We start from the raw sequence: 144,179 nt of genomic DNA on the forward strand, positions 1-144,179 counted from the left end.
ATTTTTGTTTAAAATAAAGCAATAAGCCACGAGAGGTCTCAGGTTACCAGGTATTTTACTATGGCTGGGAGGCGTATATATATATATATATATAGCAATATTAACCTCATTAACCTCAAACTATTACATTCACAAAAGTAGCTGCGACAGGAGGAGGCTTGTCCTTTTTAGTAGGATTAAGGTTGGCGAACACGCGTTAATATTAGGACATGCTTGCGGTTAGGTTTAGGGGAGGGGATGTCATTTTGTCATTTTCAGTATAGGCTCCCGTCCAGTAGACCTGACTAGACCGATAAGATCGGTTAACGTGTCATCAACGATTCAACGCCAATCGCAGCCAGTAGGCTCCAGACGAGCCGATCGGCTAGATAAGATCGGCGGCGTAATAAGTAACCTACTGGGAATTGTCGGTTGATTTTCGGTCGAAACAGCTGATGTGACGGGAGAATAGTGCTTGATGTCCCTACGGGGCTGCCTGGAGCCACACATTAACAGTCTTATGAGTGTGGGCGGCGCACACACGCCTGCACGGCCAGCGTGTGTACTGTAAGGCAATCAAGTGCTCCCCTTCCCCAGTACAGCTGCAAGGCTGCAGGATGATACAAAGTGATTGAAGGTGTGGATTATCGGTGGAATTTACACCGGCTACGTGACGGTAACCAGCCAATCAGAATCAAGAATTGTGACTAACCGTTTTAGAAAGGGCATTTTATACGTGTGGTGGGGGGGGGGGGGCTCGGAGTGTGTCCATCTCTCTGCTCATCCGTATAGCTTGGTGGGGGGCTCGGAGTGTGTCCATCTCTCTGCTCATCCGTATAGCTTGGTGGGGGGCTCGGAGTGTGTCCATCTCTCTGCTCATCCGTATAGCTTGGTGGGGGGCTCGGGGTGTGTCCATCTCTCTGCTCATCCGTATAGCTTGGTGGGGGGCTCGGGGTGTGTCCATCTCTCTGCTCATCCGTATAGCTTGGTGGGGGGCTCGGAGTGTGTCCATCTCTCTGCTCATCCGTATAGCTTGGTGGGGGGCTCGGAGTGTGTCCATCTCTCTGCTCATCCGTATAGCTTAGGGAACGGATGCATTTTGTGATCTTAAATTAAGCAAGATTTTTACCCAGACATATCAATTTATTTTATCTTCCCAAGATCCTGGTTCATATGGAGTTGGGCTTATAGGTCTTAGGTTGCCTGGCTTATGCAAATATTATTGTTATTAATAATCAGAGATTAAAATTGCCTGTTTATAGTTATGGGACGCAATACACCAACAACCTCTGCGTCCACAGGATGCACTACTGTACCCCGCATACACAGTAATAATAATCAATACACCAACAACCTCGGCGTCCACAGGATGCAACTTTATCTATTTAATACACCAACAACCTCTGCGTCCACAGGATGCAACTTTATCCTGGCTGCACTGAAGACTGGCCCTCTCTCGGTCACACACTGTTCTACGTGGAAGTCTACCACTTTTTCCTTCACTATTAGTATTTCTTACCTGAGTTGTGCTTGATAATACCACTAGCCTACATTCAAAAATATACTGTATATTTGATATTTTTATATATTTTTTATAAAATAAAATAAATATTTTTTGGGACTCATAAGAATTTCTTGGGACTCATTTGAATGACCACCTGCTGTGCATCCCGGGACCCATTACATTGAAAACCTATTTACATCACTGGTAATATTCTCCAGTAGGTCTCCTGTTATTAAAGTCCTTATTCACATGCTTCATTTCAGACCAGTGTGTGGAGACCAGACTGCAGGTGAAGATGAACTCTCCAGACGTTTCTGTTAAACAGGAGGATCCTGAAGACATTTCTATTAAACGGGAGGATCCTGAAGACATTTCTATTAAACAGGAGGAACCTGAAGACCACCCACAACTCGGTACGTATTTTCACTATAGGATCATCTTGGCAAAAAACATCATGCAAATGATAATATCCGGATATTATTATAGGACCACAATGGAAACAAGTCCCCAGGACGTTATCCCTGAATGTTTTACTGTACGTACCTGCGTGCTATGCACATTGTTTCACTAATGAAGTATTTAATCAATTAATTGAATATGCAATAAAATAAAAAGAAAACATGCACCACATTGTAGCCTATACTGTTCTACAGAGTGGAAATAGAGCGTCGCAGTCCCGCCCCCTACCAGGGCCCAGGAAATGATTCTCCGTTCATTTTCCTCAGACATTTCTAAAAGTATACATTTAAAGACCTTTTAAGCCTCGTACAAAGCCAACTCTTGTCGTGACAAATCAGGACAACACACCTTTTTTTTTTTTTTTTTTTTTTGAAATTATTTGTTTGGTCCAAAATAGTTTGTTGTCATGAGTTGTCACAACTCGAGTTCGCTTTGTCCACGGCGTAACCGTCTTTAAATAAATACATTTTGAAATGTATATGGGAAATGTGCATTGGGAATCATTTCCTGGGCCTGGCGTCGTCATGAAAGGGGGCAGGACAGCGACGCTCTATAGGCCAAAGCATCTAGAACAGGGTTTGTCTGTCACACAATAATTATGCATATCTGTCAAAGACCCCCAAAGATGTCCAGTTTTAGAAAAAGTCTGAGACTTCGGCCTGGTTGAGCTAAACAAAACACCCTCATAGCTAGAGTATAGCCTCTAGAGGGAGCCATTTCCCTGACGTTGCACATAGGTGAACACAGCTCTGGGCTTGTCCATACATTGCGCGGCGCTGCTTGTTGCTACTGCGCACCACTTATAATGGTTGGTCTGTGGTTGGAAATGTACAGAAAAAACGGGCAGTACAACATTGTGCATAAAAGTGATATAGCCTAACGATTCTGAAAATGGAAATTAAGAGTTTACATAGTACGTGGTGCATGCATAAACTTTCCTTAATGATTATATCTGGTTTCAGTATTAATTTATGATATATGTTCTCTATTATTGCGGTTATTTTTGCTAACACCAAAAGGGTTTCCCGCATAGAATGGGTTAATGGCATCTGTATGAACACTTCTCTTGTCTTGTGTGTATGCGTGTGTACTGTGTAAGACAGGCCATTCTTCCCTGACTCAAGTGACTTCTAAGTTCCACTTTTCCAAAGAAACACAACTTTATTTTACATCCACAATGGCAAGCCTATTTGCATTTTGGTACAATAATTGAAACGGCAAACAACTTTTGGTTGGTATATTAAGCTATGTTAAATCCACTGTTGCCCACTATTAGTATTTCTTACCTGAGTTGTGCTTGCTAATACCACTAGCCTACATTAAAAAATATACTGTATATTTGATATTTTTTAAATATTTTTTATAAAATAAAATAAAATAAAAATGTTTTATTATTATTATTCTTTTTGGGACTCATAAGAATTTATTGGGACTCATTTGAATGACCACCTGTGCATCCCGGGACCCATTACATTGAAAACCTATTTACATTACTGTTAATATTCTCCAGTAGGTCTCCAGTTATTAAAGTCCTTATTCACATTTCAGACCAGTGTGTGGAGACCAGACTGCAGGTGAAGATGAACTCTCCAGACTCAGCCATTCAGCCAAGAAGACATCTTTCTGTTAAACAGGAGGAACCTGAAGACCACCCACAACTCGGTACGTATTTTCACTATAGGATCATCTTGGCAAAAAACATCATGAAAATGATAATATCCGGATATTATTATAGGACCACAATGGAAACAAGTCCCCAGGACGTTATCCCTGAATGTTTTACTGTACGTACCTGCGTGCTATGCACATTGTTTCACTAATGAAGTATTTAATCAATTAATTGAATATGCAATAAAATAAAAAGAAAACATGCACCACATTGTAGCCTATACTGTTCTACAGAGTGGAAATAGAGCGTCGCAGTCCCGCCCCCTACCAGGGCCCAGGAAATGATTCTCCGTTCATTTTCCTCAGACATTTCTAAAAGTATAAATTTAAAGACCTTTTAAGCCTCGTACAAAGCCAACTCTTGTCGTGACAAATCAGGACAACAAACACAATTTTTGGGCCGAACAAATAACGGCAGGTTACAAGACTTTTTGTTGTTGTTTTTCTTCTTTGAAATAATTTGTTTGGTCCAAAATATTGTGTTTGTTGTCATGAGTTGTCACAACTCGAGTTCGCTTTGTCCACGGCGTAACCGTCTTTAAATAAATACATTTTGAAATGTATGGGAAATGTGCATTGGGAATAATTTCCTGGGCCTGGCGTCGTCATGAAAAGGGGGCAGGACAGCGACGCTCTATAGGCCAAAGCATCTAGAACAGGGTTTGTCTGTCACACAATAATTATGCATATCTGTCAAAGACCCCCAAAGATGTCCAGTTTTAGAAAAAGTCTGAGACTTCGGCCTGGTTGAGCTAAACAAAACACCCTCATAGCTAGAGTATAGGCTCTAGAGGGAGCCATTTCCCTGACGTTGCACGTAGGTGAACACAGCTCTGGGCTTGTCCATACATTGCGCGGCGCTGCTTGTTGCTACTGCGCACCACTTATAATGGTTGGTCTGTGGTTGGAAATGTACAGAAAAAACGGGCAGTACAACATTGTGCATAAAAGTGATATAGCCTAACGATTCTGAAAATGGAAATTAAGAGTTTACATAGTACGTGGTGCATGCATAAACTTTCCTTAATGATTATATCTGGTTTCAGTATTAATTTATGATATATGTTCTCTATTATTGCGGTTATTTTTGCTAACACCAAAAGGGTTTCCCGCATAGAATGGGTTAATGGCATCTGTATGAACACTTCTCTTGTCTTGTGTGTATGCGTGTGTACTGTGTAAGACAGGCCATTCTTCCCTGACTCAAGTGACTTCTAAGTTCCACTTTTCCAAAGAAACACAACTTTATTTTACATCCACAATGGCAAGCCTATTTGCATTTTGGTACAATAATTGAAACGGCAAACAACTTTTGGTTGGTATATTAAGCTATGTTAAATCCACTGTTGCCCACTATTAGTATTTCTTACCTGAGTTGTGCTTGCTAATACCACTAGCCTACATTAAAAAATATACTGTATATTTGATATTTTTTAAATATTTTTTATAAAATAAAATAAAATAAAAATGTTTTATTATTATTATTCTTTTTGGGACTCATAAGAATTTATTGGGACTCATTTGAATGACCACCTGTGCATCCCGGGACCCATTACATTGAAAACCTATTTACATCACTGTTAATATTCTCCAGTAGGTCTCCAGTTATTAAAGTCCTTATTCACATTTCAGACCAGTGTGTGGAGACCAGACTGCAGGTGAAGATGAACTCTCCAGACTCAGCCATTCAGCCAAGAAGACATCTTTCTGTTAAACAGGAGGAACCTGAAGACCACCCACAACTCGGTACGTATTTTCACTATAGGATCATCTTGGCAAAAAACATCATGAGAAATTACCAAAGCATTTCCGGGGGTCCCCACCCAAAAACAAAATTGGAGTTAACTCCGCTTGGAGTTGGATGTCACAATTTTGCAAGTCGAAACACAAGAGCAGAGCTTCATGATCATTCAGCCAGCAGTGCTGAACAGAGTGTAAACGTTTTTATTTCGCTAAACTATCATTCCTTTCAAAAATAAAGAATAGATGGGCCTATAGTCGAACTGTCCCTGTCCTGTCCACTATACAAATCTTATCTAGTGGATAGATAGGGCAGTGGTTCCCAAACCTTTTCATGTCAAGGACCCCCAAATCAACATTTATTAGGCCATTTGAAAACATCTGCCAGTGACCCGGAATGGATAAGGGAGGCTTTTTACGGCTCTAGCAGTGATTCAGAAACATGTTAATTTCAAGGACCCCCCCCCCCCCCAGTTTCACATGCATTATGCATTTCTATCTCTGGTACCCCAATTTATATTGAAAAACCACTGTTAATTTAACTCTGAGAGTGTACAAATGGACCCATTAGGGTAACTCTCAAAGTTACAGACCCATAAGTGTCCATTTGGTTCCTAACTATATCTCTAATTGAACTAGGTACCCCCTGGAACTCCCTCAAGTACCCCTAGGGGTTCCCGGACCCCACTTTGGGAACCACTGAGATAGGGGATAGGGGGGGAAAGCCTCCTTAACCAGACACCGAGTCACCTTACAGTTACACCCACAGAAGACCGCTTATCTTGGGGTGGCCGGGAGAAACAGCCAGCCTGGTTGATTTAAGACACGCCCCAATCCACTGCAAGCTCTGTTTCCCTATCGATACGAGAGAAAAAAATGGCTGCTGGATTAGTTACAAAAAATAGCGAGTGTATAGCAGACATGTCATTTAAATTGGCTAAAATAGTGAAATCCCCACAGCCTTTTTTCTATGCTTTCCTATGGGGTGACGTAGGCAAGTTCTTACGTGTGACATGCTGTTTTGGCTCGTCCCTCTCCGGTGCCATGTCATTGTTCCGACCCCCCATTGTTCCGAAATTACTAACCCTAACCTAAACATAACCGCAAGCACGGGATCAGCGCATGTTCGACAACCAGCAGCGTTGACAATTAATTAATAAAAAATCTTAGCACATGTAATAAGCAGCAGGAGCTGCCTATAGAGCACCGAAGTCCTGACGTAACTCGCTCATCCCGACGATTCCCCTGGTTCGCGGAAGTAATTTCTCTATGGAGAATAAAATGGGGTGATCTTAATATCGTCTACTATAAGCGTTGTGGTCCAAAAATAAACAAGCTGTCTCGGCGTTATTGTTAGGGAGGTGTCTCTGTATCGTTTGCAACAGTCAGTCACTCATATATGATACAGTCTGCTTCTAGCGAAAATCTAACTAATTCAGCAGCAGTAACATTAGCGTTTTCTCTCAGTCAGTTGATTCTTCATATCCATATGAGTGAAGCGGCCGGGGTGACATGTTTATTTTTCAAACACAGTTATATGAGGCGATCTAAAATCGCCTCAATGGGGATTTCAATGCAACTAAACAAATACATGAACCTGGGGACTGACGCCCTCTACTGAAAGTGACGTCAGACTTCGGTGCTCTATAAGCTCCCCTATTCTCAATATTAAATCAAAAAGATGTATGTTTATCATACCTTTTTAATTTTTCACTAAAAAACATGCTCGACAGGAACTGTAACCAAATAATGGCCCGGTGCAGGCCAGTGCAAAAATAAATAAACGGCCTGGTTCCTTATAAGTTCCCGGGTCTGAATTGATTTAGTACATTAACTGCCTGGGCTACTATTTGGTAATATACGGTATGTACAGTACATGGAAGATGGAAAAATATATTGAATGAATTGAATCTAGTGTTGACCATCATGTTGTGTTTCTGCTCCTAGACATCGCGCACATGGTTGTGTGTAAAGAGGAGGTTTCTCCTGAACAGCAGAGTCTGCTCCAGGAGGAACCAGAGCCTCCACACGTTAAAGACTGCTCTGAAGTTGAAGTTGAACTTGAACTTGAATCTGAATCTGACACTGAAGTCACTGAAGACAGTGATGATTGGGGTGAGACAAGTGGAGGTGTCCACACTGGAGAAAAACCTTTCCAGTGTAAATATTGTGACAAGAGTTTTAGTCAGTCAGGTGACTTTAAGAAGCACCAGCGTATCCACACGGGAGAAAAACCTTTTCAGTGTGAACATTGTGACAAGTGTTTCAGTCTGTCAGGTAATCTGAGGACACACCAGCTTACCCACACTGGAGAAAAACCTTTCCATTGTAAACATTGTGACAAGAGTTTCAGACAGTCAGTAAATCTGAAGACACACCAGCGTGTCCACGATGGAGACAAACCTTTTCAGTGTAAACATTGTGACAAGAGTTTCAGTCTGTCACAAACCCTGAAGACACACCAGCGTGTCCACACTGGAGAAAAACCTTTCCATTGTAAACATTGTGGCATGAGTTTCAGCCAGTCGAGTCACCTGAAAAAACACCAACGTATGCACACTAGGGGACAATGTCTCTAAATGTTTTGATGAATTGAACAAGGTGGACCCTCTTGTAAACAAAGGCGGTAACACTTTACAATAACAACCTGTTATAAAGCATTTATAAACATGTCCTGAACGGGTTAGGTTCCATGTACACTTTGTTTTAAAGGAGATGTGCCCCCCCCCCCCCCACAACAGTTTATCTGCAATCAGAGAGAGACTGCCTGCCGTCTGGTCTTGTATCAAACTACACTACCCATAATGCAAGGCAATGAAGTCATCTCACCTTCTGGTTGAACAGGACCACCACAACAAATGAGGAAATATACCACGGGGGGGGGGGGGGGGGGGGGGGGGTAGAGAGAGAGATTGAGAGAGAGGGGGGGGGCGAGGGACAGACAGACAGACAGACAGTCAATGAGATATCTAGTGGTGAAAATCAGACAGATCTGATCTTTAATCAATGATATCCTAATGGTTAATGCTGATGTTTTTGTTCTGACAGGATACTATCTCTCCCTATAGAGGTCCTGATAGGCTGCTATCTAGAGGTCCTGACAGGCTGCTATCTAGAGGTCCTGACAGGCTGCTATCTAGAGGTCCTGACAGGATACTATCTCTCCCTATAGAGGTCCTGACAGGCTGCTATCTAGAGGTCCTGACAGGCTGCTATCTGTCCCTATAGAGGTCCTGACAGGCTGCTATCTAGAGGTCCTGACAGGCTGCTATCTCTCCCTATAGAGGTCCTGACAGGCTGCTATCTAGAGGTCCTGACAGGCTGCTATCTAGAGGTCCTGACAGGCTGCTATCTGTCCCTAGCAGCGAGCTGTGAGGTTTATGTCAAAGAGCTCATCGTTGACCAGGCCTTCTGAAAACACCCCGTGACATCGGTATAGTATTTGGCGACGCCATCTTGAAAAGCGTGTGTGATCACGTGAGAGAATCGTCTCTGTTGTTACAATGTTTCACAATAGTTACATAAAACATATTCTAAACTAGCCGACGAATAAAATAGGGTTAAAGTGGTTAAACTTATTTTGATGCTGTATTATATCCGGGGGGTCCGTGGGCTGATAAGTGTTCATTTGGGGGTCCCTGGCACATATTTTATGATGGGGTTCTCCGCGGGCTGATAAGTGTCCATTTGGGGGTCCCTGGCACATCTTTTATAATGGGGGTCCGCGGGCAAATAAGTGTTCATTTTTAAATAAAAGTGTTTGTTCATGTTTAACATATGATTATAAAAATTGGTATTATTAAAGTGGAGAAATAATGGTTTGTTGCTGAGTTTATAGTTTGTCTTTAAGGGTGCGTTCGGAAATGCACACCGGGAGCTCACTCTCCTATTAGTTTGCATTGCACAGTGTGCTCAGTGCGCTATTTCTGAATGTGGCCTACATGTTATGATGAACTGGGGCGGCGTTGGCTCAGGGGTAGAGTGCCTGGATGGGAACCGCAAGGTTGCCAGTTCGAACCCGGGCTCCCCCAGAGTTACTGTCGAAGTGTCCTTGAGCAAGACACTGAACCCCTAATTGCTCCCGATGTGCTAGTTGGTGCCTTGCATGGTTTCTGCTGCCATCGGTGTATGAATGGGTGAATGTAATGCACAATCTATGTAAAGCGCCTTGGATAAAGGCGCTATATAAATGCACCATTTACCATTTAACTGAACATGGTGGACCCTATAGAGCGTCGCAGTCCCACCCCTTCCATGACGACACCAGGCCCAGGAAATAATTCCCAATGCATTTTTCCCATAAACATTTCAAAACTTATTTATTTAAAGACCCTATTTATTTATAAGTGTACAAATCCAACTGGAGTTGTGACAAACACAATATTTTGGACCAAACAAATAATTACAAAGAAGAAAAACAACAACAAAAAAAAGTGTTGTAACCTGCCGTTTTCTTCTTTCTAATTATGTTCGCCGCGAAAAATTGTGTTTGTCGTCATGATTTGTCACAACTCGAGTTGGCTTTGTACGAGGCTTAAAAGGTCTTTAAATAAATACTTTTTGAAATGTCTATGTTCAATGTCTAATGAACGGGGAATCATTTCCTGGGCCCTGCATGTTGAGACTCAACACAGTGCTGATTTAGGCCATGTTATCGGCATGGTGTTGGTCCACTGACAGTGAAAACTTAACAATGGTTTCAACACAGCCATCTTTTACACAGTACATTGTGCTTCAGTATGTTGACAAGCTTTGTGGAGATGCTAATTTCCTTTCCAGCTAGATTTGGCACCTGCCCACAGAGCCAAAACTACATGGTGTACTGACCACACGGAAAGAAAAAAAAATATATATCCATATATGCCCATATATGTGCAACATATGTGTAGGGGTCCAATTTCATATATGCATTATATATATATATATATATATATATATATATATATATATATATATATATATATATATATATATATATATATATATGCTAAATATAGGTCATATATGTTGATTTACACATTAATATTAAGGATACGCATAACTACATAAATAAACTAAAACACATCTACAAGTTATTAAGGCATCGCCTATCAGGCGTAAGTAATGCAGATGTTTTTCAACTTTTGAGAGTGTAAAATGAAATGGGTCCATTTGGTTTAATTGTACACTCTCAAGAGTTGAAGATATATAAGGGTTAAATATAGATCTAATAAGGGTCCATTTGGTTACCAACTCTCCACCATTTAGCTGGGGACCACCTGGAACTCTGGTGTAATGTATATTTGCTATAATACAATTATTCCTATGCGGCATAGTATTTCGCTGTAGGCTACCATGGCTCCACCTAGTGACCGTTTATGGTACGTGCACGCTCCAGCAGCAGCGCTATAGTGCGCATGTGCACAACCTTACAGCGTGTTCCCCGGACTGTTGACACTTTAACAACAGTTTGAAAACAGTGTGGTTGTTAAGCAGCAGGCGGAGGACGTTTGTTTGTTAGCAGCTCAACCAGTGAAACACAGCAGGTAAGATGATGAACGGATTCACGTTGTGTCTTTACTTAGCCCTGTGCTTACAGCGAGTCTCTCACCGACGCCCTGCCGGACTCCCATCCACTGCTCACTAGAGCTTTTCCCATTGCGTGCGAAAATACAATTCCCCGAAAATAAACAAAACTACGTAACTACTCGCCGATACAAAGCATGCTAGACCTTAGTAAAAGGCTATTGTCGAAACTGGGAAGCGTCTCAGGTCCGCAGCTCTCTCTAAAATGTACTTTGTGTCATAATACAGCAATGTAACGGACAGTCATTTCTTCTATTACGGCATTTCAGGGTTCTGCCTGCGCCGATCTGGTTGGATTCATTTTATTTAATGACTAAAACAGTGCATTTTAGAGAGAAGCTGGGACCTGAGATGCTCCCCAGCTTCAAGAATAGACTTTTACCAAGGTCTAGCAGGCTTTGTATCGGTGAGTAGTTACGTCGTTTTGTTTATTTTCGGGGAATTGTAAACCCTCGCACGCAGTGGGAAAAGCTGCTATTGAGCAGTGGATGTGAGTCCGGCAGGGCGTCAGTGAGAGAGACTAACTGTAAGCACTGGACCAGGCTGTAAGCACTGGACCAGGGCTACCATGGCTAGTCTTAACTCTATTTATCTTTTATAATTAATTCATATTTTAAAATGGAACATATGATGAGTCGTAGCCTATTTACTCTTATATCTGCTTGTTTATGTGACCATAAACAACCAGTAGTTAATACTAGCAGCAACAGTACATTGTTTGGTTGCATTGATGCCACTATTATTAATGTAGGCTAACCATACCGTAGTGTGTTGTAGTATTGCAGTGGAGACAGACAGGACAAGACAAGACAAGACAAGACAAGACAAGACAAGACAGACAGAGGCGGAGAGTGGGAATGAAACGGAGAGACAGGCAGAGAGGGGGGCCGGGGGGCAGAGACAGGCAGAAGGAGAGAGAGAGAGAGATGGAACCTGGGGGGGGGGGGGGGGGGAAGAAGGAAGGGAAAAGGAAGAGGATATTTGGACCACAGCTAGGTCTAGTCTAGCTCTGGTCCATAGCTCGAATGCCATTGCATTTAGAATTATGTCACTGTTGACTTCCGGCGCTCACATAAATGCAGATTGCAGACCAGCCTCTCGACTGTAGCGAAAATATAAAGAACGTTTTACCTACTCACCAATACAAAGACGTCTTGTGTTATTAGAAAGCCTACTTTCCACGGTGGACGCACTCTGAGCCCCACCACATGTGTAAAATGCACTTTTTGGCCAGAATAGGACTTTCTTTTTACTATACTATACTAATACTATTGGTTAAAAAAAGATTTTTCCTTCCGGTGAAAAAAAATGTATTTTTGTTTAAAATAAAGCAATAAGCCACGAGAGGTCTCAGGTTACCAGGTATTTTACTATGGCTGGGAGGCGTATTTATATATATATATATATATATATATATATATATAGCAATATTAACCTCATTAACCTCAAACTATTACATTCACAAAAGTAGCTGCGACAGGAGGAGGCTTGTCCTTTTTAGTAGGATTAAGGTTGGCGAACATGCGTTAATGTTAGGACATGCTTGCGGTTAGGTTTAGGGGAGGGGATGTCATTTTGTCATTTTCAGTAGGCTCCCGTCCAGTAGACCTGACTAGACCGATAAGATCGGTTAACGTGTCATCAACGCCAATCGCAGCCAGTAGGCTCCAGACGATAAGATCGGCGTAATAAGTGGGACCTACTGGGAATTGTCGGTTGATTTTCGGTCGAAACAGCTGATGTGACGGGAGAATAGTGCTTGATGTCCCTACGGGGCTGCCTGGAGCCACACATTAACAGTCTTATGAGTGTGGGCGGCGCGCACACGCCTGCACGGCCAGCGTGTGTACTGTAAGGCAAATCAAGTGCTCCCCTTCCCCAGTACAGCTGCAAGGCTGCAGGATGATACAAAGTGATTGAAGGTGTGGATTATCGGTGGAATTTACAACGGTTACGTGACGGTAACCAGCCAATCAGAATCAAGTATTGTGACTAACCGTTTTAGAAAGGGCATTTTATACGTGTGGTGGGGGGGGGGGGGGCTCGGAGTGTGTCCATCTCTCTGCTCATCCGTATAGCTTGGTGGGGGGCTCGGAGTGTGTCCATCTCTCTGCTCATCCGTATAGCTTGGTGGGGGGCTCGGAGTGTGTCCATCTCTCTGCTCATCCGTATAGCTTAGGGAACGGATGCATTTTGTGATCCTAAATTAAGCAAGATTTTTACCCAGACATATCAATTTCTTTTATCTTCCCAAGATCCTGGTTCATATGGAGTTGGGCTTATAGGTCTTAGGTTGCCTGGCTTATGCAAATATTATTGTTATTAATAATCAGAGATTAAAATTGCCTGTTTATAGTTATGGGACGCAATACACCAACAACTTCTGCGTCCACAGGATGCAACTTTATCTATTTAATACACCAACAACCTCTGCGTCCACAGGATGCAACTTTATCCTGGCTGCACTGAAGACTATATGGCACTCTCTCGGTCACACACTGTTCTACGTGGAAGTCTACCACTTTTTCCTTCACTATTAGTATTTCTTACCTGAGTTGTGCTTGATAATACCACTAGCCTACATTCAAAAATATACTGTATATTTGATCTTTTTTATAAAATAAAATAAATCTTTCTTGGGACTCATTTGAATGACCACCTGCTGTGCATCCCGGGACCCATTACATTGAAAACCTATTTACATCACTGGTAATATTCTCCAGTAGATCTCCAGTTATTAAAGTCCTTATTCACATGCTTCATTTCAGACCAGTGTGTGGAGACCAGACTGCAGGTGAAGATGAACTCTCCAGACTCAGCCAGGGACGTTTCTGTTAAACAGGAGGATCCTGAAGACATTTCTATTAAACAGGAGGAACCTGAAGACCACCCACAACTCGGTACGTATTTTCACTATAGGATCATCTTGGCAAAAAACATCATGAAAATGATAATATCCGGATATTATTATAGGACCACAATGGAAACAAGTCCCCAGGACGTTATCCCTGAATGTTTTACTGTACGTACCTGCGTGCTATGCACATTGTTTCACTAATAAAGTATTTAATCAATTAATTGAATATTATGCAATAAAATAAAAATAAAACATGCACCACATTGTAGCCAACACTGTTCTACAGAGTGGAAATAGAGCGTCGCAGTCCCGCCCCCCTACCAGGGCCCAGGAAATGATTCTCTGTTCATTTTCCTAAAAGTATTAATTTAAAGACCTTTTAAGCCTCGTACAAAGCCAACTCTTGTCGTGACAAATCAGGACAACAAACACATTTTTTGGGCAGGTTACAACACTTTTTTTTGTTGTTTTTCTTCTTTGAAATTATTTGTTTGGTCCAAAATATTGTGTTTGTTGTCATGAGTTGTCACAACAAACGTCTGAGACTTCGGCCTGGTTGAGGTTATAAACAAAACACCCTCATAGCTAGAGTATAGCCTCTAGAGGGAGCCATTTCCCTGACGTTGCACGTAGGTGAACACAGCTCTGGGCTTGTCCATACATTGCGTGGCGCTGCTTGTTGCTACTGCGCACCACTTATAATGGTTGGTCTGTGGTTGGAAATGTACAGAAAAAACGGGCAGTACAACATTGTGCATAAAAGTGATATAGCCTAACGATTCTTTGAGGCAACAAGAATATGTATCGACGTCCATGTAGCCTAAACAGTTATGTTGAAATCTGCTCGTAATGATTTCATCCTTAGTGAAGAACTATGTCCATCGTGTAGAGCAGGGGTTCTCAACCCGTGGGTTGCGACCCCTCGGGGGTCGCCAAATTGAATGGCTGGAAAATGGAAATTAAGAGTATACATAGTACGTGGTGCATGCATAAACTTTCCTTAATGATTATATCTGGTTTCAGTATTAATTTATGATACATGTTCTCTATTATTACGGTTATTTTTGTAGTCCGCTTGTATTGGTGGTGGGTGGATGGGCCTATAGTCAAACTGTCCCTGTCCTGTCCTGTCCTGTCCTGTCCTGTCCTGTCCTGTCCTGTCCTGTCCACTATACAAATCTTATCTAGTAGATAGATAGGGCAGTGGTTCCCAAACCCTTTCATGTCAAGGACCCCCAAATCAACATTTATTAGGCCACGGACCCCCCATTTGAAAACATCTGCCAGTGACCCGGAATGGATAAGGGAGTCTTTTTACGGCTCTAGCAGTGATTCAGAAACATATTAATTTCAAGGTGTATGAAATGAGTGTATAGCAGATACAAATTGGCTAAAATAGTGAAATCCCCACAGCCTTTTTTCTATGCTTTCCTATGGGGTGACGTGGGCAAGTTCTTACGTGTGACATGCTGTTTTGGCTCGTCCCTCTCCGGTGCCATGTCATTGTTCCGACCCCCCCATTGTTCCGAAACTACTAACCCTAACCTAAACATAACCGCAAGCACGGGAGCAGCGCATGTTCGACAACCAGCGGCGTTGAACATGTATTTTTGATCTTTAAGGCCAAACCTCATTTGAAAGAATATATTAAGAGTAGGCTATATGCCTTTTTAAATGATTATAGCCGATATTGGAATTTTACACATGCAGCTGTGCTACCAAATAACTAATGACATCATGCTGCCAGTCTGTTTGCACAAATCTGGGTCAAATCAATTAAGCAGAAGGAGCTGCCTATAAGCTCCCCTATTCTCAATATTAAATCAAAAAGATGTATGTTTATCATAACTTTTTAATTTTTCACTAAAAAACATGCTCGACAGGAACTGTAACCAAATAATGGCCCGGTGCAGGCCAGTGCAAAAGTAAATAAACGGCCTGGTTCCTTATAAGTTCCCGGGTCCGAATCGATTTAGTACATTAACTGCCTGGGATACTATTTGGTAATAAATACGGTATGTACAGTACATGGAAATGGAAAAATATATTTCCATTTCATGAATCTCGCCTCACAGCTAGAAGGTCCTGGGTTCGATTCCCGCTCGGGACGCTGTGGGTGCTGGCGGCGTGGTTCCTCCTCCGCGTCATCAGTGCCCATACCCGAAGGCGGGGTTGGCGAAAGGGCCTTTCTGTGTGGAGTTTGCATGTTCTCCCCGTGTCCCCTAGGGTAGGTACCCTCACAAAAAACATGCAGTAATCCTGGTCACTAAACTGCCTCCCCCTGGCCAGCCGGGGCGCCTGATGGAGGGGAAAGGAACTGGTTGGAATAACGTGTTCCTTCCACGCGCTACGTCCAACCAGGGAAACTCCACCCCTGTCAGGTGTAAAGGAGCAACTTGGACACTCAGGCATGAAGGAAGCATGAGTTCAAGTCCGTTGCTCTCCCCTTGTCCCCCATATATGGGGACTAGGTTGGTGGAGGGTGTGTAGAGCCCAGGATCACATTAGATGATTGACACAGGGGTGAAAAATGGGTTACAAAATCGTGGGATAAAAATATATATAAAAAATACATTTCATGAATCTAGTGTTGACCATCATGTTATGTTTCTGCTCCTAGACATCGCGCACATGGTTGTGTGTAAAGAGGAAGTTTCTCCTGAACAGCAGAGTCTGCTCCAGGAGGAACCAGAGCCTCCACACATTAAAGACTGCTCTGAAGTTGAAGTTGAACTTGAATCTGAATCTGACACTGAACTCACTGAAGACAGTGATGATTGGGGTGAGACAAGTGGAGGTGTCTACACTGGAGAAAAACCTTTCCAGTGTAAACATTGTGACAAGAGTTTCAGTCAGTCAAGTCACCTGAACATACACCAACGTATCCACACTGGAGAAAAACCTTTCCAGTGTAAATATTGTGACAAGAGTTTCAGTCAGTCAGGTGACTTTAAGAAGCACCAGCGTATCCACACGGGAGAAAAACCTTTTCAGTGTGAACACTGTGACAAGAGTTTCAGTCTGTCAGGTAATCTGAGGACACACCAGCGTATCCACTCTGGAGATAAACCTTTTCAGTGTGAACATTGTGACAAGAGTTTCAGCCTGTCAGGAAATCTGAAGACACACCAGCGTGTCCACGATGGAGACAAACCTTTTCAGTGTAAACATTGTGACAAGAGTTTTAGTCTGTCACAAACCCTGAAGACACACCAGCGTGTCCACACTGGAGAAAAACCTTTCCATTGTAAACATTGTGGCATGAGTTTCAGCCAGTCGAGTAACCTGAAAAAACACCAACGTATGCACACTAGGGGACAATGTCTCTAAATGTTTTGATGAATTGCACAAGGTGGACCCTCTTGTAAACAAAGGCGGTAACACTTTACAATAACAACCTGTTATGAAGCATTTATAAGCTGTTTGTAGATGAGTAATAATCATGAACAGACTTTGTTGACATCCGTAGATGTTTACCTAAACATTTATAACTGTTTAAACATAATTTATACATTATTAGTAAGGTAAGTAAGTAGTAAACTATTCATGAATGAGCCATTTATATACATTTGTAAATTATTAATACATTATTATCTAAAGTTATATAATATTTATAAGCTATTTGTAGCTATTTTGCGGCTCAGTTTCGTCATGTTGTAGTTCGGTGGTCACCTCAGTGACGTCATGTTGTAGTTCGGTGCTCACCTCACCACCGAAAATCCAGACTATGTATGAGCCTTTATTTAGTCTGACATGCGGACTAGCGCCTGCTCCCGTGCTTGCGGTTATGGTTAGGTTAGAGTTTGAGGTGGGTTGTCGTGTGTCGGACCAATGACTAGTCTAACTAAAGTACTGCACCCATAACATTTAAGAATCTTTAAACATTGACATTCGTAAATGTTTGCTAAATGCTAAAATAATTTATACGGTATTACTAAATTGTTTACTATTAATGAATAAGCCATTTTTTTCATGATTATTAAAACATTTATAACCTTTTTTGTGACCAACTTTTTTTTTAAATAAAAAAGAAAAAGTTGGTCACAAAAAACCCATTCATAACGTATTGTATTTATTTATAAACTATTCTTGATTTTACACATCATTAAATAATGTAATTTAATGCGTAGGAAATATATTTTCATGTTAATGTGGCCTCCATGTTTGTTCATGTTTAACATAATAAGCTTTGTAAAACATTCCTAAATGATCTATTAATCATTAATGGATGTTATCAAGAGCCCTAATGTAAAGTGAAGACAATGCATTATTTACGACTGTCTGTTATTGTGGCCTCCATGTTTGTTCATGTGCTTTGTCAAAGAAAGAAAAGAGGCCGCACAGCTCGTAGTCACGATGCTAGAAACTTTGAACCGATGTTTCGGCAAGCAGGAGGCCTCCTTCAGGGTATGACACAAAAGGGGTAAAACTACTATTTATTTAAGTATTTTGGTGTTTTAAACATTATGTTATAATTTAGCTATTGAAAAATAGCAGACCTACAAGCTCATAGCGCGCCACCGAGTGGCGCGCTACGAGCTTGTATAGGTCTGCTATTTTTGAAAAATCGTGAAAATGTGGTGTCATTTTATAAATTTCGACGTCAGGCCAGTTTGCCTGGTGGGTGGTGATGGGTGGTGATCCGCCTGAACTGAAGCCACACCTTGGGGGTTAGGGGAGGGGCTGATAGTGTGACGTCACTGTATTACTGTTTATTTAATTGGCCCGTTTGACTGCATGTCAAGGGTTCAGTCTCTGCAGGAAGAAACCCTAAATACAAAATTAATACACCATTGCACATAAAAACGCCTCCAGGGTGTCTAATGAAGTAATGTCACCTCATAGACACATGAAAAAAAAACATTGTGGCACTCCATCTTTAAGTAGGCTAATCAATTGCCAGGTGTGGCGTGGCCATGGTAACCATGGAAATTGCCGATGTACAAGCTCACAACGCGTTGCGCTGTGACGCGTTGTGAGCTTGTAGATTGGCTATTTTCAGCACACAACCAAGTGTAAAATTACTTATACTGGGTCTCTTGTCCACTAGTCCCTTCCTGACATTTTAGTCTAGTTTTTATTTGTTGACGAAATTGTCAGTATGTTTAGTCTTATTATAGTCAACATACAGTATGCACACAATCTGAAATCACTGCCATCTTGCTCACTGTAAATCGCTCTGGACGAAGAGCGTCTGATAAATGCCTATATTGTAACATTTAAAACTGTAAGATAAAGACATTACATTAACTTTCAATTGAATGCTATGATATTCCACAGATACGATACATATCACGCATAGAAGCAATCATTACATGATCACATTAAAATCACAGAATCACCCGTAACACAGGTGAGGGGAATCCCACTGAGGGGATCGCTGAAAACTGCCGATCTGCAAGCTCACAACGCATCGCGCTGTGAGGGGCTGGAAGGGGCAGACAGACAGGGGGCAGACAGACAGACAGACAGTTAATGAGATATCTATAGTGGTGAAAACCAGACAGATCTGATCTTTAATCAATAATCAATGATATCCTAATGGTTAATGCTGATGATTTTGTCCTGACAGCTGCTATCTCTCCCTATAGAGGTCCTGACAGGCTGCTATCTAGTGGTCCTGACAGGCTGCTATCTGTCTCTAGCAGCGAGCTGTGAGGTTTATGTCAAAGAGCTCATCGTTGACCAGGCCTTCTGAAAACACCCCGTGACATCGGTATAGTATTTGGCGACGCCATCTTGAAAAGCGTGTGTGATCACGTGAGAGAATCGTGTCTGTTGTTACAATGTTTCACAATAATTACATATGCTTTAAAAAAAACATATTCTAAACTATAGCCGGCGAATATAATAGGGTTAAAGTGGTTAAACTTATTTTGATGCTGTATTATATAGGGGTCGGCGGGCTGATAAGTGTTCATTTGGGGGTCCCTGGCATGACAAGGTTTGGGGACCAGCGCTCTGAACCGGAAAGTCTGGTGACCCGAGGTTAGAGGTCAGAGGTTAGATTTAGGTGCGTCTTCTCTTGAATCTTGGGACGCGTTCTAGCGCGCACGTGCGTGCGCCGTTCCGTTGTCATGCCAGGGACCCCCACATGTACACGTATCAGCCCTGTGGACCCCCACATGTACACGTATCAGCCCTGTGGACCCCCACATGTAGACGTATTAGCCCTGTGGACCCCCACATGTAGACGTATTAGCCCTGTGGACCCCCACATGTACACGTATCAGCCCTGTGGACCCCCACATGTAGACGTATCAGCCCTGTGGACCCCCACATGTCCACGTATCAGCCCTGTGGACCCCCACATGTACACGTATCAGCCCTGTGGACCCCCACATGTACACGTATCAGCCCTGTGGACCCCCACATGTAGACGTATCAGCCCTGTGGACCCCCACATGTCCACGTATCAGCCCTGTGGACCCCCACATGTACACGTATCAGCCCTGTGGACCCCCACATGTACACGTATCAGCCCTGTGGACCCCCACATGTAGACGTATCAGCCCTGTGGACCCCCACATGTACACGTATCAGCCCTGTGGACCCCCACATGTACACGTATCAGCCCTGCAGACCCCCATTAGAATAGATGTGCCAGGGACCCCCATAAGAGAAGATTTTTACGGGTCCAGCAGTGATTTTCAACCATTTTCTAGCTATGGGACAGACCTCAATTTAATGGAATTTCTATCTCTGGGACCCCAATTTATATTGTAAAACCAATGTTAATTTAACTCTGAGAGTGTACAAATTTGTACATGTGTACACTCTCACAGTTACAAACCCATAAGGGTCCATTTGGTTCCTAACTATCATTTAGCTGGATCTCCCTCAAAGACCCCTGGGGGTCCCCGGATGACCGCTCTGGGCTATGGTAGAGGTACATGCATTTTGTATTGAGTTTGTGCTTGAAATGTCTGCTACTGTAACTCTGCAAACTGTTAATACATATTTCAATCAATCAATCAAGGCTGTGGCCCTGAGTCCTGCAGTGCATTACTTCTGCTCCAGGACATTAAATTGTCAAGAGCCTCCATTGGACTGAATTAAGCCCCAAGACGTGAACGGAGTTTTAGTCAAAAGTAACTTAACTCTGTCTTCCTCTTTGGCCCTGGGCTAAGGAGTGGTCACTGTGTGTGTGTGTGTGTGTGTGTGTGTGTGTGTGTGTGTGAGAGAGATACTTCGGTAGACTCAATGCGTAGCCTATGTGGGCAGAGAATTTGGGATTCTTGCATATTTAATTTGCTGTGGTTTGCCTTCACACTACAACATGCATGTCATAATAACCATGTTTATTGAAATTATAGCTGTCATACATTTACACCGATTGCTCCATCACCTCTCTTATGCTGTGTAGGCTAATGTGTTATTTTGGCATGCTCTGAATGAGGAAATAACACTAATGCCGTCATGTCATATTAACCATGTTTATTAAAACGGTTTTAACACAGATTGCTCCAGTATACCTTCCATGATGGCGTCTCTCTCTCTCTCTCTCTCTCTCTCTCTCTCTCTCTCTCTCTCTCTCTGTCTCTCTCTCTCTCTCTCTCTCTCTCTGTCTCTCTCTCTCTCTCTCTCTCTCTCTCTCTCTCTCTCTCTCTCTCGGTCACACAAGTGAACGGAGTTTAGCCTAGGCCTACTTCGACTCGCCTTTACCAACGTTACGATTTTTGTCGTTAACAGTTAATTTAGTATTTCCCTCCCTCTCTGAAATCTTGTATACAGATTCATTTGATTGTATAGTAGTCGAGATCTATACTATACTAAAATTAAGAAAGAATAACATGACACAGAGACGGTGACTGCTTAATTAAGTTAATTTAGGACATTCTATATAGCAGTTTCGTTTTATTAAACACATTTATTCCATGTACAGCCCATGTTTTGTAATGGCATCATCATGCTATTATATATGCCCGTGGATATACAGGGTGAATTTAACAAAATTCAGGGCTGCCATGTCTCACCCTTTGAGCGTGACAGTCACGCAATTTAACCCTTTACCACGCACCACGCCACACATGCCATTTCACACGCATTATAAATAACAATTTTCTCCGCGGCTCCGCCGCGTAATAACGCGCGCTCATGTGTGTGTCCTCACAAACGGTAAAATAGCCGATCTGCATGAGATCATGCAGCTGATATATGCAGTAGGAGGGTAAACAGTGGAAATCGTCAACAGGGTCCCTGACTGTGACGCATGGAAATGAGCCATGCAGAATTTAACATCGCTTCGAAATATTTTTCATGGAAGACAATATAGACCCCACAAGTTACAACAAGTTAGGTGTGTGATGGCGTCTCTTGCGTGATATGAGGAAGTGGAACGGTGCCAGTAGCCCGTGCGTGCACATTATAGGGACAAAGTCGTGTGTGTGTGCGTGTGTGTGTGTGAAGTGAAGGGGGGGGGGGGGGGGGGGAGGGGCTGGCTGGGGCATCGCGACTTGTTTCTGTTCAGAGAGAGAGCCCACAGATGTGTTTGAACTAAGAAAATGTATAGCATTTTCCCACATTCCAGTTTTCTGACTTTTTATTTCACAACATATTCCCCAGTTTCCACTGAGATTATGGGGTGAATGAATGTGGCCAGACCCATCTTCTCTTTCTGTCATAGTGACATTGTCCTGCATCAGATCATGTCCAAATCAGGTTCTCCAATCTCCAGTAGCCTCTTCAGTTTTTTGAAGATTTTTTGAGTGGTGCAACCACTGACCACTCCCTTACGGAGCTATGTGTGTGGCTGGCTGGGTCTGAGCACTATGTGTGTGGCTTGCTGGCTGGCTGGGTCTGAGCACTATGTGTGTGGCTTGCTGGCTGGCTGGGTCTGAGCACTATGTGTGTGGCTGGCTGGTTCTGAACACCATGTGTGTGGCCTGCTGGCTGGCTGGGTCTGAGCATACATAGATAGATAGATAGATATCTTTTTCATTTCTACTTTAAGCATGAGGAGGCTGTCAGTGCAGGGAGAGCAGCTGGCATGGAGGTGAAGACATCAATTTTAAGGTTAAATATCAACGTTAAAACGGGACAAATCCACATTAAAAAAGGCCAATTATTTTCACCGCTGCTCTTCGGACGGCGTCGAACGCATTAAGACACTATAGAGTCTCACTCTTGACATTTTCTGAAATATGGCAGCCCTGGATAAATTAATATGATAATACCTTTTATATAATCACCAACATGAATTATGTTTGTTATTTACAGCCAGGTAGAGTAGTGGGGCGAGATGGAACAGATCTGGGGCCTGTTACCACTTGTCTTCCACAGTTTTTGCGTTTGTGTGTGTGTGTACGTGTGACATTCTTCCTTGGTTCTCTGGGGCGTCGGGAGTGTAACGATGGCGTCTCTCTCTCTCTCGGTCACACTAGAGACGGGTTGTTGCTGTTGGACGATGAGGATGTATTTCTACATGTTGGTGATGATACTGTGGAGCAGACCCAGCGGTTACTACACATTACCTGTGACAGGTAACGATACTGTATACAACTTTATTTACACTCGACTCACTGTATCCAATTGTAGTCCTGACATGGGCTTGTGCTACTATAGCTAACGGTAGCCTAAGATTTAGATTGTTGTTTTCTTTTGTTTTTATCGTAGATGAAGTTGATGGATTTTGACATGTTTTGCTTGTACACTGTAGATATAATCAGGGCTGCCATGTCTCACCCTTTGAGCGTGACAGTCACGCAATTTAACCCTTTACCACGCACCACGCCACACATGCCATTTCACACGCATTATAAATAACAATTTTCTCCGCGGCTCCGCCGCGTAATAACGCGCGCTCATGTGTGTGTCCTCACAAACGGTAAAATAGCCGATCTGCATGAGATCATGCAGCTGATATATGCAGTAGGAGGGTAAACAGTGGAAATCGTCAACAGGGTCCCTGACTGTGACGCATGGAAATGAGCCATGCAGAATTTAACATCGCTTCGAAATATTTTTCATGGAAGACAATATAGACCCCACAAGTTACAACAAGTTAGGTGTGTGATGGCGTCTCTTGCGTGATATGAGGAAGTGGAACGGTGCCAGTAGCCCGTGCGTGCACATTATAGGGACAAAGTCGTGTGTGTGTGCGTGAAGTGAAGGGGGGGGGGGGGGAGGGGCCGCATCGCGACTTGTTTCTGTTCAGAGAGAGAGCCCACAGATGTGTTTGAACTAAGAAAATGTATAGCATTTTCCCACATTCCAGTTTTCTGACTTTTTATTTCACAACATATTCCCCAGTTTCCACTGAGATTATGGGGTGAATGAATGTGGCCAGACCCATCTTCTCTTTCTGTCATAGTGACATTGTCCTGCATCAGATCATGTCCAAATCAGGTTCTCCAATCTCCAGTAGCCTCTTCAGTTTTTTGAAGATTTTTTGAGTGGTGCAACCACTGACCACTCCCTTACGGAGCTATGTGTGTGGCTGGCTGGGTCTGAGCACTATGTGTGTGGCTTGCTGGCTGGCTGGGTCTGAGCACTATGTGTGTGGCTTGCTGGCTGGCTGGGTCTGAGCACTATGTGTGTGGCTGGCTGGTTCTGAACACCATGTGTGTGGCCTGCTGGCTGGCTGGGTCTGAGCATACATAGATAGATAGATAGATATCTTTTTCATTTCTACTTTAAGCATGAGGAGGCTGTCAGTGCAGGGAGAGCAGCTGGCATGGAGGTGAAGACATCAATTTTAAGGTTAAATATCAACGTTAAAACGGGACAAATCCACATTAAAAAAGGCCAATTCTTTTCACCGCTGCTCTTCGGACGGCGTCGAACGCATTAAGACACTATAGAGTCTCACGCTTGACATTTTCTGAAATATGGCAGCCCTGGATATATTAGTCCGTAGTTTTCAATAAAGGAGTGTTTTAATCCAGGCTGTGGCCGATTTCTGTCGGAACTTCCCCAACAACGGCCGTATAGTGGGGGAGGGAGCGAAACTGTGAAAGACTAAAAGTGTTACCCTGGTCTCTTGCCTCATGCATGGCTGAGAGAGCCAACAGGACAGAGCACAGTCACCATATTCACAGCTTGAACTCTATGGTAAATAGCTATAGGCCACTTTGATCTAGCAGCATTCTAGACCAGAATGTTAACTGTCCCCTTAGATAGCATTTCTGTAGACTTAGATAGCATTTGATACAGACTTATAGCATGGTATGTAGACAGCACTATAATTGCATTGTATGTAGTCATAGTACAGATCAGATGTATAGCATAGTAGTATAGATGTATAGTTTCATTATATAGATATTCCACTGTTACTTTCTTAGCATGTTTCATGATAAATGTTTTTTATGTGATGTATTCCCATGCTTTTTTGTTCTTGCTTAATGTAAGTCGCTCCTCTGGATTAAGAGCGTCTGCTAAATGCCTAAATTGTAAAGTGTTCTCCCTGTGACCTGACCACACCCACCATGGAGAGAACTTTGACCCATTTGGTCAGGGTGTCGAATGACGGTCTGTTTGAAATGTATATTGGGCTTCCTCTTTATAAACATCCAGAACTGTGTATGTGGGCTATGGAGAGAGTAAAGCACTCTCTTCTGTTCATTTCATATACTTCAAAAGTGGAGTTAATTTACTTCACTTGTTGACAATAGGGGCCCACCATTTTCAATTCATCAAAACATTTAGAGACGTACGAATAATACACAACTGTAAAGTCAAAACAGGAAATCAGGAGGAGGTAAAAATGCTGAAAAGGTCAGATTATTGACAAACTACTAGGCTACACCTTTCCTATACACTGACACGGAACAAGACAGGAACGCCCAAAAACGACACATCCGTTTTTTTTACCCTGGGCAGAAATTTCTATGGCTGCCAATGCAACTTTTTCCAATCCTTAATCACATACGGACAAACATCTATGCCGATAATATCTAACTTGCGGAGGTAACGTGCCTTGTCCACGGGGCAACAGATCTATTCAACGTATGGCATTGCAAAATACGTTTGATAATCGCTACTCTGCGCAATATTGTTTTGGAAATGCCGCAAATTGCATTGCAGTGAACGAGAGCAAATCACAACTTACCCTGGGGGTGGTGACTCCGCCCTAAATACGCGTTTTCGTGTCAGTTAATTGGCCCATCCCCTCCCGGCCTCCACCCTGTCCCTCAGTTCCTAAAACAAAAAGTTAAATACACTATAGGCCATTTTGTGGTGGTTCCACTTAAAAATAGGCCATTCATTTTTCTCCCATGAGATTAAAAATAAATAAATACCGTATATAAATTATTTTAAGCGTAGAATCAAGTCATCCTGGATCGGTGAATCGTGACTATTTTATTTTATTTTATTTTATTTTATTTTATTTTATTTTATTTTATTTTATTTTATTTTATTTTATTTTATTTTATTTTATTTTATTTTATTTTATTTTATTTTATTTTATTTTATTTTAATATACATACTCTTTGTTTAGCCGTTTTAAATTAAATTATAATTCCCCCACGTCACTTGTATAGCCCCCAAAAGTGACACTAATTGAGCACCATTTGAAAAGCTATGCCAGGGACCCCCATAAGACCCCCAGGGACCCCCATAAGACCCCCATAAGACCCCCAGGGACCCCCATAACAGAAGATTTTTAGGGCTCTATAGCAGTGATTCTCAAACCGTTTAATTTCAAAGACCCTCCGTTTGACATGCATTAGTCTACGGACCCCCCATTTAAAGGAGAATTCCATACTAAAAGGCTTTCTTACCTTTCTTTGTAATTGTTACGTCCCCATCAAAGAGGTCCAGGTGTTATTTTGTGCAAAAGCTCCTTATTGGCTATTTCCCCTACCATAAGCCCTAAATTAATTGCATTGAATTGAATGGGGTGTTGTGTTAATTCGCTTATTTCCATCGCTCAAAATTATAATATTTTTTGTATATATCCTCTCTTCATAATGTAAATAATAACCCAAGCGGCACACTTTACTACTTGGAAATACGTGAACACCCCATACATCCCATTCAATTCAATGCAATTCATTTAGGGCTTATGGTAGGGGAAATAGCCAATAAGGAGCTTTTGCACAAAATAACACCTGGACCTCTTTGATGGGGACGTAACAACTACAAAGAAAGGTAAGAAAGCGTTTTAGTATGGAATTCTCCTTTAAAGACATTTCTATCTCTGGGACCCCCAATTTATACTGTAAAATCAATGTTAATTTAACTGAGAGTGTACAAATGGAACCATCCATTTGTACACTCTCAGAGTTACAGACCCTTAAGGGTCCATTTGGTTGTCAAGGACCCCCAGTTTGACATGCATTAGTCTACGGACCCCCATTGAATGGCATTTCTATCTCTGGGACCCCCAATTTATATTGTAAAATAAATGTTAATTTAACTGACCCGTTAGGGTCCATTTGTACACTCTCAGAGTTACAGACCCATAAGGGTCCATTTGTTTCCATTTGTACACTCAGAGTTTCAAACCCATAAGGGTCCATTTGGTTCCTAACTATCATTTAGCTGGGGACCCCCCTGGAACTGCCTCAAGGACCCCTGGGGGTCCGCGGACCCCACTTTGGGAACCACTGCTCTAGCTCACGTGACAGCATTGTGTTTTTAGGACTCCACCAGGTCAAAGGTCAACGGGTCCTCTCAACCTGTGCTGTGTTTTTAGGACTCCACCAGGTCAACGGGTCCTCTCAACCTGTGTTGTGTTTTTAGGACTCCACCAGGTCAACGGGTCCTCTCAACCTGTGCTGGCCAGACTGGGAGGCGAGGCCATCCTTCCGTGTCTCGTTGACCCTCCGCTCGACATGCAGAGACGGTCAGTGAAATGGAGCAGAGCTGACCTGAACCCACCAAACGTTTACGTTTTCCAAGATGGACGTCGCATTACCAGTGCCACCTCCGTGAACCTCGTGTACAAACAGAGGACGTCCCTGTTTCACGAGGAGCTGCAACACGGTAACGTCTCCCTGAAGCTGACCGGGGTGAGCTTCACGGACCAAGGGACCTACCGCTGTGACGTTCCACGCGTGGGCAGCAGTACCATCCAGCTCCTTGTTGGTAAGATTTAATGTTCATATTCATAACCATAACCAGTGTTGGGCCTTTTTTTGTTGTGTTTTTAGGACTCCACCACCAGGTCAACGGGTCCTCTCAACCTGTGTTGTGTTTTTAGGACGACACCAGGTCAACGGGTCCTCTCAACCTGTGTTGTGTTTTTAGGACGACACCAGGTCAACGGGTCCTCTCAACCTGTGTTGTGTTTTTAGGACGACACCAGGTCAACGGGTCCTCTCAACCTGTGTTGTGTTTTTAGGACGACACCAGCTCAACGGGTCCTCTCAACCTGTGTTGTGTTTTTAGGACGACACCAGGTCAACGGGTCCTCTCAACCTGTGTTGTGTTTTTAGGACGACACCAGCTCAACGGGTCCTCTCAACCTGTGTTGTGTTTTTAGGACGACACCAGCTCAACGGGTCCTCTCAACCTGTGCTGGCCAGACTGGGAGGCCAGGTGATCCTTCCGTGTCACGTTCACCCTCCGGTCGACATGGAGAGCAGGTCAGTGTTTTGGACCAGAGCTGACCTGGAGCCAAAAGACGTTTTCACTCTCCAAGACGGACGCACCGGGAATATACCCCTGCACCCGTGGTACGAACAGAGGACGTCCCTGATCCATGAGGAGCTGTCTCGTGGTGACGTCTCGATGAGACTGACCAGGGTGAGCTTCTCGGACGAAGGGAACTACAGCTGTTTCGTTCCATACATGGGCAGCATTATGATCCAGCTCCTTGTTGGTAAGATTACATTAAGATATGAATGTTCATAATCATGACCAGTGTTGGGCTTGTTATTACCCCTTTCAGTGTTTTAAGCATTATGTTATGCTTTAGCTTTTGAAAAATAGCAGATCTTGTAGGTCTGGTATTTTTGAAAAATCGTGAAAATGTGGCCCAAATGTTTGAATATATATATTCTTTCAGAGAGAACGTTTTTAACTCAAATCTTTGCTTCTGGGGGGGGGGGGGGGGGGGGCTTTGGGGGGGCACTAATATATTAAAGTCTAACTCATGTTTATTAGGTGATGTAATGGTGATGTAAAACAAACGGTGCAAACACAAACATTAACAATAAAGAGACAATACGACGTAATGAGTTACATTATGACGTACATTTTCCGGCGTTTACAAGACAAACATGGAACTAAAGACAAACATTAAACCTCAAAGAAATAAGTGATATTTGAATGAAGTGGAACCACTGAATATAACTTTAACTGTTCAACTTGGCTGACCTATACGTGTCTCTCCACAGACCAAGAGGTGACGTACCTTCCACCACGAGGCAGAGGCATCCGTGTGGAACTGCAACCAGACATCAGCTCTGTTCCTAACGTCACCTTCATCCTGTGGATGCACGGAGGTAGGTAGAGAGAGAGAGAGAGAGAGAGAGAGAGAGAGGACTCCAGAGAAGAAGGGAAGATATAACCTCATTGTCAGCTCTGTAGCAGTGGCCGGCAAACTGTGTTCTTCGGGATCAGACTAGTGTAGAAACACAGGGAAGGTTACCGTATATTAGATCAGTCGTTGGGTGGACTAGTGTAGAAACACAGGGAAGGTTACCGTATATTAGATCAGTCGTTGGGTGGACTAGTGTAGAAACACAGGGAAGGTTACCGTATATTAGATCAGTCGATGGGTGGACTAGTGTAGAAACACAGGGAAGGTTACCGTATATTAGATCAGTCGATGGGTGGACTAGTGTAGAAACACAGGGAAGGTTACCGTATATTAGATCAGTCGATGGGTGGACTAGTGTAGAAACACAGGGAAGGTTACCGTATATTAGATCAGTCGATGGGTGGACTAGTGAAGAAACACAGGGAAGGTTACCGTATATTAGATCAGTCGATGGGTGGCTCTTCTCTTCCAAGACAGATTTTGCTCTCTCATTAGAAGGCGGGTGTAAGTGCCATCCAGCCGTTTCTCTAGTTTCTTTGAAAGTGTCCATGTCTCGGAGCCATAGAGTGTTTTACTTTATATGTTTTACTAAGCTAGGGTGACCAGATAGAAACTGTAGGCAGGTATCAATAACCTTTGTTTTGTGGTCATTTAACAGCCAACCTAGCAGCAGACTGGGAACTGGGCTTTGGTGTGGATTTGTACGGGCCGTTTAAAGACCGCACAACACTGGACAGACACACTGGACGGCTGGTCATCGACAACATGACCGTAGAAGACATGGGGCTGTATTCTGTGGCGATCAACCACAGACCTCACCACAAGGTCTACGTGCTTAAAGAGATGAGTAAGTATGACTCGTCATTGTCTCCACCAGGCTGAAGGCATGGGGAGAGACCAGACTATGTTTTGCACTCCGTCCGTGTGTCCGTCTGTCTGTTACCAGCTAAACTCCGGCACCGTTAATTCTTCATGTCTTCATTTTGTCTCCTCAACAGAGAGAGTCCCACGTCCAGAGCTATCCATCGTGACACCATGTGACTCATTCTGTCTCCTCAACAGAGAGAGTCCCACATCCAGAGCTATCCATCGTGACACCATGTGACTCATTCTGTCTCCTCAACAGAGAAAGTCCCACATCCAGAGCTATCCATCGTGACACCATGTGACTCATTCTGTCTCCTCAACAGAGAGAGTCCCACGTCCAGAGCTATCCATCGTGACACCATGTGACTCATTCTGTCTCCTCAACAGAGAGAGTCCCACGTCCAGAGCTATCCATCGTGACACCATGTGACTCATTCTGTCTCCTCAACAGAGAGAGTCCCACATCCAGAGCTATCCATCGTGACACCATGTGACTCATTCTGTCTCCTCAACAGAGAGAGTCCCACATCCAGAGCTATCCATCGTGACACCATGTGACTCATTCTGTCTCCTCAACAGAGAGAGTCCCACATCCAGAGCTATCCATCGTGACACCATGTGACTCATTCTGTCTCCTCAACAGAGAGAGTCCCACATCCAGAGCTATCCATCGTGACACCATGTGACTCCAACTCCAGCAGCTGCACGCTGCAGTGCAGCGTATTGGGAGACGTCAAGTCAGAGTCGGGCGAGGTCGTCTATCGGTGGAGGTTCCACGGAGAGAAATGGACTCCACCCAAACCCAACGAGACCAGGATCTACAGCGATGAGGAATGGATCGGACCCGACTCCCGGACGGTGACGATCAGCAACGACGAGGAAGGGAGAAGAGTTAAAAGAATATCCTGTGCGATAAAGAACCCGTTCAGTGTGGAGCAGAGCGAGGCTGTAGACAACCCGCTTTACAGAGGTGCGTAGTTTACTGATTGTGTGTGTGTGTGTGTGTGCGTGTGTGTGTGCGTGCGCGTGTTCAGATGCTTGGACTTAAAATGAACCCTGGATAATAAGGCAAAGCCTTCCATACGTTCCCCCTATTGAGTGAAAGATTATCAATTCTTGAAATAAAAATAATGTTTTAGTTGTTTTAAATGTTAGATTTTAGTTAATGTATTAACACACTTTGGGCGGGAACCCCTTTTGGTAGCAAAAATAGCAGATCTACATAGCGCGAGTGGTGCGCTATGAGCTTGTAGGTCTTCTATTTTTGAAAATTTTAAGAACGACTGACATAGAAACATTAGCTTTTTCAGAAAACTGTCAGGATGTAGAAGACATTTTTAGAATCTGATCTCAGGTCAGAATGGAAAACTGTCAGGATGCAGAAGACATGTTTAGAATCTGATCTCAGGTCAGAATGGAAAACTGTCAGGATGCAGAAGAACATTTTTAGAATCTGATCTCAGGTCAGAATGGGAAACTGTCAGGATGTAGAAGACATGTTTAGAATCTGATCTCAGGTCAGAATGGTAAACTGTCAGGATGTAGAAGACATGTTTAGAATCTGATCTCAGGTCAGAATGGTAAACTGTCAGGATGTAGAAGACATGTTTAGAATCTGATCTCAGGTCAGAATGGTAAACTGTCAGGATGTAGAAGACATGTTTAGAATCTGATCTCAGGTCAGAATGGGGTTAAAGCTGTAGGACATACTGGTCCTTAATATAGTGGTTGTTGTCCATCCATCTTCAACCGCTTATCCATAATCGGGTCACGGGGGCAACAGCTCCACTCCAGAGCAACATTAGTGACTTCCTCCTGGGGGTTCCCCAGACGTTCCAAGGCCAGTGAGTCCATGTGTTTCCTCCATCTGGTCTTTGGTCCAGAGCTCTGCACGGATCCAAAAAAACAAAAACAAAATTAATCTCTGTCATTTTACCGCTTCCGAAAACATTTCTAAAGAGGAAAACAGGAAACGTAGTCTTTCTTAGTCACAGACCGTAACTTAACAGCAATTTACAATTTACAATTTAGGCATTTAGCAGACGCTCTTAATCCAGAGCGACTTAACATTAAGCAAGAACAAAACGGCATCATACATCACATAAAATCACATAAAAAGCATTTATCATGAAACATGCGTAAGCTAAGAACGTAACAGTGGAATATCTATATAATGAAACTATACATATATACTATACTATGCTATACATCTGTACTATGACGTGCTATGACTACATACAATGCACTTATAGTGCTGTCTACATGACATGCATAACAGCGTGTGTCTATGGTCGAGAGAGAGAGAGAGAGAGAGCCCGTTTACCTCCACGGGTAGGAGCAGGGCCCCGGGCCCCCCCCGCCCCCCCGGGCCCCCCCTGCCCCGCCGGGCCCCCCCTGCCCCAGGAGCAGGTACAACTGTACCCGTTACCCCCTTGCTGTTGTTAAATGACAGGACACACATTGTCCAGGGGTTTACATCATGTTGTTAAATGACAGGACACACATTGTCCAGGGGTTTACATCATGTTGTTAAATGACAGGACACACATTGTCCAGGGGTTTACATCATGTTGTTAAATGACAGGACACACATTGTCCAGGGGTTTACATCCATGTTGTTAAATGACAGGACACACATTGTCCAGGGGTTTACATCATGTTGTTAAATGACAGGACACACATTGATCAGGGGTTTACATCATGTTGTTAAATGACAGGACACACATTGTCCAGGGGTTTACATCCATGTTGTTAAATGACAGGACACACATTGTCCAGGGGTTTACATCATGTTGTTAAATGACAGGACACACATTGATCAGGGGTTTACATCATGTTGTTAAATGACAGGACACACATTGTCCAGGGGTTTACATCCATGTTGTTAAATGACAGGACACACATTGTCCAGGGGTTTACATCATGTTGTTAAATGACAGGACACACATTGTCCAGGGGTTTACATCATGTTGTTAAATGACAGGACACACATTGTCCAGGGGTTTACATCATGTTGTTAAATGACAGGACACACATTGTCCAGGGGTTTACATCATGTTGTTAAATGACAGGACACACATTGTCCAGGGGTTTACATCCATGTTGTTAAATGACAGGACACACATTGTCCAGGGGTTTACATCCATGTTGTTAAATGACAGGAAACACATTGTCCAGGGGTTTACATCATGTTGTTAAATGACAGGACACACATTGTCCAGGGGTTTACATCATGTTGTTAAATGACAGGACACACATTGTCCAGGGGTTTACATCATGTTGTTAAATGACAGCACACGGGACACAGCTACTAGCTAGTAGTACAACCCTTGTTTACTAGTCCCCGGAAGTCTGATGCATGCAAAGCATGCTGGGCCTTGTAGTCCATCGCATAAATAGCCCTACTGCCTACACATCATGTCTCCTCCCATTTGCCAGCCATGCCAGTGGTTATCAAAGTGCGGTCCGGGGACCCCCGGGCAGTCCTTGAGGGGTTGCTAGGGGGGACTATCATTATTGAATCCTATTGGCTGGGCTTCAAACATCCATAACTCCAGTTTGCAGCATGCTAAAGGTCCCAAACCTGGTGGCTGGCCGTACGGACTTCCACTTTCATAAAACTATACTTCCTACTTCCGGTTTGTCTGATTGACTTGAAACTCCTCCCACAACTCAGGGGAATTAAAAAAAAATCAGAGATTTTCTTTTATATTTATGTTTTATATTTCTGTCTTTCAGCTCCTAAAGGGCCAACAGCCAGAGGCAGACCAGGGCTTATTGTTACTGTCTCCATGTACGCAGTAGCACTGGCAACTATAATCTGGAACAAGCAACCTCGTGAGTCTTTAATTTATTTTTAACTAGATTTATTTACAATCTAAATCCATCCATCTCTGTGTCATTATGTGAAGACGAGAATGATCCTATAGTGTCTCCTCACTGACCAATCACTGTCTCACATCTCACTGACCAATCACTGCCTCACATCTCTCTCACTGACCAATCACTGTCTCTCATCTCACTGACCAATCACTGCCTCACATTTCAGCTTTGACAGAAGAAGACAAGAAAAGACGACGCAGAGCCGCCAAACTGAGAGGTGTGTGTGTGTGTGTGTGTGTGTGTGTGTGTGTGTGTGTGTGTGTGTGTGTGTGTGTGTGTGTGTGTGTGTGTGTGTGTGTGTGTGTGTGTGTGTGTGTGTGTGTGTGTGTGTGTGTGTGTGTGTGTGTGTGTGTGTGTGTGTGTGTGTGTGTGTGTGTGTGTGTGTGTGTGTGTGTGTGTGTGTGTGTGTGTGTGTGCAGAGACAAGGCTGTTAAACATAGAATTGCTTTGTTCGCTACAGGTCTGTTGAAGAGAACACCAGGATATCGTCACATCACTGACTATGAAAAGCAGCTTCAACGCAACATGAATAACACATATCTGAGTGTAAATTTGGGCACACAGTCTGAGGTCGTGTTTGAAAACGTCTATGCTCCGCTCTACAATGTAGACATCGAAAGAACAGACATCCACAGCCATCATGAGGCCAGACAGATGGAGATGAAGAAGGCAGGAGAGGGAACAGAAATCCAACTGGTTCAGATGTTCAAAGACCTTTCTGGACGAATCATAAGAACAGTGCTGACCGTTGGCTGTGCAGGGATTGGGAAAACGATCCTCGTACACAAATTTATGTTCGACTGGGCCAAGAAATGTTTCCCCCAAGACCTACACCTCGTGTTCCCGCTCAAGTTCCGCCAGTTAAATATGCTCAAGGGACAGAAGTTTACTTTGGCACAGCTAATTCACAGCTGCATCAAGGAAACCAGATTCATCGAGGAAGATGTTCTTAATCATATCTTCACTGAAGTGCAGAAGTCAGGAGACTACAGCAACAGCCCCTTCAAAGTCATGTTTGTTCTGGATGGTTATGATGAAAATAATTTCAAGTTTGATTTCAGCACAAAAATTGGCCTCATGAATGTCAACGACTCTTACCCAGTGGAAGATCTCCTTGTAAACCTCATCAAGGGAGAGCTCCTCCCCTCTGCTCGAATCTGGATAACCTCGCGACCTGTAGCAGCCAATCAGATCCCTAAGGAGTTTGTAAACAGGATGACCGAAGTACGAGGGTTCATCAGCGATGACCAGAAGAAGGAGTTCTTCGAGAAGACGTTCAGTGATGAGAACCAGGCCAGATCAATCCTCTCACAGATCAAAGAATCAAAGATCCTCCTCACCATGTGTGAAATCCCAGTCTTCTGTTGGATCCTTGCTGCCGTTGTGAAGGACATGGTGAAGAACATGGGGGCGACATTCAGGCTGCCCAAAACCCTGGTTGAGCTGTTCTGTCACTTCCTGATGGGTGAGATACAGCGGGAGAATCCTGAACAAGGCACGGCAGACAGAGGGAAGCTCATAAAGGATGCAGGGGAAGTTCTTCTGAAGCTGGGCAAGCTGGCGTTTCACCAACTGGTCAAAGGCAACATCATTTTCTATGAGGAGGACCTGGCAGCGTGTGGTCTTGATGTGAACAAGGACTTGAAGAACTTGGGCTTTTGCACAAAGTTCTTCAAAGAAGACGGTTTGTTCTTCCACAAAACGGTCTACTGCTTCGTTCATCTGAGCATCCAGGAGTTTCTGGCTGCAGTCTACCTGTCCCACTGTTTCACTCAGAAGAACACGGAGGTCCTGAAGACATTCCTGGAAGATGATGGTGACAACAGTGACAGTTCCCTGGCTGACTTCCTGAAGGCTGCTATAAAGAAAACCCTGCAGAGTAAGAGTGGACAACTGGACCTCTTTGTCCGCTTCCTTCATGGTCTCTCACTGCAGTCCAACCAGAGTCTGTTAGGAGGCCTGCTGGGTCAGACAGAGAACAGTCCAGAGGAGATCCAGAGAGTCATCGACAACCTGAAGGAGATGAATGATCTTGATGCCTCTCCTGACAGATGTATCAACATCTTCCACTGTCTGATGGAGATGAACGACCCGTCAGTCAGTCGGGGGATCCAACAGTACCTAGAGTCAGAGAGCAGCTCAGGGAAGGAACTCTCTGTGCCCCAGTGTTCAGCTCTGGCCTCCATGCTGCAGATGTCAGAGGAGGTTCTGAAGGAGTTGGACCTGCAGAAATACAACGCATCAAAGGAGGGGCGACTGAGACTGATCCCAGCTGTGAAGAACTGCAAAACAGCCAGGTTAGTAGTGTGGATGTTAACATGTTAGATCACTATATACTTAATTCATTCAGAGAGAGAGAGAGAGAGAGAGAGAGAGAGAGAGAGAATTCAAGTGTGATTAGTGTTTAGTATATTTAGTGATATCAGGGTGATTTTGCCATGGCATGCGGTCGTACAGACTGTTCATCTGTTGACAGAACATTTCTTCACTTCACTGCCATAGAGTGGAACAACAGCAGCGAGTTGGGATCGTTTTAATTATTTAATGTTTGTATTACAATCAAATGACAACAGTGGAAAGTAATGTGTGTGTAATGTGTAAGTATGTGTTACTCACTGCCGCTATTTGCTTAGTTAGAAAAGTATCCACACACACACACACACACACACACACACACACACACACACACACACACACACACACACACACACACACACACACACACACACATACATTTCAGACAGCACCACAGGGAACCTCCTTGACAGTGAACATGGTCTGTTCTGTTTTGATCATCTCTGATTTTACATTTAATCTGTAATTACAGACTTGTTGACTGTGACCTCAGAGAGGAACACGTTGAAGTTGTGGCTTCAGCTCTCAGCTCCAATCCGTCCCATTTGAGAGAACTGGACCTGAGTGGAAACGGCTTGAAGGATTCTGGACTGGATCTCATCTGTGCTGCACTGAAGAGCCCAAACTGTTGTCTGGAGACTCTCGGGTCAGATTAATTTAACATCCTTATTTGTTTTTTTGTTAAGTAAAGTTCTGTTATAGTAAGTGATTATAATGTAGTTATGATGGTGGTAGTATTTGAAGAGTGTGGATGAGGTTAATATCATGTTCTAAAACGGGTAGTCCCAATACTTCATTCTGATTGGCTGGTTACCGTCACGTGACCGGTGTAAATTTCACCGATAACCCACTCCTTCAATCACTTTGTATCATCTTGCAGCCTTGTAGCTGAACTGGGGAAGGGGAGCGCTTCATTGCTTTACAAACACATGCCGTGCGGGCGTCTAAGCACCGCCCGCCTCATATGACTGTGAATGTGTGGCTCCAGGCAGCCCCGTAAAGATATCAAGCGCTATTCTCCCGTCACATAGGCTACTTGCAGGGAAAAACAAGGAAGTGCTGTGGCTCTGGCTCGCTCGCTCTGGTGGCGCAAAGCGTAGATACTTTTTGTGAATGTAATAGTTTTATTAGGTTAATATTGCTATAATGTTTGTAACCGTTTTAGAAAAGCAATAAGCCACTCGAGGCCCCCCAGCTTACCGGGTATTTTACACTGGCTGTGGGGGTAGAAGACCCTCGGCTGCGCGTCGGGTCTGCCTACGCCCCCAGCCAGTGTAAAATACCCGGTAACCTGAGACCTCTCGTGGCTTATTGCTTAAGTAACTCACACTGACCATAATATTGATAAGATACAGTGACTAATGTATGTAGTCTTTATGCTGAGATGCCACATTTAAAACCTAAACACCTCTGAGTGGTTCAATGTGTTATGTTGTCAGAGTGTCATCCCCTAGTATTTATATTAACTATTTTGCTGCTATAAACGTAGCGAGGCAAATGGTGCCTAATGGTGCTAACTACACGTATGTGCGGAGACAACCGTATACTCCATATATGAAAGCGTAGTAGCTTAGCTTACTTAGGGCAGGAACCCCTTTTGGTGTTTTAACTAAGCATTATGTTATACTTTAGCTATTGAAAAATAGCAGATCTACAAGCTCATAGTGCGCCGAGTGGCGCGCCACCCAGTGGCGCGCTACGAGCTTGTAGGTCTGCTATTTTTTTTTAAATCGTGAATGCAACACAAATCTTTGAATATATAAATTCTTTCAGAAGACGTTTCTTTTCAGGCCTAAATGGGTTTTTGGGCGGGGACCCCTTTTGGTGTTTTAACTAAGCATTATGTTATATTTTAGCTATTGAAAAATAGCAGATCTACAAGCTCATAGCGCGCCACAGAGTGGCGTGCTTCGAGCTTGTAGGTCTGCTATTTTTGAAAAATCCTTAAAATTTGGCCAAATCATTGAATATATATTTCAGAGTGAACATTTTTAACTAAAGTATTTACTTCTGGGGGGTCCCTGGAACTACATATTTTCAGACGGGGGTCTGTGGCCCAATAGAGAGAATTCTGGGGGTCCTTGACATGAAAAAGGTTGAGCACCACTGACATAGAAACATGGGTTTTTCAGAAAAATGTTAGGATTTAGAAGCCTTTTTTTATCGACCTCAGTCCAAAATGGGCCAATAGCGTTTCTGTGCTTGCTCAGTATGAAGAAAGTGTCCAGAGATATGAGGGACTGTGTGTGTGTGTGTGTGTGTGTGTGTGTGTGTGTGTTCGTTCTACAAGTGAAAGCAACAGAGGGGTATTATTATCTATCCAGGAATATGTATTTTATTGGTTTTAATCTCCCCCTCGCCCCCTTTCTCTCTCTCTCTCTCTCTCTCTCTCTCTCTCTCTCTCTCTCTCTCCATCTGGTTGTATTCTTCATTTAGACTGAAGAACTGCTCCTTGTCAATGAGAGGCTGTGAAGTTGTGGCTTCAGCTCTCAGCTCCAATCCGTCCCATTTGAGAGAACTGGACCTGAGTGGAAACGGCTTGAAGGATTCTGGACTGGATCTCATCTGTGCTGCACTGAAGAGCCCAAACTGTTGTCTGGAGACTCTCAGGTCAGATTCATTTAACATTTTTATTTGTATTTGGCTAAGTAAAGTTCTGTTATAGTAAGTGATTATAATATAGTTATGATGGTGGTAGTATTTGAAGAGTGTGGATGAGGTTAATATCATGGTAACTCACACTGACCATAATATTGATAAGATACAGTGACTAATGTATGTAGTCTTTATGCTGAGATACCACATTTAAAACCTAAACACCTCTGAGTGGTTCAATGTGTTATGTTGTCAGAGTGTCATCCCCTAGTTTTGAATGATATTTATATTAACTATTTTGCTGCTATCTACGTTTATAAACGTAGCGAGGCAAATGGTGCCTAATGGTGCTAACTACACGTATGTGCGGAGACAACCGTATACTCCATATATGAAAGCGTAGTAGCTTAGCTTACTTAGGGCAGGAACCCCTTTTGGTGTTTTAACGAAGCATTATGTTATACTTTAGCTATTGAAAAATAGCAGATCTACAAGCTCATAGTGCGCCGAGTGGCGCGCCACTCAGTGGCGCGCTACGAGCTTGTAGGTCTGCTATTTTTTTTTTATCGTGAATGCAACACAAATCTTTGAATATATAAATTCTTTCAGAAGACGTTTCTTTTCAGGCCTAAATGGGTTTTTGGGCGGGGACCCCTTTTGGTGTTTTAACTAAGCATTATGTTATATTTTAGCTATTGAAAAATAGCAGATCTACAAGCTCATAGCGCGCCACAGAGTGGCGTGCTTCGAGCTTGTAGGTCTGCTATTTTTGAAAAATCCTTAAAATGTGGCCAAATCATTGAATATATATTTCAGAGCAAACATTTTTAACTAAAATATTTGCTTCTGGGGGGTCCCTGGAACTACATATTTTCAGATGGGGGTCCGTGGCCCAATAGAGAGAATTCTGGGGGTCCTTGACATGAAAAAGGTTGAGCACCACTGAATAGAAACATGGGTTTTTCAGAAAAATGTTAGGATTTAGAAGCCTTTTTTATCGACCTCAGTCCAAAATGGGCCTATAGCGTTTCTGTGCTTGCTCAGTATGAAGAAAGTGTCCAGAGATATGAGGGACTGTGTGTGTGTGTGTGTGTGTGTGTGTGTGTGTGTGTGTGTGTGTGTGTGTGTGTGTGTGTGTGTGTGTGTGTGTGTGTGTGTGTGTGTGTTCGTTCTACAAGTGAAAGCAACAGAGGGGTATTATTATCTATCCAGGAATATGTATTTTATTGGTTTTAATCTCCCCCTCGCCCCCTTTCTCTCTCTCTCTCTGTCTCTCTATGTCTCTCTCTCTGTCTCTCTCTGTCTCTCTCTCTCTCTGTCTCTCTCTGTCTCTCTCTCTCTCTCTCTCTCTCTCTCTCTCTCTCTCCATCTGGTTGTATTCTTCATTTAGACTGAAGAACTGCTCCTTGTCAATGAGAGGCTGTAAAGATGTGGCTTCAGCTCTCAGCTCCAATCCGTCCCATTTGAGAGAACTGGACCTGAGTGGAAACGGCTTGGAGGATTCTGGACTGGATCTCATCTGTGCTGCACTGAAGAGACGAAACTGTTGTCTGGAGACTCTCAGGTCAGATTAATTTAACATTTTTATTTGTATTTGGTTAAGTAAGTGATTATAATGTAGTTATGATGGTGGTAGTATATGAAGAGTGTGGATGAGGTCCGTGGCCCAATAGAGAGAATTCTGGGGGTCCTTGACATGAAAAAGGTTGAGCACCACTGAATAGAAACATGGGTTTTTCAGAAAAATGTTAGGATTTAGAAGCCTTTTTTATCGACCTCAGTCCAAAATGGGCCTATAGCGTTTCTGTGCTTGCTCAGTATGAAGAAAGTGTCCAGAGATATGAGGGACTGTGTGTGTGTGTGTGTGTGTGTGTGTGTGTGTGTGTGTGTGTGTGTGTGTGTGTGTGTGTGTGTGTGTGTGTGTGTGTGTGTGTGTGTGTGTGTGTGTGTGTGTGTGTGTTCGTTCTACAAGTGAAAGCAACAGAGGGGTATTATTATCTATCCAGGAATATGTATTTTATTGGTTTTAATCTCCCCCTCGCCCCCTTTCTCTCTCTCTCTCTGTCTCTCTATGTCTCTCTCTCTGTCTCTCTCTGTCTCTCTCTCTCTCTGTCTCTCTCTGTCTCTCTCTCTCTCTCTCTCTCTCTCTCTCTCCATCTGGTTGTATTCTTCATTTAGACTGAAGAACTGCTCCTTGTCAATGAGAGGCTGTAAAGATGTGGCTTCAGCTCTCAGCTCCAATCCGTCCCATTTGAGAGAACTGGACCTGAGTGGAAACGGCTTGGAGGATTCTGGACTGGATCTCATCTGTGCTGCACTGAAGAGACGAAACTGTTGTCTGGAGACTCTCAGGTCAGATTAATTTAACATTTTTATTTGTATTTGGTTAAGTAAGTGATTATAATGTAGTTATGATGGTGGTAGTATATGAAGAGTGTGGATGAGGTCCGTGGCCCAATAGAGAGAATTCTGGGGGTCCTTGACATGAAAAAGGTTGAGCACCACTGAATAGAAACATAGGTTTTTCAGAATAATGTTAGGATTTAGAAGCCTTTTTTATCGACCTCAGTCCAAAATGGGCCTATAGCGTTTCTGTGCTTGCTCAGTATGAAGAAAGTGTCCAGAGATATGAGGGAGTGTGTGTGTGTGTGTGTGTGTGTGTGTGTGTGTGTGTGTGAGTGTGTGTGTGTGTGTGTGTGTGTGTGTGTGTGTGTGTGTGTGTGTGTGTGTGTGTGTGTGTGTGTGTGTGTGTGTGTGTGTGTGTGTGTGTGTGTGTGTGTGTGTGTGTGTGTGTGTGTGTGTGTGTGTGTGTGTGTGTGTGTGTGTGTGTGTGTGTGTGTGTGTTCGTTCTACAAGTGAAAGCAACAGAGGGGTATTATTATCTATCCAGGAATATGTATTTTATTGGTTTTAATCTCCCCCTCGCCCCCTTTCTCTCTCTCTCTCTCTGTCTCTCTCTGTCTCTCTATGTCTCTCTCTCTCTCTGTCTCTCTCTGTCTCTCTCTCTCTCTCTCTCTCTCTCTCTCTCTCTCTCTCTCTCTGTCTCTGTCTCTCTCTCTCTCTTTCTCTCTCTCTCTCTCTCTCTCTCCATCTGGTTGTATTCTTCATTTAGACTGAAGAACTGCTCCTTGTCAATGAGAGGCTGTGAAGTTGTGGCTTCAGCTCTCAGCTCCAATCCGTCCCATTTGAGAGAACTGGACCTGAGTGGAAACGGCTTGAAGGATTCTGGACTGGATCTCATCTGTGCTGCACTGAAGAGCCCAAACTGTTGTCTGGAGACTCTCAGGTCAGATTCATTTAACATTTTTATTTGTATTTGGTTAAGTAAGTGATTATAATGTAGTTATGATGGTGGTAGTATATGAAGAGTGTGGATGAGGTTAATATCATGGTAACTCACACTGACCATAATATTGATAAGATACAGTAACTAATGTATGTAGTCTTTATGCTGAGATACCACATTTAAAATCTAAACACCTCTGAGTGGTTCAATGTGTTATGTTGTCAGAGTGTCATCCCCTAGTTTTGAATATTTATATTACATTTTTCGCTGCTATCTAAGTTTATAAACGTAGCTATGGCTAACGGTACCTAATGGTGCTAACTACACGTATGTGCGGAGACAACCGTATACTCCATATATGAAAGCGACAGAACATGCCATTGTGATTCACATTCAATGTGATTCACATGCAATAATTCACATGCAATGTGAATCACTTTCTCTCTCTCTCTCTCTCTCTCATCTGGTTGTATTCTTCATTATATGTATACTCCATATATGAAAGCGTAGTAGCTTAGGGCAGGAACCCCTTTTGGTGTTTTAACCCATTTTGGGCAGGAACCCCTTTTGGTGTTTTAACCCATTTTGGGCAGGGACCCCTTTTGGTGTTTTAACTAAGCATTATGTTATACTTTAGCTATTGAAAAATAGCAGATCTACAAGCTCATTGTGCGCCGAGTGGCTCAGTGGCGCGCTACGAGCTTGTAGGTCTGCTATTTTTTTTTAAATTGTGAATGCAACACAAATCTTTGAATATATAAATTCTTTCAGAAGACGTTTTTTTTTTATTTTGACGTCAGGCCTGAATGGGTTAAACATTATGTTATAATTTAGCTGTTGAAAAATAGCAGATCTACAAGCTCACAGCGCGCCACCGAGTGGCTTGCTATGAGCTTGTAGGTCTGCTATTTTTGAAAAATCGTTAAAATGTGGCGCAAATCATTGAATATATATTTCAGAGCAAATATTTCTAACTAAAATATTTGCTTCTGGGGGGTCCCTGGAACTACATATTTTCAGATGGGGGTCCGTGGCCCTATAGAGAGAATGCTGGGGGTCCTTGACATGAAAAAGTTTGAGCACCACTGACATAGAAACATACTGTAGGTTTTTCAGAAAAGGGTTAGGGTTAGGGTTAGGTATTATTAGACAAAGTTCAACTGAATAAAAACAAAAGCTGCAGTAAAACATGTATATATAAAAACCCAGACTATTTTATTATCAGAATTAGCTCACCCTCCCTTGGACTCGAAATACAATTAGCTCACCCTCCCTCTGACTTAGAACATGCCATTGTGATTCACATTGAATGTGATTCACATGCAATAATTCACATGTGAATCACATTCTCTCTCTCTCTCTCTCTCTCTCTCTCTCTCTCTCTCTCTCTCATCTGGTTGTATTCTTCATTTAGACTGGAGAACTGCTGGTTGTCAGAGAGATGCTGTGAAGTTCTGGCCTCAGCTCTAACTTCTAATCCCTCCCTCCATCTGAGAGAATTGGACCTGAGTCTCAACATGGTGAATGAGTCAGGAATGAAGATGCTGCTCTCTGCTGGGCCGGAGAATCTCAAGTGAGTAGATCCTGTTGTGGGGCCCGGTTTACAGCAGAACCCTTTACTATGTGTGGGTAATGTTTGTGGGGCATCACCACTATTTTACTAGTTTCAGACATGTGATGATTGATGCATTGTTGTTCTACTTCCTACAGAGTGAAACACTGTAGTGTCAGCTAGTGGAGACGTTGTGTTAGACAGTCAGACATTGATGCATTGTTGTTCTACTTCCTACAGAGTGAAACACTGTAGTGTCAGCTAGTGGAGACGTTGTCTTAGACAGTCAGACATTGATGCATTGTTGTTCTACTTCCTACAGAGTGAAACATGGTGGAGAAGATCGGTTCAATCCTCATCTCATTCAAGGACGTGAGTATCTCTCACTATTGACATCTTATACAGAGTTTTTTAACACCTACTGTATAGTTTTGTAGACTTCAGGGCTGTAGTTGTAACATTGTTGGCTGGGTTTGCTTTCACATTGTAGTTTGTCAAGCACGCAGTCTGGTGTGCACACACTGCATCTTCAGGTGTGTGCGTGTTGGTCAAACAAGGATTTCATACTCCTTAGTGACACGTTGCAGACAACTACAGCCTTGGCTGAGAGATAAAGCCAGTCAATAGAAATATGTGGGAGATCGGAATGACAGAAACACTCACTCACGTGTTCTCACTCACATATTTGAACGTGGGCCAGATATGGTAGGCCTGAGGCCTATATTGCTAGGCCTGAGGCCTACCATACCGGCCTGACCGCTCAATAAAAGAATGCTGAATTAACTCGCTTGTTTTGGTAACTTTGACTTTGCACAATAGCCTCCCATTTAACCTCCTTGTTAAGAGAGACTGGGTGCAAGCGTGTGTGTGTGACTGTGTGTGTGTGTGTGTGTGTGTGCGCACATGTGGGTGTGTACTTATGTGCCTGTTTGTGTGTGTGTGTGTGTGTGTGTGAGAGAGAGACTGGGTGCTAAAGCACACGCAAACACACACGCAAACACACGTGTGTGTGTGAGCGAGACTGGGTGCAAACGCGCACATGTGTGTGAGAGACACTGGGTGTGTGTGTGTGTGTGTGTGTGTGTGTGTGTGTGTGTGTGTGTGTGTGTGTGTGTGTGTGTGTGCGTGCACGCATGCCGGTGTGTGTGCGCACGCATTCGGGTGTGTGTGTGTGCGCTTGTGTGAGAGAGACTGGGTGCAAGCGCGTGTGTGCGTGCACGCGCATGGGTGTGTGTACGGCTGTACGCACATGCGGGTGTGTGTGGGTGTGTACTTACGCGCATGTTTGTGTGTGTGTGTGTGCGCGCGCGTGTGTGTGTGAGATAGGGATGCTCCGATAACGTTTTTGGGGGCCGATCCCGATCACCGATCTTTTTTTAAAAGATCGGCCGATTCCGATCCCGATCTTTTTTTAATATTTTTTTAAATTTAATTTTAATTTAATTTAAAAAAAAATTTTTACTTATAAAAAAACCTGGCAACCCGCGCCCGCGGTCATTTTCCGCTAGCCTGAGCGGAGCTCCCTAGCCTGCTGGAGGGGCTCCCATCATCCCATGCACCCTCGAGAGAAAAAAAAAGGAAAATAAATGCAGCCTTGAGCCTACCAAATATGTTGTGGTCTTGTGGAGCTGCTTGATCACCTCCTCCCCTAACCTGACGCTGCCAGATGAGGGCGGTATTGGGGAAACATATTCCCCAACACAACACTCATCTGGGATCTCTGACGGAGTTGAGCTGAGTCAGATCTGCTTCGTACCGAACCAATCAGCGTGAGCTAAGGGCGGGATATGTGCGAAACCGGATGTGAAGCTATATAGACACGTCAATATGATTGGTTGTGTTTGCACGCCCACACGGTGATAGACAGACGCTCCCATCCAATCATCTACCAAGTATCTTGAAAAAAAGGAACAGCCCCGTCATCGAATTTGCTTCCGCGATCCCAGATCCAAATAAGCTGTGAAACAAATTTGTGTAGCAAGCTTTTTGGATCTGGCAGCGTCAGGTTACTCCTCCCCCTCTTTTCCCCAAAAAGCCAATCCCAATAAATCCAAAAGTAGTGTGATTCTGTGTGAATACTCAGCCTAATTACTAACGGATAAACTATCAGTCTTATCCGAAATCTGTCAAACTTTGTCAACTCAACACGTGTTGACAACGCATTGTAAACAGAAACAGAAGCTGTGTGTCACACCAAAAGTGGTGACTTATAGAATTCTGTAGCCTACATTAGAATCATCACGCGATCCTCACCGCTACACAGCTGCAGTGACGGATTAACCCCTCTCAAGGCCATGGCGCTTCACCAAATCAAAAGGCCCTACAGATTCAGCCAATTCATTAATTCACTAATATGCATGCGTTTGTTTAGCGCATATCCACTACTGCCTGCGCTGCTGCCGTACTGGGCACAGCCTTTTCAACTTCAGTCTCTGCTAAACTATTATGTAAGGACTAGGAGATTACTTTATGGTTATTAATACAGTCATCAGTGTTTCCTGCAGGAAAAAGCTTTGGCATGGTGCTGGGCGCGGGGGGGTGGGGGGCTTCTGGCGCGCGGCCTCTGGCCGCGCGTCGAAAAATTTGATTAATTAATTCATTCATTTGATTCATAAATTAATAAGATTAATAAAGTAAGATTCATTTGTATTATTGCTCTTGTAATGCTATTGGAGACACTGGGGGGACACTAGGGGACACTAGGCAGGCACTGGGGAGGCACTGGGAAGACACTGGAGAGACACTGGGGAGGCACTGGGAAGACACTGGAGAGACACTGGGGAGGCACTAGGGAGACACTAGGGAGGCACTGGAGAGACACTGGGGAGGCACTCAGGGGAAAACTGGGGAGACACTGGGGAGGCACTGGGGAGACACTGGAGAGGCACTGGGGAGACACTGGGGAGGCACTGGAGAGACACTGGGGAGGCACTAGGGAGACACTAGGGAGGCACTGGAGAGACACTGGGGAGACACTGGGGAGGCACTGGGGAGACACTGGGGAGGCACTGGGGAGACACTGGGGAGACACTGGGGAGGCACTGGAGAGACACTGGGGAGGCACTAGGGTCACACTAGGGAGGCACTGGAGAGACACTGGGGAGACACTGGGGAGGCACTCGGGGGAAAACTGGGGAGGCACTGGGGAGACACTGGGGAGGCACTCAGGGGCAAACTGGGGAGGCATTCAGGGAGACACTGGGGAGGCACTGAGGGGACACTGGGGAGGCACTGGGAAGACACTGGGGAGGCACTGAGGGGACACTGGGGAGGCACTGCAGGCACTGGGGAGGCACTCAGGGGGACACTGGGGGGCACTGCATGGGCAGACACTGGGGTGGCACTTGGGGAGGCACAGGGGAGGTACTGGACATTTCATATCACACACACACCATGATTCACTAGCCCCCTCAAAACAAAAAAAAAGTTTTTTTTTTTTTTTTTTTTTTTTTTTTAAGCTTGGCATGGCGCGATTTATTTCAAGCATGGCGCAGCGCCATGCCAACAACATTGTGCAGGAAACCCTAACAAGAAACATGCATGGCAATGATGAGATGGGGAGGAAACGATGCTGTTTCATGTATTTTCTTATAGCCTACGCCCTACTGTATTCAACAGCTGATTGGTGGACCACGCATATCATACCTTCCTGTGGGTGCAACGTCACTGAAAACTTTCATAATAGCAATTCAATTAATTTACTCACGAGTGCTGAAATCGTGAAATGGAGGATGTAAGAACACACTTTTGTTGCATTAGAGCAGGGTAAATATGAAGTTTTGCGCCACGGTCTTGTGTTTATATTCCTTGTACATAGGCTGTATGTTGTCGTAACAACACACGTTGTGTGTCTGAGTGAGGGGGCCTTCGATTGAACAAAGGGGGCTTCTGACTGTGTCGCTTACTCGCCTCCCCTCTGTCAGAGGAGGAAGCGACGCGCAGCCGTCGGGAACGCCCCCAAACCGACTGCCCCCCCGCCCTCACGAAAACCGTGAAATGCATAGGCTCATCTTACTGGCTGGCTGCAACATGCACATTTCTAAGAAAGTTGTGTCAGGCCAGGGCACACTACTTGTCTAACAATTTGGATTATAGTTAGCACTTAGCTCCCTTTGCTAACTACTGGACTGGAGATGATGAGCTCTCTCCCTTTCTCTCCGTCTCCCTCCCTCGCTGGGGTGAAGACGTGCGTGCTCTTTCTCGCTCTCTCTCTCTCTCTTTTCTCTCTCTCTCCCCCCTCCCTCCCTGGGGTGTGTGTGTGTGTGTGTGTGGGGGGGGGGGGGTATTCGTTGCGCTGCCAGTGCTATACTTCTCCATTAAGCGGTGCAGAACCGAGAAAGTGACACATTCTTTTTGGATGTAAACGGCGCAGATTTTTGCTTTGGAGATCGGTTTCACGGATCGGTGGATTTTGCACGGCCGATCCGATCCGATCGATCGGTGATCGGCCACCGATCGATCGGCAACGATTGATCGGCGCATCCCTAGTGTGAGAGACTGGGTGCTAACGCGCGCGCGCGCGCGTGTGTGTGTGTGTGTGTGTGTGAGAGACTGTGTGTGTGTGTGTGTGTGTGTGTGTGTGTGTGTGTGTGTGTGTGTGTGTGTGTGTGTGTGTGTGTGTGTGTGTGTGTGAGTGAATGATGTACTTAATGGTTACTGTGTGTTTTCTCATCAGATTCCCAGCGTCTCTCACTGGACACAAACACAGCACACTGTGCCCTCACTCTGTCTGAGGACAACAGGAAGGTCACATGGGTGGAGGGACAGAGTCATCAGTATCCTGATCACCCAGAGAGGTTTGATGACTATAAGCAGTTCCTGACTGCAGAGAGTGTGAGCGAACGCTGCTACTCTGAGGTAGAGTGCAGTGGAGTGGTTCGTATAGCAGGGACTGACAGAGCAATCAGCAGGAAAGGAGGTGGTGATGACTGTAGGCTTGGATGGAATGGCATGTCATGGAGTCTGGTGTGTGATGATGACAGTTACTATGTCAGACACAATGGGGAGGGGACTGCCCTCCCTGTCCGTCCCTCTAGACGCTCCATCAGAGCAGCAGTGGATGCTGACCTTGAGGTCAGGGAGGTCGGGGTCTTCAGAGTAGGAGTGTATGTGGACCGTCCCGCTGGGACTCTGTCCTTCTATGACGTGTCCTCAGAGGACGCTCTGACCCACCTGCACACCTTCCAGACCACGTCCACTGAACCCCTCTGCGTTGGGTTCTGGTTGGGGTCGTCTGGCTCCTCAGTGTTTCTGTGTGAGCAGAGATAGAGTCTCGATGTGAGCGAGGGTCACATCAGGTCGCCATGGTTACTCCACATGTCTGAGTGAGTCCAGGTTGTCATGGTTACCACCGCCGCCAGTACGCCTGACATCATGGACTCCATATTTGGTCATCAGTGACTCATCATGACATCATGGTGACATCACGCTGATGATGTATATAAGAAGCACAGTGACAATCTGTCAATCAAACCTTGATGTGCTAAAGACCCCAAGATAGGGTTTGACCTCTGACCTCCACATTGATATGGTTTGACCTCCGACCCCAGATTGATAGTGTTTGACCTCCGACCCCAGATTGATAGTGTTTGACCCCTGACCCCAGATTGATAGGGTTTGACCTCCGACCTCTACATTGATAGGGTTTGACCCCTGACCTCCAGCTGAACATATTGTGTTCCAGTAGAATAGTTTCTGTCTCTGTGTGTGTGCACGTGTGTACGCACGCCTACGTCTCTGTGTGTGTGTGCACGTGTGTACGCACGCCTACGTCTCTGTGTGTGTGTGCACGTGTGTACGCACGCCTACGTCTCTGTGTGTGCACGTGTGTACGCACGCCTACGTCTCTGTGTGTGTGCACGTGTGTACGCACGCCTACGTCTCTCTGTGTGTGTGCACGTGTGTACGCACGCCTACGTCTCTGTGTGTGTGTGCACGTGTGTACGCACGCCTACGTCTCTGTGTGTGTGCACGTGTGTACGCACGCCTACGTCTGTGTGTGCACGTGTGTACGCACGCCTACGTCTCTGTGTGTGCACGTGTGTACGCACGCCTACGTCTCTGTGTGTGCACGTGTGTACGCACGCCTACGTCTCTCTGTGTGTGTGCACGTGTGTACGCACGCCTACGTCTCTGTGTGTGTGCACGTGTGTACGCACGCCTACGTCTCTGTGTGTGTGCACGTTTGTACGCATGTCTACGTCTCTGTGTGTGTGCACGTGTGTACGCACGCCTACGTCTCTGTGTGTGTGCACGTTTGTACGCACGCCTACGTCTCTGTGTGTGCACGTGTGTACGCATGTCTACGTCTCTCTGTGTGTGTGCACGTGTGTACGCACGCCTATGTCTCTCTCTGTGTGTGCACGTGTGTACGCACGCCTATGTCTCTCTCTGTGTGTGCACGTGTGTACGCACGCCTATGTCTCTCTCTGTGTGTGCACGTGTGTACGCATGCCTACGTCTCTCTGTGTGTGTGAGCGGACCAGAATTCCGCTCTTCGCTCTCGGCGGCTTTTGTTCCGCTCGTCATTCGCTCGTGTTCATCCCCCCCCCCCCCCCCCCCCCCCCCCACGCATTTCCAAAATGCTTATTGTAGGCTACCCATCGTCGCACAATATGTGTCCAAATCTAAAAGTGAAAATGAGCTCCCATGATGTATACGATGATAAGAGCGCCCCTCACTTCACACGGGTGTGATTTTTACTGAAGGCCTGTGAACAGATGTCCCTGTTACAGGCTGGGCCAAAGGTGTATTTTATTGTATGGTGTATTTTAATTCATGATGTATTTTAATTCATGGTGTATTTTATTTTAAAGTCACCGTACCAACTTTGTGGTGTTCTAAAACATGTTACTGTAAATGGCTCAGTGCCTAAATGATAAAACATGTTACTGTAAATGATAAAACATGTTACTGTAAATGGCTCAGTGCCTAAATGATAAAACATGTTACTGTAAATGGCTCAGTGCCTAAATGATAAAACATGTTACTGTGAATGTCTCAGTGCCTAAATGATAAAACATGTTACTGTAAATGGCTCAGTGCCTAAATGATAAAACATGTTACTGTAAATGTCTCAGTGCCTAAATGATAAAACATGTTACTGTAAATGTCTCAGTGCCTAAATGATAAAACATGTTACTGTAAATGGCTCAGCGGATTCATTGCTCAGTGCCTAAATGATAAACTGTGAATTTAATAAACGGATTGTTGAAAGTCTGTCGTGGTTCTGTTGTGTATTAATTATTGTGTATTAATTATAGTGTGTGTCACATGGCGGTTTGGCCAAATGCGGGTGGTACCCATGTCTCTCTAGGTCGTCCTCAGACGAGCCCTCCATCGTCGTTTCCAGTCCTCCCGGTTCTCCGTACATCCGGCCAGTTCGTTGGTACTTTGCACTCCTGCATCGCTCTTGAGTACATCCACGTATGTTAGCGCGGGGCGTCCTCGTGATCGATGCCCGTGTGTTGGTTCCCAGAGCACCAGTTTGCTGGCTGGCAGTTCTTGATGCCTCTGGCAGTGTCCTGCTAGTCTCATTATCCTGGCTGCTATTGTCTGGCTCACCCCTTGGTAATCCCTCATACAGTGTCATGTTAGTGACATGTACAGTCTTGCTGATGTTAAGTACTGCACGCAGCATTCTGGTGTAGCACCCGTCAAGGGACTTCTGCAGGGTTGGCTTCAGAGTCCAGCATTCACTGCCGTATAGGAGAACAGACTCCACTGTTGCGTAGAAGAAGCTGAGTTTGATTTGTCGGGGGAGATTGGAGTTCCAAACACTGTTCATGCCATTCAGGGCCCTCCAGGGCAACATGTGGGTGGTCCCAATGTGGTCTGGGGACCCCTTGAGGGGGTTCCAGGTGGTCCCCATGTGGTCCGGGGACCCCCAGGGGTCCTTGAGGGGGTTCCAGGTGGTCTCCCATGCATGCAGCTAAATGATGGGGAGCTGGTAACCAAATTTATTAAAATCTAAAATCCACTTTTAAAAACCAAAAACAGAGTAAAAAGCACCATTAGTTCATAGAGAGAGAGACAGATATTGCACAACAGTCTTTATAGCAGCATAATTATCTAAAAAAGGTTAGGGGATATATTATAATATTATATAATATTGCACTTGTTCAAAAGTCTTCCAGGTGCCCGTTCGTACAGTCTTCGTTTCTCCTCCGCTTTAGATGGTCCTTAAGGACTAACATTTCCCCGCTAGCTACCGCCTCCCGCTGTCGCCTTCACAGCGTAGCACGCCCGGGCTGGCTTGGCCTTCCCCCCGCTGTCCGCGCGTCAAACGATCGCGATCAGTTACTTTTTAATGCGATCGTGAATTTACAGCGATTTACAGTCCCTCCTCACGCTGACGTAAGGCTTGCCTCCCCCGCCCGTCTCTCTCTCTCTCTCAGACAAGGATGTGCATTATATGTATAAAATACATAATTTTTTAACTATTGAATATAATTAAGTGGATTCTTCTTCTACTTCTTCTTCTTGCGGTTATATTTATTATTATTATTATTGTTGTTGTTATTACCTAGCCTGGAGCCGAGGCTTTACCCGGCATGCATTGCAGTGTTGTTGTTTTTGTTGAATCGACGTACGGGGGTGGAGGCAGTCGCAGAAGACAAGACTCTCCAACAAATGCTTATATTAGTTCTTACACAGTTTTTCTCCGGAGAAATTCAGTTGAAAGGTCAGTGTATTTTTATATCCGATATCTACCGTGTGTAGTGTAATTGCACGTGTTAAAATCGTTTCGATCTTTATCTGTGTATGTTTCCCTCTAGCTAGCTAGCCTAGCTACCTGGGCAATCTATTGTTTGGACGAGGGGATAAGGTTAGCATTAGCAAACGTATAACTCATGCTATTTTAACAGGTAACTTCTTATTGTGTTGATATTCGAATTAGATAAGATTTGATACGTTGCTTGTGTAGACTACATAAACAGCATTTAGCTGTAAATCACATTTTTTGTCATTCTTTGTTTTAGAACTTCTCCTATGGTACCACATCAATACAGCATGGGGTCTGTGTGTATGTGGGGTCTGCAAGGCTAAATCTTCGTCAAATGTCTGTCTTGCAAATGTAAAAAATATCACATAGTAGGCTAATGTTTAAAACAGACTTTTTTTGTTATTCTATTATAGGTGCAGATGCAGTGACCAAAATGAGCATTGCCATGCAGGTACGTTCTTCTGAGCCATTTCTTTTACTCTTCTCTCTGTTGTCTCCTCTAAAGGAACTTTGCTAGGCCACAATTGCAAATAAAGATTTGTCTAATTACAACACATTTTGATTTAATTTTTGTCATTTTGTTGTTTTATTCTAAGCCTGATTTTTACACTTGGTTGCATGCTGAATATAGCTGGTCTACAAGCTCGCAGCACATTGTGTGCTTGTAGATCTTCTGTTTTCATCAAATTGATTTTTATGTACATACAATGTTTACCATTTTGTTGTTACTGTGATTTCAGACACAGGACTTGGATCTGTTGGGCGTACAAACGGTAAGAACATTTCTACCACTGAATTAAGGTTGCATGCTACAAGCTCTCTTGCCTCAAGTTTGCTGTTACATTTGAAAGAAATTTGACTTGAATTTGATTTCATTTTACAGACAAGGTGACATGCTGTACAGAGCTGAGACATCGTTCTTTAATTTAAGGTAATTGTTCATTTTACCAAGGACAGAAAATTGGCACCCAACAATGTGTAACTGTGTACCATTGTTACCATCATAAGATTTTAAATGACTGAGGTGTATTATGATGAGTACTGTGGCACTCTGTGCCACACTATGAGCTTGTAGATCTGCTATTTTTCAACAGATAACGGCTTTTTAAAAGTGATGGTAGGTAGGCCTATGATTAAGGTGAAAATAATTTATTTAATTAATTCTGTGATTTCAGACGAACTTTCGCTGGAGGAAGACCTATCGACTTCAAATGCAACCTCTGCTGGAAAGGCTACCACCAGTCGGGTTTCCCTGACCCTCTACTATACGCAACATCCAGACCTCAAGGAACGCACCCAGCTTTCCGTGCTCGGACATACAGACATGGGGACATACATACATTGCTACGCTCAGAAACTCCTGACTCCACTCAGAAGAGAATTGGTGTTTTAAAGACTTAAGCACTTACACTTGAGAACTGATGTCTTCTAAATCCTCACAGATTTTAGTTAAAACATTTGCTGCAAAATAATATATATTTACAGATTTGTGCCACATTTTCACGATGTTTCAAAATTAGCAAATCTACAAACTCGTTTTCAACAGCTTACAGCTTTTTAAATAATGGTTAAAGTGGCTAAAACCAGGGGATCTTGGACTTCAGTGACAGGGACCTGGGGTCTGAGAGCCGGAGACGTTGGACAGGGTGCATTTTGGAACTTCTGCTGGCGGCCACCACCAGTCAGGCTTCATAAAGGAAGGAAACGGACAGGCACGGCAGGCAGCTCATCAAATGGTGGTCCGTGGCTCAAATGCTGAATAACTTTGGCATGAAAAGGGTTCAAACCCACCGCTATAGGGGTTTCATTGAATTTCTTGAATGTATGCTGCACGATTTCTTGCTCAAAAGGTGAATCTCGATTGTGTGTTCTGTTTATTGCTGTGTAACTGTTATTGCAACATTACTGGGCCTACATAACTAACTCCACACAGAATAGACTTGGTGTTTTATAGAAATTAAACTTGAACTGATTCCACAAAATGTCTTCTAAATCCTCGCAGATTTTAGTTAAAACGTTCACTGTGTTTGGGCCACATTTTAGTATTAGCAAATCTACAAGCTTGTGAGCTTGTAAATCTGCCAACAATCTAACAGCTTTTAAAATTATGGTTAAAGTGTTTGAATGGTATGACTGTTTTCTGAAAAGCCTAGATGTTTCTGTATCATTGGTGTTCAAACGATTTACTCCAATCTGAAAATATGTTGTTCCAGGGACCGCGCTACGAGCTTGTAGGTCTGCTATTTAGTTTTATCCTGAAAATGTGCAAATCTTTGAATATATATTGTTTCAGAGCAAACGTTTTTAAACTCATCTTTGCTTCTGGGTAGTCCCTGGAACAACATATTTTCAGATACTGTAGGTGTCTGCGGCCAATTTCATAATATTTCTGGGGTCCTTGACATAACATAATTTGAGAACCACTAATATAGAAACATAGGTTTTTCAGAAAACTGTGGAAATGTGGACACAATCTTATCCAACATGTTCTGGTGGTTTCAGGAAAGTTGGTGTTTTATAGATTTTAGAAGCCAGTGGTTCTCAGAGTGGTCTTAAAGTGCATTCTCAGCAAAATGACATAAAAATCAACCACTTGTATTCTAAACTTGGTTGTTTACATATTTTTTCTATGTGCCTAAATGATTTCATTGTAACCTTTTTTTTTCCTAATAAAGAAACAAAATTAAGTATACATTTGCTGCTTTATTATGTTTCTATAAATATGTGGGAGGGAGGTGAGCATGGGGGAGGATCGAGGATATATGGGGGGGGGGGGGGGGGGGGTGTCATAAGACAGCTCCACGCTGTCCTGCTGCTGCCGTCGTAGCTGACGTTCGAGTCGCGGCAGAGAAGCGGGGCGCCGGCTACACGCGCGTCGGCGCGCACGGCACACGCTGATCAAGAACGACGCGGCCACATCGTGCGACGCGCCCGGCGGAGGACACGATCGGCGGCGCGCGGCGACCGCCTCCCGCAGGCGGCGCGCCATAACTTGCTAGCTGGGATTGGTATGATGATGTCACACGCATGCCCTCTATTGGCATAAACATGTCATTGCAATCCCTTTTCATCCTGTTTTTTTAATTCTGAAATTTCATGCTGAAAATAGCCGATCTGCAAGCCCACAACGCGGCGCAGCGCGACGCGTTGTGCGCTTGTAGATCGGCTATTTCCGTTCGGCTATTTTCGTTCGGCTATATTGTCATATTGACGGCATCAAGGCCCGCCAAAACACATTTCAGTCGACTAAATCAACTGTAGATTTAGTCGACTAAAATCGTATGATGACTAAAATGTGACTAAAACTAAATTAAAACCATTCAAGAGACTATATAATTATGACTAAGAGTAAAATCACAGTTTGCTGCCAAAAACAACACTGATCAGAATCAGAATCATTTTATTGAATAAAACTTAGAATGGAATAAAACTTGCATGCATAATTATGTAGGCCTACTATATAAGCTAATTGTATAAATCACCTTCAGTTATTTATCTTTCTATTCCTCACAAAAACACATGGCATATTCTGGATATCGTTTGAATGGCGATTTGCCAAAACAAAAAGTATTGTTTTTGGCAACAGGCTTATTATTGGTGACCCTCAGCTGCACCGGCTATCAATGTCGTCTATATAACAATTATTTAAAGAGCTTTTAAGCGTCGCACGAAGCCAACTCTTGTCGTGACAAATCATGACCAAAAACACAACATTTTGGACCAAACAAAGAATTAGAAAGTAGAAAAAAAACGGCAGGTTACAAGACTTTTTTTTTTTTTTCCTTTTGTTTTTCTTCTTTGTAATTGTTTGTTTGGTTTAGTTGAATGTATTTGTAATTACCGTATGTATTTTTTGTATGTATTTTATATGGACCCCACTCACCCCAGGAAGATAAGCTGTTGCCACTCAGCTAATGGGGATCCATTCAATAAACAATAAACAATAAACAATCATAATCAATAATTCATTTTTAAGCTGTGATTAATCTAATTAAAATGTGTAATGTATATATAACCCCCCCCCCCACACACCTTTTCTTCGTTTTTTAATTGTTTGACAGCATATATTACAGCATTCATATATTTCCGCTGTTAGGTTCTTAGCTTATGATTCATTTATTTTTGTTACTGCTGTCATGTTGTAATTATTATGCAATTTGTTAGTTTTCTAAGTTTATTATTTTCTTAATATATATTTGAGTAAAAGTGAGTATATGAGTTGAAGTTCCGTCATTTCCGGTGCTATGCCCAAATATGGTTTGCGTCGTCGATGGTTCACAATCATTGTTCCACCACTTCCGTTCCATAGAGATCCCTGTTTGTTTACAGCGTGTTGCTGTCTGACCAACAGGTTCGTGTGTTTAGAGTTGTAACCGTTGCATCAAGACATATTGACATTGCTGGTTTAAATGTCTTATTCATGGAATGACTTGTATTTCAGTGTCGCTGTGTTTATGGGCACTTCAGAGGGCAAAGACGTCCTTTAATTTCCTTCGGTTTACGCAGCAGCGCCAGTGAGGTGCGTTTGTGTTTCCTTTCTACATTTGTTATTGTTTCTTATGATAATGTTTCGGTATTGTTTTACAACAGTTTGACGTTGTGGATTGATTGTGTGACAGACAATACATCTACCAGTGATAAAATAACTACCTTGCCTCGTTCTGAGTCCGTTGGGAGTGACAATTTTCATATAATCTATTACCTCGATTGGTTCGATTAACGTGTGCACCCCTACAGCAAATAAAGCAGTCTCATGTATGGCCACTGGAGGGAGCTCTTCTCCCAGTGCTGTGGTTAAGTTTCAGAACTACAGACAGGCTGATTCCACTTGCTCAGTCAGAACAATACTCTATGGTCAGAACAGACACTGTCTTAGCGTCTTAACCACGCACACACACACACACACACACACACGGCTGTCTGTCAGACAGCCGTGTGCGCGTGCGTGCGTGTACATTTAGGCCTATTTGAAAACTTGAGTTACTAGTTCCTTTGTAGATTATTTTCGATTATTATTATTACAAAACATAAATGACCCACTCTACACATTTCGGACATTTAAAATTGCCGATCTGCAAGCTCACAATATGTGTCGCAAATAATGCGACATATTGCGAGCTTGTAGATTTTTTTGCTATTTTCAAAACATTTCTATTATAGGCCTAGCCTACATTTGAAAACGTTTAAATGGGATATTCTGAATAATGACTGTGTAGGCCTACTTATGATACTGTACATTTTGATGTCAATAATTTGAATTCCAGACTTGTACTTGTAACAAAGTCTTTCTACATTGGAGTAAAGTCCGGGAGCTAGACCCATGCAGCCCTCATGATGTTTTTGCCACTATTATTTCCTGTTTGACACGAAACAAGACAGGAACGCCCCAAAACGTCACATCCGGGACATTTACCCTGGCAGAATTTTCTATGGCTGCCAATGCAACTTTTTCCAATCCTTAATCACATACGGACAAACATCTATGCCGATAATATCTAACCTGCGGAGGTAGCGTGCCTTGTCCACGGGCAACAGATCTTTCAACGTATGTCATTGCAAATAAGTTTGATAATCGCTACTCTGCGCAATATTGTTTTGGAAATGCCGCAAATTGCATTGCAGTGAACGAGAGCAAATCACAGTTTACCCGGGGGGTGGTGACTCCGCCCTGAATACGCGTTTTCGTGTCAATGTATAGGCTACCTCGGGCCATCTCAAGATGAAGGGAACACCCCCAACGCAGGGGCCGTTTGGTTTCAGGGGCCCCAAACCCCCTTTTTCTCTGGTGAAATTGTGTAAAGGCAAAATATTAATTCACTAACATTACATAAATACACATGGAAGTGCGGAGTATCCTGACACATATAGGGGTAAGTAGCAGAATAGATTTCTGGGGCTTGCTCCCATTCTATTGTAAAATATCCCCCACATCATCAACACACAAAGAATGACAAAAAGCCATCGAATATGATTATTTCCCAGCACTTTAGAGTGAATATCACTGCCTCACTTGTACAAAACTGCCCATTTTCATAAGATGACCTCTCTATCTTGAATTGAAATTACTCTGGCCAAAAGTCTGCACTATACCTCAAATCCAAGAAGATTACATTTTCAGTCACTACTTTACTTTTACTTTATTTGTTTATTTAGTCGGGACAGTTACATATTGATGAACATTACATCGACAATGCAGTGTAAATATACCAGATTACAGTTACATATTGATGAACATTACATCGACAATGCAGTGTAAATATACCAGATTACAGTTACATATTGATGAACATTACATCGACAATGCAGTGTAAATATACCAGATTTAGCTAAACAACACATTTCCAATTCCATGTGCAGTCCCCAGACATCAAACAATACAAGGAAAACTTAAATGGGCAGGACTTCCACAAGTTTTGTTGATTAACTTCTACCGCTGTGGAGAGTGTGTTTTACCAGCTGCACCAGGGCAGACAAGGAGGCCATCCACAGAGTGGGCGAGGCTGCAGGGAGGATCATTGGGACCGGTCGGTCTCCCAGAGATCTCCACAGAGCGGTCAAGGCTGCAGGCAGGTCAGTCTCCCGGTTATCTCCACAGTCTTCACCTCCCACTGTCTACGCCGCACAAATAACATCCTACAGGACCAGTAGTTCCACCCAGCACACCATCTTTTCCAACGTCTGCCCTCTGGTAGAAGATATGGATCCATATCCGGTCCAGAGCCAACAGACTGACCCACAGGCTGTCAGGCTGCTGAATGACCCCCCCCCCCCCCCCCCCGCCCCATTGCCGAGCCCCTCTATAGGATTAAAAGGGTACTGAAAATGGACTTGGTCTTGCACTGAACTTTGCACTATTACATTGCATCAGCACAGTGTTGTTTTCGTCGACTAAAACTAAGACGAAAAATGTTCGTCGACTACCTTTTCCACCGAAGAAAACTAAATGGAAACTAAATTAAAACGATGCTATGGTGACTAAAACTAAGACTAAATATACTGACAATTTCGTCAACAATATAAAAACTAGACTAAAATGTTAGGAAGGGACTATAGTGGACAACATATCCAGTATAAGTCATTTTACACTTGGTTAGACATAATATAAACATGGGGGTTTTCACAAAACTGTCACGATTTCAAAGACTTTCAACACCACGTATCTTTCATGCGTATGTTGCTTCAATGCTTCTGTGTTCTGCAATTCTGGTCTTCAAACATCTGGTTGTCTTCCCTATGTATAGGCAAGGACACAAGATTAGGTAAACGACATTTACTATAGTCCCTTAATTCCTGACATTTTAGTCTAGTTTTTATTTGTTGACGAAATTGTCAGTATATTTAGTCTTATTTTAGTCAACATATACTGTATATGCACACAATCTGAAATCGCTGCAATCTTGCTTACTGTAAATCGCTCTGGACGAAGAGCGTCTGATAAATGCCCTACATTGTACATTTTAAAACTGTAAGATAAAGACATTACGTGAACTTTCAATTGAATGCTATGATACTCCACAGATAGGATACATATCACGCATAGAAGCAATCATTACATGATCACATTAAAATCACAGAATCACCCGTAACACAGGTGAGGGGATTCCCACTGAGGGGATCGCTGAAAACTGCCGATCTACAAGCTCACAACGCGTCGCGCTGTGAGCTTGTAGACATGCACATGTCTTCTCGAGGTTTTCTGAAAAACCTCATGTTTCTGTCAGTCGTTCTCAAACATTTCATTGTCAAGGACCCCCAGAAATATCTGTAATTAGCGTGAGAGAATCGTGTCTGTTAAAATGTTTCACAATAATTACACATGCTTTAAAAAAAAACATATTCTATAAACTAGCCGACGAATAAAATAGGGTTAAAGTGGTTAAACTTATTTTGATGCTGTATTATATAGGGTTGATAAGTGTTCATTTGGGGACCACTCAGCTCTCTGAACCGGAAAGTCTGGTGACCAGAGGTTAGAGGTCAGAGGTTAGATTTAGGTTCGTCTTCTCTTGAATCTTGGGATGCGTTCTAGCGCGCACGTGCGTGCGCCGTTCCGTTGTCATGCCAGGGACCCCCACATGTACACGTATCAGCCCTGTGGACCCCCACATGTCCACGTATCAGCCCTGTGGACCCCCACATGTACACGTATCAGCCCTGTGGACCCCCACATGTACACGTATCAGCCCTGTGGACCCCCACGTGTACACGTATCAGCCCTGTGGACCCCCACATGTAGACGTATCAGCCCTGCAGACCCCCATTAGAATAGATGTGCCAGGGACCCCCATAAGAGAAGATTTTTACGGGTCCAGCAGTGATTTTGAACCATTTTCTAGCTATGGGACAGACCTCAATTTAATGGAATTTCTATCTCTGGGACCCCAATTTATATTGTAAAACCAATGTTAATTTAACTCTGAGAGTGTACAAATTTGTACATGTGTACACTCTCACAGTTACAAACCCATAAGGGTCCATTTGGTTCCTAACTATCATTTAGCTGGGGACCCCCTGGATCTCCCTCAAAGACCCCTGGGGGTCCCCGGATGACCGCTCTGGGCTATGGTAGAGGTACATGCATTTTGTATTGAGTTTGTGCTTGAAATGTCTGCTACTGTAATTCTGCAAACTGTTAATACATATTTCAATCAATCAATCAAGGCTGTGGCCCTGAGTCCTGCAGTGCATTACTTCTGCTCCAGGACATTAAATTGTCAAGAGCCTCCATTGGACTGAATTAAGCCCCAAGACGTGAGCGGAGTTTTAGTCAAAAGTAACTTAACTCTGTCTTCCTCTTTGGCCCTGGGCTAAGGAGTGGTCTGTGGTCTGTGTGTGTGTGTGTGTGTGTGTGTGTGTGTGTGTGTGGTCTGTGTCTGGGTGTGTGTGTGTGTGTGGTGTGTGTGTGTGTGTTTTACTGGATGAGCGACTTTAAGCAACAGCGGCAGTGCTCGATACTTAAACCTGCTGGACCGTCGCCGCCCCCTTTCTACTGCGGCAGAAACTACACTTAAGGTCACATTCTCACCCAATACTTCGGGTCAACAAGTACGTTTATAAACGGTAAACACTGGTGGTTCTTCTCAGTGGTGGAAAGTACTCTACAAGTACAAGTCCAGAATTAAAAATGTACTAGTAAAAATACAAAAGTATTGGTATCAACTAAACTTTTTGACTTATAGTCAGTTTGTCAGTGTGCGGTTGTGATGTATGTGGTTGCAGCTGTTTATAATGCTTGTTGTTTTGAGTGTGTGTGTGTGTGTGTGTGTGTGTGTGTGTGTGTGTGTGTGTGTGTGTGTGTGTGTGTGACTTGCAATATGTTTGTGACTTGCAGTATGTGTTTCTTTTCCCTTTTTTCTTCCTTTATGATGAATTCCTGTTCTGTTCTTTAACTATAATATAGAAGTGTCTATTTGTACGTCTCTAAATGTTTTGATGAATTGAACATGGTGGACCCTGTTGACAGTGTGACTGTCAATCTATATGGAATAACAAAACTTTGGTGATTATACTTAGCCCGTATGTGTGTTCAGTTCATGTGCACGTGCACATGGTTGGTTGAGTGTGTGTGTGTGCGTGCAGCCAGGGCGTCACACTCATTCAGAAAATCCTCACTCTCACAGATCCGTGATTTCATGCCCCCACCTTTGTCTGACTGTTTTCTTTTGTAGTACATTGTGTGTCTGAATACTGGAGAACTCGGCCCGCCGACTCTTCTTCATCTTTGGCGAGATTTCTTCCCCTTTCGGCGACTCTTCCTCACTTTTGGATCCGAGTTCTGTCTGAGAACTCGATCCGAAAGTGACGAAGAGTCGCCGAAAGGGGAAGAAATCTCGCCACTGGAGCGCGCATAGCTAGGCCTACTGCATGATGATCATGCACGCTGACAGACAGCAGATCAATAAAAGCATGCAAAAGCCTTCAGCTTTCACAAGTGTGCCCATATACAGTTTACTGTTCAGAAGCGTCTTCCATAAAACTCAATTAAGAAATGCAAAAGTTAAAGCCAATTTCCTCAACAGGTTGGCTTGCATGTAGAACAAAAAGAACATAGGTTTACATTATTACGGGGCACGGTGGCACAGTTGGTAGTGCTGTCGCCTCACAGCTAGAAGGTCCTGGGTTCGATTCCCGCTCTGGACGCTGTGGGTGCTGGCGGCGTGTTTCCTCCTCCGCGTCAACAGTGCCCATACCCGAAGGCGGGGTTGGCGAAAGGGCCTTTCTGTGTGGAGTTTGCATGTTCTCCCCGTGTCCCCTAGGGTAGGTACCCTCACAAAAAACATGCAGTAATCCTGGTCACTAAACTGCCTCCCCCTGGCCAGCCGGGGCGGCTGATGGAGGGGAAAGGAACTGGTTGGAATAACGTGTTCCTTCCACGCGCTACGTCCAACCAGGGAAACTCCCCCCTGTCAGGTGCAAAGGAGCAACTTGGACACTCAGGCATGAAGGAAGCATGAGTTCAAGTCTGTTGCTCTCCCCTTGTCCCCCATATATGGGGACTAGGTTGGTGGAGGGTGTGTAGAGCCCAGGATCACATTAGATGATTGACACAGGGGTGAAAAATGGGTTACAAAATCGTGGGATAAGAAATATATTATAAAAAAAAAAAGTTTAGATTATTATTACAATATTATTAAAGCCAATTTCCTCAACAGGTTGGCTGCATGTAGAACAACAAGAACATGGGTTTAGATTATTACAATTATTAACAAGAATTTGCTGTTTCATCACAGATTAGGAACAAACATTTTAAGATTGTATTTGGCTTTAATCCATGACACCATTCAAAGCGCCAACCTGCTCATCGGGAGTAGTTAGGGGTTCAGTTTCTGTTCGACACTAACTCTGGGGGAGCCCGGGATCAATCCGGACCCTTCCGATCCCCAACCAGCTCCTCTATTACCTGACTGAGCCACTGCCGCCCCCCAGAATAATTTAATTCAATAATGGGTTTATTGATGCATCATGTAAAAATGTCAAAATATGTGTTGTTATTATCATTATTAACTATAAATAATGAATAGTTGCTGGGTAAACAACTGAAGTGATTTCAGGATGTCTGTTTGGGTTCACATGGCCTCTGATTAGCATTTACTAATCACGTTAAGTGCTTTATTACGTTATTCATTTCTATTGTACTTTATTGCTGTCCACTCTACTCTACTGTACCTTCTAAACACATTGGCATCTTGCATTTATCATCTTCAATTGTGTTTCACTCTTTGATTTTGTAGAAATGCATGAAAAATTCCACGTCAAAATCTCGTGTGAAGGAATACACTCCGGACCCTGCCAAAATGACCATGAGAGACCTCATCTACTATTTACCGGTCTCTAACCCCATGAGGTGAGTGTCCACTATGGAATTATTTATATCATGTGACACTGCTTGCCTCTAGAAAATGTATTTATTTAAAATGGATTATTATTACCGTCTTCCTGACTTGTAATTATTTGCTCTTTCTTATTATTTTTTAATCTCCAGCTCTTATTTAGCACAGGAGTCACAGGGAAAGAACGACGAGGAGATTGTGGTCCCACCTTCTCCAGTTAGACAACCGTAAGACTCTGTCTTATTATATTCCTCTGTTGAAACATACTTACTGTATATGAAGTACCTTTTTTCTTTTGTAACTATATTACATTATTAGTTTAACTTTTTATGTTAGCGTTGTGCACCAGGGCTCCAATCGCTCCATAATAGTATTTCCCTTTTTACACCAAATCTCTTTGCCGAAAATAGCCTACCTCACTGGTTCCCGAACACTAACCCATTTGTGGGTCGCGGACACATTTATTTATTATTATTTTTTATGATATTTTTTTGTCTTTTTCTGCCTTTATTGATGAAAGTAGACTGACAGGAAATGGGGGGGAAGACACGTGGCCGTCGGGATCGGGAGTCGAACCCGCGGCACGCCGTCAGGCTGGCTCAGCAGCCTGGGTGCCCAGACGGTTCAGCTAACCGTCTGGGCCGCGGACACATTTCTTCAAGCTCACAACGTTAGCGACACGTTGTGAGCTTGTACATAGGCTCTTTAACACTCAAGCGAGTGAGCCTCAACAAAACTCTCCTGAATTCCGCAGGTCACCCGAGAGGGTCCCGACTCCTCCCCCTCCCCCGAGCCCAGCGCCGTCGTCTCACCAGGCGGGCGAGGACGACGGCGATGACGAACAGGAAGAAGAAGCGGACGCCGACGACTGTGAAGCGGACGACGAGCAGCTGATGGTTCCCAGGGTGAAAGTGGCCGAGGACGGCACGCTGATTATCGACGAGTCCAGGTCAGTGATGTTCAGTCATTCATTATTCTTTCGGCATGCGTCACGTTTCATTCAGGACGTGGTCTGCGCCTTTTTGAAATCAACGCTAAACAGTCAGTTAATTGAGACCGTGGGAAGCAGTGCAGAAGTCGTCAAATGTCTGTTTTTTTTGGTGAATTCCTAGTTTTCGTGGTTCGTGTTTTTTTTTTATCGACTTTTCGGTTTACTTTGAAGGGCTCGTGCCAAGCGTGTTAGCTCGGTATGAACAAAGGTTGGTGTTCTATGTTGGTCTACAGATCCACCCTGTGGACAGCAGACATTACTGAACCTTTTCTCCGGTTCCTTGTCGTGGCTGTGGAACAAGGAAAAAGTCAATTTGAGCGTTCCGTTTTGATCTCTTATGTTGCTGCTGTAGTCGAGTTAATTAAACAGTTAATGCCAGGTATCTATATATATATATATATATAATGTGTGAGACAAAACACAAAGGCTTGTTTGTTTTAGTGACGCTCGGCAAACTTGTGTCTCAGTTTGACAGTGGAGGTCAAGAGGGCGAAAGGACCGAACCCAGCGGATGGCAAAGACCCCATCTTTGAACGTGGCTCCACCACCACGTGAGAGATCTGAATACATATTGTACAAATGTTGGAGAAACACTTGATATAGAAACATGGGGGTTTTCAGTCATGAGTTAGAAGACATTTGTAGAACCGTTCCCAGGTCAAAATGGGATAAATCACCCCCCCCCCCCCCCAGCTCTCACATTGTTCAAATATCAATATTTAAAAAATGATTTACAGAAGATAAAGAACATCTCATCTCTGCCTTGCTGTCCTCAAGACTACTGGGTCGGAAAAGGATGGAATTCAATTTGTGTGTGTGTGCACGCGCGCGCGCACGCGCGAGTGCAGTCGCGCACGTGTCTTTTTTCACGCATCGTATTATAATAGTATATGAGGTTTTCACTCTAGGCCAGCCGTTACATGTAATCCCAGAGGTAGTCGATTCCAGACGAGATTCTCGCGAGACGTACGATATGGGCTATAGCCCACGGTCCAAAATGATGAGAAACGAGGCTAACTTTTTTTTTCAAAATTTCAAAAAACATGGGCTATAACCCATCGTTTTTGTCATTTCGTAATTTTTTTCAAATCTTCAAAAACGATGAAAAACTGCGCGCTATAGTATGCCGTACGATATGGGCTATAGCCCACGGTCCAAAATGATGAGAAACGAGGCTAACTTTTTTTTTCAAAATTTCAAAAAACATGGGCTATAACCCATCGTTTTTGTCATTTCGTAATTTTTTTCAAATCTTCAAAAACGATGAAAAACTGCGCGCTATAGTATGCCGTACGATATGGGCTATAGCCCATGGTCCAAAATGATGAGAAACGAGGCTAACTTTTTTTTTCAAAATTTAAAAAAACATGGGCTATAACCCATCGTTTTTGTCATTTCGTCATTTTTTTCAAATCTTCAAAAACGATGAAAAACTGCGCGCTATAGTATGCCGTACGATATGGGCTATAGCCCACGGTCCAAAATGATGAGAAACGAGGCTAACCTTTTATTTCAAAATTTAAAAAAACATGGGCTATAACCCATCGTTTTTGTCATTTCGTCATTTTTTTCAAATCTTCAAAAACGATGAAAAACTGCGCGCTATAGTATGCCGTACGATATGGGCTATAGCCCACGGTCCAAAATGATGAGAAACGAGGCTAACTTTTTTTTTCAAAATTTCAAAAAACATGGGCTATAACCCATCGTTTTTGTCATTTCGTCATTTTTTTCAAATCTTCAAAAACGATGAAAAACGGCGCGCTATAGTATGCCGTACGATATGGGCTATAGCCCACGGTCCAAAATGATGAGAAACGAGGCTAACTTTTTTTTTCAAAATTTCAAAAAACATGGGCTATAACCCATCGTTTTTGTCATTTCGTCATTTTTTTCAAATCTTCAAAAACGATGAAAAACGGCGCGCTATAGTATGCCGTACGATATGGGCTATAGCCCACGGTCCAAAATGATGAGAAACGAGGCTAACTTTTTTTTTCAAAATTTCAAAAAACATGGGCTATAACCCATCGTTTTTGTCATTTCGTCATTTTTTTCAAATCTTTAAAAACGATGAAAAACTGCGTGCTATAGTATGCCGTACGATATGGGCTATAGCCCATGGTCCAAAATGATGAGAAACGAGGCTAACTTTTTTTTTCAAAATTTCAAAAAACATGGGCTATAACCCATCGTTTTTGTCATTTCGTCATTTTTTTCAAATCTTCAAAAACGATGAAAAACGGCGCGCTATAGTATGCCGTACGATATGGGCTATAGCCCACGGTCCAAAATGATGAGAAACGAGGCTAACTTTTTTTTTCAAAATTTCAAAAAACATGGGCTATAACCCATCGTTTTTGTCATTTCGTCATTTTTTTCAAATCTTCAAAAACGATGAAAAACTGCGCGCTATAGTATGCCGTACGATATGGGCTATAGCCCACGGTCCAAAATGATGAGAAACGAGGCTAACTTTTTTTTTCAAAATTTCAAAAAACATGGGCTATAACCCATCGTTTTTGTCATTTCGTCATTTTTTTCAAATCTTTAAAAACGATGAAAAACTGCGCGCTATAGTATGCCGTACGATATGGGCTATAGCCCATGGTCCAAAATGATGAGAAACGAGGCTAACTTTTTTTTTCAAAATTTCAAAAAACATGGGCTATAACCCATCGTTTTTGTCATTTCGTCATTTTTTTCAAATCTTCAAAAACGATGAAAAACGGCGCGCTATAGTATGCCGTACGATATGGGCTATAGCCCACGGTCCAAAATGATGAGAAACGAGGCTAACTTTTTTTTTCAAAATTTCAAAAAACATGGGCTATAACCCATCGTTTTTGTCATTTCGTAATTTTTTTCAAATCTTCAAAAACGATGAAAAACTGCGCGCTATAGTATGCCGTACGATATGGGCTATAGCCCATGGTCCAAAATGATGAGAAACGAGGCTAACTTTTTTTTTCAAAATTTAAAAAAACATGGGCTATAACCCATCGTTTTTGTCATTTCGTCATTTTTTTCAAATCTTCAAAAACGATGAAAAACTGCGCGCTATAGTATGCCGTACGATATGGGCTATAGCCCACGGTCCAAAATGATGAGAAACGAGGCTAACCTTTTATTTCAAAATTTAAAAAAACATGGGCTATAACCCATCGTTTTTGTCATTTCGTCATTTTTTTCAAATCTTCAAAAACGATGAAAAACTGCGCGCTATAGTATGCCGTACGATATGGGCTATAGCCCACGGTCCAAAATGATGAGAAACGAGGCTAACTTTTTTTTTCAAAATTTCAAAAAACATGGGCTATAACCCATCGTTTTTGTCATTTCGTCATTTTTTTCAAATCTTCAAAAACGATGAAAAACGGCGCGCTATAGTATGCCGTACGATATGGGCTATAGCCCACGGTCCAAAATGATGAGAAACGAGGCTAACTTTTTTTTTCAAAATTTCAAAAAACATGGGCTATAACCCATCGTTTTTGTCATTTCGTCATTTTTTTCAAATCTTCAAAAACGATGAAAAACGGCGCGCTATAGTATGCCGTACGATATGGGCTATAGCCCACGGTCCAAAATGATGAGAAACGAGGCTAACTTTTTTTTTCAAAATTTCAAAAAACATGGGCTATAACCCATCGTTTTTGTCATTTCGTCATTTTTTTCAAATCTTTAAAAACGATGAAAAACTGCGTGCTATAGTATGCCGTACGATATGGGCTATAGCCCATGGTCCAAAATGATGAGAAACGAGGCTAACTTTTTTTTTCAAAATTTCAAAAAACATGGGCTATAACCCATCGTTTTTGTCATTTCGTCATTTTTTTCAAATCTTCAAAAACGATGAAAAACGGCGCGCTATAGTATGCCGTACGATATGGGCTATAGCCCACGGTCCAAAATGATGAGAAACGAGGCTAACTTTTTTTTTCAAAATTTCAAAAAACATGGGCTATAACCCATCGTTTTTGTCATTTCGTCATTTTTTTCAAATCTTCAAAAACGATGAAAAACTGCGCGCTATAGTATGCCGTACGATATGGGCTATAGCCCACGGTCCAAAATGATGAGAAACGAGGCTAACTTTTTTTTTCAAAATTTCAAAAAACATGGGCTATAACCCATCGTTTTTGTCATTTCGTCATTTTTTTCAAATCTTTAAAAACGATGAAAAACTGCGCGCTATAGTATGCCGTACGATATGGGCTATAGCCCATGGTCCAAAATGATGAGAAACGAGGCTAACTTTTTTTTTCAAAATTTCAAAAAACATGGGCTATAACCCATCGTTTTTGTCATTTCGTCATTTTTTTCAAATCTTCAAAAACGATGAAAAACGGCGCGCTATAGTATGCCGTACGATATGGGCTATAGCCCACGGTCCAAAATGATGAGAAACGAGGCTAACTTTTTTTTTCAAAATTTCAAAAAACATGGGCTATAACCCATCGTTTTTGTCATTTCGTCATTTTTTTCAAATCTTTAAAAACGATGAAAAACTGCGTGCTATAGTATGCCGTACGATATGGGCTATAGCCCATGGTCCAAAATGATGAGAAACGAGGCTAACTTTTTTTTTCAAAATTTCAAAAAACATGGGCTATAACCCATCGTTTTTTTCATTTCGTCATTTTTTTCAAATCTTCAAAAACGATGAAAAACGGCGCGCTATAGTATGCCGTACGATATGGGCTATAGCCCACGGTCCAAAATGATGAGAAACGAGGCTAACTTTTTTTTTCAAAATTTCAAAAAACATGGGCTATAACCCATCGTTTTTGTCATTTCGTAATTTTTTTCAAATCTTCAAAAACGATGAAAAACTGCGCGCTATAGTATGCCGTACGATATGGGCTATAGCCCATGGTCCAAAATGATGAGAAACGAGGCTAACTTTTTTTTTCAAAATTTCAAAAAACATGGGCTATAACCCATCGTTTTTGTCATTTCGTCATTTTTTTCAAATCTTCAAAAACGATGAAAAACTGCGCGCTATAGTATGCCGTACGATATGGGCTATAGCCCACGGTCCAAAATGATGAGAAACAAGGCTAACTTTTTTTTTCAAAATTTCAAAAAACATGGGCTATAACCCATCGTTTTTGTCATTTCGTAATTTTTTTCAAATCTTCAAAAACGATGAAAAACTGCGCGCTATAGTATGCCGTACGATATGGGCTATAGCCCATGGTCCAAAATGATGAGAAACGAGGCTAACTTTTTTTTTCAAAATTAAAAAAAACATGGGCTATAACCCATCGTTTTTGTCATTTCGTCATTTTTTTCAAATCTTCAAAAACGATGAAAAACTGCGCGCTATAGTATGCTGTACGATATGGGCTATAGCCCACGGTCCAAAATGATGAGAAACGAGGCTAACTTTTTTTTTCAAAATTTCAAAAAACATGGGCTATAACATATCGTTTTTGTCATTTCGTCATTTTTTTCAAATCTTCAAAAACGATGAAAAACTGCGCGCTATAGTATGCCGTACGATATGGGCTATAGCCCACGGTCCAAAATGATGAGAAACGAGGCTAACTTTTTTTTTCAAAATTTCAAAAAACATGGGCTATAACCCATCGTTTTTGTCATTTCGTCATTTTTTTCAAATCTTCAAAAACGATGAAAAACTGCGCGTTATAGTATGCCGTACGATATGGGCTATAGCCCATGGTCCAAAATGATGAGAAACGAGGCTAACTTTTTTTTTCAAAATTTCAAAAAACATGGGCTATAACCCATCGTTTTTGTCATTTCGTCATTTTTTTCAAATCTTCAAAAACGATGAAAAACTGCGCGCTATAGTATGCCGTACGATATGGGCTATAGCCCACGGTCCAAAATGATGAGAAACAAGGCTAACTTTTTTTTTCAAAATTTCAAAAAACATGGGCTATAACCCATCGTTTTTGTCATTTCGTAATTTTTTTCAAATCTTCAAAAACGATGAAAAACTGCGCGCTATAGTATGCCGTACGATATGGGCTATAGCCCATGGTCCAAAATGATGAGAAACGAGGCTAACTTTTTTTTTCAAAATGAAAAAAAACATGGGCTATAACCCATCGTTTTTGTCATTTCGTCATTTTTTTCAAATCTTCAAAAACGATGAAAAACTGCGCGCTATAGTATGCTGTACGATATGGGCTATAGCCCACGGTCCAAAATGATGAGAAACGAGGCTAACTTTTTTTTTCAAAATTTCAAAAAACATGGGCTATAACATATCGTTTTTGTCATTTCGTCATTTTTTTCAAATCTTCAAAAACGATGAAAAACTGCGCGCTATAGTATGCCTTACGATATGGGCTATAGCCCACGGTCCAAAATGATGAGAAACGAGGCTAACTTTTTTTTTCAAAATTTCAAAAAACATGGGCTATAACCAGTGGCGGAACAACATTGGGCCGGGCCGGGGGGTGAGACAGCACGACCGGGCCTCACCGAACCAGACTCCCAACAGCACCCCCCCCCCCGAACGGAAGAAAAAATAATTACGTTAACAGAACTTTGCTGCTGAGCTGATCACAGTCACAGATAGAGGCCGGGAAAGTGTTATATTTGGTTGATCGCGTCAATGCAATGCACACACGAGAGAGAGAGAGAGACGTAGATGTGTGTGAGGAGCTGATCACAGTCACAGATAGAGGGAAAGTGTTATATTTGGTTGATCGCGTCTGTGTCTGTGACATTGCGCAGCAATGCACACACGAGAGAGAGAGAAAGAGAGAGAGAGAGAGACATAGAGAGAGAGAGACGGAGAGAGAGAGAGAGAGAGAGAGAGAGAGAGAGAGGTGCTGCGTGTTAAAAAATAAATAGGCTACTACTCATCTTTGTGTTCTGTTTCACTTGCTGATTGATCGCACACAGGGAAAAGCAACAAGAAGGGGTTTAGAATCGAAACAGTCCGTTGTGGAGAAAAGGAAGTCCACACATGTATATGCACTCCTAAATTCTCACAGAGTGATTAGCCTACTAATGAGTGACAGGTGCTGCCACTTTGTAGCCCTGGACCGCTTATACAGCGAGTCTCTCTCTGTGGAAGTCCCTGCTGCAGCCCCAGCTTCTCTATAAAATGCACTATTTTAATCATTAAATAAAATTAATCCAACCAGATCGGCGCAGGCAAAACCCGAAAATGCCATAGTAGAAGAAATGACTGCCCGGTAAAATGCAGGGTACATTGCGTTATTAAGATGGCACAAAGTGTATTTTAGAGAAGCTGGGGACCTGAGACGCTTCCCAGATACGAAAATAGACTTTTAACAAGGTCTAGCAGGCTTTGTGTCGGTGAGTAGTTACGTGGTTTTGTTTATTTGCTGGGATTTGAAAACCCGCGCACGGGAGTGAGAATATCACCAGAGGGCTGCGGAAGGGACTTCCACAGGGCGTCAGAGAGAGACTTGCACTTTTGGAGCGTGGCTGGGATGTCTGTTGGAGAGAGTGTGAGACAGACTCCACGGTGCTTGTACAGTCCAGGCTCCAGCGCAGTACATTCTCATCATACATGATATTTTGCTAAAGTGTAGGCTATTATAGGCTATATAAGCTCTGTATCTGGTTAATTGCGGGATTCGTGGGGGCCCGCTGGTTTTATCAGTCGTGAGTGACTGTGTAAAAAAATCGTCAATCGATCATCTGACAGCCCGGGCCCCCCGGAGGTCCGGGCCGGGGTGTGACCACCCCCCTCACCCCCCCGGTAGCTCCGCCCCTGGCTATAACCCATCGTTTTTGTCATTTCGTCATTTTTTTCAAATCTTCAAAAACGATGAAAAACTGCGCGTTATAGTATGCCGTACGATTTGGGCTATAGCCCATGGTCCAAAATGATGAGAAACGAGGCTAACTTTTTTTTTCAAAATTTCAAAAAACATGGGCTATAACCCATCGTTTTTGTCATTTCGTCATTTTTTTCAAATCTTCAAAAACGATGAAAAACTGCGCGCTATAGTATGCCGTACGATATGGGCTATAGCCCACGGTCCAAAATGATGAGAAACGAGGCTAACTTTTTTTTTCAAAATTTCAAAAAACATGGGCTATAACCCATCGTTTTTGTCATTTCGTCATTTTTTTTAAATCTTCAAAAACGATGAAAAACTGCGCGCTATAGTATGCCGTACGATATGGGCTATAGCCCATGGTCCAAAATGATGAGAAACGAGGCTAACTTTTTTTTTCAAAATTTCAAAAAACATGGGCTATTACCCATCGTTTTTGTCATTTCGTCATTTTTTTCAAATCTTCAAAAACGATGAAAAACTGCGCGCTATAGTATGCTGTACGATATGGGCTATAGCCCATGGTCCAAAATGATGAGAAACGAGGCTAACTTTTTTTTTCAAAATTTCAAAAAACATGGGCTATAACCCATCGTTTTTGTCATTTCGTCATTTTTTTCAAATCTTCAAAAACGATGAAAAACTGCGCGCTATAGTATGCCGTACGATATGGGCTATAGCCCACGGTCCAAAATGATGAGAAACGAGGCTAACTTTTTTTTCTCCAAAATTTCAAAAGAGTCCTACCCACAGACAGAGCTTTGGACAGGTCAGTCATTTAGACAAGAGTCCTACCCACAGACAGAGCTTTGGACAGGTCAGTCATTTAGACAAGAGTCCTACCCACAGACAGAGCTTTGGACAGGTCAGTCATTTCTTATTTCTTATTCTCATGCCTTGTAAGACAATCAGAGGTCTCTGTTTATCGACATGTCGGAGGTCTTCTAAATGTAAGGCAGTTGCTAGAGTCCCTTTGCAAATACATGCTTTGGCATCTGCTGTATACAGTGTACTGTACTGTACTGTACTGTACTGTACTGTACTGTACTGTACTGTACTGTACTGTACTGTACTGTACTGTACTGTACTGTACTGTACTGTACTGTACTGTACTGTATACTGGTGTGGGACTGGCTGGTAAATGGTGCATTTATATAGCACTCTCATCCAAAGCACTTTAACACAGATTGTGCATTACATTCACCCATTCACACACACACACATTCATATACCTTTACATAGATTGTGCATTAATACATTCACCCATTCACACACACACACACACACACACACACACACACACACACACACACACACACACACACACACACACACACACACACACATTCACACACGCATTCATACACTGCTACACAGCTTCTTGCTAACTCTGGGGGAGCCCAGGATGGAACTGGGAACCCCCCCACTCTACCACAGAGACCACTGCTGCTCTCATGTTGTTCCAGTTGGACTAGTACTAATACTCGGTGTTCTCTCTGTGTGTTCTTGAAGGTGTTGGAGCACATCCGTCTGCCTCTCATCAGTCCCTCCTTCCTCCACACTGTGGTGGAGAGTCTGGAGGTGGTGAAAGAACAGCCGGGCTGTCAGAGGTTCATCTCTGAGGCCAAGGGGGAGCAGCCATACTCTAACTCAGCACGCCCACGCAGTAACACCGGTATGTGACGAGCTGAAAGTGGACATCTATCCAAAGGCCAGCATGCCCGTCTGTGAGATATGTGGGTCTCTTTTCATGAAATAAACTCTTGAATGTACTCCTGTACACCTGCTCCTTCTCCCCCACTGGATGCAGTGATCGTGGCAGTGGGAGAAAAGATGTACCAAAGGAACACCGTCGACTCATTGGAGATCTTCGATCCCCTGACAGAAGAGTGGAGGACAGTTGGAGACTTGCCCATGAAAAGCGAAAGGCATGCCATGGTCGCCTCAGGTGAGAAGAAAAACTCTATTATTGGACTCGGGTCCATGCACAAAGTACAAACGAATAGACATAAAAGAGACATGACGGGCAAGAAAAAGTCATTAAAAGGATGTAAAATAAAAAATAGTACACAACTTAACCCATTCTGGGCGGGAACCCCTTTTTGGGTTCTGTACAGAGCATGTGAGTGGAGCGAAGAGATTTTGACGTGAGCGCGGAGCGGGTTTTTAAATGGGTCGGATTGACTTCCGGAGCGAGAGCTGTCCTCCGCTCAGTGCACACGGCACGGCACTGTGCAAGCTTGGCTAGCAGTTTACATCAATCATTGCCTCTCAGGCAGGCCCGGCACCACGGGGGGGTAAAGGGGATGTTTGCGCCCTTAAATCAACCTCTTTGCCTTTGTGCCCCCTCAAAAATCTCAATGTCCTCTCAGTCATTCCATCCTGGCGCCGGGGCCTGCTCTCAGACTCAAGCCCAGCCCCATACGCGTAATCTGCTTCACGGACTGTCCATGAGAATAGACATACAAATCATCAATGCACCGCTCATGGCGTGTCGACAGTTTACATATCTGTTCTTTTGGATTTGGACACATGACGATGGGCTACAACAGAGCATGTGAGCGCGAGCGGAGCGAGGAGCGGAGCGAGAAGCGGAGCGGAGCGGGTGGATTTTGAAGTGAGCGCGGAGCGAGCGTAGAGCGGCGTGGGGGGAGATGAACGTGAGCGCGGAGCGAGCGTAACAAAAGCCGTCGAGAGCGAATAGCGGAATTATCGGCCGCTCCGCTCCGCTCACATGCTCTGGTTCTGTACAGTATGTACAGTATTAAAAAATGTGATGCTGCTAAATAAATAGAAAACTGGGTTAATCCACAGGTATTTAACACCCCGAACGCCCGGGATTATTTAATCCGCAATCCATTAAATCAGAGCGCCCAGCGATTTATAGCAGTGGAGCACATTCAGCGATGGACCGGATGTTATCCCGGATGTGGCTGAAGTAGGACCGGATGTTATCCCGGATGTGGCTGAAGTAGCTAGATGACCAAAACACTCTCCGTGCGAACGACAACAACGGGCGGTATGATTAATTCTAACGCGACTAGCGACGGGACCGCGATCGGACCGTCTAACACATAATTGTTCTTTTCTTAGAATTGGACGGAATGATTCAGATGAAGAGTTATTAACGTTTTAACATTTTCGATCTCGTCGGGCTAATATAAGCGCCCAGCAGCTTATATTATAACACTGGAACTATTTTGATTTTTTTTTTTAATTTCTTCAGCGATATATATATATGAAGACATTTCAAGTTGTGTATGCATATTAAACTATGTTTTTTTATTTTAAAACAATGAAAGCTTACATCATTGTTTTAATTCTGCTCCTCTCCCACCATATAGGCTCTACTCTGTATCTGGCTGGAGGGGACAGGCGGGGTCGTATTCGTCCTAGTGGTAAAAGTAGTGAGATGTGGCGCTTCGATGCTCGGAACGAAACATGTCTGAAGATGGCTTCCATGAAAGAGGAACACACTGACTTCAGTAAGCTGTCAAACTATTCTAATTTATCCCCGTTTTCCCTGCCAAGAATATTTAACCAAAAAAGCCCAAACTGCCATAATTTACATCAATGTATGTTTACTCAGGTTTAAGTAGTCACAGAATATTCATCTTCACTACTATCACTATCACTACTATCGCACACCGAGACATTCGTTTGTGAAAATAGTCGGTTTGAAAAACAAAGTTAGAGAGTGCTGAAGCCATTTTAATTTCAAGGACCCCCAAATTAAATGTATATTAATTAGCCTATAGGGTGACAGGGCCCTAGGGTGACAGGGTCCTAGGCCATTTCATTATGATTTTCATCTCTGCACTGGGACCCCATGTTACAGACATGTTTACAATATTTTACAACAGTAGCTACTTATATTTTGTTATTTAAAGCTGTGATTATTTATTTAAGAAGCACTGTTCTGTACCAATGTTTAAGCTAAAATAATGATGACCGGGGACTTAAAAATCATTGTTTTAATTGATGGCCTTCATGCCCTGGCACTTGGCCTTGTGTCCTCAAAAAGTTGACCAAGTGGCCTTGCCCCTAAAATGATGAAATTCCAGGCCTGGTTGGAGCCCATTCAAAAGACACACAGTCATGGCAGAGAAAATTGTCCCCACGAGGAAATAAAAATGAGTTTTACGAGCACATGGCTGTCACATGTGTTTCTGGGTTGATCATAGATTGTGTTCTTATATCCTTACTGAATTGAATCGTATACCGTACGATATAGGATATAGCCCATGGTCCAAAATGATGAGAAACGAGGATAACTTTTTTTTTCAAAAAACATGGGCTATAACCCATCGTTTTTTTTGATTTTTTCATTTTTGTCAAATCATCAAAAATGAGGAATAACGGCGCGCTATAGTATGCTGTATGATATAGGCTATAGCCCATGGTCCAAAATGATGAGAAACGAGGATAACTTTTTTTTTCAAAAAACATGGGCTATAACCCATTTTTTAAATTTTTAAATTTTTGTCAAATCATCAAAAATGATGAAAAACCGCGCGTTATAGTATGCCGTACGATATGGGCTATAGCCCACGGTCCAAAATTATGAGAAACGAGGCTAACTTTTTTTTTCAAAATTTAAAAAAACATGGGCTATAACCCATCGTTTTTGTCATTTCGTCATTTTTTTCAAATCCTCAAAAATGATGAAAAACGGCGCGCTATAGTATGCCGTACGATATGGGCTATAGCCCATGGTCCAAAATGATGAGAAACGAGGCTAACTTTTTTTTCCAAAATTTCAAAAAACATGGGCTATAACCCATCGTTTTTGTCATTTTGTCATTTTTTTCAAATCCTCAAAATGATGAAAAACGGCACGCTATAGTATGCCGTACGATATGGGCTATAGCCCATGGTCCAAAATGATGAGAAACGAGGATAATTATTTTTCCAAAATTTCTAAAACATGGGCTATAACCCATCGTTTTTGTCATTTCGTCATTTTTTTCAAATCCTCAAAAATGATGAAAAACGGCGCGCTATAGTATGCCGTACGATATAGGCTATAGCCCATGGTCCAAAATGATGAGAAACGAGGCTAACTTTTTTTTTCAAAATTTAAAAAACATGGGCTATAACCCATCGTTTTTTTTATTTCGTCATTTTTTTCAAATCCTCAAAAATGATGAAAAACGGCGCGCTATAGTATGCCGTACGATATAGGCTATAGCCCATGGTCCAAAATGATGAGAAACGAGGATAATTATTTTTTCAAAATTTCAAAAAACATGGGCTATAACCCATCGTTTTTTTCATTTGTCATTTTTTTCAAATCCTCAAAAATGATGAAAAACGGCGCGCTATAGTATGCCGTACGATATGGGCTATAGCCCATGGTCCAAAATGATGAGAAACGAGGCTAACTTTTTTTTTCAAAATTTCAAAAACATGGGCTATAACCCATCGTTTTTGTCATTTCGTCATTTTTTTCAAATCCTCAAAAATGATGAAAAACGGCGCGCTATAGTATGCCGTACGATATAGGCTATAGCCCATGGTCCAAAATGATGAGAAACGAGGATAATTATTTTTTCAAAATTTCAAAAAACATGGGCTATAACCCATCGTTTTTTTCATTTCGTCATTTTTTTCAAATCCTCAAAAATTATGAAAAACGGCGCGCTATAGTATGCCGTACGATATGGGCTATAGCCCATGGTCCAAAATGATGAGAAACGAGGCTAACTTTCTTTTTCAAAATTTCAAAAACATGGGCTATAACCCATCGTTTTTTTCATTTCGTCATTTTTTTCAAATCCTCAAAAATGATGAAAAACGGCGCGCTATAGTATGCCGTACGATATGGGCTATAGCCCATGGTCCAAAATGATGAGAAACGAGGCTAACTTTTTTTTCCAAAATTTCAAAAAACATGGGCTATAACCCATCGTTTTTGTCATTTTGTCATTTTTTTCAAATCCTCAAAATGATGAAAAACGGCGCGCTATAGTATGCCGTACGATATGGGCTATAGCCCATGGTCCAAAATGATGAGAAACGAGGCTAACTTTTTTTTTCAAAATTTCAAAAACATGGGCTATAACCCATCGTTTTTGTCATTTCGTCATTTTTTTCAAATCCTCAAAAATGATGAAAAACGGCGCGCTATAGTATGCCGTACGATATAGGCTATAGCCCATGGTCCAAAATGATGAGAAACGAGGATAATTATTTTTTCAAAATGTCAAAAAACATGGGCTATAACCCATCGTTTTTTTCATTTCGTCATTTTTTTCAAATCCTCAAAAATGATGAAAAACGGCGCGCTATAGTATGCCGTACGATATAGGCTATAGCCCATGGTCCAAAATGATGAGAAACGAGGATAATTATTTTTTCAAAATTTCAAAAAACATGGGCTATAACCCATCGTTTTTTTCATTTCGTCATTTTTTTCAAATCCTCAAAAATGATGAAAAACGGCGCGCTATAGTATGCCGTACGATATGGGCTATAGCCCATGGTCCAAAATGATGAGAAACGAGGCAAACTTTTTTTTTCAAAATTTCAAAAACATGGGCTATAACCCATCGTTTTTGTCATTTCGTCATTTTTTTCAAATCCTCAAAATGATGAAAAACGGCGCGCTATAGTATGCCGTACGATATGGGCTATAGCCCATGGTCCAAAATGATGAGAAACGAGGCTAACTTTTTTTTCCAAAATTTCAAAAAACATGGGCTATAACCCATCGTTTTTGTCATTTTGTCATTTTTTTCAAATCCTCAAAATGATGAAAAACGGCGCCCTATAGTATGCCGTACGATATGGGCTATAGCCCATGGTCCAAAATGATGAGAAACGAGGCTAACTTTTTTTTTCAAAATTTCAAAAACATGGGCTATAACCCATCGTTTTTGTCATTTCGTCATTTTTTTCAAATCCTCAAAAATGATGAAAAACGGCGCGCTATAGTATGCCGTACGATATAGGCTATAGCCCATGGTCCAAAATGATGAGAAACGAGGATAATTATTTTTTCAAAATTTCAAAAAACATGGGCTATAACCCATCGTTTTTTTCATTTCGTCATTTTTTTCAAATCCTCAAAAATGATGAAAAACGGCGCGCTATAGTATGCCGTACGATATGGGCTATAGCCCATGGTCCAAAATGATGAGAAACGAGGCTAACTTTTTTTTTCAAAATTTCAAAAACATGGGCTATAACCCATCGTTTTTTTCATTTCGTCATTTTTTTCAAATCCTCAAAAATGATGAAAAACGGCGCGCTATAGTATGCCGTACGATATGGGCTATAGCCCATGGTCCAAAATGATGAGAAACGAGGCTAACTTTTTTTTCCTAAATTTCAAAAACATGGGCTATAACCCATCGTTTTTTTCATTTCGTCATTTTTTTCAAATCCTCAAAAATGATGAAAAACGGCGCGCTATAGTATGCCGTACGATATAGGCTATAGCCCATGGTCCAAAATGATGAGAAACGAGGATAATTATTTTTTCAAAATTTCAAAAAACATGGGCTATAACCCATCGTTTTTTTCATTTCGTCATTTTTTTCAAATCCTCAAAAATGATGAAAAACGGCGCGCTATAGTATGCCGTACGATATGGGCTATAGCCCATGGTCCAAAATGATGAGAAACGAGGCTAACTTTTTTTTTCAAAATTTCAAAAACATGGGCTATAACCCATCGTTTTTGTCATTTCGTCATTTTTTTCAAATCCTCAAAAATGATGAAAAACGGCGCGCTATAGTATGCCGTACGATATAGGCTATAGCCCATGGTCCAAAATGATGAGAAACGAGGATAATTATTTTTTCAAAATTTCAAAAAACATGGGCTATAACCCATCGTTTTTTTCATTTCGTCATTTTTTTCAAATCCTCAAAAATGATGAAAAACGGCGCGCTATAGTATGCCGTACGATATGGGCTATAGCCCATGGTCCAAAATGATGAGAAACGAGGCTAACTTTTTTTTTCAAAATTTCAAAAACATGGGCTATAACCCATCGTTTTTGTCATTTCGTCATTTTTTTCAAATCCTCAAAAATGATGAAAAACGGCGCGCTATAGTATGCCGTACGATATAGGCTATAGCCCATGGTCCAAAATGATGAGAAACGAGGATAATTATTTTTTCAAAATTTCAAAAAACATGGGCTATAACCCATCGTTTTTTTCATTTCGTCATTTTTTTCAAATCCTCAAAAATGATGAAAAACGGCGCGCTATAGTATGCCGTACGATATGGGCTATAGCCCATGGTCCAAAATGATGAGAAACGAGGCTAACTTTTTTTTCCAAAATTTCAAAAAACATGGGCTATAACCCATCGTTTTTGTCATTTTGTCATTTTTTTCAAATCCTCAAAATGATGAAAAACGGCGCGCTATAGTATGCCGTACGATATGGGCTATAGCCCATGGTCCAAAATGATGAGAAACGAGGCTAACCTTTTTTTTCAAAATTTCAAAAACATGGGCTATAACCCATCGTTTTTGTCATTTCGTCATTTTTTTCAAATCCTCAAAAATGATGAAAAACGGCGCGCTATAGTATGCCGTACGATATAGGCTATAGCCCATGGTCCAAAATGATGAGAAACGAGGATAATTATTTTTTCAAAATTTCAAAAAACATGGGCTATAACCCATCGTTTTTTTCATTTCGTCATTTTTTTCAAATCCTCAAAAATGATGAAAAACGGCGCGCTATAGTATGCCGTACGATATGGGCTATAGCCCATGGTCCAAAATGATGAGAAACGAGGCTAACTTTTTTTTTTCAAAATTTCAAAAAACATGGGCTACCAGTTGTGATGCAACAGAGTTCGCTGTGACCACATCTATGCAAAAGTAAGAACGAAGGAGGGTTTGGACTCCCTCAATTCAGGTTATACTATATGGCGGCTCACTTAAACTTTATTTATCTATGGTATGACTGCTATCCTGGATGTAACCTGGAAAATTTGCCTGCATGGCTTAGTATCGAGCATGCATCCTGTTCTGGGTCGTGTCTTCCTGCATTACTTAATAGCCCTATTAAGATCAAGAAAAGTAGTTATGGACATAACCCCATAATTCAAAACTCTCTGAAAATATGGTCTCAGGTCTTAGCATTGACAAAGGCTCCTAAAATATATTTGGATTCTCCTATATGTTCCAATCCGGCTTTTCAGCCGGGTCTGGCAGACCCGGTTTTTATGTCATGGAAGGAGAAAGGTATTGTGAATCTCCGAAATGTATACTTTAATCAAGGTCGTGGTAAAGGTTATCTTGCCTCTTTTCAACAAATACGAGAATCCTTCCGGCTCCCATCATCACATTTCTTCCGTCACTTGCAATTGAGACATTTTCTTAGAACGCATGTCCCACAATATGAACAACAACCCAGTCATCCAGTCTTGGATAGTTTCTTCAACACTGAGCCCTTTGAAAAAGGTGCAGTCTCTCAATTCTATGACACCTTGCTGACCGTGGTTAACCCATCCTCAAGCTTGTTTAAGGACAATTGGCAAAGAGAATTAGGCATAGAGATTTCAGATGGAGTATGGGAGGATTGTATCACCAACATTCACCATAGCTCTATCAATGTTAGGCACTCTCTGATTCAATTTAAGATTGTTCATAGGCTGCACTATTCCCCAACTAAATTAAACAAAATCTTTAAAGATTCTTCTCCCATGTGTGGAAAGTGTTTAACGGAACAAGGGACTTTGTCTCATCAGTTCCTTTAAATGTCATAAATTGCAACGTTTCTGGAATGAAATTTTTGATTTCTTGGCTAAAGCTTATAAAAGAGACTTCCCCCCGGCACCTCTAGTTGCACTCTTCGGTGTGATGGAACCAGATCAAGTAAAAAAACAAATACGAGGCACAGGCCATCTCACTCGCAACACTGTTAGCTAGGAAATTAATACTACAAGCCTGGAAATCGGATAAACCTCCGACAGTTGACATGTGGCTAAGGGAGCTGGGAGGAGTGCTGCATATGGAGAAAATTAGATTCACCTTGTCGAAAAAAGAACACCTTTATCTAAAAACCTGGTCGCCCATTATTGAGATGCTTGTTACATTGGACTGAAGTGGTGTAATTGAATGTTGTTCTGCCCCGTAATGTCGTCTAATATATGTCGTCTGTATTTTCTATGTGGGTACACATGTATGCATATGTCTTCCATTTCACATCAGAAATGTTTTTTTGAATTTATAGTGATGTTGTTTCTGTCCTCGGAATGCCGTGTAGTCATCAGCCTTGTCAGTTATAATTTTATTGTTTTTGTCTTTTTCTTTGAGTTATGTTTTGTCTCCTTTTATTGTAAGTCTCTTGTTTGTATGTTTTTTGCTATTTTTTGTCCGATCTGTAATTTTATGGTTAATCATTACTGAAATGCTTTTATGCCAAAAATCATAATAAACAGATGTTTAAAAATAAATTAAAAAAAGAGTTCGCTGTGACCGTTGAGAATTATGGGTGGCTCCCAGAGGTCCTTGATCCCCATGGGGTCCAACAGTGGTCATTGAAGCGTGCACACACAAATGCACATATGCACCTACACACGCACAGGCGCACATGCGTATGCACACCTGGACCTGTAAATTAACAACACAAAAACTAAGGCACTGGTGTCGGACTTCTGGTTTACCGGAACGGGGTTCAACTCCCTGCAGTGCCCTGCTCAATGTGTTGTATTTACATGGTTGTAATTGCGTAAATTGGAAATTGCGGAAATTGCGTAAATTGGAAATTGCGTAAATTGGAAATTGCGTAAATTGCGGAAATTGGAAATTGCGGAAATGGAAATTGCGGAAATTGTGGAATTGCGGAAATTGCTGAAATTACGGAAATGGAAATTGCGGAAATTACGGAAATTGCGGAAATTGGAAATTGCGGAAATTGTGGAATTGCGGAAATGGAAATTGCGGAAATTGTGGAATTGCGGAAATTGCGGAAATTGTGGAATTGCGGAAATTGCGGAAATGGTAATTGCGGAAATTGCGGAAATTACGGAAATGGAAATTGCGGAAATTAGGGAAATTGCGGAAATTGCGGAAATGGAAATTGCGGAAATTGTGGAATTGCGGAAATGGAATTGAAATTGGAATTTGAAGAAAAGAATAATAAAAAAAACGATTTTCACTTTTTTTTAAATCCTCAACAATGATTAAGACTATAGCGATGACCTCTGAGACCATGGACACCAATGAACCATGTAAATACAACAAATTGAGCAGGGCACTGCAGGGAGTTGCACCCCGTTCCGGTAAACCAGAAGTACGACACCAGTGCCTTAGTTTTTGTGTTGTCATTTACAGGTCCTTTCGTTGAAATGTAAATTTTACATTTCAACAGTAAAGTAATATATAAAGAAGAGAAACACAAAAGTACAAAAATAACATTTTCGAATTACCTGTATTTGCTTTGATTTTTTAAACTTTCTCTAACCATTATTTGACACTTTTGGTTGTTGAAAAACAGCTTCTAACCATTATTTGACACTTTTGGTTGTTTCAAAATTTCAAAAAACATGGGCTATAACCCATCGTTTTTGTCATTTCGTCATTTTTTTCAAATCTTCAAAAATGATGAAAAACGGCGCGCTATAGTATGCCGTACGATATGGGCTATAGCCCACGGTCCAAAATGATGAGAAACGAGGCTAAATTATTTTTTCAAAATTTCAAAAAACATGGGCTATAACCCATCGTTTTTGTCATTTCGTCATTTTTTTCAAATCTTCAAAAATGATGAAAAACGGCACGCTATAGTATGCCGTACGATATGGGCTATAGCCCACGGTCCAAAATGATGAGAAACGAGGCTAAATTATTTTTTCAAAATTTCAAAAAACATGGGCTATAACCCATCGTTTTTGTCATTTCGTCATTTTTTTCAAATCTTCAAAAATGATGAAAAACGGCGCGCTATAGTATGACGTACGATATGGGCTATAGCCCACGGTCCAAAATGATGAGAAACGAGGCTAAATTATTTTTTCAAAATTTCAAAAAACATGGGCTATAACCCATCGTTTTTGTCATTTCGTCATTTTTTTCAAATCTTCAAAAATGATGAAAAACGGCGCGCTATAGTATGCCGTACGATATGGGCTATAGCCCACGGTCCAAAATGATGAGAAACGAGGCTAAATTATTTTTTCAAAATTTCAAAAAACATGGGCTATAACCCATCGTTTTTGTCATTTCGTCATTTTTTTCAAATCTTCAAAAATGATGAAAAACGGCGCGCTATAGTATGCCGTACGATATGGGCTATAGCCCACGGTCCAAAATGATGAGAAACGAGGCTAAATTATTTTTTCAAAATTTCAAAAAACATGGGCTATAACCCATCGTTTTTGTCATTTCGTCATTTTTTTCAAATCTTCAAAAATGATGAAAAACGGCACGCTATAGTATGCCGTACGATATGGGCTATAGCCCACGGTCCAAAATGATGAGAAACGAGGCTAAATTATTTTTTCAAAATTTCAAAAAACATGGGCTATAACCCATCGTTTTTGTCATTTCGTAATTTTTTTCAAATCTTCAAAAATGATGAAAAACGGCGCGCTATAGTATGACGTACGATATGGGCTATAGCCCACGGTCCAAAATGATGAGAAACGAGGCTAAATTATTTTTTCAAAATTTCAAAAAACATGGGCTATAACCCATCGTTTTTGTCATTTCGTCATTTTTTTCAAATCTTCAAAAATGATGAAAAACGGCGCGCTATAGTATGCCGTAAGATATGTGCTATAGCCCACGGTCCAAAATGATGAGAAACGAGGCTAAATTATTTTTTCAAAATTTCAAAAAACATGGGCTATAACCCATCGTTTTTGTCATTTCGTCATTTTTTTCAAATCTTCAAAAATGATGAAAAACGGCGCGCTATAGTATGCCGTACGATATGGGCTATAGCCCACGGTCCAAAATGATGAGAAACGAGGCTAAATTATTTTTTCAAAATTTCAAAAAACATGGGCTATAACCCATCGTTTTTGTCATTTTTTTCAAATCTTCAAAAATGATGAAAATCGGCGCGCTATAGTATGCCGTACGATATGGGCTATAGCCCACGGTCCAAAATGATGAGAAACGAGGCTAAATTATTTTTTCAAAATTTCAAAAAACATGCGCTATAACCCATCGTTTTTGTCATTTCGTCATTTTTTTCAAATCTTCAAAAATGATGAAAAACGGCGCGCTATAGTATGCCGTACGATATGGGCTATAGCCCACGGTCCAAAATGATGAGAAACGAGGCTAAATTATTTTTTCAAAATTTCAAAAAACATGGGCTATAACCCATCGTTTTTGTCATTTCGTCATTTTTTTCAAATCTTCAAAAATGATGAAAAACGGCGCGCTATAGTATGCCGTACGATATGGGCTATAGCCCACGGTCCAAAATGATGAGAAACGAGGCTAAATTATTTTTTCAAAATTTCAAAAAACATGGGCTATAACCCATCGTTTTTGTCATTTCGTCATTTTTTTCAAATCTTCAAAAATGATGAAAAACGGCGCGCTATAGTATGCCGTACGATATGGGCTATAGCCCACGGTCCAAAATGATGAGAAACGAGGCTAAATTATTTTTTCAAAATTTCAAAAAACATGGGCTATAACCCATCGTTTTTGTCATTTCGTCATTTTTTTCAAATCTTCAAAAATGATGAAAAACGGCGCGCTATAGTATGCCGTACGATATGCGCTATAGCCCACGGTCCAAAATGATGAGAAACGAGGCTAAATTATTTTTTCAAAATTTCAAAAAACATGGGCTATAACCCATCGTTTTTGTCATTTCGTCATTTTTTTCAAATCTTCAAAAATGATGAAAAACGGCGCGCTATAGTATGCCGTACGATATGGGCCATAGCCCACGGTCCAAAATGATGAGAAACGAGGCTAAATTATTTTTTCAAAATTTCAAAAAACATGGGCTATAACCCATCGTTTTTGTCATTTTTTTCAAATCTTCAAAAATGATGAAAAACGGCGCGCTATAGTATGCCGTACGATATGGGCTATAGCCCACGGTCCAAAATGATGAGAAACGAGGCTAAATTATTTTTTCAAAATTTCAAAAAACATGCGCTATAACCCATCGTTTTTGTCATTTCGTCATTTTTTTCAAATCTTCAAAAATGATGAAAAACGGCGCGCTATAGTATGCCGTACGATATGGGCTATAGCCCACGGTCCAAAATGATGAGAAACGAGGCTAAATTATTTTTTCAAAATTTCAAAAAACATGGGCTATAACCCATCGTTTTTGTCATTTCGTCATTTTTTTCAAATCTTCAAAAATGATGAAAAACGGCGCGCTATAGTATGCCGTACGATATGGGCTATAGCCCACGGTCCAAAATGATGAGAAACGAGGCTAAATTATTTTTTCAAAATTTCAAAAAACATGGGCTATAACCCATCGTTTTTGTCATTTCGTCATTTTTTTCAAATTTTCAAAAATGATGAAAAACGGCGCGCTATAGTATGCCGTAAGATATGTGCTATAGCCCACGGTCCAAAATGATGAGAAACGAGGCTAAATTATTTTTTCAAAATTTCAAAAAACATGGGCTATAACCCATCGTTTTTGTCATTTCGTCATTTTTTTCAAATCTTCAAAAATGATGAAAAACGGCGCGCTATAGTATGCCGTACGATATGGGCTATAGCCCACGGTCCAAAATGATGAGAAACGAGGCTAAATTATTTTTTCAAAATTTCAAAAAACATGGGCTATAACCCATCGTTTTTGTCATTTTTTTCAAATCTTCAAAAATGATGAAAATCGGCGCGCTATAGTATGCCGTACGATATGGGCTATAGCCCACGGTCCAAAATGATGAGAAACGAGGCTAAATTATTTTTTCAAAATTTCAAAAAACATGGGCTATAACCCATCGTTTTTGTCATTTCGTAATTTTTTTCAAATCTTCAAAAATGATGAAAAACGGCGCGCTATAGTATGCCGTACGATATGGGCTATAGCCCACGGTCCAAAATGATGAGAAACGAGGCTAAATTATTTTTTCAAAATTTCAAAAAACATGGGCTATAACCCATCGTTTTTGTCATTTCGTCATTTTTTTCAAATCTTCAAAAATGATGAAAAACGGCGCCCTATAGTATGCCGTACGATATGGGCTATAGCCCACGGTCCAAAATTATGAGAAACGAGGCTAAATTATTTTTTCAAAATTTCAAAAAACATGGGCTATAACCCATCGTTTTTGTCATTTCGTCATTTTTTTCAAATCTTCAAAAATGATGAAAAACGGCGCGCTATAGTATGCCGTACGATATGGGCTATAGCCCACGGTACAAAATGATGAGAAACGAGGCTAAATTATTTTTTCAAAATTTCAAAAAACATGGGCTATAACCCATCGTTTTTGTCATTTCGTCATTTTTTTCAAATCTTCAAAAATGATGAAAAACGGCGCGCTATAGTATGCCGTAAGATATGTGCTATAGCCCACGGTCCAAAATGATGAGAAACGAGGCTAAATTATTTTTTCAAAATTTCAAAAAACATGGGCTATAACCCATCGTTTTTGTCATTTCGTCATTTTTTTCAAATCTTCAAAAATGATGAAAAACGGCGCGCTATAGTATGCCGTACGATATGGGCTATAGCCCACGGTCCAAAATGATGAGAAACGAGGCTAAATTATTTTTTCAAAATTTCAAAAAACATGGGCTATAACCCATCGTTTTTGTCATTTTTTTCAAATCTTCAAAAATGATGAAAATCGGCGCGCTATAGTATGCCGTACGATATGGGCTATAGCCCACGGTCCAAAATGATGAGAAACGAGGCTAAATTATTTTTTCAAAATTTCAAAAAACATGCGCTATAACCCATCGTTTTTCTCATTTCGTCATTTTTTTCAAATCTTCAAAAATGATGAAAAACGGCGCGCTATAGTATGCCGTACGATATGGGCTATAGCCCACGGTCCAAAATGATGAGAAACGAGGCTAAATTATTTTTTCAAAATTTCAAAAAACATGGGCTATAACCCATCGTTTTTGTCATTTCGTCATTTTTTTCAAATCTTCAAAAATGATGAAAAACGGCGCGCTATAGTATGCCGTACGATATAGGCTATAGCCCACGGTCCAAAATGATGAGAAACGAGGCTAAATTATTTTTTCAAAATTTCAAAAAACATGGGCTATAACCCATCGTTTTTGTCATTTCGTCATTTTTTTCAAATCTTCAAAAATGATGAAAAACGGCGCGCTATAGTATGCCGTACGATATGGGCTATAGCCCACGGTCCAAAATGATGAGAAACGAGGCTAAATTATTTTTTCAAAATTTCAAAAAACATGGGCTATAACCCATCGTTTTTGTCATTTCGTCATTTTTTTCAAATCTTCAAAAATGATGAAAAACGGCGCCCTATAGTATGCCGTACGATATGGGCTATAGCCCACGGTCCAAAATTATGAGAAACGAGGCTAAATTATTTTTTCAAAATTTCAAAAAACATGGGCTATAACCCATCGTTTTTGTCATTTCGTCATTTTTTTCAAATCTTCAAAAATGATGAAAAACGGCGCGCTATAGTATGCCGTACGATATGGGCTATAGCCCACGGTACAAAATGATGAGAAACGAGGCTAAATTATTTTTTCAAAATTTCAAAAAACATGGGCTATAACCCATCGTTTTTGTCATTTCGTCATTTTTTTCAAATCTTCAAAAATGATGAAAAACGGCGCGCTATAGTATGCCGTAAGATATGTGCTATAGCCCACGGTCCAAAATGATGAGAAACGAGGCTAAATTATTTTTTCAAAATTTCAAAAAACATGGGCTATAACCCATCGTTTTTGTCATTTCGTCATTTTTTTCAAATCTTCAAAAATGATGAAAAACGGCGCGCTATAGTATGCCGTACGATATGGGCTATAGCCCACGGTCCAAAATGATGAGAAACGAGGCTAAATTATTTTTTCAAAATTTCAAAAAACATGGGCTATAACCCATCGTTTTTGTCATTTTTTTCAAATCTTCAAAAATGATGAAAATCGGCGCGCTATAGTATGCCGTACGATATGGGCTATAGCCCACGGTCCAAAATGATGAGAAACGAGGCTAAATTATTTTTTCAAAATTTCAAAAAACATGCGCTATAACCCATCGTTTTTCTCATTTCGTCATTTTTTTCAAATCTTCAAAAATGATGAAAAACGGCGCGCTATAGTATGCCGTACGATATGGGCTATAGCCCACGGTCCAAAATGATGAGAAACGAGGCTAAATTATTTTTTCAAAATTTCAAAAAACATGGGCTATAACCCATCGTTTTTGTCATTTCGTCATTTTTTTCAAATCTTCAAAAATGATGAAAAACGGCGCGCTATAGTATGCCGTACGATATAGGCTATAGCCCACGGTCCAAAATGATGAGAAACGAGGCTAAATTATTTTTTCAAAATTTCAAAAAACATGGGCTATAACCCATCGTTTTTGTCATTTCGTCATTTTTTTCAAATCTTCAAAAATGATGAAAAACGGCGCGCTATAGTATGCCGTACGATATGGGCTATAGCCCACGGTCCAAAATGATGAGAAACGAGGCTAAATTATTTTTTCAAAATTTCAAAAAACATGGGCTATAACCCATCGTTTTTGTCATTTCGTCATTTTTTTCAAATCTTCAAAAATGATGAAAAACGGCACGCTATAGTATGCCGTACGATATGGGCTATAGCCCACGGTCCAAAATGATGAGAAACGAGGCTAAATTATTTTTTCAAAATTTCAAAAAACATGGGCTATAACCCATCGTTTTTGTCATTTCGTCATTTTTTTCAAATCTTCAAAAATGATGAAAAACGGCGCGCTATAGTATGACGTACGATATGGGCTATAGCCCACGGTCCAAAATGATGAGAAACGAGGCTAAATTATTTTTTCAAAATTTCAAAAAACATGGGCTATAACCCATCGTTTTTGTCATTTCGTCATTTTTTTCAAATCTTCAAAAATGATGAAAAACGGCGCGCTATAGTATGCCGTACGATATGGGCTATAGCCCACGGTCCAAAATGATGAGAAACGAGGCTAAATTCTTTTTTCAAAATTTCAAAAAACATGGGCTATAACCCATGGTTTTTGTCATTTCGTCATTTTTTTCAAATCTTCAAAAATGATGAAAAACGGCGCGCTATAGTATGCCGTACGATATGGGCTATAGCCCACGGTCCAAAATGATGAGAAACGAGGCTAAATTATTTTTTCAAAATTTCAAAAAACATGGGCTATAACCCATCGTTTTTGTCATTTCGTCATTTTTTTCAAATCTTCAAAAATGATGAAAAACGGCGCGCTATAGTATGACGTACGATATGGGCTATAGCCCACGGTCCAAAATGATGAGAAACGAGGCTAAATTATTTTTTCAAAATTTCAAAAAACATGGGCTATAACCCATCGTTTTTGTCATTTCGTCATTTTTTTCAAATCTTCAAAAATGATGAAAAACGGCGCGCTATAGTATGCCGTACGATATGGGCTATAGCCCACGGTCCAAAATGATGAGAAACGAGGCTAAATTATTTTTTCAAAATTTCAAAAAACATGGGCTATAACCCATCGTTTTTGTCATTTCGTCATTTTTTTCAAATCTTCAAAAATGATAAAAAACGGCGCGCTATAGTATGCCGTACGATATGGGCTATCGTAGCCCACGGTCCAAAATGATGAGAAACGAGGCTAAATTATTTTTTCAAAATTTCAAAAAACATGGGCTATAACCCATCGTTTTTTTTCATTTTTTCATTTTTTTCAAATCCTCAAAAATGATGAAAAACGGCGTGCCATAGTATGCCGTACGATATGGGCTATAGCCCACGGTCCAAAATGATGAGAAACGAGGCTAACTTTTTTTTTCAAAATTTCAAAAAACATGGGCTATAACCCATCGTTTTTTTTTTCATTTTTTTCAAATCCTCAAAAACGATGAAAAACGGCGTGCCATAGTATGCCGTACGATATGGGCTATAGCCCACGGTCCAAAATGATGAGAAACGAGGCTAACTTTTTTTTTCAAAATTTCAAAAAACATGGATATAACCCATCGTTTTTGTCATTTCGTCATTTTTTTCAAATCCTCAAAAATGATGAAAAACCCATCGTTTTTGTCATTTCGTCATTTTTTTCAAATCTTCAAAAATGATGAAAAACGGCGTGCCATAGTATGCCGTACGATATGGGCTATAGCCCACAGTCCAAAATGATGAGAAACGAGGCTAGCTTTTTCTTTCAAAATTTCAAAAAACATGGGCTATAACCCATCGTTTTTTTCATTTTTTCATTTTTTTCAAATCCTCAAAAACGATGAAAAACGGCGTGCCATAGTATGCCGTACGATATGGGCTATAGCCCACGGTCCAAAATGATGAGAAACGAGGCTAACTTTTTTTTTCAAAATTTCAAAAAACATGGGCTATAACCCATCGTTTTTTTCATCCTCGTTTATCACCTGCGCCACACTGGCATGTAAGGTATAACCGGGAACTTCCCCTTCCTACTCTCCTCCTGCCTGGCCCGTCCCCTTCCTACTGTCCTCCTGCCTGGCCCGTCCCCTTCCTACTCTCCTAATGCCTGGCCCCTCCCCTATCCCTGCCTGGCCCCTCCCCTTCCTGGGGAAAAAAAAAAGTTAGCCTCGTTTCTCATCATTTTGGACCGTGGGCTATAGCCCATATCGTACGGCATACTATAGCGCGCAGTTTTTCATCATTTTTGAAGATTAAAAAGAAAATGACGAAATGACAAAAACGATGGGTTATAGCCCATGTTTTTTGAAATTTTGAAAAAAAAAGTTAGCCTCGTTTCTCATCATTTTGGACCGTGGGCTATAGCCCATATCGTACGGCATACTATAGCGCGCCGTTTTTCATCATTTTTGAAGATTTGAAAAAAATGACGAAATGACAAAAACGATGGGTTATAGCCCATGTTTTTTGAAATTTTGAAAAAATAATTTAGCCTCGTTTCTCATCATTTTGGACCGTGGGCTATAGCCCATATCGTACGGCATACTATAGCGCGCCGTTTTTCATCATTTTTGAAGATTTGAAAAAAATGACGAAATGACAAAAACGATGGGTTATAGCCCATGTTAAAAAAAAAAAAAAAAAAAAAAAGTTAGCCTCGTTTCTCATCATTTTGGACCGTGGGCTATAGCCCATATCGTACGGCATACTATAGCGCGCCGTTTTTCATCATTTTTGAGGATTTGAAAAAAATGACGAAATGACAAAAACGATGGGTTATAGCCCATGTTTTTTGAAATTTTGAAAAAAAAAGTTAGCCTCGTTTCTCATCATTTTGGACCGTGGGCTATAGCCCATATCGTACGGCATACTATAGCGCGCAGTTTTTCATCATTTTTGAAGATTTGAAAAAAATGACAAAATGACAAAAACGATGGGTTATAGCCCATGTTTTTTGAAATTTTGAAAAAAAAAGTTAGCCTCGTTTCTCATCATTTTGGACCGTGGGCTATAGCCCATATCGTATGGCATACTATAGCGCGCTGTTTTTCATCATTTTTGAAGATTTGAAAAAAATGACGAAATGACAAAAACGATGGGTTATAGCCCATGTTTTTTGAAATTTTGAAAAAAAAAGTTAGCCTCGTTTCTCATCATTTTGGACCGTGGGCTATAGCCCATATCGTATGGCATACTATAGCGCGCCGTTTTTCATCATTTTTGAAGATTTGAAAAAAATGACGAAATGACAAAAACGATGGGTTTTTCATCATTTTTGAGGATTTGAAAAAAATGACGAAATGACAAAAACGATGGGTTATAGCCCATGTTTTTTGAAATTTTGAAAAAAAAAGTTAGCCTCGTTTCTCATCATTTTGGACCGTGGGCTATAGCCCATATCGTACGGCATACTATAGCGCGCAGTTTTTCATCATTTTTGAAGATTTGAAAAAAATGACGAAATGACAAAAACGATGGGTTATAGCCCATGTTTTTTGAAATTTTGAAAAAAAAAGTTAGCCTCGTTTCTCATCATTTTGGACCGTGGGCTATAGCCCATATCGTACGGCATACTATAGCGCGCAGTTTTTCATCATTTTTGAAGATTTGAAAAAAATGACGAAATGACAAAAACGATGGGTTATAGCCCATGTTTTTTGAAATTTTGAAAAAAAAAGTTAGCCTCGTTTCTCATCATTCTGGACCGTGGGCTATAGCCCATATCGTATGGCATACTATAGCGCGCCGTTTTTCATCATTTTTGAAGATTTGAAAAAAATGACGAAATGACAAAAACGATGGGTTATAGCCCATGTTTAAAAAAAAACAAAAAAACAAAGTTAGCCTCGTTTCTCATCATTTTGGACCGTGGGCTATAGCCCATATCGTACGGCATACTATAGCACGCCGTTTTTCATCATTTTTGAGGATTTGAAAAAAATTACGAAATGACAAAAACGATGGGTTATAGCCCATGTTTTTTGAAATTTTGGAAAAAAAAGTTAGCCTCGTTTCTCATCATTTTGGACCGTGGGCTATAGCCCATATCGTATGGCATACTATAGCGCGCCGTTTTTCATCATTTTTGAAGATTTGAAAAAAATGACGAAATGACAAAAACGATGGGTTATAGCCCATGTTAAAAAAATAAATAAAAAAAAAAGTTAGCCTCGTTTCTTATCATTTTGGACCGTGGGCTATAGCCCATATCGTACGGCATACTATAGCGCGCCGTTTTTCATCATTTTTGAGGATTTGAAAAAAATGACGAAATGACAAAAACGATGGGTTATAGCCCATGTTTTTTGAAATTTTGAAAAAAAAAGTTAGCCTCGTTTCTCATCATTTTGGACCGTGGGCTATAGCCCATATCGTACGGCATACTATAGCGCGCAGTTTTTCATCATTTTTGAAGATTTGAAAAAAATGACGAAATGACAAAAACGATGGGTTATAGCCCATGTTTTTTGAAATTTTGAAAAAAAAAGTTAGCCTCGTTTCTCATCATTTTGGACCGTGGGCTATAGCCCATATCGTATGGCATACTATAGCGCGCCGTTTTTCATCATTTTTGAAGATTTGAAAAAAATGACGAAATGACAAAAACGATGGGTTATAGCCCATGTTTTTTGAAATTTTGAAAAAAAAAGTTAGCCTCGTTTCTCATCATTTTGGACCGTGGGCTATAGCCCATATCGTATGGCATACTATAGCGCGCCGTTTTTCATCATTTTTGAAGATTTGAAAAAAATGACGAAATGACAAAAACGATGGGTTATAGCCCATGTTTTTTTAAATAAAAAAAAAAAAAGTTAGCCTCGTTTCTCATCATTTTGGACCGTGGGCTATCGCCCATATCGTACGGCATACTATAGCGCGCAGTTTTTCATCATTTTTGAGGATTTGAAAAAAATGACGAAATGACAAAAACGATGGGTTATAGCCCATGTTTTTTGAAATTTTGAAAAAAAAAGTTAGCCTCGTTTCTCATCATTTTGGACCGTGGGCTATAGCCCATATCGTACGGCATACTATAGCGCGCCGTTTTTCATCATTTTTGAGGATTTGAAAAAAATGACGAAATGACAAAAACGATGGGTTATAGCCCATGTTTTTTGAAATTTTGAAAAAAAAAGTTAGCCTCGTTTCTCATCATTTTGGACCGTGGGATATAGCCCATATCGTACGGCATACTATAGCGCGCCGTTTTTCATCATTTTTGAGGATTTGAAAAAAATGACGAAATGACAAAAACGATGGGTTATAGCCCATGTTTTTTGAAATTTTGAAAAAAAAAGTTAGCCTCGTTTCTCATCATTTTGGACCGTGGGCTATAGCCCATATCGTACGGCATACTATAGCGCGCAGTTTTTCATCATTTTTGAAGATTTGAAAAAAATGACGAAATGACAAAAACGATGGGTTATAGCCCATGTTTTTTGAAATTTTGAAAAAAAAAGTTAGCCTCGTTTCTCATCATTTTGGACCGTGGGCTATAGCCCATATCGTATGGCATACTATAGCGCGCCGTTTTTCATCATTTTTGAAGATTTGAAAAAAATGACGAAATGACAAAAACGATGGGTTTTTCATCATTTTTGAGGATTTGAAAAAAATGACGAAATTACAAAAACGATGGGTTATAGCCCATGTTTTTTGAAATTTTGAAAAAAAAAGTTAGCCTCGTTTCTCATCATTTTGGACCGTGGGCTATAGCCCATATCGTACGGCATACTATAGCGCGCAGTTTTTCATCATTTTTGAAGATTTGAAAAAAATGACGAAATGACAAAAACGATGGGTTATAGCCCATGTTTTTTGAAATTTTGAAAAAAAAAGTTAGCCTCGTTTCTCATCATTTTGGACCGTGGGCTATAGCCCATATCGTACGGCATACTATAGCGCGCAGTTTTTCATCATTTTTGAAGATTTGAAAAAAATGACGAAATGACAAAAACGATGGGTTATAGCCCATGTTTTTTGAAATTTTGAAAAAAAAAGTTAGCCTCGTTTCTCATCATTCTGGACCGTGGGCTATAGCCCATATCGTATGGCATACTATAGCGCGCCGTTTTTCATCATTTTTGAAGATTTGAAAAAAATGACGAAATGACAAAAACGATGGGTTATAGCCCATGTTTAAAAAAAAACAAAAAAACAAAGTTAGCCTCGTTTCTCATCATTTTGGACCGTGGGCTATAGCCCATATCGTACGGCATACTATAGCACGCCGTTTTTCATCATTTTTGAGGATTTGAAAAAAATTACGAAATGACAAAAACGATGGGTTATAGCCCATGTTTTTTGAAATTTTGGAAAAAAAAGTTAGCCTCGTTTCTCATCATTTTGGACCGTGGGCTATAGCCCATATCGTATGGCATACTATAGCGCGCCGTTTTTCATCATTTTTGAAGATTTGAAAAAAATGACGAAATGACAAAAACGATGGGTTATAGCCCATGTTAAAAAAATAAATAAAAAAAAAAGTTAGCCTCGTTTCTTATCATTTTGGACCGTGGGCTATAGCCCATATCGTACGGCATACTATAGCGCGCCGTTTTTCATCATTTTTGAGGATTTGAAAAAAATGACGAAATGACAAAAACGATGGGTTATAGCCCATGTTTTTTGAAATTTTGAAAAAAAAAGTTAGCCTCGTTTCTCATCATTTTGGACCGTGGGCTATAGCCCATATCGTACGGCATACTATAGCGCGCAGTTTTTCATCATTTTTGAAGATTTGAAAAAAATGACGAAATGACAAAAACGATGGGTTATAGCCCATGTTTTTTGAAATTTTGAAAAAAAAAGTTAGCCTCGTTTCTCATCATTTTGGACCGTGGGCTATAGCCCATATCGTATGGCATACTATAGCGCGCCGTTTTTCATCATTTTTGAAGATTTGAAAAAAATGACGAAATGACAAAAACGATGGGTTATAGCCCATGTTTTTTGAAATTTTGAAAAAAAAAGTTAGCCTCGTTTCTCATCATTTTGGACCGTGGGCTATAGCCCATATCGTATGGCATACTATAGCGCGCCGTTTTTCATCATTTTTGAAGATTTGAAAAAAATGACGAAATGACAAAAACGATGGGTTATAGCCCATGTTTTTTAAAAAAAAAAAAAAAAAAGTTAGCCTCGTTTCTCATCATTTTGGACCGTGGGCTATCGCCCATATCGTACGGCATACTATAGCGCGCAGTTTTTCATCATTTTTGAGGATTTGAAAAAAATGACGAAATGACAAAAACGATGGGTTATAGCCCATGTTTTTTGAAATTTTGAAAAAAAAAGTTAGCCTCGTTTCTCATCATTTTGGACCGTGGGCTATAGCCCATATCGTACGGCATACTATAGCGCGCCGTTTTTCATCATTTTTGAGGATTTGAAAAAAATGACGAAATGACAAAAACGATGGGTTATAGCCCATGTTTTTTGAAATTTTGAAAAAAAAAGTTAGCCTCGTTTCTCATCATTTTGGACCGTGGGATATAGCCCATATCGTACGGCATACTATAGCGCGCCGTTTTTCATCATTTTTGAGGATTTGAAAAAAATGACGAAATGACAAAAACGATGGGTTATAGCCCATGTTTTTTGAAATTTTGAAAAAAAAAGTTAGCCTCGTTTCTCATCATTTTGGACCGTGGGCTATAGCCCATATCGTACGGCATACTATAGCGCGCAGTTTTTCATCATTTTTGAAGATTTGAAAAAAATGACGAAATGACAAAAACGATGGGTTATAGCCCATGTTTTTTGAAATTTTGAAAAAAAAAGTTAGCCTCGTTTCTCATCATTTTGGACCGTGGGCTATAGCCCATATCGTATGGCATACTATAGCGCGCCGTTTTTCATCATTTTTGAAGATTTGAAAAAAATGACGAAATGACAAAAACGATGGGTTATAGCCCATGTTTTTTTAAATAAATAAAAAAAAAGTTAGCCTCGTTTCTCATCATTTTGGACCGTGGGCTATAGCCCATATCGTACGGCATACTATAGCGCGCCGTTTTTCATCATTTTTGAGGATTTGAAAAAAATGACGAAATGACAAAAACGATGGGTTATAGCCCATGTTTTTTGAAATTTTGAAAAAAAAAGTTAGCCTCGTTTCTCATCATTTTGGACCGTGGGCTATAGCCCATATCGTACGGCATACTATAGCGCGCAGTTTTTCATCATTTTTGAAGATTTGAAAAAAATGACGAAATGACAAAAACGATGGGTTATAGCCCATGTTTTTTGAAATTTTGAAAAAAAAAGTTAGCCTCGTTTCTCATCATTTTGGACCGTGGGCTATAGCCCATATCGTATGGCATACTATAGCGCGCTGTTTTTCATCATTTTTGAAGATTTGAAAAAAATGACGAAATGACAAAAACGATGGGTTATAGCCCATGTTTTTTGAAATTTTGAAAAAAAAAGTTAGCCTCGTTTCTCATCATTTTGGACCGTGGGCTATAGCCCATATCGTATGGCATACTATAGCGCGCCGTTTTTCATCATTTTTGAAGATTTGAAAAAAATGACGAAATGACAAAAACGATGGGTTATAGCCCATGTTTTTTTAAATAAATAAAAAAAAAGTTAGCCTCGTTTCTCATCATTTTGGACCGTGGGCTATAGCCCATATCGTACGGCATACTATAGCGCGCCGTTTTTCATCATTTTTGAGGATTTGAAAAAAATGACGAAATGACAAAAACGATGGTTTATAGCCCATGTTTTTTGAAATTTTGAAAAAAAAAGTTAGCCTCGTTTCTCATCATTTTGGACCGTGGGCTATAGCCCATATCGTACGGCATACTATAGCGCGCAGTTTTTCATCATTTTTGAAGATTTGAAAAAAATGACGAAATGACAAAAACGATGGGTTATAGCCCATGTTTTTTGAAATTTTGAAAAAAAAAGTTAGCCTCGTTTCTCATCATTTTGGACCGTGGGCTATAGCCCATATCGTATGGCATACTATAGCGCGCCGTTTTTCATCATTTTTGAAGATTTGAAAAAAATGACGAAATGACAAAAACGATGGGTTATAGCCCATGTTTTTTGAAATTTTGAAAAAAAAAGTTAGCCTCGTTTCTCATCATTTTGGACCGTGGGCTATAGCCCATATCGTATGGCATACTATAGCGCGCCGTTTTTCATCATTTTTGAAGATTTGAAAAAAATGACGAAATGACAAAAACGATGGGTTATAGCCCATGTTTTTTAAAAAAAAAAAAAAAAAAGTTAGCCTCGTTTCTCATCATTTTGGACCGTGGGCTATCGCCCATATCGTACGGCATACTATAGCGCGCCGTTTTTCATCATTTTTGAGGATTTGAAAAAAATTACGAAATGACAAAAACGATGGGTTATAGCCCATATTTTTTGAAATTTTGAAAAAAAAAGTTAGCCTCGTTTCTCATCATTTTGGACCGTGGGCTATAGCCCATATCGTACGGCATACTATAGCGCGCAGTTTTTCATCATTTTGAGGATTTGAAAAAAATGACGAAATGACAAAAACGATGGGTTATAGCCCATGTTTTTTGAAATTTTGAAAAAAAAAGTTAGCCTCGTTTCTCATCATTTTGGACCGTGGGCTATAGCCCATATCGTACGGCATACTATAGCGCGCCGTTTTTCATCATTTTTGAGGATTTGAAAAAAATGACGAAATGACAAAAACGATGGGTTATAGCCCATGTTTTTTGAAATTTTGGAAAAAAAAGTTAGCCTCGTTTCTCATCATTTTGGACCGTGGGCTATAGCCCATATCGTATGGCATACTATAGCGCGCCGTTTTTCATCATTTTTGAAGATTTGAAAAAAATGACGAAATGACAAAAACGATGGGTTATAATATAGCCCATGTTTTTTTAAATTAAAAAAAAAAAAGTTAGCCTCGTTTCTCATCATTTTGGACCGTGGGCTATAGCCCATATCATATGGCATACTATAGCGCGCCGTTTTTCATCATTTTTGAAGATTTAAAAAAATGACGAAATGACAAAAACGATGGGTTATAGCCCATGTTTTTTGAAATTTTGAAAAAAAAAGTTAGCCTCGTTTCTCATCATTTTGGACCGTGGGCTATAGCCCATATCGTACGGCATACTATAGCGCGCCGTTTTTCATCATTTTTGAGGATTTGAAAAAAATGACGAAATGACAAAAACGATGGGTTATAGCCCATGTTTTTTGAAATTTTGGAAAAAAAAGTTAGCCTCGTTTCTCATCATTTTGGACCGTGGGCTATAGCCCATATCGTACGGCATACTATAGCGCGCCGTTTTTCATCATTTTTGAGGATTTGAAAAAAATGACGAAATGACAAAAACGATGGGTTATAGCCCATGTTTTTTGAAATTTTGAAAAAAAAAGTTAGCCTCGTTTCTCATCATTTTGGACCGTGGGCTATAGCCCATATCGTACGGCATACTATAGCGCGCAGTTTTTCATCATTTTTGAAGATTTGAAAAAAATGACGAAATGACAAAAACGATGGGTTATAGCCCATGTTTTTTTAAATTTTGAAAAAAAAAGTTAGCCTCGTTTCTCATCATTTTGGACCGTGGGCTATAGCCCATATCGTATGGCATACTATAGCGCGCCGTTTTTCATCATTTTTGAAGATTTGAAAAAAATGACGAAATGACAAAAACGATGGGTTATAGCCCATGTTTTTTTAAATAAATAAAAAAAAAGTTAGCCTCGTTTCTCATCATTTTGGACCGTGGGCTATAGCCCATATCGTACGGCATACTATAGCGCGCCGTTTTTCATCATTTTTGAGGATTTGAAAAAAATGACGAAATGACAAAAACGATGGGTTATAGCCCATGTTTTTTGAAATTTTGAAAAAAAAAGTTAGCCTCGTTTCTCATCATTTTGGACCGTGGGCTATAGCCCATATCGTACGGCATACTATAGCGCGCAGTTTTTCATCATTTTTGAAGATTTGAAAAAAATGACGAAATGACAAAAACGATGGGTTATAGCCCATGTTTTTTGAAATTTTGAAAAAAAAAGTTAGCCTCGTTTCTCATCATTTTGGACCGTGGGCTATAGCCCATATCGTATGGCATACTATAGCGCGCTGTTTTTCATCATTTTTGAAGATTTGAAAAAAATGACGAAATGACAAAAACGATGGGTTATAGCCCATGTTTTTTGAAATTTTGAAAAAAAAAGTTAGCCTCGTTTCTCATCATTTTGGACCGTGGGCTATAGCCCATATCGTATGGCATACTATAGCGCGCCGTTTTTCATCATTTTTGAAGATTTGAAAAAAATGACGAAATGACAAAAACGATGGGTTATAGCCCATGTTTTTTTAAATAAATAAAAAAAAAGTTAGCCTCGTTTCTCATCATTTTGGACCGTGGGCTATAGCCCATATCGTACGGCATACTATAGCGCGCCGTTTTTCATCATTTTTGAGGATTTGAAAAAAATGACGAAATGACAAAAACGATGGGTTATAGCCCATGTTTTTTGAAATTTTGAAAAAAAAAGTTAGCCTCGTTTCTCATCATTTTGGACCGTGGGCTATAGCCCATATCGTACGGCATACTATAGCGCGCAGTTTTTCATCATTTTTGAAGATTTGAAAAAAATGACGAAATGACAAAAACGATGGGTTATAGCCCATGTTTTTTGAAATTTTGAAAAAAAAAGTTAGCCTCGTTTCTCATCATTTTGGACCGTGGGCTATAGCCCATATCGTATGGCATACTATAGCGCGCCGTTTTTCATCATTTTTGAAGATTTGAAAAAAATGACGAAATGACAAAAACGATGGGTTATAGCCCATGTTTTTTGAAATTTTGAAAAAAAAAGTTAGCCTCGTTTCTCATCATTTTGGACCGTGGGCTATAGCCCATATCGTATGGCATACTATAGCGCGCCGTTTTTCATCATTTTTGAAGATTTGAAAAAAATGACGAAATGACAAAAACGATGGGTTATAGCCCATGTTTTTTTAAATAAATAAAAAAAAAGTTAGCCTCGTTTCTCATCATTTTGGACCGTGGGCTATCGCCCATATCGTACGGCATACTATAGCGCGCCGTTTTTCATCATTTTTGAGGATTTGAAAAAAATTACGAAATGACAAAAACGATGGGTTATAGCCCATATTTTTTGAAATTTTGAAAAAAAAAGTTAGCCTCGTTTCTCATCATTTTGGACCGTGGGCTATAGCCCATATCGTACGGCATACTATAGCGCGCAGTTTTTCATCATTTTGAGGATTTGAAAAAAATGACGAAATGACAAAAACGATGGGTTATAGCCCATGTTTTTTGAAATTTTGAAAAAAAAAGTTAGCCTCGTTTCTCATCATTTTGGACCGTGGGCTATAGCCCATATCGTACGGCATACTATAGCGCGCCGTTTTTCATCATTTTTGAGGATTTGAAAAAAATGACGAAATGACAAAAACGATGGGTTATAGCCCATGTTTTTTGAAATTTTGGAAAAAAAAGTTAGCCTCGTTTCTCATCATTTTGGACCGTGGGCTATAGCCCATATCGTATGGCATACTATAGCGCGCCGTTTTTCATCATTTTTGAAGATTTGAAAAAAATGACGAAATGACAAAAACGATGGGTTATAATATAGCCCATGTTTTTTTAAATTAAAAAAAAAAAAGTTAGCCTCGTTTCTCATCATTTTGGACCGTGGGCTATAGCCCATATCATATGGCATACTATAGCGCGCCGTTTTTCATCATTTTTGAAGATTTAAAAAAATGACGAAATGACAAAAACGATGGGTTATAGCCCATGTTTTTTGAAATTTTGAAAAAAAAAGTTAGCCTCGTTTCTCATCATTTTGGACCGTGGGCTATAGCCCATATCGTACGGCATACTATAGCGCGCCGTTTTTCATCATTTTTGAGGATTTGAAAAAAATGACGAAATGACAAAAACGATGGGTTATAGCCCATGTTTTTTGAAATTTTGGAAAAAAAAGTTAGCCTCGTTTCTCATCATTTTGGACCGTGGGCTATAGCCCATATCGTACGGCATACTATAGCGAGCAGTTTTTCATCATTTTTGAAGATTTTAAAAAAAATGACGAAATGACAAAAACGATGGGTTATAGCCCATGTTTTTTGAAATTTTGAAAAAAAAAGTTAGCCTCGTTTCTCATCATTTTGGACCGTGGGCTATAGCCCATATCGTATGGCATACTATAGCGCGCCGTTTTTCATCATTTTTTAAGATTTGAAAAAAATGACGAAATGACAAAAACGATGGGTTATCGCCCATGTTTTTTTAAATAAATAAAAAAAAAGTTAGCCTCGTTTCTCATCATTTTGGACCGTGGGCTATAGCCCATATCGTACGGCATACTATAGCACGCCGTTTTTCATCATTTTTGAGGATTTGAAAAAAATGACGAAATGACAAAAACGATGGGTTATAGCCCATGTTTTTTGAAATTTTGAAAAAAAAAGTTAGCCTCGTTTCTCATCATTTTGGACCGTGGGCTATAGCCCATATCGTATGGCATACTATAGCGCGCCGTTTTTCATCATTTTTGAAGATTTTAAAAAAATTACGAAATGACAAAAACGATGGGTAGCCCATGTTTAAAAAAAATAATAATAAAAAGTTAGCCTCGTTTCTCATCATTTTGGACCGTGGGCTATAGCCCATATCGTACGGCATACTATAGCGCGCCGTTTTTCATCATTTTTTAGGATTTGAAAAAAATGACGAAATGACAAAAACGATGGGTTATAGCCCATATTTTTTGAAATTTTGAAAAAAAAAAGTTAGCCTCGTTTCTCATCATTTTGGACCGTGGGCTATAGCCCATATCGTACGGCATACTATAGCGCGCAGTTTTTCATCATTTTTGAAGATTTGAAAAAAATGACGAAATGACAAAAACGATGGGTTATAGCCCATGTTTTTTGAAATTTTGAAAAAATAAGTTATCCTCGTTTCTCATCATTTTGGACCATGGGCTATAGCCCATATCGTACGGCATACTATAGCGCGCCGTTTTTCATCATTTTTGAGGATTTTAAAAAAATAAAGGAAAAAAATCCGCAATTTCCATTTCCGCAATTTCCGCAATTACCATTTCCGCAATTTCCGCAAATGTAATCGAGTAAAAGTACTCGACTCAAAAAGTACCTAATGTAAAGGACTTTAAAACGTTTTAAACCAAGTGAATATTAAATCTTATCTTTAATGTTATAATGTTAAACTTATAAAAATGTAATCCGATAGGAAAAATACTTTAGAGGGAAAACTACAATACTAAAATGAGTAAAAGTAAGAGTACCAGAGTATACCAGAATACCTTAGAATGAAGGAAGTTTGACACAGACACAGAGAAGGAGGCCACAAGCAGTCAGCATAGGATTTTCCACTTGATATATTACCAATTACTTTGGGAGAGAAAATGGCCGGTCCGGATCTGTCACAAAATGGACACGGTTAATATAGCATAATATTGTAAACAGATAGAGTACGCTACACAGAGCGGGTTATTTTATAAACAAAGCTTCATGGTCTCGGGGTGGCGTTTCTCCTGACGGCGTTGGGGTCGTGGTCGGCGTCCATCTTGAAGCGGGACGGCCGTATCTTCATGACGGTGGTCTTCAGGGAGTACCACCACCCCCGCCAGGGGAACCACACCACCCCGTCGTCTGTGGCCGCGCTGTAGGGACCCCCGCGATGGTAGACGCCGTTCAGGTGGGCTGAATGACACCTATATATACGGGCCGGAATGGAGACAGTCATATGAAGGCATCTACTTAAAGGGACACTTCAGATATATGTTAATGACGTTTAGAAGTTTTAGAACACTTCCCTGGGGGTCTTTATGTGTGTAATATGTGGTTTTAGATATTTTACATTGTATCAATGATATAATTAATAAATAGCCCCAGGAAAGTGATCTAAAGCTTCTAAACGTCATTAACATATATTTTTTTGCAAAAAGGGTGAAGTGTCCCTTTAAGACCACATGACGATTCTACAAATGCCTTCTAAAGAGTTTTCTGAAAAACCTCATGTTTCTGTATAAGTGGTTCTCAAACATGTCAAGGACCCTCACAAACATATGTAATTGGCCGCCGACCCCCCATCTGAAAATATGTTGTTCCAGGGACCTCCCCAGAAGCAAAGATTTGAGTTAAAAACGTTCGCTCTGAAAGAATATATATTCAAAGATTTGCGCCACATTTTCAAGATTATTAAAACAATAGCAGATCTACAGCTTGTAGATCTGCTATTTTTCAATAGTTAAAGTATAACATAATGCTTAAAACACCAAAAGGGGTTCCCGTCCAAAATGGGTTATAGTGTTAGGGTCCATTTGGTTGTAGCGTGTCCCTTTGTAGATTTGCTATTTTTCTTTTTAATCTTGAAAATGTGTGGGAAATATTTGAATATACATATATATTTCTAAAGCGAACATTTTAAACTCATGTCTTTGCTTCCGGGGGGGTCATTGGAGCAAAATAGTTTTAGATAGTCCACAGCCAAATACATATAATCCTTTTTGGTATAGTATTTTTTATTGAACTAAAATATTCTCTATATACATTCATTAATCCACTTGCTGACCGGCTGTCACTATTGGGCAATATATTTTTTCATTAACAGCCTATGGCAGGCAAAATACTCAAAAATGTCAAACTTACGTTACGCTTTAAGTAGCATGTGACATATCACACTAGGGGGTTTTCATGATTCTGAATCCATTCCAAGCATTCATTTGAACAATAAAACACTCCTTGGGGCTAAAAAACGGCCATAGACGTCATGACAATTGTGATGAGGTCAGCACAAATGTGATGAGGTCAGCACATTTTGGGGCACAAGTGGCTATGGCTGTTTTTTAGAAGCGCTATATATATATATATAAAAAGCGCTATATAAATGCACAATCTACCAATGAAATCCACTGCTGTCATGTCACCACCGACCTGTTGAACCACCATCCTCCCTGGTCCTCCAGGGCACAGCTGCCCCTGTAGCGGTCGTTGTCTCGGTCATGCGTGCTGAAGGCCATGCCCTGGTGGCTGGCCCACAGGGACACGCCCGGCTGGTAGCTGGCGGACAGAGCATCGCCCGCGGTGCCCGCATACTCGCCGAAAGCAAGCCTGTACTGATCCTATACGGAGAGGAGAGGGGAGGGGAGCAGTGGGAGGTGGAGCGAAAAATAAGTGCATTCACCCGACGTCGAAATTAAAAAAAGAAGTCTTCTAAATCACGACAGTTTTCTGAAAAACCTCATGTCTCTATACAGAGAGGAGAGGGAGGGGAGCAGTGGGAGGTGGAGCGTAAAAGAAGTGCATTCACCTGACGTCGAAATAAAAAATAAAAAAGTCTTCTAAATCACGACAGTTTTCTGAAAAAACCTCATGTCTCTATGTCAGTGGTTCTCAATATTTCATGTCAAGGACCCCAGAAATTATAATTATGTAATTAGCTGCAGACCCCCCATCTGAATATATGTAGTTCCAGGGACGCAAAGATTTGAGTTACAAATGCTCTGAAAGAATATATATTCCTAGATTTGCGCCATTTTCACGATTTTTCAAAAATAGCAGACCTACAAGTTCATAGCGTGGTGCCACGCTCAAAGACATAATAGGCATTAACCACTTCAGCCCTATATTTCGGCCATTTGAAAATAGCCGATCTATAAGCTCAAAATGTGTCTAAAATTTAAAAAAAAAAAAAACTTTTAAGTACATTTTCTTTGTACTTTTAAGTCATTTTTTTATTCTGGACCTTTACTTGTAAACAGAGTATTTCTATATTGCAGCATTGATGCGTTTACTGAAGTAACACACTTTATTAGGCTACTTTTTTCCACCACTGTGGGGGAGGACATAGGGGAGGGTTAGATTACAGTTGGCTGCTACTGAGGTTAGATATAGGCCTGTTTTCTTTGGCCTGTACGTCCCAGCAGTGATTCACTGCCTTGTTACTTAATCACTAATCTCTCAAGACAGATTCAGCAGCTCAGCGGCCGTTGGCTTTTCAGATCGCTTGCTCACGGACTGTATTCACGAGACAAGACAAGCCGTGCCCCCTAGAGTAGGTACTAGGTACCCTCGCAAAAAGAACCATGCAGTAATCCTGGTCTCTAAAACGGCCTCCCCCTGGCCAGCCGGGGGGCAGGAACTGGTTGGAATAACGTGTTCCTTCCACGCGCTACGTCCAACCAGGGAAACTCCCCACTGTCAGGTGTAAAGGAGTGACTTGGACACAATTGAATTGAATTGAATTGAATAGAGCCCAGGATCACATTAGAATCATCGATACAGGGGTGAAAAGACAAGCATCATTTTTGAGCAGTGCCTAACCGCTCCAATGACTGCAGGACGCGTGTGTACGTCTGTCTGTTTAAAATTTAATTTGTGTTTGGCGCAACAATAAAAACAACAGTGATCATGGGCTGTGAGGATTAGGTAGTGGAACTATAGTTCTTCTTTATTCAAACTGTTCACCTTTTTGGTTACGCAGCGGATAAAGTTTAGGCTATTCATTGGACAGTGTAGGCTATACGGTGCTGCTGCGCTGCTGCTTGCTATCGAGCCTGGCTCTTTGGCCGACTGGTAACCTCAGATCCATAGGTCCCCATAGGTCCCAATCGGATCCATAGGTCCCCATAGGTCCCAATCGGATCCATAGGTCCCCATAGGTCCCAATCGGATCCATAGGTCCCCATAGGTCCCAATCGGATCCATAGGTCCCCATAGGTCCCAATCGGATCCATAGGTCCCCACAGGTCCCAATCGGATCCATAGGTCCCCACAGGTCCCAATCTGATCCATAGGTCCCCATAGGTCCCAATCGGATCCATAGGTCCCCATAGGTCCCAATCAGATCCATAGGTCCCCATAGGTCCCAATCTGATCCATAGTTCCCGGATTCGCCTCCCGGACGAGGCTACAAATGTACTGTACTTAATCCATTCTGGGCGGGAATCCCTTTTGGTGTTTCAAGCATTATGTTACACTTTAGCTATTGAAAAATAGCAGATCTACAAGCTCATAGCACGGCACTCAAGCTTGTAGGTCTGCTATTTTTGAAAAATCGAATATATATATATATATATATATATATAGTGAACGTTTTTAACTCAAATCTTTGCTTCTGGGGAGGTCCCTGGAACAACATATTTTCAGATGGGGGTCGGCGGCCAATTACATATAATTCTGGGGGTTCTTGACATGAAAATAGTCTGAACAACATCAGGAGTCTGAAGGCATTGTTTTGTAGAATCGTCCTCACGTCTAAAGGGTTAAGTACAATTAAAAGTTCATCCTACCTCCTGATTGGCCACCGTGAAGTTCATCCTACCTCCTGATTGGCCACCGTGAAGTACATCCTACCTCCTCATTGGCCACCGTGAAGTTCATCCTACCTCCTGATTGGCCACCGTGAAGTTCATCCTACCTCCTTATTGGCCACCGTGAAGTTCATCCTACCTCCTCATTGGCCACTGTGAAGTTCATCCTACCTCCTCATTGGCCACTGTGAAGTTCATCCTACCTCCTCATTGGCCACTGTGAAGTTCTTGTATTCAGCATAACGCTGGTTTCCTTCAAAGTCCTCCAGGTGGATCCTTAGAACGTAGTCCCCTATAGGGGGCGACATTTACACATGTACACATTGTCACCTGTAGAGGGAGACATTTGCACGCTGAGAAGGACCGCTACGCCACACTCCACTCCACTCCATGGGGATTTCTCCATGTAAATAATCGATCATTTCAGTAGCTACAAGGCCTATAGAGCGTCGCAGTCCCTCCCCCTTTCAGAACGACGAGTGGCCCAGGAAATGAAATGCAATGCATTTCTCCCATAGGATTTTCTTTGAGGTACCCTCACAAAAACATGCAGTAATCCTGGTCTCTAAACTGCCTCCCCCTGGCCAGCCGGGGCGCCTGATGGAGGGGAAAGGAACTGGTTGGAATAACGTATTCCTTCCACGCGCTACGTCCAACCAGGGAAACTCCCCCTTGTCAGGTGTAAAGGAGCAACTTGGACACTCAAGCATGAAGGAAGCATGAGTTAAGTCCGTTGCTCTCCCCAGGTTGGCGGAGGGTGTGTAGAGCCCAGGATCACATTAGATAATTGACACAGGGGTGAAAAATGGGTTACAAAAATCGTGGGATAAAAAAAAGCCAACTCGGATCGTGACAAATCATGACAATGAACACAATGTTTTGGGCCGATCAAATAATTTATAAGAAGAAAAACAAAACAAATAGTGTTGTCTCCTGCCTTTATTTTCTTCTTTCTAATGATTTGATCGGCCCAAAATATTGTGTTCATTGTCATGATTTGTCACGATCCGAGTTGGCTTTGTCCGCGGCATAACAGTCTTTAAATAAATACTTAAAGAAAATATGGGAGAAATGCATTGCATTTCATTTCCTGGGCCACTCGTCGTTCTGAAAGGGGGAGGGACTGCGACGCTCTATACAGCATAGGCTATTATGCACTGGAAAAATGTGCATGTCATTATTCCAATAAACTACATACAAATACGAGGAAATGTTAGAGGGAGAAACCGTATCCACTGACTTTAACGTCCAACATGAGTTTTCATGTAATGCACGGTCGGGCATTAAGCAACTAGTTGACTATTCAACTAGTCGACTAGTAAATCCACTAGTCGACCTTGTTGGTACTAGTTGACTAGTTGATTGGAGAAAAAAAAACAGTTTTTTCCGCCCCGAATTTGTAGGCCTCAAGATCAGGTAGAGTATAGAACAGTCACCAATGTACACAGTTGTTAAATGTACAAATATTTATTTCCCAAAAAAGAAAAGCGTAGTTTTTCTTTTTTACATAATAATTGTCCCTGGAACAACATCTTTTCAGATGGGGGTCCGGCGGCCAATTTCATATAGTTCTGGGGGTCCTTGACATGAAATAGTCTGAGAACCACAGACATAGAAACATGGGTTTTTTTTCAGAAAACCGTCAGAACTTTGAAGGCATTATTTTGTAGAATCGTCCTCGGGTCAATCAGTAGCCTACAATTAAGTACAATTCATGAGCATATGCTCTGGAAAGCTTCCGTCTCCTCATAGCTGTCAGTGTTATTTTGCATGGCCGATGTTGTTGAACAACATATACACAGTTTAACGTCGGGTAAGTTACATACACGACTACCTGGGTCAGATACAACCCACCCAGCTGATGGCAATAATACACATTTTTCTTAACGTGCATTAGGGAATTAACTTCTAGTCACCTTAGCAACGGTTGCTAAACTATATGGATTGGAATGGAACAATGGCTTTTGGGAAGTGGTTTAGCGAAGGGCCCATTTTGTCTGGCATGCATGATGCACTCAACCTGAGTTGGCGATATACAGTACAACGATCCGCGATCACCCCAAAAAATCCACTTCATGGATGTTAGGGTGAAAGAAGCCTATGCCCACCTATGCATTCTATGGCATAGGCAGCTCCCGGCAGGATCCACCGGGAGAATCTAGACACAGCTGTGCGACATGAGACTAATTAATTTGAGCGACAGAGAGAGAGGAGTGTGTGTGTGTATATGTGTGCGTCAATTTAACAAAGGTGCAGACAATCAGAAATCAGCAGAGAGTGATCGACGTTTGAGCTACTCTACTAGTTTCCGAGGCTAGGGTGAAAGTGGTTAACAAAGAGTTTTTAATTATTTTTTAAGGATATTGCTAATTAAAATAGGACCACAATGGAGCCTTTTAGCCTCAATGTTTGACTGTACCTCGTGCAGTTTTACATTTCTGTCGAAAAAAGTATTTAATCGATCAATCACAATTAATCTGGCCACAATAATGGCGTCATGAAGTCAGACCTTGTGCGGTGAGGTGGTGCAGGTTGTCATTCCCCACCCAGAACTCTGAACGGCTGTCCCCGAAACCAGACCTATAGTCAGCCCAAGACCTGGACGGGAAGACATAAGAACGGAAGAGATAAAGAGAGAAAGAGGGAGAGAGAGAGAGAGAGAGAGAGAGACATTTATACAATTAGATTTTCTGTAGTAATGTTGTTTTCTGTAACTGAGGATACGTCCCAGGTGCATCCATGCAATGTTTTTTCTAATTTCTCATTTCTCGTACAATTTCTCATTTCTCGCACAATTTCTCATCTCTCGCACAATTTAAATAAAATATTTCGTATTATTTTTTTCTTATTTTTTTAAATATTTCTTTTTATTTCTTTTCTTATTTCTTTTCCTATTTTTTTTTTTTTCTTAATTCTTTTTTCTTATTTCTTATTATGTCTCATTTCTTATTATTTCTCATTTCTCATTATTTCTCATTTCTCATTTATTATTTCTCATTTATTTCTAATTTCTCAATTCTTATTCTTATTTCTTATTATTTTTCATATTATTTTTCCTATTTTTTCCTATTTTTTTCTTTTTTTCCCCTATTTTTTTCTTATTCTTTCTCGCGATTGCGCGACTAAAACTCGCGCTCTCGCTTGCGCGACAAAAACTCGCGCTCTCTCGATTATGTGACAATCGATATTTTTCTAATTTTTTTCCTTATTTTTTTCATATATTGACACTTTTGGTTGTTGAAAAACAGCTTCTAACCATTATTTGACACTTTTGGCTGTCGAGAAACAGCTCCTAAAACATTATTTGACACTTTTGGTTGTTGAAAAAAAGCTTCTAACCATTATTTGACACTTTTGGTTGTTGAGAAACAGCTCCTAAAACATTATTTGACACTTTTGGCTGTTGAAAAACAGCTTCTAACCATTATTTGACACTTTTGGTTGTTGAGAAACAGCTCCTAAAACATTATTTGACACTTTTGGCTGTTGAAAAACAGCTTCTAAACATTATTTGACACTTTTGGTTGTTGAAAAACAGCTTCTAACCATTATTTGACACTTTGGTTGTTGAGAAACAGCTCCTAAAACATTATTTTACACTTTTGGTTGTTGAGAAACAGCTCCTAAAACATTATTTGACAATTTTGGTTGTTGAAAAACAGCTTCTAACCATTATTTGACACTTTGGTTGTTGAGAAACAGCTCCTAAAACATTATTTTACACTTTTGGTTGTTGAGAAACAGCTCCTAAAACATTATTTTACACTTTTGGTTGTTGAGAAACAGCTCCTAAAACATTTTTGACACTTTTGGTTGTTGAAAAACAGCTTCTAACCATTATTTGACACTTTGGTTGTTGAGAAACAGCTCCTAAAATATTATTTTACACTTTTGGTTACTGAGAAACAGCTCCTAAAACATTATTTGACACTTTTGGCTGTTGAAAAACCAGTGATGGGCAAGCTACTTGGAAAATGTAGTAAGCTACACTACCAGTTACTCTCTATTAAATATAGCTAAACTACAACAAAGCTATCCCCAGATAATTATAGCAAGCTACACTATAAGCTACATGGCAAAAGTAGCTAGCTACATGGACACTACTTTTTTTTTAAATATTTTTTATCAACTTCATGATCAAGTTTCCACCGAACAAATAGCCTAATAGGCAGGCAAAAATGCTGAGTTTGGTTGTTTATTAAAAAACAAACTGGAAACAAGCCCTCTGTCTGGCTTTTGGTGTCAACTTTTTCACATTTACTTGTATTAATGTACCTTGCGGTGTGGCTGATTCTTGTGTTCAGTGTTGGGAAAGTTCTTTTTTTTATTAACTATAGTTCAGTTCACAGTAAAAAAAAATTAAAGGAACTAATTCAGTTCATAATTCAACATTTTGAACTAAAGTTCATGGTTCCAAAAAATGAACGATTTTAGTTATTTTTTGTTATTTTTTTTAAATTATTATTATTGCCACAGCCTATTTGCGCACCAGCTGAGAGACAGGGATTTAGACTAGAGAATGCGGGTGGTCTCTCAAGACAGCCTGTTGCCTCGGGGAGGCACTGTTTTACCGAATATTTGAGGATGGGATTCTCAGATTGAGAGAATGCTGACAGGCACTTAAATGAGATGTTAATGTCCTGTAGGTAGACTTAGAAATAAAACTAGTGTGACTAATCAATACAAGTGGCTCTTATTTTGATGGGGCAGTTTCTGCACAAGAAGTCCGTTTGACTTGTAAACAAGCTACGATGAATGAGCTGTCAAAGTATAGTCCTAAACCATGTTAGCGATCAAATTTACAATATGAAAACTTTCACTTAGACAATAATGTAGGTTACACACACTGGAATTAAACATGGAACCTGCAGGGAGCATTAGGTGAGTAATTAATTGTGTTGTGCTAGAGATAAAAGGACAGCTGCTGCGTGGGATCCTCTTGCTGCTTAACAACATAACTGTTTGTGTCAGACTCTTCTTATCTAAACCAACCAATCATGGATTTCTTTCCAGGGATTTTTTCCCCCCACAAAACTTTATTTAACAGTCAATTTGTAACTTTGTAGCTTTTGTTGAAAGCTACGTCACTACTTGGGTCTAAAAATAGCTACACTACAAAAAACGCTACTTGGTTCAAAAGGAGTGAAGCTACCATCAAGCTACTGATAAATGTAGTAAGCTATGTAGCTTCGCTACTTGTAGCTAGCTACTGCCCAACACTGTGAAAAACAGCTTCTAACCATTATTTGACACTTTTGGTTGTTGAGAAACAGCTCCTAAAACATTATTTGACACTTTTGGCTGTTGAAAAACAGCTTCTAAACATTATTTGACACTTTTGGTTGTTGAAAAACAGCTTCTAACCATTATTTGACACTTTGGTTGTTGAGAAACAGCTCCTAAAACATTATTTTACACTTTTGGTTGTTGAGAAACAGCTCCTAAAACATTATTTGACACTTTTGGTTGTTGAAAAACAGCTTCTAACCATTATTTGACACTTTGGTTGTTGAGAAACAGCTCATAAAACATTATTTTACACTTTTGGTTGTTGAGAAACAGCTCCTAAAACATTTTTGACACTTTTGGTTGTTGAAAAACAGCTTCTAACCATTATTTGACACTTTGGTTGTTGAGAAACAGCTCCTAAAATATTATTTTACACTTTTGGTTACTGAGAAACAGCTCCTAAAACATTATTTGACACTTTTGGCTGTTGAAAAACAGCTTCTAACCATTATTTGACACTTTGGTTGTTGAGAAACAGCTCCTAAAACATTATTTTACACTTTTGGTTGTTGAGAAACAGCTCCTAAAACATTATTTGACACTTTTGGTTGTTGAAAAACAGCTTCTAACCATTATTTGACACTTTGGTTGTTGAGAAACAGCTCATAAAACATTATTTTACACTTTTGGTTGTTGAGAAACAGCTCCTAAAACATTATTTGACACTTTTGGTTGTTGAAAAACCGCTTCTAACCATTATTTGACACTTTGGTTGTTGAGAAACAGCTCCTAAAACATTATTTGACACTTTTGGTTGTTGAAAAACAGCTTCTAACCATTATTTGACACTTTGGTTGTTGAGAAACAGCTCCTAAAACATTATTTGACACTTTTGGCTGTTGAAAAACAGCTTCTAAACATTATTTGACACTTTTGGTTGTTGAAAAACAGCTTCTAACCATTATTTGACACTTTGGTTGTTGAGAAACAGCTCCTAAAACATTATTTTACACTTTTGGTTGTTGAGAAACAGCTCCTAAAACATTATTTGACACTTTTGGTTGTTGAAAAACAGCTTCTAACCATTATTTGACACTTTGGTTGTTGAGAAACAGCTCATAAAACATTATTTTACACTTTTGGTTGTTGAGAAACAGCTCCTAAAACATTATTTGACACTTTTGGTTGTTGAAAAACCGCTTCTAACCATTATTTGACACTTTGGTTGTTGAGAAACAGCTCCTAAAACATTATTTGACACTTTTGGTTGTTGAAAAACAGCTTCTAACCATTATTTGACACTTTGGTTGTTGAGAAACAGCTCCTAAAACATTATTTTACACTTTGGGAGGCAAATTATTTTGGGAGGCAAATTATTTTGGCAAATTATTTTGGGAGGCAAATTATTTTGGCAAATTATTTTGGGAGGCAAATTATTTTGGGAGGCAAATTATTTTGGGAGTCAAATTATTTTGGCAAATTATTTTGGGAGGCAAATTATTTTTGCAAATTATTTTGGGAGGCAAATAATTTTGGCAAATAGTTTTGGGAGGCAAATTATTTTGGCAAATTATTTTGGGAGGCAAATTATTTTGGGAGGCAATTTATTTTGGGAGGCAATTTATTTTGGGAGGTAATTTATTTTGGCAAATTATTTTGGGAGGCAAATTATTTTGGGAGGCAAATTATTTTGGGAGGCAAATTATTTTGGGAGGCAAATTATTTTGGGAGGCAAATTATTTTGGGAGGCAAATTATTTTGGCAGGCAAATTATTTTGGGAGGCAAATTATTTTGGCAAATTATTTTGGGAGGCAAATTATTTTGGCAAATTATTTTGGGAGGCAAATTATTTTGGCAAATTATTTTGGGAGTCAAAATATTTTGGGAGTCAAATTATTTTGGGAGTCAAATTATTTTGGGAGTCAAATTATTTTGGCAAATTATTTTGGGAGGCAAATTATTTTTGCAAATTATTTTGGGAGGCAAATAATTTTGGCAAATAATTTTGGGAGGCAAATAATTTTGGGAGGCAAATTATTTTGGCAAATTATTTTGGGAGGCAAATTATTTTGGGAGGCAAATTATTTTGGGAGGCAAATTATTTTGGGAGGCAAATTATTTTGGCAAATTATTTTGGGAGGCAAATTATTTTGGCAAATTATTTTGGGAGGCAAATTATTTTGGCAAATTATTTTGGCAAATTATTTTGGGAGGCAAATTATTTTTGCAAATTATTTTGGGAGGCAAATTATTTTGTGAGGCAAATTATTTTGTGAGGCAAATTATTTTGGGAGGCAAATTATTTTGGGAGGCAAATTATTTTGGGAGGCAAATTATTTTGGCAAATTATTTTGGGAGGCAAATTATTTTGGGAGGCAAATTATTTTGGCAAATTATTTTGGGAGGCAAATTATTTTGGGAGGAAAATTATTTTGGCAAATTATTTTGGGAGGCAAATTATCTTGGGAGGCAAATTATTTTGGCAAATTATTTTGGGAGGCAAATTATTTTGGGTGGCAAATTATTTTGGCAAATTATTTTGGGAGGCAAATTATTTTGGGAGGCAAATTATTTTGGCAGGCAAATTATTTTGGGAGGCAAATTATTTTGGGAGGCAAATTATTTTGGGAGGCAAATTATTTTGGGAGGCAAATTATTTTGGCAAATTATTTTGGGAGGCAAATTATTTTGGCAAATTATTTTGGGAGTAAAAATATTTTGGCAAATTATTTTGGGAGGCAAATTATTTTGGGAGGCAAATTATTTTGGCAAATTATTTTGGGATTATTATTAATTTGCCAAAATAATTTGCCAAAATAATTTGCCTCCCAAAATAATTTGCCAAAATAATTTGCCTCCCAAAATAATTTGCTAAAATAATTTGCCTCCCAAAATAATTTGCCAAAATAATTTGCCTCCCAAAATAATTTGCCTCCCAAAATAATTTGCCAAAGAAACAGCTCCTAAAACATTATTTGACACTTTTGGTTGTTGAAAAACAGCTTCTAACCATTATTTGACACTTTGGTTGTTGAGAAACAGCTCCTAAAACATTATTTTACACTTTTGGTTGTTGAGAAACAGCTCCTAAAACATTATTTGACACTTTTGGTTGTTGAAAAACAGCTTCTAACCATTATTTGACACTTTGGTTGTTGAGAAACAGCTATTAGAGGCAAATTATTTTGGGAGGCAAATTATTTTGGCAGGCAAATTATTTTGGGAGGCAAATTATTTTGGCAAATTATTTTGGGAGGCAAATTATTTTGGCAAATTATTTTGGGAGGCAAATTATTTTGGGAGGCAAATTATTTTGGGAGTCAAATTATTTTGGGAGTCAAATTATTTTGGCAAATTATTTTGGGAGGCAAATTATTTTTGCAAATTATTTTGGGAGGCAAATAATTTTGGCAAATAATTTTGGGAGGCAAATAATTTTGGGAGGCAAATAATTTTGGGAGGCAAATTATTTTGGGAGGCAAATTATTTTGGCAAATTATTTTGGGAGGCAAATTATTTTGGCAAATTATTTTGGGAGGCAAATTATTTTGGCAAATTATTTTGGGAGGCAAATTATTTTGGCAAATTATTTTGGGAGGCAAATTATTTTGGCAAATTATTTTGGGAGGCAAATTATTTTGGCAAATTATTTTGGGAGGCAAATTATTTTTGGAGGCAAATTATTTTTGCAAATTATTTTGGGAGGCAAATTATTTTGTGAGGCAAATTATTTTGTGAGGCAAATTATTTTGGGAGGCAAATTATTTTGGGAGGCAAATTATTTTGGGAGGCAAATTATTTTGGCAAATTATTTTGGGAGGCAAATTATTTTGGGAGGCAAATTATTTTGGCAAATTATTTTGGGAGGCAAATTATTTTGGGAGGAAAATTATTTTGGCAAATTATTTTGGGAGGCAAATTATCTTGGGAGGCAAATTATTTTGGCAAATTATTTTGGGAGGCAAATTATTTTGGGTGGCAAATTATTTTGGCAAATTATTTTGGGAGGCAAATTATTTTGGGAGGCAAATTATTTTGGGAGGCAAATTATTTTGGCAGGCAAATTATTTTGGGAGGCAAATTATTTTGGGAGGCAAATTATTTTGGGAGGCAAATTATTTTGGGAGGCAAATTATTTTGGCAAATTATTTTGGGAGGCAAATTATTTTGGCAAATTATTTTGGGAGTAAAAATATTTTGGGAGGCAAATTATTTTGGGAGGCAAATTATTTTGGGAGTCAAATTATTTTGGCAAATTATTTTGGGAGGCAAATTATTTTGGGAGGCAAATTATTTTGGCAGGCAAATTATTTTGGGAGGCAAATTATTTTGGTAAATTATTTTGGGAGGCAAATTATTTTGGAAAATTATTTTGGGAGGCAAATTATTTTGGCAAATTATTTTGGGAGGCAAATTATTTTGGCAAATTATTTTGGGATTATTATTAATTTGCCAAAATAATTTGCCAAAAAAATTTGCCTCCCAAAATAATTTGCCTCCCAAAATAATTTGCCTCCCAAAATAATTTTCCAAAATAATTTGCAGTGCCAAAGAAACAGCTCCTAAAACATTATTTGACACTTTTGGTTGTTGAAAAACAGCTTCTAACCATTATTTGACACTTTGGTTGTTGAGAAACAGCTCCTAAAACATTATTTTACACTTTTGGTTGTTGAGAAACAGCTCCTAAAACATTATTTGACACTTTTGGTTGTTGAAAAACAGCTTTTAACCATTATTTGACACTTTGGTTGTTGAGAAACAGCTCCTAAAACATTATTTTACACTTTTGGTTGTTGAGAAACAGCTCCTAAAACATTATTTGACACTTTTGGTTGTAGAAAAACAGCTTCTAACCATTATTTGACACTTTGGTTGTTGAGAAACAGCTCCTAAAACATTATTTTACACTTTTGGTTGTTGAGAAACAGCTCCTAAAACATTATTTGACACTTTTGGTTGTTGAAAAACAGCTTCTAACCATTATTTGACACTTTGGTTGTTGAGAAACAGCTCCTAAAACATTATTTTACACTTTTGGTTGTTGAGAAACAGCTCCTAAAACATTATTTGACACTTTTGGTTGTTGAAAAACAGCTTCTAACCATTATTTGACACTTTGGTTGTTGAGAAACAGCTCCTAAAACATTATTTTACACTTTTGGTTGTTGAGAAACAGCTCCTAAAACATTATTTGACACTTTTGGTTGTTGAAAAACAGCTTCTAACCATTATTTGACACTTTGGTTGTTGAGAAACAGCTCCTAAAACATTATTTTACACTTTTGGTTGTTGAAAAACAGCTTCTAACCATTATTTGACACTTTGGTTGTTGAGAAACAGCTCCTAAAACATTATTTTACACTTTTGGTTGTTGAGAAACAGCTCCTAAAACATTATTTGACACTTTTGGTTGTTGAAAAACAGCTTCTAACCATTATTTGACACTTTGGTTGTTGAGAAACAGCTCCTAAAACATTATTTTACACTTTTGGTTGTTGAGAAACAGCTCCTAAAACATTATTTGACACTTTTGGTTGTTGAAAAACAGCTTCTAACCATTATTTGACACTTTGGTTGTTGAGAAACAGCTCCTAAAACATTATTTTACACTTTTGGTTGTTGAAAAACAGCTTCTAACCATTATTTGACACTTTGGTTGTTGAGAAACAGCTCATAAAACATTATTTTACACTTTTGGTTGTTGAGAAACAGCTCCTAAAACATTTTTGACACTTTTGGTTGTTGAAAAACAGCTTCTAACCATTATTTGACACTTTGGTTGTTGAGAAACAGCTCCTAAAATATTATTTTACACTTTTGGTTACTGAGAAACAGCTCCTAAAACATTATTTGACACTTTTGGCTGTTGAAAAACAGCTTCTAACCATTATTTGACACTTTTGGTTGTTGAGAAACAGCTCCTAAAACATTATTTGACACTTTTGGCTGTTGAAAAACAGCTTCTAAACATTATTTGACACTTTTGGTTGTTGAAAAACAGCTTCTAACCATTATTTGACACTTTGGTTGTTGAGAAACAGCTCCTAAAACATTATTTTACACTTTTGGTTGTTGAGAAACAGCTCCTAAAACATTATTTGACACTTTTGGTTGTTGAAAAACAGCTTCTAACCATTATTTGACACTTTGGTTGTTGAGAAACAGCTCATAAAACATTATTTTACACTTTTGGTTGTTGAGAAACAGCTCCTAAAACATTATTTGACACTTTTGGTTGTTGAAAAACAGCTTCTAACCATTATTTGACACTTTGGTTGTTGAGAAACAGCTCCTAAAACATTATTTGACACTTTTGGTTGTTGAAAAACAGCTTCTAACCATTATTTGACACTTTGGTTGTTGAGAAACAGCTCCTAAAACATTATTTTACACTTTGGGAGGCAAATTATTTTGGGAGGCAAATTATTTTGGCAAATTATTTTGGGAGGCAAATTATTTTGGGTGGCAAATTATTTTGGCAAATTATTTTGGGAGGCAAATTATTTTGGCAAATTATTTTGGCAAATTATTTTGGGAGGCAAATTATTTTGGGAGGCAAATTATTTTGGGAGGCAAATTATTTTGGCAAATTATTTTGGGAGGCAAATTATTTTGGCAAATTATTTTGGGAGGCAAATTATTTTTGCAAATTATTTTGGGAGGCAAATTATTTTGGGAGGCAAATTATTTTGGGAGGCAAATTATTTTGTGAGGCAAATTATTTTGTGAGGCAAATTATTTTGGCAAATTATTTTGGGATTATTATTAATTTGCCAAAATAATTTGCCTCCCAAAATAATTTGCCAAAAAAATTTGCCAAAATAATTTGCCTCCCAAAATAATTTGCCAAAATAAATTGCCTCCCAAAATAATTTGCCAAAATAATTTGCCAAAATAATTTGCCTCCCAAAATAATTTGCCAAAATAATTTGCCAAAATAATTTGCCAAAATAATTTGCCTCCCAAATTATTTTGGCAAATTATTTTGGGAGGCAAATTATTTTGGGAGGCAAATTATTTTGGGAGGCAAATTATTTTGGGTGGCAAATTATTTTGGCAAATTATTTTGGGAGGCAAATTATTTTGGCAAATTATTTTGGGAGGCAAATTATTTTGGCAAATTATTTTGGGAGGCAAATTATTTTGGCAAATTATTTTGGGAGGCAAATTATTTTGGCAAATTATTTTGGGAGGCAAATTATTTTGGGAGGCAAATTATTTTGGGAGGCAAATTATTTTGGCAAATTATTTTGGGAGGCAAATTATTTTGGCAAATTATTTTGGCAAATTATTTTGGGAGGCAAATTATTTTTGCAAATTATTTTGGGAGGCAAATTATTTTGGGAGGCAAATTATTTTGTGAGGCAAATTATTTTGTGAGGCAAATTATTTTGTGAGGCAAATTATTTTGGCAAATTATTTTGGGAGGCAAATTATTTTGGGAGGCAAATTATTTTGGGAGGCAAATTATTTTGGCAAATTATTTTGGCAAATTATTTTGGGAGGCAAATTATCTTGGGAGGCAAATTATTTTGGCAAATTATTTTGGGAGGCAAATTATTTTGGGTGGCAAATTATTTTGGCAAATTATTTTGGGAGGCAAATTATTTTGGGAGGCAAATTATTTTGGGAGGCAAATTATTTTGGGAGGCAAATTATTTTGGGAGGCAAATTATTTTGGCAAATTATTTTGGGAGGCAAATTATTTTGGCAAATTATTTTGGGAGTAAAAATATTTTGGGAGGCAAATTATTTTGGGAGTCAAATTATTTTGGGAGGCAAATTATTTTGGGAGGCAAATTATTTTGGGAGGCAAATTATTTTGGCAGGCAAATTATTTTGGGAGGCAAATTATTTTGGTAAATTATTTTGGGAGGCAAATTATTTTGGCAAATTATTTTGGGAGGCAAATTATTTTTGGAGGCAAATTATTTTTGCAAATTATTTTGGGAGGCAAATTATTTTGTGAGGCAAATTATTTTGTGAGGCAAATTATTTTGGGAGGCAAATTATTTTGGGAGGCAAATTATTTTGGGAGGCAAATTATTTTGGCAAATTATTTTGGGAGGCAAATTATTTTGGGAGGCAAATTATTTTGGCAAATTATTTTGGGAGGCAAATTATTTTGGGAGGAAAATTATTTTGGCAAATTATTTTGGGAGGCAAATTATCTTGGGAGGCAAATTATTTTGGCAAATTATTTTGGGAGGCAAATTATTTTGGGAGGCAAATTATTTTGGGAGGCAAATTATTTTGGGAGGCAAATTATTTTGGCAGGCAAATTATTTTGGGAGGCAAATTATTTTGGGAGGCAAATTATTTTGGGAGGCAAATTATTTTGGGAGGCAAATTATTTTGGCAAATTATTTTGGGAGGCAAATTATTTTGGCAAATTATTTTGGGAGTAAAAATATTTTGGGAGGCAAATTATTTTGGGAGGCAAATTATTTTGGGAGTCAAATTATTTTGGCAAATTATTTTGGGAGGCAAATTATTTTGGGAGGCAAATTATTTTGGCAGGCAAATTATTTTGGGAGGCAAATTATTTTGGTAAATTATTTTGGGAGGCAAATTATTTTGGAAAATTATTTTGGGAGGCAAATTATTTTGGCAAATTATTTTGGGAGGCAAATTATTTTGGCAAATTATTTTGGGATTATTATTAATTTGCCAAAATAATTTGCCAAAAAAATTTGCCTCCCAAAATAATTTGCCTCCCAAAATAATTTGCCTCCCAAAATAATTTTCCAAAATAATTTGCAGTGCCAAAGAAACAGCTCCTAAAACATTATTTGACACTTTTGGTTGTTGAAAAACAGCTTCTAACCATTATTTGACACTTTGGTTGTTGAGAAACAGCTCCTAAAACATTATTTTACACTTTTGGTTGTTGAGAAACAGCTCCTAAAACATTATTTGACACTTTTGGTTGTTGAAAAACAGCTTTTAACCATTATTTGACACTTTGGTTGTTGAGAAACAGCTCCTAAAACATTATTTTACACTTTTGGTTGTTGAGAAACAGCTCCTAAAACATTATTTGACACTTTTGGTTGTAGAAAAACAGCTTCTAACCATTATTTGACACTTTGGTTGTTGAGAAACAGCTCCTAAAACATTATTTTACACTTTTGGTTGTTGAGAAACAGCTCCTAAAACATTATTTGACACTTTTGGTTGTTGAAAAACAGCTTCTAACCATTATTTGACACTTTGGTTGTTGAGAAACAGCTCCTAAAACATTATTTTACACTTTTGGTTGTTGAGAAACAGCTCCTAAAACATTATTTGACACTTTTGGTTGTTGAAAAACAGCTTCTAACCATTATTTGACACTTTGGTTGTTGAGAAACAGCTCCTAAAACATTATTTTACACTTTTGGTTGTTGAGAAACAGCTCCTAAAACATTATTTGACACTTTTGGTTGTTGAAAAACAGCTTCTAACCATTATTTGACACTTTGGTTGTTGAGAAACAGCTCCTAAAACATTATTTTACACTTTTGGTTGTTGAAAAACAGCTTCTAACCATTATTTGACACTTTGGTTGTTGAGAAACAGCTCCTAAAACATTATTTTACACTTTTGGTTGTTGAGAAACAGCTCCTAAAACATTATTTGACACTTTTGGTTGTTGAAAAACAGCTTCTAACCATTATTTGACACTTTGGTTGTTGAGAAACAGCTCCTAAAACATTATTTTACACTTTTGGTTGTTGAGAAACAGCTCCTAAAACATTATTTGACACTTTTGGTTGTTGAAAAACAGCTTCTAACCATTATTTGACACTTTGGTTGTTGAGAAACAGCTCCTAAAACATTATTTTACACTTTTGGTTGTTGAAAAACAGCTTCTAACCATTATTTGACACTTTGGTTGTTGAGAAACAGCTCATAAAACATTATTTTACACTTTTGGTTGTTGAGAAACAGCTCCTAAAACATTTTTGACACTTTTGGTTGTTGAAAAACAGCTTCTAACCATTATTTGACACTTTGGTTGTTGAGAAACAGCTCCTAAAATATTATTTTACACTTTTGGTTACTGAGAAACAGCTCCTAAAACATTATTTGACACTTTTGGCTGTTGAAAAACAGCTTCTAACCATTATTTGACACTTTTGGTTGTTGAGAAACAGCTCCTAAAACATTATTTGACACTTTTGGCTGTTGAAAAACAGCTTCTAAACATTATTTGACACTTTTGGTTGTTGAAAAACAGCTTCTAACCATTATTTGACACTTTGGTTGTTGAGAAACAGCTCCTAAAACATTATTTTACACTTTTGGTTGTTGAGAAACAGCTCCTAAAACATTATTTGACACTTTTGGTTGTTGAAAAACAGCTTCTAACCATTATTTGACACTTTGGTTGTTGAGAAACAGCTCATAAAACATTATTTTACACTTTTGGTTGTTGAGAAACAGCTCCTAAAACATTATTTGACACTTTTGGTTGTTGAAAAACAGCTTCTAACCATTATTTGACACTTTGGTTGTTGAGAAACAGCTCCTAAAACATTATTTGACACTTTTGGTTGTTGAAAAACAGCTTCTAACCATTATTTGACACTTTGGTTGTTGAGAAACAGCTCCTAAAACATTATTTTACACTTTGGGAGGCAAATTATTTTGGGAGGCAAATTATTTTGGCAAATTATTTTGGGAGGCAAATTATTTTGGGTGGCAAATTATTTTGGCAAATTATTTTGGGAGGCAAATTATTTTGGCAAATTATTTTGGGAGGCAAATTATTTTGGGAGGCAAATTATTTTGGGAGGCAAATTATTTTGTGAGGCAAATTATTTTGTGAGGCAAATTATTTTGGCAAATTATTTTGGGATTATTATTAATTTGCCAAAATAATTTGCCTCCCAAAATAATTTGCCAAAAAAATTTGCCAAAATAATTTGCCTCCCAAAATAATTTGCCAAAATAAATTGCCTCCCAAAATAATTTGCCAAAATAATTTGCCAAAATAATTTGCCTCCCAAAATAATTTGCCAAAATAATTTGCCAAAATAATTTGCCTCCCAAATTATTTTGGCAAATTATTTTGGGAGGCAAATTATTTTGGGAGGCAAATTATTTTGGGTGGCAAATTATTTTGGCAAATTATTTTGGGAGGCAAATTATTTTGGCAAATTATTTTGGGAGGCAAATTATTTTGGCAAATTATTTTGGGAGGCAAATTATTTTGGCAAATTATTTTGGGAGGCAAATTATTTTGGCAAATTATTTTGGGAGGCAAATTATTTTGGGAGGCAAATTATTTTGGGAGGCAAATTATTTTGGCAAATTATTTTGGGAGGCAAATTATTTTGGCAAATTATTTTGGCAAATTATTTTGGGAGGCAAATTATTTTTGCAAATTATTTTGGGAGGCAAATTATTTTGTGAGGCAAATTATTTTGTGAGGCAAATTATTTTGTGAGGCAAATTATTTTGGCAAATTATTTTGGGAGGCAAATTATTTTGGGAGGCAAATTATTTTGGGAGGCAAATTATTTTGGCAAATTATTTTGGGAGGCAAATTATTTTGGCAAATTATTTTGGGAGGCAAATTATCTTGGGAGGCAAATTATTTTGGCAAATTATTTTGGGAGGCAAATTATTTTGGGTGGCAAATTATTTTGGCAAATTATTTTGGGAGGCAAATTATTTTGGGAGGCAAATTATTTTGGGAGGCAAATTATTTTGGGAGGCAAATTATTTTGGGAGGCAAATTATTTTGGGAGGCAAATTATTTTGGCAAATTATTTTGGGAGGCAAATTATTTTGGCAAATTATTTTGGGAGTAAAAATATTTTGGGAGGCAAATTATTTTGGGAGTCAAATTATTTTGGGAGGCAAATTATTTTGGGAGGCAAATTATTTTGGGAGGCAAATTATTTTGGCAGGCAAATTATTTTGGGAGGCAAATTATTTTGGGAGGCAAATTATTTTGGCAAATTATTTTGGGAGGAAAATTATTTTGGCAAATTATTTTGGGAGGCAAATTATTTTGGCAAATTATTTTGGGATTATTATTAATTTGCCTCCCAAAATAATTTGCCTCCCAAAATAATTTGCCTCCCAAAATAATTTGCCAAAGAAATAGCTCCTAAAACATTATTTGACACTTTTGGTTGTTGAAAAACAGCTTCTAACCATTATTTGACACTTTGGTTGTTGAGAAACAGCTCCTAAAACATTATTTTACACTTTTGGTTGTTGAGAAACAGCTCCTAAAACATTATTTGACACTTTTGGTTGTTGAAAAACAGCTTCTAACCATTATTTGACACTTTGGTTGTTGAGAAACAGCTCCTAAAACAATATTTTACACTTTTGGTTGTTGAGAAACAGCTCCTAAAACATTATTTGACACTTTTGGTTGTAGAAAAACAGCTTCTAACCATTATTTGACACTTTGGTTGTTGAGAAACAGCTCCTAAAACATTATTTTACACTTTTGGTTGTTGAGAAACAGCTCTTAAAACATTATTTGACACTTTTGGTTGTTGAAAAACAGCTTCTAACCATTATTTGACACTTTGGTTGTTGAGAAACAGCTCCTAAAACATTATTTTACACTTTTGGTTGTTGAGAAACAGCTCCTAAAACATTATTTGACACTTTTGATGGTTGAAAAACAGCTTCTAACCATTATTTGACACTTTGGTTGTTGAGAAACAGCTCCTAAAACATTATTTTACACTTTTGGTTGTTGAGAAACAGCTCCTAAAACATTATTTGACACTTTTGGTTGTTGAAAAACAGCTTCTAACCATTATTTGACACTTTGGTTGTTGAGAAACAGCTCCTAAAACATTATTTTACACTTTTGGTTGTTGAAAAACAGCTTCTAACCATTATTTGACACTTTGGTTGTTGAGAAACAGCTCCTAAAACATTATTTTACACTTTTGGTTGTTGAGAAACAGCTCCTAAAACATTATTTGACACTTTTGGTTGTTGAAAAACAGCTTCTAACCATTATTTGACACTTTGGTTGTTGAGAAACAGCTCCTAAAACATTATTTGACACTTTTGGTTGTTGAAAAACAGCTTCTAACCATTATTTGACACTTTGGTTGTTGAGAAACAGCTCCTAAAACATTATTTTACACTTTGGGAGGCAAATTATTTTGGGAGGCAAATTATTTTGGCAAATTATTTTGGGAGGCAAATTATTTTGGCAAATTATTTTGGGAGGCAAATTATTTTGGCAAATTATTTTTGGAGGCAAATTATTTTGGGAGGCAAATTATTTTGGGAGGCAAATTATTTTGGCAAATTATTTTGGGAGGCAAATTATTTTGGCAAATTATTTTGGGAGGCAAATTATTTTGGCAAATTATTTTGGGAGGCAAATTATTTTGGGAGGCAAATTATTTTGGGAGGCAAATTATTTTGGGAGTCAAATTATTTTGGGAGTCAAATTATTTTGGGAGTCAAATTATTTTGGCAAATTATTTTGGGAGGCAAATTATTTTTGCAAATTATTTTGGGAGGCAAATAATTTTGGGAGGCAAATTATTTTGGGAGGCAAATTATTTTGGCAAATTATTTTGGCAAATTATTTTGGCAGGCAAATTATTTTGGCAAATTATTTTGGGAGGCAAATTATTTTGGCAAATTATTTTGGGAGGCAAATTATTTTGGCAAATTATTTTGGGAGGCAAATTATTTTGTGAGGCAAATTATTTTGTGAGGCAAATTATTTTGGGAGGCAAATTATTTTGGCAAATTATTTTGGGAGGCAAATTATTTTGGCAAATTATTTTGGGAGGCAAATTATTTTGGGAGGCAAATTATTTTGGGAGGCAAATTATTTTGGCAAATTATTTTGGGAGGCAAATTATTTTGGGAGGCAAATTATTTTGGCAAATTATTTTGGGAGGCAAATTATTTTGGGAGTCAAATTATTTTGGGAGTCAAATTATTTTGGCAAATTATTTTGGGAGGCAAATTATTTTTGCAAATTATTTTGGGAGGCAAATAATTTTGGGAGGCAAATTATTTTGGGAGGCAAATTATTTTGGCAAATTATTTTGGGAGGCAAATTATTTTGGCAAATTATTTTGGGAGGCAAATTATTTTGGGAGGCAATTTATTTTGGCAAATTATTTTGGGAGGCAAATTATTTTGGCAAATTATTTTGGGAGGCAAATTATTTTGGCAAATTATTTTTGGAGGCAAATTATTTTGGGAGGCAAATTATTTTGGGAGTCAAATTATTTTGGGAGTCAAATTATTTTGGCAAATTATTTTGTGAGGCAATTTATTTTGGCAAATTATTTTGGGAGGCAAATTATTTTGGCAAATTATTTTTGGAGGCAAATTATTTTGGGAGTCAAATTATTTTGGGAGTCAAATTATTTTGGGAGTCAAATTATTTTGGCAAATTATTTTGTGAGGCAATTTATTTTGGCAAATTATTTTGGGAGGCAAATTATTTTGGGAGGCAAATTATTTTGGGAGGCAAATTATTTTGGCAAATTATTTTGGGAGGCAAATTATTTTGGCAAATTATTTTGGGAGTAAAAATATTTTGGGAGGCAAATTATTTTGGGAGTCAAATTATTTTGGGAGGCAAATTATTTTGTGAGGCAAATTATTTTGGGAGGCAAATTATTTTGGGAGGCAAATTATTTTGGGAGGCAAATTATTTTGGGAGGCAAATTATTTTGGCAAATTATTTTGGGAGGCAAATTATCTTGGGAGGCAAATTATTTTGTCAAATTATTTTGGGAGTCAAATTATTTTGGGAGTCAAATTATTTTGGGAGGCAAATTATTTTGGGAGGCAAATTATTTTTGCAAATTATTTTGGGAGGCAAATAATTTTGGGAGGCAAATTATTTTGGGAGGCAAATTATTTTGGCAAATTATTTTGGCAGGCAAATTATTTTGGCAAATTATTTTGGGAGGCAAATTATTTTGGCAAATTATTTTGGGAGGCAAATTATTTTGGCAAATTATTTTGGGAGGCAAATTATTTTGTGAGGCAAATTATTTTGTGAGGCAAATTATTTTGGGAGGCAAATTATTTTGGCAAATTATTTTGGGAGGCAAATTATTTTGGCAAATTATTTTGGCAAATTATTTTGGCAAATTATTTTGGCAAATTATTTTGGGAGGCAAATTATTTTGGGAGGCAAATTATTTTGGGAGGCAAATTATTTTGGCAAATTATTTTGGGAGGCAAATTATTTTGGGAGGCAAATTATTTTGGCAAATTATTTTGGGAGGCAAATTATTTTGGGAGTCAAATTATTTTGGGAGTCAAATTATTTTGGCAAATTATTTTGGGAGGCAAATTATTTTTGCAAATTATTTTGGGAGGCAAATAATTTTGGGAGGCAAATTATTTTGGGAGGCAAATTATTTTGGCAAATTATTTTGGGAGGCAAATTATTTTGGCAAATTATTTTGGGAGGCAAATTATTTTGGGAGGCAATTTATTTTGGCAAATTATTTTGGGAGGCAAATTATTTTGGCAAATTATTTTGGGAGGCAAATTATTTTGGCAAATTATTTTTGGAGGCAAATTATTTTGGGAGGCAAATTATTTTGGGAGTCAAATTATTTTGGGAGTCAAATTATTTTGGCAAATTATTTTGTGAGGCAATTTATTTTGGCAAATTATTTTGGGAGGCAAATTATTTTGGAAAATTATTTTTGGAGGCAAATTATTTTGGGAGTCAAATTATTTTGGGAGTCAAATTATTTTGGGAGTCAAATTATTTTGGCAAATTATTTTGTGAGGCAATTTATTTTGGCAAATTATTTTGGGAGGCAAATTATTTTGGGAGGCAAATTATTTTGGGAGGCAAATTATTTTGGCAAATTATTTTGGGAGGCAAATTATTTTGGCAAATTATTTTGGGAGTAAAAATATTTTGGGAGGCAAATTATTTTGGGAGTCAAATTATTTTGGGAGGCAAATTATTTTGTGAGGCAAATTATTTTGGGAGGCAAATTATTTTGGGAGGCAAATTATTTTGGGAGGCAAATTATTTTGGGAGGCAAATTATTTTGGCAAATTATTTTGGGAGGCAAATTATCTTGGGAGGCAAATTATTTTGGCAAATTATTTTGGGAGGCAAATTATTTTGGGTGGCAAATTATTTTGGGAGGCAAATTATTTTGGCAAATTATTTTGGGAGGCAAATTATTTTGGCAAATTATTTTGGGAGGCAAATTATTTTGGCAAATTATTTTGGGAGGCAAATTATTTTGGGTGGCAAATTATTTTGGCAAATTATTTTGGGAGGCAAATTATTTTGGGTGGCAAATTATTTTGGCAAATTATTTTGGGAGGCAAATTATTTTGGCAAATTATTTTGGGAGGCAAATTATTTTGGCAAATTATTTTGGGAGGCAAATTATTTTGGGAGTCAAATTATTTTGGCAAATTATTTTGGGAGGCAAATTATTTTGGGAGGCAAATAATTTTGGCAAATTATTTTGTGAGGCAATTTATTTTGGCAAATTATTTTGGGAGGCAAATTATTTTGGCAAATTATTTTGGGAGGCAAATTATTTTGGCAAATTATTTTTGGAGGCAAATTATTTTGGCAAATTATTTTGGGAGGCAAATTATTTTGGGAGGCAATTTATTTTGGCAAATTATTTTGGGAGGCAAATTATTTTGGGAGGCAAATTATTTTGGCAGGCAAATTATTTTGGGAGGCAAATTATTTTGGCAAATTATTTTGGGAGGCAAATTATTTTGGCAAATTATTTTGGGAGGCAAATTATTTTGGGAGGCAAATTATTTTGGCAAATTATTTTGGGAGGCAAATTATTTTGGCAAATTATTTTGGCAAATTATTTTGGGAGGCAAATTATTTTGGGAGGCAAATTATTTTGGCAAATTATTTTGGGAGGCAAATTATTTTGGGTGGCAAATTATTTTGGGAGGCAAATTATTTTGGGAGGCAAATTATTTTGGCAAATTATTTTGGGAGGCAAATTATTTTGGGAGTCAAATTATTTTGGGAGGCAAATAATTTTGGGAGGCAAATAATTTTGGCAAATAATTTTGGGAGGCAAATTATTTTGGCAAATTATTTTGGGAGGCAAATTATTTTGGGAGGCAATTTATTTTGTCAAATTATTTTGGGAGGCAAATTATTTTGGCAAATTATTTTGGGAGGCAAATTATTTTGGCAAATTATTTTTGGAGGCAAATTATTTTGGCAAATTATTTTGGGAGGCAAATTATTTTGGGAGGCAAATTATTTTGGCAAATTATTTTGGGAGGCAAATTATTTTGGGAGGCAAATTATTTTGGCAGGCAAATTATTTTGGGAGGCAAATTATTTTGGCAAATTATTTTGGGAGGCAAATTATTTTGGCAAATTATTTTGGGAGGCAAATTATTTTGGAAATTTTTTTTGGGATTCAAATTATTTTGGGAGGCAAATTATTTTGGCAAATTATTTTGGGAGGCAAATTATTTTGGCAAATTATTTTTGGAGGCAAATTATTTTGGCAAATTATTTTGGGAGGCAAATTATTTTGGGAGGCAATTTATTTTGGCAAATTATTTTGGGAGGCAAATTATTTTGGGAGGCAAATTATTTTGGCAGGCAAATTATTTTGGGAGGCAAATTATTTTGGCAAATTATTTTGGGAGGCAAATTATTTTGGCAAATTATTTTGGGAGGCAAATTATTTTGGGAGGCAAATTATTTTGGCAAATTATTTTGGGAGGCAAATTATTTTGGCAAATTATTTTGGCAAATTATTTTGGGAGGCAAATTATTTTGGGAGGCAAATTATTTTGGCAAATTATTTTGGGAGGCAAATTATTTTGGGTGGCAAATTATTTTGGGAGGCAAATTATTTTGGGAGGCAAATTATTTTGGCAAATTATTTTGGGAGGCAAATTATTTTGGGAGTCAAATTATTTTGGGAGGCAAATAATTTTGGGAGGCAAATAATTTTGGCAAATAATTTTGGGAGGCAAATTATTTTGGCAAATTATTTTGGGAGGCAAATTATTTTGGGAGGCAATTTATTTTGTCAAATTATTTTGGGAGGCAAATTATTTTGGCAAATTATTTTGGGAGGCAAATTATTTTGGCAAATTATTTTTGGAGGCAAATTATTTTGGCAAATTATTTTGGGAGGCAAATTATTTTGGGAGGCAAATTATTTTGGCAAATTATTTTGGGAGGCAAATTATTTTGGGAGGCAAATTATTTTGGCAGGCAAATTATTTTGGGAGGCAAATTATTTTGGCAAATTATTTTGGGAGGCAAATTATTTTGGCAAATTATTTTGGGAGGCAAATTATTTTGGAAATTTTTTTTGGGATTCAAATTATTTTGGGAGGCAAATTATTTTGGGAGTCAAATTATTTTTGCAAATTATTTTGGGAGGCAAATAATTTTGGCAAATAATTTTGGAAGGCAAATTATTTTGGCAAATTATTTTGGGAGGCAAATTATTTTGGGAGGCAAATTATTTTTGCAAATTATTTTGTGAGGCAAATTATTTTGTGAGGCAAATTATTTTGTGAGGCAAATTCTTTTGGGAGGCAAATTATTTTGGCAAATTATTTTGGGAGGCAAATTATTTTGGGAGGCAAATTATTTTGGGAGGCAAATTATTTTGGCAAATTATTTTTGGAGGCAAATTATTTTGGGAGGCAAATTATTTTGGGAGGCAAATTATTTTGGGAGGCAAATTATTTTGGGAGTCAAATTATTTTGGCAAATTATTTTGGGAGGCAAATTATTTTTGCAAATTATTTTGGGAGGCAAATAATTTTGGGAGGCAAATAATTTTGGGAGGCAAATTATTTTGGAAAATTATTTTGGGATTCAAATTATTTTGGGAGGCAAATTATTTTGGGAGTCAAATTATTTTGGCAAATTATTTTGGGAGGCAAATTATTTTTGCAAATTATTTTGGGAGGCAAATAATTTTGGCAAATAATTTTGGAAGGCAAATTATTTTGGGAGGCAAATTATTTTGGCAAATTATTTTGGGAGGCAAATTATTTTTGCAAATTATTTTGGGAGGCAAATTATTTTGGGAGGCAAATTATTTTGGGAGGCAAATTATTTTGGCAAATTATTTTTGGAGGCAAATTATTTTGGGAGGCAAATTATTTTGGGAGGCAAATTATTTTGGCAAATTATTTTGGCAAATTATTTTGGGAGGCAAATTATTTTGGGAGGCAAATTATTTTGGGAGTCAAATTATTTTGGCAAATTATTTTGTGAGGCAAATTATTTTGGGAGGCAAATTATTTTGGGAGGAAAATTATTTTGGCAAATTATTTTGGGAGGCAAATTATCTTGGGAGGCAAATTATTTTGGCAAATTATTTTGGGAGGCAAATTATTTTGGGTGGCAAATTATTTTGGGAGGCAAATTATTTTGGCAAATTATTTTGGGAGGCAAATTATTTTGGGAGGCAAATTATTTTGGCAAATTATTTTGGGAGGCAAATTATTTTGGCAAATTATTTTGGGAGGCAAATTATTTTGGGTGGCAAATTATTTTGTGAGGCAAATTATTTTGGGTGGCAAATTATTTTGGCAAATTATTTTGGGAGGCAAATTATTTTGGCAAATTATTTTGGGAGGCAAATTATTTTGGGAGGCAAATTATTTTGGGAGTCAAATTATTTTGGCAAATTATTTTGGGAGGCAAATTATTTTTGCAAATTATTTTGGGAGGCAAATAATTTTGGCAAATAATTTTGGGAGGCAAATTATTTTGGCAAATTATTTTGGGAGGCAAATTATTTTGGGAGGCAATTTATTTTGGCAAATTATTTTGGGAGGCAAATTATTTTGGGAGGCAAATTATTTTGGCAGGCAAATTATTTTGGGAGGCAAATTATTTTGGCAAATTATTTTGGGAGGCAAATTATTTTGGCAAATTATTTTGGGAGGCAAATTATTTTGGGAGGCAAATTATTTTGGGAGGCAAATTATTTTGGGAGTCAAATTATTTTGGCAAATTATTTTGGGAGGCAAATTATTTTTGCAAATAATTTTGGGAGGCAAATAATTTTGGCAAATAATTTTGGAAGGCAAATAATTTTGGCAAATTATTTTGGTAGGCAAATTATTTTGGGAGGCAAATTATTTTGGGAGGCAAATTATTTTTGCAAATTATTTTGGGAGGCAAATTATTTTGTGAGGCAAATTATTTTGGGAGGCAAATTATTTTGGGAGGCAAATTATTTTGGGAGGCAAATTATTTTGGCAAATAATTTTGGGAGGCAAATTATTTTTGCAAATTATTTTGGGAGGCAAATAATTTTGGGAGGCAAATTATTTTGGGAGGCAAATTATTTTGGGAGGCAAATTATTTTGGCAAATTATTTTGGGAGGCAAATTATTTTGGGAGTCAAATTATTTTGGCAAATTATTTTGGGAGGCAAATTATTTTTGCAAATTATTTTGGGAGGCAAATAATTTTGGCAAATTATTTTGTGAGGCAATTTATTTTGGCAAATTATTTTGGGAGGCAAATTATTTTGGCAAATTATTTTGGGAGGCAAATTATTTTGGCAAATTATTTTTGGAGGCAAATTATTTTGGCAAATTATTTTGGGAGGCAAATTATTTTGGGAGGCAATTTATTTTGGCAAATTATTTTGGGAGGCAAATTATTTTGGGAGGCAAATTATTTTGGCAGGCAAATTATTTTGGGAGGCAAATTATTTTGGCAAATTATTTTGGGAGGCAAATTATTTTGGCAAATTATTTTGGGAGGCAAATTATTTTGGGAGGCAAATTATTTTGGCAAATTATTTTGGGAGGCAAATTATTTTGGCAAATTATTTTGGCAAATTATTTTGGGAGGCAAATTATTTTGGGAGGCAAATTATTTTGGCAAATTATTTTGGGAGGCAAATTATTTTGGGTGGCAAATTATTTTGGGAGGCAAATTATTTTGGGAGGCAAATTATTTTGGCAAATTATTTTGGGAGGCAAATTATTTTGGGAGTCAAATTATTTTGGGAGGCAAATAATTTTGGGAGGCAAATAATTTTGGCAAATAATTTTGGGAGGCAAATTATTTTGGCAAATTATTTTGGGAGGCAAATTATTTTGGGAGGCAATTTATTTTGTCAAATTATTTTGGGAGGCAAATTATTTTGGCAAATTATTTTGGGAGGCAAATTATTTTGGCAAATTATTTTTGGAGGCAAATTATTTTGGGAGGCAAATTATTTTGGCAAATTATTTTGGGAGGCAAATTATTTTGGCAAATTATTTTGGGAGGCAAATTATTTTGGGAGGCAAATTATTTTGGCAGGCAAATTATTTTGGGAGGCAAATTATTTTGGCAAATTATTTTGGGAGGCAAATTATTTTGGCAAATTATTTTGGGAGGCAAATTATTTTGGGAGGCAAATTATTTTGGGAGTCAAATTATTTTTGCAAATTATTTTGGGAGGCAAATAATTTTGGCAAATAATTTTGGAAGGCAAATTATTTTGGCAAATTATTTTGGGAGGCAAATTATTTTGGGAGGCAAATTATTTTGGGAGGCAAATTATTTTTGCAAATTATTTTGTGAGGCAAATTATTTTGTGAGGCAAATTATTTTGTGAGGCAAATTCTTTTGGGAGGCAAATTATTTTGGCAAATTATTTTGGGAGGCAAATTATTTTTGCAAATTATTTTGGGAGGCAAATAATTTTGGCAAATTATTTTGTGAGGCAATTTATTTTGGCAAATTATTTTGGGAGGCAAATTATTTTGGCAAATTATTTTGGGAGGCAAATTATTTTGGCAAATTATTTTTGGAGGCAAATTATTTTGGCAAATTATTTTGGGAGGCAAATTATTTTGGGAGGCAATTTATTTTGGCAAATTATTTTGGGAGGCAAATTATTTTGGGAGGCAAATTATTTTGGCAGGCAAATTATTTTGGGAGGCAAATTATTTTGGCAAATTATTTTGGGAGGCAAATTATTTTGGCAAATTATTTTGGGAGGCAAATTATTTTGGGAGGCAAATTATTTTGGCAAATTATTTTGGGAGGCAAATTATTTTGGCAAATTATTTTGGCAAATTATTTTGGGAGGCAAATTATTTTGGGAGGCAAATTATTTTGGCAAATTATTTTGGGAGGCAAATTATTTTGGGTGGCAAATTATTTTGGGAGGCAAATTATTTTGGGAGGCAAATTATTTTGGCAAATTATTTTGGGAGGCAAATTATTTTGGGAGTCAAATTATTTTGGGAGGCAAATAATTTTGGGAGGCAAATAATTTTGGCAAATAATTTTGGGAGGCAAATTATTTTGGCAAATTATTTTGGGAGGCAAATTATTTTGGGAGGCAATTTATTTTGTCAAATTATTTTGGGAGGCAAATTATTTTGGCAAATTATTTTGGGAGGCAAATTATTTTGGCAAATTATTTTTGGAGGCAAATTATTTTGGCAAATTATTTTGGGAGGCAAATTATTTTGGGAGGCAAATTATTTTGGCAAATTATTTTGGGAGGCAAATTATTTTGGGAGGCAAATTATTTTGGCAGGCAAATTATTTTGGGAGGCAAATTATTTTGGCAAATTATTTTGGGAGGCAAATTATTTTGGCAAATTATTTTGGGAGGCAAATTATTTTGGAAATTTTTTTTGGGATTCAAATTATTTTGGGAGGCAAATTATTTTGGGAGTCAAATTATTTTTGCAAATTATTTTGGGAGGCAAATAATTTTGGCAAATAATTTTGGAAGGCAAATTATTTTGGCAAATTATTTTGGGAGGCAAATTATTTTGGGAGGCAAATTATTTTTGCAAATTATTTTGTGAGGCAAATTATTTTGTGAGGCAAATTATTTTGTGAGGCAAATTCTTTTGGGAGGCAAATTATTTTGGCAAATTATTTTGGGAGGCAAATTATTTTGGGAGGCAAATTATTTTGGCAAATTATTTTTGGAGGCAAATTATTTTGGGAGGCAAATTATTTTGGGAGGCAAATTATTTTGGGAGGCAAATTATTTTGGGAGTCAAATTATTTTGGCAAATTATTTTGGGAGGCAAATTATTTTTGCAAATTATTTTGGGAGGCAAATAATTTTGGGAGGCAAATAATTTTGGGAGGCAAATTATTTTGGAAAATTATTTTGGGATTCAAATTATTTTGGGAGGCAAATTATTTTGGGAGTCAAATTATTTTGGCAAATTATTTTGGGAGGCAAATTATTTTTGCAAATTATTTTGGGAGGCAAATAATTTTGGCAAATAATTTTGGAAGGCAAATTATTTTGGGAGGCAAATTATTTTGGCAAATTATTTTGGGAGGCAAATTATTTTTGCAAATTATTTTGGGAGGCAAATTATTTTGGGAGGCAAATTATTTTGGGAGGCAAATTATTTTGGCAAATTATTTTTGGAGGCAAATTATTTTGGGAGGCAAATTATTTTGGGAGGCAAATTATTTTGGCAAATTATTTTGGCAAATTATTTTGGGAGGCAAATTATTTTGGGAGGCAAATTATTTTGGGAGTCAAATTATTTTGGCAAATTATTTTGTGAGGCAAATTATTTTGGGAGGCAAATTATTTTGGGAGGAAAATTATTTTGGCAAATTATTTTGGGAGGCAAATTATCTTGGGAGGCAAATTATTTTGGCAAATTATTTTGGGAGGCAAATTATTTTGGGTGGCAAATTATTTTGGGAGGCAAATTATTTTGGCAAATTATTTTGGGAGGCAAATTATTTTGGCAAATTATTTTGGGAGGCAAATTATTTTGGCAAATTATTTTGGGAGGCAAATTATTTTGGGTGGCAAATTATTTTGTGAGGCAAATTATTTTGGGTGGCAAATTATTTTGGCAAATTATTTTGGGAGGCAAATTATTTTGGCAAATTATTTTGGGAGGCAAATTATTTTGGGAGGCAAATTATTTTGGGAGTCAAATTATTTTGGCAAATTATTTTGGGAGGCAAATTATTTTTGCAAATTATTTTGGGAGGCAAATAATTTTGGCAAATAATTTTGGGAGGCAAATTATTTTGGCAAATTATTTTGGGAGGCAAATTATTTTGGGAGGCAATTTATTTTGGCAAATTATTTTGGGAGGCAAATTATTTTGGGAGGCAAATTATTTTGGCAGGCAAATTATTTTGGGAGGCAAATTATTTTGGCAAATTATTTTGGGAGGCAAATTATTTTGGCAAATTATTTTGGGAGGCAAATTATTTTGGGAGGCAAATTATTTTGGGAGGCAAATTATTTTGGGAGTCAAATTATTTTGGCAAATTATTTTGGGAGGCAAATTATTTTTGCAAATTATTTTGGGAGGCAAATAATTTTGGCAAATAATTTTGGAAGGCAAATAATTTTGGCAAATTATTTTGGTAGGCAAATTATTTTGGGAGGCAAATTATTTTTGCAAATTATTTTGGGAGGCAAATTATTTTGTGAGGCAAATTATTTTGGGAGGCAAATTATTTTGGGAGGCAAATTATTTTGGGAGGCAAATTATTTTGGCAAATTATTTTGGGAGGCAAATTATTTTTGCAAATTATTTTGGGAGGCAAATAATTTTGGGAGGCAAATTATTTTGGGAGGCAAATTATTTTGGGAGGCAAATTATTTTGGCAAATTATTTTGGGAGGCAAATTATTTTGGGAGTCAAATTATTTTGGCAAATTATTTTGGGAGGCAAATTATTTTTGCAAATTATTTTGGGAGGCAAATAATTTTGGGAGGCAAATAATTTTGGGAGGCAAATTATTTTGGGAGGCAAATTATTTTGGGAGGCAAATTATTTTGGGAGGCAAATTATTTTGGCAAATTATTTTGGGAGGCAAATTATTTTGGGAGGCAAATTATTTTGGGAGTCAAATTATTTTGGCAAATTATTTTGGGAGGCAAATTATTTTGGGAGGCAAATAATTTTGGGAGGCAAATAATTTTGGGAGGCAAATTATTTTGGGAGGCAATTTATTTTGGCAAATTATTTTGGGAGGCAAATTATTTTGGCAAATTATTTTGGGAGGCAAATTATTTTGGGAGGCAAATTATTTTGGGAGGCAAATTATTTTGGGAGGCAAATTATTTTGGCAAATTATTTTGGGAGGCAAATTATTTTGGGAGGCAAATTATTTTGGGAGTCAAATTATTTTGTCAAATTATTTTGGGAGGCAAATTATTTTTGCAAATTATTTTGGGAGGCAAATAATTTTGGGAGGCAAATAATTTTGGGAGGCAAATTATTTTGGGAGGCAATTTATTTTGGCAAATTATTTTGGGAGGCAAATTATTTTGGCAAATTATTTTGGGAGGCAAATTATTTTGGCAAATTATTTTTGGAGGCAAATTATTTTGGCAAATTATTTTGGGAGGCAAATTATTTTGGGAGGCAAATTATTTTGGCAAATTATTTTGGGAGGCAAATTATTTTTGCAAATTATTTTGGGAGGCAAATAATTTTTGCAAATAATTTTGGAAGGCAAATTATTTTGGGAGGCAAATTATTTTGGGAGGCAAATTATTTTGGGAGGCAAATTATTTTTGCAAATTATTTTGGGAGGCAAATTATTTTGGGAGGCAAATTATTTTGGGAGGCAAATTATTTTGTGAGGCAAATTATTTTGGGAGGCAAATTATTTTGTGAGGCAAATTATTTTGGCAGGCAAATTATTTTGGGAGGCAAATTATTTTGGCAAATTATTTTGGGAGGCAAATTATTTTGGCAAATTATTTTGGGAGGCAAATTATTTTGGAAAATTATTTTGGGAGTCAAATTATTTTGGGAGGCAAATTATTTTGGCAAATTATTTTGGGAGGCAAATTATTTTTGCAAATTATTTTGGGAGGCAAATAATTTTGGAAGGCAAATTATTTTGGCAAATTATTTTGGGAGGCAAATTATTTTGGGAGGCAAATTATTTTGTGAGGCAAATTATTTTGGGAGGCAAATTATTTTGTGAGGCAAATTATTTTGGGTGGCAAATTATTTTGGGAGGCAAATTATTTTGGGAGGCAAATTATTTTGGCAAATTATTTTGGGAGGCAAATTATTTTGGGAGGCAAATTATTTTGGCAGGCAAATTATTTTGGGAGGCAAATTATTTTGGCAAATTATTTTGGGAGGCAAATTATTTTGGGAGTCAAATTATTTTGGCAAATTATTTTGGGAGGCAAATTATTTTTGCAAATTATTTTGGGAGGCAAATAATTTTGGAAGGCAAATAATTTTGGCAAATTATTTTGGGAGGCAAATTATTTTGGGAGGCAAATTATTTTTGCAAATTATTTTGGGAGGCAAATAATTTTGGCAAAAAATTTTGGAAGGCAAATTATTTTGGCAAATTATTTTGGGAGGCAAATTATTTTGGCAAATTATTTTGGGAGGCAAATTATTTTGGGAGGCAAATTATTTTGGGAGGCAAATTATTTTGTGAGGCAAATTATTTTGTGAGGCAAATTATTTTGTGAGGCAAATTATTTTGGGAGGCAAATTATTTTGGGAGGAAAATTATTTTGGCAAATTATTTTGGGAGGCAAATTATCTTGGGAGGCAAATTATTTTGGCAAATTATTTTGGGAGGCAAATTATTTTGGGTGGCAAATTATTTTGGGAGGCAAATTATTTTGGCAAATTATTTTGGGAGGCAAATTATTTTGGCAAATTATTTTGGGAGGCAAATTATTTTGGCAAATTATTTTGGGAGGCAAATTATTTTGGGTGGCAAATTATTTTGGCAAATTATTTTGGGAGGCAAATTATTTTGGGTGGCAAATTATTTTGGCAAATTATTTTGGGAGGCAAATTATTTTGGCAAATTATTTTGGGAGGCAAATTATTTTGGGAGGCAAATTATTTTTGCAAATTATTTTGGGAGGCAAATAATTTTGGCAAATAATTTTGGGAGGCAAATTATTTTGGCAAATTATTTTGGGAGGCAAATTATTTTGGGAGGCAATTTATTTTGGCAAATTATTTTGGGAGGCAAATTATTTTGGGAGGCAAATTATTTTGGCAGGCAAATTATTTTGGGAGTCAAATTATTTTGGCAAATTATTTTGGGAGGCAAATTATTTTTGCAAATTATTTTGGGAGGCAAATAATTTTGGCAAATAATTTTGGAAGGCAAATAATTTTGGCAAATTATTTTGGGAGGCAAATTATTTTGGGAGGCAAATTATTTTTGCAAATTATTTTGGGAGGCAAATTATTTTGGGAGGCAAATTATTTTGTGAGGCAAATTATTTTGGGAGGCAAATTATTTTGGGAGGCAAATTATTTTGGCAGGCAAATTATTTTGGGAGGCAAATTATTTTGGCAAATTATTTTGGCAAATTATTTTGGGAGGCAAATTATTTTGGAAATTTATTTTGGGAGTCAAATTATTTTGGGAGGCAAATTATTTTGGGAGTCAAATTATTTTGGCAAATTATTTTGGGAGGCAAATTATTTTTGCAAATTATTTTGGGAGGCAAATAATTTTTGCAAATAATTTTGGAAGGCAAATTATTTTGGCAAATTATTTTGGGAGGCAAATTATTTTGGGAGGCAAATTATTTTTGCAAATTATTTTGGGAGGCAAATTATTTTGGGAGGCAAATTATTTTGGGAGGCAAATTATTTTGTGAGGCAAATTATTTTGTGAGGCAAATTATTTTGGGTGGCAAATTATTTTGGGAGGCAAATTATTTTGGGAGGCAAATTATTTTGGGAGGCAAATTATTTTGGGAGGCAAATTATTTTGGCAGGCAAATTATTTTGGGAGGCAAATTATTTTGGCAGGCAAATTATTTTGGGAGGCAAATTATTTTGGCAAATTATTTTGGGAGGCAAATTATTTTGGGAGGCAAATTATTTTGGCAAATTATTTTGGGAGTCAAATTATTTTGGGAGGCAAATTATTTTGGGAGTCAAATTATTTTGGGAGGCAAATTATTTTGGGAGGCAAATTATTTTGGGAGGCAAATTATCTTGGGAGGCAAATTATTTTGGCAAATTATTTTGGGAGGCAAATTATTTTGGCAAATTATTTTGGGAGGCAAATTATTTTGTGAGGCAAATTATTTTGGCAGGCAAATTATTTTGGGAGGCAAATTATTTTGGCAAATTATTTTGGGAGGCAAATTATTTTGGCAAATTATTTTGGGAGGCAAATTATTTTGGGAGTCAAATTATTTTGGGAGGCAAATTATTTTGGGAGTCAAATTATTTTGGCAAATTATTTTGGGAGGCAAATTATTTTTGCAAATTATTTTGGGAGGCAAATAATTTTGGCAAATAATTTTGGAAGGCAAATTATTTTGGCAAATTATTTTGGCAAATTATTTTGGGAGGCAAATTATTTTTGCAAATTATTTTGGGAGGCAAATTATTTTGGGAGGCAAATTATTTTGGGAGGCAAATTATTTTGTGAGGCAAATTATTTTGGGAGGCAAATTATTTTGTGAGGCAAATTATTTTGGGTGGCAAATTATTTTGGGAGGCAAATTATTTTGGCAGGCAAATTATTTTGGGAGGCAAATTATTTTGGCAAATTATTTTGGGAGGCAAATTATTTTGGGAGGCAAATTATTTTGGCAGGCAAATTATTTTGGGAGGCAAATTATTTTGGCAAATTATTTTGGGAGGCAAATTATTTTGGCAAATTATTTTGGGAGGCAAATTATTTTGGGAGGCAAATTATTTTGGGAGTCAAATTATTTTGGCAAATTATTTTGGGAGGCAAATTATTTTTGCAAATTATTTTGGGAGGCAAATAATTTTGGCAAATAATTTTGGAAGGCAAATAATTTTGGCAAATTATTTTGGGAGGCAAATTATTTTGGGAGGCAAATTATTTTTGCAAATAATTTTGGGAGGCAAATAATTTTGGCAAATAATTTTGGAAGGCAAATTATTTTGGCAAATTATTTTGGGAGGCAAATTATTTTGGCAAATTATTTTGGGAGGCAAATTATTTTTGCAAATTATTTTGGGAGGCAAATTATTTTGTGAGGCAAATTATTTTGGGAGGAAATTATTTTGGCAAATTATTTTGGGAGGCAAATTATTTTGGCAAATTATTTTGGGAGGCAAATTATTTTGGGTGGCAAATTATTTTGGGAGGCAAATTATTTTGGCAAATTATTTTGGGAGGCAAATTATTTTGGCAAATTATTTTGGGAGGCAAATTATTTGTGCAAATTATTTTGGGAGGCAAATTATTTTGGGAGGCAAATTATTTTGTGAGGCAAATTATTTTGTGAGGCAAATTATTTTGGGTGGCAAATTATTTTGGGAGGCAAATTATTTTGGGAGGCAAATTATTTTGGGAGGCAAATTATTTTGGGAGGCAAATTATTTTGGCAGGCAAATTATTTTGGGAGGCAAATTATTTTGGCAGGCAAATTATTTTGGGAGGCAAATTATTTTGGCAAATTATTTTGGGAGGCAAATTATTTTGGGAGGCAAATTATTTTGGCAAATTATTTTGGGAGTCAAATTATTTTGGGAGGCAAATTATTTTGGGAGTCAAATTATTTTGGGAGGCAAATTATTTTGGGAGGCAAATTATTTTGGGAGGCAAATTATTTTGGGAGGCAAATTATCTTGGGAGGCAAATTATTTTGGCAAATTATTTTGGGAGGCAAATTATTTTGGCAAATTATTTTGGGAGGCAAATTATTTTGTGAGGCAAATTATTTTGGCAGGCAAATTATTTTGGGAGGCAAATTATTTTGGCAAATTATTTTGGGAGGCAAATTATTTTGGCAAATTATTTTGGGAGGCAAATTATTTTGGGAGTCAAATTATTTTGGGAGGCAAATTATTTTGGGAGTCAAATTATTTTGGCAAATTATTTTGGGAGGCAAATTATTTTTGCAAATTATTTTGGGAGGCAAATAATTTTGGCAAATAATTTTGGAAGGCAAATTATTTTGGCAAATTATTTTGGCAAATTATTTTGGGAGGCAAATTATTTTTGCAAATTATTTTGGGAGGCAAATTATTTTGGGAGGCAAATTATTTTGTGAGGCAAATTATTTTGGGAGGCAAATTATTTTGTGAGGCAAATTATTTTGGGTGGCAAATTATTTTGGGAGGCAAATTATTTTGGCAGGCAAATTATTTTGGGAGGCAAATTATTTTGGCAAATTATTTTGGGAGGCAAATTATTTTGGGAGGCAAATTATTTTGGCAGGCAAATTATTTTGGGAGGCAAATTATTTTGGCAAATTATTTTGGGAGGCAAATTATTTTGGCAAATTATTTTGGGAGGCAAATTATTTTGGGAGGCAAATTATTTTGGGAGTCAAATTATTTTGGCAAATTATTTTGGGAGGCAAATTATTTTTGCAAATTATTTTGGGAGGCAAATAATTTTGGCAAATAATTTTGGAAGGCAAATAATTTTGGCAAATTATTTTGGGAGGCAAATTATTTTGGGAGGCAAATTATTTTTGCAAATTATTTTGGGAGGCAAATAATTTTGGCAAATAATTTTGGAAGGCAAATTATTTTGGCAAATTATTTTGGGAGGCAAATTATTTTGGCAAATTATTTTGGGAGGCAAATTATTTTT

General features: G+C 39.1%; 3 protein-coding genes and 2 long non-coding RNA genes across 6 annotated transcripts in view; 4 read left to right on the plus strand and 1 right to left on the minus strand.

Moving 5' to 3' along the window:
- Nucleotides 1–1,778: 1,778 nt before the first annotated feature.
- On the plus strand, nt 1,779–17,184 carry LOC308322315 (uncharacterized protein; the record flags this gene model as incomplete). The annotated part of the gene is made up of 5 exons (XM_080773517.1): nt 1,779–1,896; nt 3,491–3,604; nt 5,243–5,356; nt 13,684–13,815; nt 16,393–17,184. 5 exons carry the CDS (start codon nt 1,779–1,781, stop codon nt 17,100–17,102), a joined length of 1,188 nt encoding a protein of 395 aa, XP_080629643.1. The 3' UTR covers nt 17,103–17,184.
- Nucleotides 17,185–19,422: 2,238 nt separating this feature from the next.
- On the plus strand, nt 19,423–49,968 carry LOC308322316 (uncharacterized protein). The gene is made up of 16 exons (XM_080773518.1): nt 19,423–19,488; nt 23,156–23,254; nt 27,459–27,803; nt 28,201–28,539; nt 29,057–29,164; nt 29,861–30,049; nt 30,713–31,039; nt 33,808–33,906; nt 34,118–34,168; nt 34,412–36,248; nt 36,779–36,952; nt 38,743–38,916; nt 42,014–42,187; nt 43,602–43,760; nt 44,062–44,111; nt 48,415–49,968. The coding sequence occupies exons 2-16, from the start codon at nt 23,179–23,181 to the stop codon at nt 49,005–49,007; spliced, it is 4,695 nt and encodes a 1,564-aa protein (XP_080629644.1). The 5' UTR covers nt 19,423–19,488; nt 23,156–23,178; the 3' UTR covers nt 49,008–49,968.
- A 2,909-nt stretch (nt 49,969–52,877) lies between these two features.
- Nucleotides 52,878–55,031, plus strand: LOC308322818. The gene is made up of 4 exons (XR_013964756.1): nt 52,878–52,915; nt 53,205–53,237; nt 53,348–53,395; nt 53,640–55,031. It is a non-coding gene; the product is annotated as an uncharacterized lncRNA (long non-coding RNA).
- A 19,089-nt stretch (nt 55,032–74,120) lies between these two features.
- LOC308322551 lies at nt 74,121–76,022 on the plus strand. The gene is made up of 3 exons (XR_013964732.1): nt 74,121–74,256; nt 74,392–74,529; nt 75,926–76,022. It is a non-coding gene; the product is annotated as an uncharacterized lncRNA (long non-coding RNA).
- A 28,450-nt stretch (nt 76,023–104,472) lies between these two features.
- The window catches only part of LOC308322938 (fibrinogen-like protein 1), a 160,984-nt gene continuing 121,277 nt past the window's right edge, over nt 104,473–144,179 (minus strand). For both annotated transcript variants that reach the window (XM_080774436.1, XM_080774437.1), the window contains exons 4-7: nt 110,942–111,030; nt 108,636–108,724; nt 106,055–106,242; nt 104,473–104,832 (exon numbers count right to left, since the gene is read on the minus strand). In XM_080774436.1, the coding sequence (XP_080630562.1) occupies nt 104,628–104,832; nt 106,055–106,242; nt 108,636–108,724; nt 110,942–111,030 (571 nt within the window). In that variant the 3' untranslated portion in view covers nt 104,473–104,627. The remainder of the gene's footprint in view (nt 104,833–106,054; nt 106,243–108,635; nt 108,725–110,941; nt 111,031–144,179) is intronic.

Source organism: Protomyctophum bolini (assembly GCF_963924005.1).
Source record: "Protomyctophum bolini genome assembly, chromosome: 10".
NCBI classification, from domain to species: domain Eukaryota; kingdom Metazoa; phylum Chordata; class Actinopteri; order Myctophiformes; family Myctophidae; genus Protomyctophum; species Protomyctophum bolini.

Excerpts from the sequence above, each read along its gene's own strand:
- LOC308322316 (XM_080773518.1), top strand. The coding sequence starts at position 23,179 with ATGAGGATGTATTTCTACATGTTGGTGATGATACTGTGGAGCAGACCC. Across the intron at positions 23,255-27,458 it reads CTACACATTACCTGTGACAG|GACTCCACCAGGTCAACGGG; the intron begins GTAACGATACTG and ends TTGTGTTTTTAG. Across the intron at positions 27,804-28,200 it reads TACCATCCAGCTCCTTGTTG|GACGACACCAGCTCAACGGG; the intron begins GTAAGATTTAAT and ends TTGTGTTTTTAG.